This window comes from Anarhichas minor, unplaced genomic scaffold, assembly GCF_050575085.1.
Source record: "Anarhichas minor isolate MPS153535 unplaced genomic scaffold, ASM5057508v1 ptg000028l, whole genome shotgun sequence".
NCBI classification, from domain to species: domain Eukaryota; kingdom Metazoa; phylum Chordata; class Actinopteri; order Perciformes; family Anarhichadidae; genus Anarhichas; species Anarhichas minor.
The window spans coordinates 14,026,544-14,151,938 of record NW_027466474.1 but is presented as its reverse complement, the minus strand read 5'-3'; the positions used below and the strand labels follow the sequence as shown (position 1 = coordinate 14,151,938).

The 125,395-nt window shown below is 45.4% G+C and overlaps 8 protein-coding genes across 10 annotated transcripts in view; 3 read left to right on the top strand and 5 right to left on the bottom strand.

Annotated features, from left to right (window-relative positions):
• Window positions 1-10,627: 10,627 nt before the first annotated feature.
• On the bottom strand, window positions 10,628-31,880 carry stag2b (STAG2 cohesin complex component b). Its single transcript, XM_076103895.1, has 34 exons — window positions 31,705-31,880; window positions 29,490-29,617; window positions 29,321-29,402; window positions 29,019-29,162; window positions 28,820-28,916; window positions 28,562-28,638; window positions 28,173-28,377; window positions 27,001-27,152; window positions 25,717-25,790; window positions 25,470-25,593; window positions 24,902-25,000; window positions 24,624-24,703; window positions 24,352-24,459; window positions 23,796-23,907; window positions 23,551-23,668; window positions 23,357-23,460; window positions 22,047-22,139; window positions 21,846-21,935; window positions 21,524-21,727; window positions 20,991-21,061; window positions 20,784-20,871; window positions 20,573-20,653; window positions 20,377-20,469; window positions 19,925-20,099; window positions 19,642-19,781; window positions 19,423-19,524; window positions 19,182-19,330; window positions 18,030-18,158; window positions 17,590-17,816; window positions 16,589-16,808; window positions 15,924-16,031; window positions 15,702-15,828; window positions 13,635-13,712; window positions 10,628-12,593 (listed from the first exon to the last, which is right to left on the bottom strand). Exons 2-34 carry the CDS (start codon window positions 29,531-29,533, stop codon window positions 12,570-12,572), a joined length of 3,819 nt encoding a protein of 1,272 aa, XP_075960010.1. The 5' UTR covers window positions 29,534-29,617; window positions 31,705-31,880; the 3' UTR covers window positions 10,628-12,569.
• A 583-nt stretch (window positions 31,881-32,463) lies between these two features.
• On the bottom strand, window positions 32,464-37,709 carry xiap (X-linked inhibitor of apoptosis). Of its 2 annotated transcripts, none has more exons than XM_076103896.1 (8): window positions 37,552-37,709; window positions 35,757-36,045; window positions 35,087-35,657; window positions 34,887-34,989; window positions 34,682-34,760; window positions 33,808-33,847; window positions 33,455-33,637; window positions 32,464-33,333 (listed from the first exon to the last, which is right to left on the bottom strand). In XM_076103896.1, exons 2-8 carry the CDS (start codon window positions 35,994-35,996, stop codon window positions 33,140-33,142), a joined length of 1,410 nt encoding a protein of 469 aa, XP_075960011.1. In that variant the 5' UTR covers window positions 35,997-36,045; window positions 37,552-37,709; the 3' UTR covers window positions 32,464-33,139. The 2 variants fall into 2 exon arrangements, with proteins under 2 accessions (XP_075960011.1, XP_075960012.1); XM_076103897.1 differs by having other exon boundaries at window positions 37,557-37,692.
• A 724-nt stretch (window positions 37,710-38,433) lies between these two features.
• Window positions 38,434-42,372, bottom strand: psmd10 (proteasome 26S subunit, non-ATPase 10). The gene is made up of 5 exons (XM_076103898.1): window positions 42,157-42,372; window positions 41,977-42,075; window positions 41,497-41,643; window positions 39,781-39,947; window positions 38,434-39,515 (listed from the first exon to the last, which is right to left on the bottom strand). Exons 1-5 carry the CDS (start codon window positions 42,268-42,270, stop codon window positions 39,362-39,364), a joined length of 681 nt encoding a protein of 226 aa, XP_075960013.1. The 5' UTR covers window positions 42,271-42,372; the 3' UTR covers window positions 38,434-39,361.
• Window positions 42,373-42,642: 270 nt separating this feature from the next.
• nxt2 (nuclear transport factor 2-like export factor 2) lies at window positions 42,643-44,484 on the top strand. Its single transcript, XM_076103094.1, has 4 exons — window positions 42,643-42,808; window positions 42,998-43,084; window positions 43,411-43,555; window positions 43,744-44,484. The coding sequence occupies exons 1-4, from the start codon at window positions 42,794-42,796 to the stop codon at window positions 43,926-43,928; spliced, it is 432 nt and encodes a 143-aa protein (XP_075959209.1). The 5' UTR covers window positions 42,643-42,793; the 3' UTR covers window positions 43,929-44,484.
• acsl4a (acyl-CoA synthetase long chain family member 4a) lies at window positions 43,970-56,751 on the bottom strand. The gene is made up of 15 exons (XM_076103093.1): window positions 52,178-56,751; window positions 50,734-51,292; window positions 50,440-50,617; window positions 49,725-49,834; window positions 49,319-49,457; window positions 49,034-49,184; window positions 48,588-48,711; window positions 48,380-48,451; window positions 48,060-48,199; window positions 47,773-47,945; window positions 47,611-47,685; window positions 47,336-47,524; window positions 47,016-47,130; window positions 45,491-45,648; window positions 43,970-45,303 (listed from the first exon to the last, which is right to left on the bottom strand). The coding sequence occupies exons 2-15, from the start codon at window positions 51,088-51,090 to the stop codon at window positions 45,146-45,148; spliced, it is 2,139 nt and encodes a 712-aa protein (XP_075959208.1). The 5' UTR covers window positions 51,091-51,292; window positions 52,178-56,751; the 3' UTR covers window positions 43,970-45,145.
• On the top strand, window positions 54,881-58,598 carry eif4ebp3l (eukaryotic translation initiation factor 4E binding protein 3, like). Its single transcript, XM_076103096.1, has 3 exons — window positions 54,881-55,295; window positions 57,057-57,233; window positions 58,023-58,598. The coding sequence occupies exons 1-3, from the start codon at window positions 55,163-55,165 to the stop codon at window positions 58,049-58,051; spliced, it is 339 nt and encodes a 112-aa protein (XP_075959211.1). The 5' UTR covers window positions 54,881-55,162; the 3' UTR covers window positions 58,052-58,598.
• A 4,465-nt stretch (window positions 58,599-63,063) lies between these two features.
• LOC142962638 (cysteine-rich and transmembrane domain-containing protein 1-like) lies at window positions 63,064-70,014 on the top strand. Its single transcript, XM_076103231.1, is given in 4 exon segments — window positions 63,064-63,214; window positions 66,547-66,835; window positions 66,837-66,885; window positions 68,988-70,014. Coding segments are annotated over 3 exon segments (423 nt in total). The 5' UTR covers window positions 63,064-63,214; window positions 66,547-66,565; the 3' UTR covers window positions 69,092-70,014.
• Window positions 70,015-73,159: 3,145 nt separating this feature from the next.
• tenm2a (teneurin transmembrane protein 2a) overlaps window positions 73,160-125,395 on the bottom strand; it is a 214,957-nt gene continuing 162,721 nt past the window's right edge. For both annotated transcript variants that reach the window (XM_076103209.1, XM_076103210.1), the window contains 31 exons: window positions 117,558-117,796; window positions 105,848-105,970; window positions 104,144-104,349; window positions 103,290-103,485; window positions 100,942-101,043; window positions 100,299-100,493; window positions 98,814-99,014; window positions 96,543-96,728; window positions 91,110-91,256; window positions 89,847-90,057; window positions 88,921-89,040; window positions 87,180-87,441; window positions 86,603-86,870; window positions 85,298-85,441; window positions 83,907-84,156; window positions 83,509-83,529; window positions 83,180-83,409; window positions 81,597-81,751; window positions 81,184-81,285; window positions 80,707-80,880; window positions 79,740-80,377; window positions 79,252-79,427; window positions 77,351-77,586; window positions 76,966-77,262; window positions 76,167-76,724; window positions 75,766-76,035; window positions 75,230-75,640; window positions 74,970-75,080; window positions 74,579-74,846; window positions 74,024-74,154; window positions 73,160-73,899 (listed from right to left, as the gene is read on the bottom strand). In XM_076103209.1, coding sequence (XP_075959324.1) covers window positions 73,162-73,899; window positions 74,024-74,154; window positions 74,579-74,846; window positions 74,970-75,080; window positions 75,230-75,640; window positions 75,766-76,035; window positions 76,167-76,724; window positions 76,966-77,262; window positions 77,351-77,586; window positions 79,252-79,427; window positions 79,740-80,377; window positions 80,707-80,880; window positions 81,184-81,285; window positions 81,597-81,751; window positions 83,180-83,409; window positions 83,509-83,529; window positions 83,907-84,156; window positions 85,298-85,441; window positions 86,603-86,870; window positions 87,180-87,441; window positions 88,921-89,040; window positions 89,847-90,057; window positions 91,110-91,256; window positions 96,543-96,728; window positions 98,814-99,014; window positions 100,299-100,493; window positions 100,942-101,043; window positions 103,290-103,485; window positions 104,144-104,349; window positions 105,848-105,970; window positions 117,558-117,796 — 7,366 coding nt within the window. In that variant the 3' untranslated portion in view covers window positions 73,160-73,161. The remainder of the gene's footprint in view (window positions 73,900-74,023; window positions 74,155-74,578; window positions 74,847-74,969; window positions 75,081-75,229; window positions 75,641-75,765; window positions 76,036-76,166; window positions 76,725-76,965; window positions 77,263-77,350; window positions 77,587-79,251; window positions 79,428-79,739; window positions 80,378-80,706; window positions 80,881-81,183; window positions 81,286-81,596; window positions 81,752-83,179; window positions 83,410-83,508; window positions 83,530-83,906; window positions 84,157-85,297; window positions 85,442-86,602; window positions 86,871-87,179; window positions 87,442-88,920; window positions 89,041-89,846; window positions 90,058-91,109; window positions 91,257-96,542; window positions 96,729-98,813; window positions 99,015-100,298; window positions 100,494-100,941; window positions 101,044-103,289; window positions 103,486-104,143; window positions 104,350-105,847; window positions 105,971-117,557; window positions 117,797-125,395) is intronic.

The following is a 125,395-nucleotide window of genomic DNA, read 5'->3' as shown; positions in this document are numbered from 1 at the left end:
CATAACATTCATGTAATATAAGCCTCAGGGAATTATAAGTATGTCTGAGGTAGGTAGGATGAGTGCATTTGTAATATTGTCTCTCTATAAATATACTTGCAGGTTAAAACCCTCTTTGTTGACATAATCTTTAGAACGTACTGTATAGGATTACAGTATCTGTTATTTCGGTCCTTTCCTTGTCTGCTCTGTGAAAGGAATGATGATTAATGGTGTCTTTGGATCTCTTTCTAGTTGTCCCCTTTAGGGATAATGAACTGCATGAGAACTTAGTCTCCAGTGCCAATAGACAATAGACGGTCGGTAGCCTATAGTCATTGGGCCATTCATTCATTGAGGAAGAAATGCTTGACACATAATTGATCATGTCCATGTCTGTGCCCCCTTTGTGTGCCTATATGTGTGTGTGTGTGTGTGTGTGTGTGTGTGTGTGTGTGTGTGTGTGTGTGTGTGTGTGTGTGTGTGTGCGTGTGCGTGTGTGAGAGAGAGATACAGAGAGATGGAGGGGGGGGGGGGGGGACAAGGAGAGTTTCTCTTAATTTTGGTGCATTTATTCAATCAATGCCGCCCCCTAATGGTTGTGATGAAATCGATTCATGGCATACAGGAGGTTGGATTCAATATAATTAGAGAGGAGACATTAAGACATGTCTTATGATTCCTGAAGTTTTAAAAAATAATTGTTTTATTACATCCCGTTGTGCCTCATCAGCCCATAAATCTTTGTGGAAACAATGAGCTCATCAATATCAGCGTCAAGTGTGCACTAATTATCTGAAAGTATTTAAGTGTGTGTGTGTGTGTGTGTGTGTGTGTTTGGGGCAGTGATAACGTGGGGCCGCAGAGGTTGGACTGTCAAGGCTGCATCAGAGTGGTGATTTTTCTGGCTCAGCTTCACTTATATTTGCATGGAGAAGGGAAAAGGTTTGCAGAGGTCAAATAGTTGTTCTTTATGCTTCAAGTGCTGCTGGAGTTTTGCCACTGCTGCTGCATCCTCAGAAGCCGGGCTAAAAGCTGGCTGACTGTTGTCATAGTAACAGCAAACACAGGCCAGTTGCCACAGAGCTGGCATGTGTACCCGTCTGACGGCAGGGGACGTCTGGGATACCTGATACCTCGGTGGCCAATCAGATGGTCACAGATAGACCCCCCCGATCGGCTGCGGGCCAATAAGACGCCTCCTGTGTACAACTTTGACGAGTGCCACAGCTGAGGGGCCGAAGCCGAGCGGTCAATAGGAACATGGCCCCATGATGATGATGATGATGATGATGGTGGACATACCGTGCTGTTGTTGTAAGAGTTTCATCAAACCACAGCCTGGGAAGCAGCGGACTCCAAAACATCAGCCAAGCACAATACACAACTCAGACGTTTGCCTGAGGAGCAAAGTCAAAACTAATCTTTTACAACAGTACACGTGGCAGAGGACGAACACATCATCATATACAGCACAAGAGGATTATGGAGATATTGGACCGTCCGCGTTATTCGACACAGACATAAAAGCTCTACAAAGTGCAGTACATGTAAGGACAAAGGAGAGTATTGAGCGTAGCTTTCATGTTCTGTCACACATACACGGAAGGGAATTTGATTTATTCCCCCCCTCCTCAGACGGCCACCTATGAGATAGATTTCCAAGGAATGAGGTCATCATGTTAATGTGTATAGGTGGCTGTGATTAGTTCCTCTATAAATAGCCTGAATGTACTTTGATACCACAGAAGCTCATACACTGACGCTCTTCAGATTCAAAATGGAGTCAGGCAGCAACTAAAGATTATTCTCATTAATGATAATCAACAAAGTTTTTGGCAGTTCATCCTGAGGGGGACATGAATGTGTGCACCCAATGTTACGGCCTTACATCCCATAGCTGTTTGAGACGTTTCCCTTCACATTTGAACATAAATGTCAACCTCAGGGAGCACAAATAACGATAGTTGTAAAGATTGATCCTCTGGGAACCACGAATATCTTTACAAAATGTGCCAATGCATCTACTTTAGTAGATGTTGAGATATTTCACAAAACAAGTGAAAACGTTGACCTGCCTGTGGCACACCAGGAAATGTTAGAGAATCAGCAAAGTCAGGACGATTCATCCTCTGGGGACCATGAATAGCTATGCTAAATAGCTAAAATGTAATGGCAATCCATCCAATAATTGTCCAGATATTTCACCGAAAAACAGAAATGTCAACCTCATGGTGGCGCTAGTGGAGAGAACAGGGTATCACCAAAAGTCAGGCGGATTCATCCTCTGGGGACCACAAACGTCTGCACCAAATTTCAATGCAATCCAACAGTTGAGAGTTTATAAGAGAAGCAAGCAGGAAATACTCTCATTTAGAGAGAATAACTGACTAAAAAGATCATCAATCATAGTAAAGATGGTTGCAGATGAATATTCTCTGAATAGTGATTTGTTTCAGCTCTAAACTGGAGAACAGGCAGTGATTCTCTGTGGGGTTTTGTTTTCCGCTCTGTGATACTCCAAGATGAACCCTGCTGCCGAGGACATGGTTCCTTCCCAATCTGCTATTTACACTTCGCAAACACTGAAGCCATGACATCATCATTCCGGGATGAAGCCGCTGCGGTCCTGCAGTCGACCCAGCAACCTCACAGTGAAAATAAATCACAGTTAAAGTGGCCTCCCCCTTTTGCTTTTAATCTGCCCTTAATGAAGTCTGGCGCGTTTCCCTCTGGTGCGGCTCAAGGACACGGCCGTGATCTACGGGACAGGCCCGGAGACCAGAGGGCTGCGGCCTCCGTGGAGCTGCGGGAACATGTGGCTTCGGCACTGGGCTATGGATCCGGGTATGAGCGGAGCCCCTTTGGCATGCACGGGGTCAAGTGGTTAACCCTCGTTATCTGGAGAGGACGAGGAACATGTGACTAGGATGTCTCCAGCTGTAATCAATATCGAACAGCCATTAACCACTGAGACAACACGTCCTCACAAAGGCAGGCAGACACACACACACACAAGCACTAAGCAGCATGTTTCCCGTCCGTCTCACGCACAGTAAAATGTCCACTAAAGGAAACAGAGAGACAAACAACATGGATTCACTCCAAACACTGGGCCGGTTTGAAACAGTGGGAAAGCTCTGTTAATGTAAACGGGCTATTTTCGGGGCCTGCCACTTGAAAAGTTGTCGTATGAGCCATTCCTGCTGCTTTGATTTTGGACTGTAACGGCAGCGAGGCTAAACACAACAGCTGGGGCGTCCGCAAAACTTACATTTCCTGTTTGTGGTACGCCTTGATTGCTGTCCAGACGTCTTCCTCCTCTCTCGTCTCCTTCTCTTGCTTCACTCCACCTCCTCTCATTTACTCATCTCAAGCCATCATGACTGACAGGAAGGCGCTGATTACAGACAAATAACAATCTGCGCTAAACATATCCTCCTCGATTTAACATCCCAGCAGGGGACGTAAGCAAAGCCTCTCCTCTCCTCTCCTTGTCTCTCATCTCCTCGTCTCTCACATCAGTAATTAGGTCTGATAACAAGCCACGACAATAGATGTTTCGTGTAACCATCTTTGTCTACATATAAACATCTGGGGATCTTGATAACAATCCTGATTAGTGGCTGGTTGTGATCCTCCTATCTTAACTCACCACAGTTCCCTGAATCAGACCTTCTTTTTTTTTTGCTTTCAGCCTCTCGGATGAGATTAGAATTTGAAAAGAGAAATTGTACTTTGATGCTTAATATCAAAGCGCTCAACAGTTCCCCATGAAGAAAAAAAGATAGGTAGAAAGTTAGGTCACGCACGCACCCAGACACAGAAACACACACACACACACACACACACACGTTATTAACTTGCTGTGATTATTTGTCGGCGTAAACTGCATTTAGTAGGCCGGTCGCCCGGAGGGTTTAGAGAAGAGATAAATTGATGGAGAGAATATGCCAAATGCTGGCCTGGGGGAGGGGGGGGCTGTCTATTCTAATAGAATTACAAGCCTCTGATAGATGAGTCTTTTCTCCAAGGCTACTTGTCTGTCAAACATTAGGTCACACTCAGCTTCCAGACTGGGTTTGGGAGGAAGGGGCAGCGAGAGAGAGAAGAAGAAGAAAAAGAAGGGGGGGGGGGGGGGGGTATAAAGGGGCTCAAGGCATAGAGGAGAGGACGCCTGAAGAGGTGCCTCGCTCCCTGCCAAGAAAATGAGGGCAACAAAAGTGGAAAAAAAGGGTTAGGGGAGAGAAGGGAGGAATGGGAGAAAAAGAGAGGGTGGGAGCCGGTGAAAAGAGATTGAAATGAGTGAGGGTGTGCGGGGAGGAGGGGAGGGGGAGGGGGGTTAAAGAAAGAGGGAGCGAGAGTGAGGAGGGCACAAAAGGGGGCATTCGAATCCCCTCTAATTAAGGCCCGCGTGATGGACAGGACCTGCGGACGTGCCGTCTTTTCTTTCTGAGTGTGTGAGGGGACGGTGTGGCGGTGGGAGGGGCCAGGCCTCTAGTAGAGATGTCTACTGCCAGCAGCCTGAATGGGACAAAGACCTGAATAGAAACTTCAAAGCGACCTCTGTGAGCTCTCCCCCCCTCCTCTACACCCCCCCCCCCTTCTTCACAGTCCGTGGCTGTGTGATGGTCAACAAGCTCCTGTTCAAGTGGTGTGTGTTTGTGTGTGTATGTTTGTACGGCATGTGTGATTCTGTTTTCCGGCCTGTTATTTTCTGACTGCTACATGCATTTCTTGGCAGCTATGTGTGCGGTGTGGATTTCAAAGTGTGTCTTTCTGCCCGTGTGTGTTTTTGTCTCGTGTGAAGATGTGTGTGCGTGCATGCGTGCGTGCGTGTGTGCGTGTGTGTGTGTGTTTGCGTTTAAGAGCAGACTGCAGGATGCAGATATAATTGGAGCAGGGGATCTAACTCATAGCTCTCCCCCTCTGAACCGAGCGCTGGCGCTCTTCTGGCGGGATTGGAACCGAAACGAGTCGTCCACCAGAGCTGACACAGAGAGGGAAATTATTGTCGCTAAATGATACAGAGGGATCTCGCGTCTCATTTGATCCCGAGAAGTCCTTACAGATTTTTGGCCAGCGTTATGATCTTGTGGTGTGCGCCATTTAATTCTATTTGGCTCCGGCTCAGGGCCTCTAATGATCTTCCACTTATCACCCCACTCCCAACAGTAGATACTCCTCAAAGTGGCTCTCCAGGCACAGCTAATAGCCTCGCACGACTCCACTGAGTTGGAATCCTTCATGGGCCCCCTGAGAAAAACAGGAAGGCCCAGGGTGACGGCCAGGGCAGGCCGAAAGATAAGATTTGTGTGTGTGTGTGTGTGTGTGTGTGTTTTGGAATGTGTGTGATCCTGAGTGTGTTGTGTATGTGTGTGTTTGCATGCCTCACAAAGTTATCTCTCCTATCTGAGCCTACTTGCATCAGTCAAGAGCCGGGTCAGGCTCCAAAGCCCCCTGGGATCAACATGTCACTGTTGCCGCCTGGTGTCACTGACATGTCCTCAGTGACATCATCACTCGGGGACACTGGACAGATGATTCACTTCTCTTCGAAGCTCAGCCGAAGAAAGCCGCTAAGAGTCCGGAGAGCTGATCAGAGCACAGAATAAGGTAGCCCCAACTACCTCAGCAGCGTTGCCTTTGCAACACCCCCCCCCCGAGCAGGTGCGGTGGAACGACTGTAGATTTATATTTTAAGAAGAAGCACAGAGGCCCTGCATGCAGTTCCAGTCCTCATAACAACTGTAGAAAAACATCCTCCGAATGAGCCGTTTATTTCAAATCCAGCAGCTGCTGTGATCTGTTCCTGGGCAAATATACGCATCTGAACCATAGAAAATCACATTGAGATAACCTTATCTGCAGATAGAATGTTATCTGTCATCCTGATTATGTCATATGTTCTCAGCTGAGCGTGAGTCTCTGCAGCTATAAATAAAGGGACCATAAAAATTCCCAGAGGAGGCCTGTAGTGTGTAATGCCTCTCACACACACACACACAGACATGTAAAGCTGTAATTGTGACACGCCCTTAAAACAATAGACGCAAGAATATTCAAAGCTAATGTACACACGTGCACACAGAGCAGAAAAGGGAAGCGTTGCACCCCAGGGAGCACTGTTGGACCTATGGCAACATGAGATGTACACCAAGAAAAACATACACGCACTCTTTAAACCCAGGGAGACATACTGCTGAATCCGAGGATGTCCTTGTTAGTAAGAAGCCGAGGGTACACGAGTGCTCTCAGCCGCATCATCAAAGCCTCAGCAATTACTCCCATGCTCCCTCACTCCGGCATAAATCTGCTCTTATCTCGGCTCGCTGCAGGATCAGGGAATATCAGCTCCAGCATCTGCTCCATCTACAAACCCAGCCACTAAAAGCACAACAAAGTGAATCTGCAGGCATAAATAAAGGAAGGAGGGGCACCGGAAGAAGCACGGAGAGAATCGAAAGATAGGAAGACGGGAGGTGTGTGTGTGTGTGTGTGTGTCTGTGTGTGTGTGTGTTCCGGCGTGTCTTATTTGCCTTGAGCATCTCGGGCTCGCTCGATCTGTCAATCAGCCAGTCAAAAGAAAAGTTTACTCAAAGCAGCTCTGCTGCGGCTCAGGGGACATTCTTCACGGGATATGAAGACATATGGAGTGAGGGAAGGTCAGCAGCTCGGGTCGGGGTAAGAGGTCAGAGTTGAAGGTTTAGTGGTCAGGGGCAGATATGAAGTTAAAAGCAACATGTCATATTTATTGGAGGGGTTAAGATAGTCACTGACTGTTTGTCAAAGGGCCTATGAAGTTAGGATTAACCCCCCTCCCCCCCCCCCCCCAGACACTTTTTTTCCCCCTCCTCTACATTATTAACCCAGTTTGCGGCGGAGAAGTCAGCAGATTCCAGGTCTGTTATCGAGAGCAAAGTTGCTCACACACCTGTATGAGGCTACCGCGATGACGGATGAACAGGCCTGCCAACTATTTTTAGGAGGATGTTTGTTTTCCGCAACGGCCGGACTGAAGCAACATCTTTCATCCTGACCTCTTTATCGCAGCTGTGACCCTGACCTTCCTCCCGTTCCGTCTCCCGTACCTCCTTGTCCTCTCTGCATTTCCTCCTTTCCTCTCTGTGCTGTCCACTCCCATTTCGCCCCCGGGTCAACCACTCCCTGCTCTACAAATACTGGCTGGTACATTTTTTATTTTTATTTTTTTAAATGTTCCTGCGATGTGCAGTATAGATACTCAAATTTACAACCATTGGATGCTACTCCAGCTCAACGCCCTCAGCCCGCCGGTCGTGAATCAGAGACCCAATGTTGCAAGGAAATGTTATAAGGAAATACCTCGGCTCCAGGTGCTGGCTGGGGTTCAGGGGGTGAGAGGTGAGGGGGGGGTCACACGCCACCCCTCAGGGTTCCCTGACCTCACATGACTGATGAATAGTGCGCTAACGAGGACCAGCTCTCTCTCAGTGAGTCTGCACTCTCTCTCCTCGTCTTTGACTATACCCCTTAATTCCCCCCCCTCCCCCACCACCACTCTCTTTCCTGGGGACTGATCTGGCAGCACAAGAGCAGTAACAGCTCTACCTGCTCAACCTTTTAAAGTACGCCGCCATCTGTCGTCTCCCTCGGATTTATAATGATCATCATATCGCATTCAAACTAGGCACTGTCGCACTCTTACATAACCTAACCCCTATCTGCCAGCGCATGCAATACTTAAGAATAGATTGAATAAATTATTATTGGGTGAGGTGTTAAGTCCTGGCCGGCTGTGGCGGTGCTCTCTTTCTAATGAGGCTGCGCTTCGTCATCGCTGGCTTGTATCCACGCAGAAGGGAGGTGAGAAAAGCTAAGCACAGGCACATGCACGACATATACATTGAATCCCCCCCTCCCCTCCAGCATGCACACACAAATGGACATGGCGCGGACATACATCCGCACACCCTGGGCCCATTTGCACGTCCATATCGTAGAGCCAATTAAAGAGATGAGTCTTATTAGCAGAGGTGCCCCGGCCCTCGTTAATCACCGGGGTTTCCTGGCAGGGTCTGGTGACATGCAGGGCTCTCTGTCATCTTTATTAGACCTGTCTCATCACGCGCTTATAAGACACTCGTCCAAACTTTACAGAGACTCGTGATTTAGCAGAGCTGGCTTGGCCAAGAAATGTGTTCAGTCATCTGCAGGTCACCTTTGAATGAGCTTCAAGGGATGTTTTGGGAAAAAAATGGGAGAAATGTAGGCCTTGTGCGGCGCAGTGCTGCATGTTTTGTTTTGTTCCACAGTTTTCCTTCTAATTGAAAAAGCATAATTTAGTTTCTAGTTTCAAGTTTCCTTCAGGGGAGGGGGGGGGGGGGGCATTGTTATGCTCGCAGCACTGCTCAGGCCCCGCTGGGACGAGGAGAAAGAGGCTCCACAACAGTGAGGTGAGGAGAGAAGGTGTAGAGAATCAGATTCCAGGGTCACCCGGGGTAAATGTCACCCCGGTCCCGGCTGAAAACATCGCCTTGTTTTCTCGCCGCGCGGGGCATTCGACCCCTCTGGACCACCTGCAGCTCTGCCGACGACAGATTTCCTCGACACGTTGGACCATCTCAGGCCTCGGTGTTAAAAGGGAGAACTAATCCTCCTGCTCCTGTCCTCTTAAGTACAATGGCCCCGTCACTCGTTCACTCGTTCTGCATACCTTTAGCCGCTCTGCCCGTGTGTGTGTGTGTCAATACGAAGAGAACCGACAGGAGGCAGACATCAGGTTCCCACACTCTATTCATAGCTTTCCACTGGAATCTCAGACCTGTCCTGGCCTGTCTGGTGAAACCTGCTCCTCATAATGAGGGGCATTGATCCTGCTGCTCATTTCACATTCACCTTGACGTCTCTGTTACGGCCCACAGAGCGTCTCCTCTTAATCCGGGAGAGATTCTTTTCCCCTTTCATTGGTTACTGGATATTTCAACCGGGCGCACTGCGCATTGTTGGGAGATGGCACAGAAATGTCAAGGATGGGGTGCACTGTAGCGGACCACGAGGCACCAGGAGATGAGCCTATAGGGCGTTTCGAGCGTCCAGTGGCCTGGAAGTTGGCGTGTCTGCATGCGAGCGGCCGCTTGCCTAATCTGGTGCCTGGTAAAAGATTTTCTCAGGGTCAGCCGCTTCCCTCTGCCCGTCCAAACTGAGGAGATTACGACCAATGCTCTCATTGATGATTAATCCGTGGAAATAAAATTCTAGGACTTTATCCTCTTGCAGAGTACTGAAAAAAAAAGTCTCAACTCTTCTGAGAGTTAATCAATTACACGAAAGAGTTGCAAATAGAGCACACACATTTGAAAAGTTTCCATTAAGTACTTTTCAGATCCTGCTAGATTAGTCCCCCCCCCCCCCCCCCCCCCTGCCCCCACAGTGTGAATCGCGACTCCCAGTCCTCCTTGACCCTCTTTGGCGGTCTCAGCACCAGCCTAACTGATAGGGGTCTGTGGAGGCCTTCAGGTTATCAGGAGTAAACACAAGCTGGAAGCCCCGCGGCTCTGATTTAAACTGAGCAGCCCCGACCTCAGGAACACGACTTAAAACTCGGCACGAGCACGCGCACCGCTGTGGGAACGGATCGCAGAGAGGAAGAGGATCGTTTCGTCACAGAAGTAAAATATTTCAAGTCGGCTAAACTTGCAAATGAAAGTTCACCTGCTGCAAGTTAACTCGACTTAAAGATTGCCTTTGATTCAACTCAGAGTAAAGTTCATTAAGTTTATTTAACTGCAATGTTCTAGTTGTCTCAACATTGTTTTTTTAAGTTGATCGATTCGTCACTTGTTTAAACTTGATACAGCGAGTAAAAAAACAATTGTTTTGTAATTATCATTATCAGCATGGGATGTTGACATGAAAGCACCTCGTCAGAAAACTGGTTAGACAACAAATACACCAAATGTGTTTTCTGGTCTCTTTTTCGGCACGAACGCCTCTAACAGCGCGTTACATAAACGGGCACAGCTCATAAAGACAGTGCTGTCGAGGTAAGTGCTTCATGCACATCGTCCCGACATGTGACGAGCAGACTGACGCGGCGATGGACGGGGCCTCTTCACGTCTCACAGGCCGGACATGAAGGCCGAGCTCTCATTGTAACAGGGCCGCATTGATCCGATGCTCCCCTTTTAGTAATCGCGCACTTAACACAGAAGGCTGTGCTGCTTTCATCCGCAAACCTCTGCTCCCCACTTTTATCATTACGGCAGCTACTCTTTTGTCTCAGCAGAACAGGGCACGACTCTCGCTACGTCTGGGGCCCCTTTTTGATAGTCGACGCACATGTGAGGGCCCGTCGCACGCAGCGAGATGTGTGCACTAAGGATGAAGAGCGCCTGAGAATACATATTGATAGGGTTAGATGCACGTATTATAAAAAGAGTGCAGTAAGAGCACTGCCATTGTGGGGCTGATCAGAAGTCTGCCCTAGACTGTACTGCCCCCTTGTGTTAGCTGAGTGAATAATATTAAAGTGCCATCGCAACTAAACTATATTTACCCCCAAACTGCATAAATGTGCAAAGGAGCAAAGAACTAGAGAAGAATGTGATTGTCCCCAGTATTAGCTGTAATACGGTCATTGTGGTGAAAAGTAAAAAAGTACCAGCGATGAAATGTGTTGATTTTTATTCAAAAGTTACTGTCTCCAGACAAGTACAAATCAGAAAACAGAGTGACTGAAAGAGGATGGGATAATAGACAACAACGTAGAGTGTAGGCAAGAGTGCAGAAAAAATAAAAACAAAAACACAGAAATGGCCAAAAAAAAAAAAAAAAATTAAATTTTGTATATATACACATGATCTAATAAGAATTTATACCAATGTAGTGGTAAGTAACAAACAATAAACAGTACTTTTTCCTTAAAAGAATTTTCTTTTTTACTTACATAAAATAATTAGGCAAAACACATATAGGCTGTTCATCTACTTTATCACATTACATCCGACCACCTCATGTTTCATGTTCTAAGAAGCCAATTATCCACCGTTAAACATGACTGATCCTCTGACATGGAAGATTACTGTGAGAGAAGGTGGCCTCCACGAGCATGTTTAAGGCTTTAAGCATGGAATGACTACAAAATAAAAACCTCAGTAGACAAAACATTTCATTAAAACTTGTGTGACAAATATATGTCAAAATCTAAGCTTTGTCTAGCTGCCATAGCGCTGCTGAATAACGTTCATGTTCAGTATCGTCTGAATGACTACCTTTCACTTTTAACATTTGAAATCTTTTAAGTATTTTGTGAGAGGACTATTTAATGTTGAGAAAACCTTAAAGCTGAATTTCACAAGTCTTTTTCATTAGTTTTATCCAAACTAATTTACACGTAGGAAAAAAGGTAGAAACCCGAAGACATTATCAAGACAAAAAAAACAACGAAAAACAAAAACAAAAAACATAAAAATACAAATTTAAAAATCTTCCTTGATGCATGGCTTTGCATGCTTTCATCTTTTTTTTTTTTTCTTCTTTTTTTTTTTTTGTAGTTTTACTTACATTTCTCAAACTTTTGTGACTGAAGGTTGAAAAGTCGAAAATAAGAAAACCAAAAGCACATATATAAAATCAGCACCGATTCATATATAACTTTTATTTAAAATGTAGAGGTACCCATTTCAACATTATGCTGCTGGATTTTAAAAGAGAAAAAGATGTGTAATTCTTTGACTGAGCTGCTGTCTGCCAGAGCCCACACAGTGGCACTACTGGGAGAGAAATCTGCTCATTGTTGGAGAAAGGGGAGGGGGGGGGGGGTACACATTTCTCGAGTAGATGGTGCTTAGGGAGTGGTCCAAATCTTGGGGTAAGCTCTAGGACTTACTGCTTAACAGTGTGGAGCGCTCAGTGGACTCTGGGAATCTTCACAGCATAAAGGGGATCATGACTGATTCTACGCGACACCTCGACATCTTAACCACCAGTGGTTATCAGGACCTCCAAACAGGCCCAACAACAGGGAGGAGGAACTAAAGAGATAGAGGGAGGGGGGCAAAAAAAAAGAAAAGAGAGAGAGCACAGAAACAAAGACCTCCATCCACTTGGCTAACACAGTACAAGCAAGCTACTACAGTCTGTTTATAAATTACTACTTCACACCTGGTAACTTACAATTGTAAAAAGGGTTAGACATAAACAAAAAAAATGTATCTTAAGTTAAACACACCAATTCATCCCCGTTTAAAAAAAAGAAAAGAAAAAAGGAAAGAGGAAAACTAAAATAAAAAAAAGCTATCGTGGATTTTTCTTCAGACACGTCTCGTTTCTAATCGGTTTGGAAGTGGCCTGTTACACTAGTTCAGAACAGGAAGAGCTTACCCAAGATTATAAAAGTAAATATTTGAAACAATGTCCTCTCTGAGCAAGCAACACTGAGTGTGGGTTGTCATTGGTCCACGTGGAGTACAAGCCAGACCTTTTCTTTTTGTTGTGTGTTTTTTTTGCTTTTCCTTACAGAAAACACTTCTGTTTTCGCATCTAAAATTCTCTTTAAATACAAAGCGCCTCTTCTTTTATCCCAGCGTCAAAATCATCTGGATATTAGCTTAAAACATGGACACCCCAAGGACCTAGAGGAAACCAAAACAGGGGGGGGGGGAGAAGAAACATTAATAACCAGTTATTAAGTCTGAAATAAAAAGGAATGGGTAGGCTTGACATGCCGGTATTAAAAAAGACAACATAAATAGAACCACTCTGGCCTGTAGTCGGAAAATCACATGAATAATGAGCCAAGTGTTTGATAATCTGTCACATTGTCACTTAACATCCAGTCCCACAGACCGCGTCTAACATCAGACAGAACAAAATGCAGCAATGCTTTGCCTGAAGCCAGCTCACAGCAAAAGGTAGTGGAACAAAATGCTCAACATTTTATTTATTTATTTTATCTCAAACTGCATCGACTCCCTTTGACTTTCTGCCGTTTGAGAGTAAAATCTCCTCGACAGCCACATCACCTCTAAAATAAAATGGATCTGAGGCAGACCGGTTGTGTCAAGAGCCAGAAGCTGAGCGGCTAAGAGCGCCGCATTCTGTTACTTTGTTCAGGAACAGCGAGATGGAACAAGACGCTACGTGTTCGGCGAGGAGTAAAGCCTGCTGTGATACTTTTTTTTTTTGCCGACAATGAAATTGTTCAAAGTTGACATAACAGAAACACCCACACTTTTCTTTCCTCTGCCCTGTAGCTGAGGCAGCGTCTGAGAAACGCTGCGTGTCAAAGCTCAGAGCAGGAAACAAGCCCGGAGGCAAACCCACGGGCTTTCTGAAGTTGGGAAACAGGAGTTTAAGGTCGGCGGTGCGTTCTGAAATAAATCAAATTTGGCTCGTTTACAGTTAGAAACGGTGGCTTTGCAACCGATAGGAAATGGTGTTTGGCTGCAGAGCACACAGGCCGGTCAGCTGAACTCGTCTTAATGTTTCGCACAGCCCCAAATACAACACGCCTGCACGTGGTCCACGGAAGCCACCTATCCTCCGTTTACCTCCACGGAGTTCTACTGACTTCGTCTGAGGAAACCACCGTTCTCAGAACAAGCTCCTCCAGCTCATTACACAAAACACACCTGGACATCTTCTAAAAGTGACAGGAGGCAGATGCTGCTTACCGATTCGTCCATGATAGAAGCGGGGTCGAAGTAGTCCGGCTTTAGCTCGGACCTCTCGCGACGGTTCTTTGAGGGCGGCTGGAAGAGAAAGGCTGCGTTTAGACAACTGTACCCGCAGCGACAGCTGCATCGGCAGACAACCGGTATGTAAACAATCTTTGCCCGTACTTAAAAATACTGGAAATGAAAAACAAAAAACAACGTTGTGACATTATGGCTTTTTGCAATATGGGTTACAATTTAAAAAAAATACCACCAGCAATGATTTAACTCCTACGGCTCAATTTCAGGCATGGGATTGGAAAACATACCAAGCATCCATCAGCACCCCCATCATCTGTTGAACAGGTGGAACTGTCCAGAAGCAATCACTCTACCTCTGGACCTCCACACACAGGGCTGATTTAAAGGTTTTTGACTTAAAAATACGCAATTTCATAATTTTTGATCAATAATATTATTATTATTATTATTATTATTATAATAGATAACGGCCAAAACGCCTAAAGACAAACTTGTTAAATAGTGAAAGTAGATTCATTGTTCTATTATTAACTCATATCAGTCTTTGTCCGAAGAATTCATTCTTATGGAAATGTAAAATATAATTCTGTAAATCAACAGAGCAGAAAACTAAATTATGTTTCTTTAATTATATTTACACAAATAAAAACAAACTTAAAGTTCACTTCAAATATTTTACAAAAAGGAGCTTGTAGTAGTAATAATAATAATAATAATAATATTCCAGTTCTCTCTGGTCTGGCACATGTGAACCAGCTGACAGTGAGTCGTATATGACGTAATGAGTACGTTACTTATTTGAATTTGCTCGGGGCCGTTAAACCGATGAGGATGACAGACGGCAGATGGGCGACTGAGAAAACACGTTGGCCTGAGTCATCATTCACTCGGAAAAACTAACTGTCCAGTGTTTTGATATCCCAGTGTTCACAGTTAGTCTATTTTGTAGACCAGACTATGTATGTGTGTGTGTGTGTATATATCTTTTAATAATTGGATCCATGTTTTCGATGAAGTATAATCTGATCCCTGAACTGATCATAAATGCAACAAATGGAGTGAATTTAGAAAAACTAGGTCGATATTCTGGTTGATTGATTCAATGTGACATCTGAGTCCCAGCACTAGCGTAAGCCACCAAAACAGACATGTTTCTGGCTTTACACTCCTCGTATATGGTTCTGTGGCGTTCGGCTAAATGGTCAAATGAATTAGTCATGTTGCCTCGTGGTGTGGCGACAGTTGCTAGGCACCGCAGAGAGAGTCTTTCATTATCTTTTCAAAAACACAGATACATAATTCCCCCCCCGAAGTCAACAATTCTCTTTTGTCTTCTTTGCTCATTTTGATGTTGCGTGCAAAGATCAACACGAGCTGCTTGTTATTGATTTTTGCATGCGAAACAAATCTCAGTCTTTTCTGAGAATAACCGACTGCTTACTCCCCAGAGTGTGCACGCATGCATGTATGTGTGTGTGCAAAACCAGCAACCCAAACGTAATGAGCGTTTGACGTGCAGTCAGGGTCTCAGAGGCTCCGGTTCTCAGCTGGCGCCGGGGATAACGCGCTATGAAACGAGGCTCACTGACAATTTCAAGGTTTTTGAGGTTCTTAAATGTTTGTTCTCCAAGTATCTCAGGACGACATTGTATCCAGTGTTGTGACCGTGGAATAATCAGTCTCCACGAGTCTCCAGATGCAACATCTGGCCTTAATGTCCTACGACCAGATGTCACATGTTGCCTCCTATTGGCAGTTTTACGAGGTGTCTACGTCTTGTTTTTAAAAGCCTGTTTGTTGTGTGATTTGACCTCGAGGCTTGTTGTTCAGTGGGGATGTGTGTGAGGGAGACCCAAGCAGGACAATGAAGGTGTTGAGGAGGAAACTGATACGTTTGGAAGACGTTAAAGTACAAGAAGATTTAATCCGTCAATCACAGCGACAAAAACTGCAACGTGTTCAATTATCACAACTAGCATAGAGGGATTCACAAACACCATTGTTGGGCTTTACAGCTTAAACCCAGTTAGATGTGGATCTTACCAGATCAATGTCCATGGTGTCAAAGTCCATGCCTTCATTGAGGTCGTCTATACGACCCTCAGATGACATCATCACATCCTCCACAATTGGCTCTTCGTCTTCCTCCATAAGCCCAGTGCCGCGACGACTGCAAACGCAAAGCATTAAACAATTATGGAATCGTGCATTTGATGAGATTTTCCAAAAAGGCAGCTTGACGCACAAAGCGTGTGCGTGTCTTACATGGCCTGCTGCAGATTGGTCCTGAGCTTGGCGTAGTTCATGGCTCTTTCCTGCTGCTGGCGCGCCTCCTCCTGCTGTCTCTGAGCCAGCATCCACGTCACCTGGGAACTAAAAACGCACAAGGGAAGCAGCAATTAGCACATTTCTAATGCAGGTATTTGCTGATTTAACTGGGGGGGGGGTGTATCACAAGCACGTCAGACACAACTGACGGCCCGCTGGCCAGGCGCCTATGGAGAGTCGGGTTGGATAAGTAAACTAATCAGTCACCGTCCCAGTAGGGCCAACACTTGGCAGGCTGCGAAACATCTATACAGCATTTTACCCTGAAAATTAATAGCACGCAAATGGGAGATTTCATTGAACTCTTTCCTAATGCGTGTTGGCTCGTGCTCTCGTCCTCTGATCCCATTCTAAAGAGAATAAGTGATCCACTGAGCTGTACGATGGGCCTGGATGCATTTATTTATCCAGGATAATTAAATAAACGATAATTATAGAAAAGGAAATGATCATGAGAGAGTTTCTGAAATGGCGGGGCAGCACAAAAGCTGATGTATTTAATATCTTGTACGTATTAAACCGGGACCCCCTTGTAAAGTGTGTCGTACTGAACTGTGAACTGTCTCCATCGTTGTGGGAGTGCGACAGTGAGGCATACGTACTTGTAGTCCAAGGGTGTTTGATGGTGCTGCGGCGTCTGTTGATGGTGTTGTGGGAGTTGGTGGGGTTGCTGCTGGTCGTGGGGAAGCGGATAGACCCCCATGAAGCTGTCGTCGCGGCCCCTCTTCGGGTCTCGCATGGCGGTGGAGGTGAGATGGGGCGACGGCAACATGACCGGGGTCTGCATGCTCTGCTGCCACACCTCGCTGCTGCTGCTCTCCTCTGGAGAGGAGGAAACAATCGTTGTGAGTATGGGTCGAAGGTCAACGTTATCGTGATGTGTTCAAATGTAATCGTTATGGAGATATTAATATCATCTCGACAGTGAAATCCAAAAGCAAAACAAACCTAATTAAATTAGGGGCCAAGAACATAACTGATAACAACACTAATCTAATTTTGACCGTATTATAACGTCAGCCTTTATCAAACCTAAACAAATGTTTTCCTCACCGAACACTGCATTTTAATGCCTTAGAAATTAAATTAATGTTTATCTTGAGCAGGTCTTCAGCAAACACAGACACACAGACACACAGACACACAGACACACAGACACACAGACACACAGACACACAGACACACAGACACACAGACACACAGCTAAATGACTGTGTGATTGATAAGGAGCAGTTTGACTCTTCTGACTCTCTCCCACCATCTGCTGTTTATAATCTCCCAGCCCATCAGCTGAGCCCAGAAATGCATTTGGGTTAATCTGGGTTTGAAACTCTGCTTTTGTAACATCATTGCAGGGCTATAATGTATGGAGGCTCTCATGGAGACCTATTTTCAGTGTGTTTGTGCATTGGTGTCAGAACGCTACACAATATTCACGGCTCGGTAGGTTTTTTGTTTTCAGCCTAATAATGAATACTCGTTTACATTTATTTTAAAAATGTAAACATTCAATATTCAAGTAAATGCCTATTTTTTCCCCCTGAAGTCACAGCTTAATTAATCCCATTATTGATGACTTTGCTGATTCCTGAGTGTGCAGTACCCTCTGGCAGCTTCCTCTTGGCCGCCGACGTTCCCGCTGTAACAGCGGGAGGCTTGATCTTCTTGGAGCGGATGGACGAGCCTCTGCTGGAGTAGCCGCTCATCACCGACATGGTGTCGTCATCGCCGCCGGCCTGCAGGGAGTTCCTGTAGGAGATGAGGGGGAGCCAGCAGTCCTCTCGCTGCAGGGCCATCTGGAACGTCATGAAGCGCTCCAGGTACATGTGGCTGAGGAGAAGCGGGGGGGCGGGGTCACACAGACAAAGATGAACAAAAACTCATGCATTTACAGACACGAGCAGGTGCAACTGGAGGGTAGGAAAAAAAAAAGAAAAGCCTCAACCATGCATCTGAGACACCAGTTGCACCAGTTGTCCAAAACACCTGTTACACTGACGCCTCCCACCCGTCGACTGAGCAGAAAAACCAACAACAACTTACACAGTCCTCTTGTCTTGTTTCATAAGCTTCGAGGAGAACTCGCTGAGGATGTCCAAGAACGCCAGGTTGAGGGGAGGGCCTCCTTCTCCCTGGGTACTCGGATCCTTAAATGCAAACTCGATACCGTCCCTGACAGATGCAACGAGACGGAGAGGAAGAACAATAAGAATGGGGTTCATGGGCACAAAACATGAAATAGTTGATCCGTACTGTTCACTCGAAGCTCAAATTCAATTGAACTGACGAGGACTGAGATGCTTTTATTCATTTGAACCAGGGACTCTGGTCATGTGGTACACGTTTCAAACCACTAGACCACCAGCAGGCCTCACTTAACTACATCACAACTTTGAGACTATTTTTCAAACATCAGTGTGTCTTCCTGAGCATGTTTGGTTTTTTTTAAGCAGCAACATTGCTCTGGAAGCTTTAACATTTTAAATACTAGCTGGACAGAGAGCAGAATCTTCAGCCTGTCTTTTATTACTCAAACTCCTGTCGCACATCTGGCATATCCCATTACATGGTGCACCCAGATGTTGCACAAGTGTAAGGGATATCCAAGCTAGCATAGCGAATGTGCGTACATCGGATTTTCTGGAACCGTCCTGAGATTATAATATAATAATCCACTTGAGAAGAAACATCATACAATGTGATGGGAAGTGGGGTATTTGCAAATGTGGAGGATTGTGTGCCGTTCATACAATCATTTCTCAATTGGTGCTGAAAAGAAGCATTTAAAAAATATTTTCTTAGTTAAGAATAACAATGTTGACATACGCCGGTGGGTAATACTTCACGTAGCGACAGAAATTAAGTTACAAATGTAGGATCACGACATAAGATCACACGGAGCTCCTCTGATAAGTGCTTACATGCAACAGACCAGTTTTGTGTTTACAGCACTGTTGCTCTTCTGTGTCTTTGAACAGCCTGATGGGTTTATTTTATACTAAGTAACGTTAGTGCATGGGAATGGGCAAGACTGCAACATCTTTGCACTTAAGCCTCTCCAGAATAACACGAAAACATAACATGGCAAGAAGAAAACAGTATTCAGGGAGTGATTTGTCGAACATGACAGCTCCCAGATGCAAGGCAACACAAGTGGAGGAGGAGCGACGCAACGAGAGCAGACCGAAGCCTTACTTGTGCAGCATGGCGATAGCGTCCCTGGTTTTGACTTGGTCCAGACCGAAGGTGAGAGAGAATCGACGGGCCAACTCTTTGATGCCACAGAACGAGGAGGCCGAGCGGTCGAACCCGTGACCCAGATCAGACAGCATTTCGTTGAAGAGCTTAGCAGGAAGAGAAACGTGAAACATCAACAACCCTTTAAAAATGCGACAAACGAACCGACGGGTCATAATTGCTGAGTGTGTCCACTGACCTGCTGCAGACTGAGGATGAGTGTCTTGGCACACTGAATCTTGTCGATTTGCCGAGTCTTACTCATCGTCTCCTTGATGATGTCACCATAATCGTTGTAATACTGCAAAGAAAGCGAAGCGGTACAGGGACGTTAAGGATCATCTCTGTACATGTCTAATAATAAGACAGACGATGCATCCACTCCTGAGATGTGTTGCTGCTGCACAGCCCGGCTTACCCTCATGTACTGTTTAAAGATGTCCGCTCCAGTCTTCATGTCCACCACGCAGTAGATGATCAGTTTAGAGTAGGCAGCGAGGAGGTTTCTCCTCTTGTGCAGAGCTTCAATCTTTACCGCCTCATCGTCCTGTTGACCATCTGAGATGATTGGAGAAGAAAAACAAAAAACAAAGATGGCAGTTCCACAAGCTGCACATTGGCCAATTTGAAAAAGCATCTTTTTACTTGCTCTCCTCGCAGGAAGAAAATGAGCCGCTCCACTGGAACATTTGCATTTGTACCTGTGCTATTCGTGTCGTCGTCCTGGTCTATGAAGACGTGGTTCAAGATAAAGGAGAGCAGCTCGGCCGTCAGCGAGTCCTCCGGGGAATAGACCAGAGGCTCCAGGTGTTCCCTACCTCCGGACACCATCTGGTGGCTGAAGATGAGCAGCAGATCACACAGGATGGTGAATGCCTGTAGGAGGAGGAAAAAAAGAGAACAAAAAGTTAAAACTCAGTGTGCTTAAGTGCAATGCAAAAGCATTCCTTGCACATCGGGTATTTAACAAGGTTTCCGAGTCTAATTAAACATTTGTAACCAAAACAGCAACAATGAACAGAAGCCAAACCACCTCTGAAGAGTTGTTGATGAGCCACAGTTTACGCTCTCTGTCTTGCTTTGCTTTTAACTAGATGCTACGACCACTGCTGCTGCTACACATGTACATTTGTTGTGCACGTATCTGTGTCACCTGTTCTTTGACGGCCGTGTTGACGTTGGTGAGGTAGCGCTGACACATCATACAGAATGCCCTCATCTGCTTCCTCAGGGTCACCATGTCATCCTGATTAGAGAAACAAGATTTTGTTTTTTGTCTTTTTAAGCATCACACGTACATCTATCCAATTGAGAATAGTGAAGGTGCATTTGTCTTTAGGAGAGCTCACCTTCCTGGAGCTGCCCTCAGATGTCTTGGCCAGGTGCCACAGGATCACATAGTGGGTACACTGCAGCGAGTGGATGACTATCTGCTCACCAGAAGAAGAAAACAACAATCCCAGATGGGTTAATATATATTACTATTCCCCAAAATGATAACTTGTGGAGAATATATAACTTTACTTGTGTGTGTGTGTGTGTGTGTGTATATTTAATAACCTGCTCAGGCATGTCTCCATTCTCTATGCCGGTGTTGAGCAGCTTGAAGTTGCTGGTAAACAGGTCCCACCCCGACAGGTCGTGTGCACTGCAACAGATTTGAGAAAGTGTCAGACACAAGTACACAGAATCACGGGTACGTTATTGTAGCACAGGAGACGTGTGTGCGTGAGGGAACAGGTACTCGAGGAAGAATGAATGTCATACTTGTGAAACGCTGTGATCCTCTTTAGAGTTGACAAAACCTGATAAGCATCATCTTCATCAGCCTCTTCACCCTGGAAGGAAAAATGTTGCAGCCATGTTGAATCAGAACCGTTTATGTGCCACGGTACGTTGCACGCACAAGGAATTTGACATGGTGGGTGGTGCATAACATTAAACAATCATTGAGAATTTTAGAGATCAAGACGTTTAATCATCTGTTCGGGACTGAGCCGAACGGATGTTTCCAGATTCGTCTGATAAAACCGTTTGAAATGAAATCCATTCATCACAGTTTGAGACTAATTTGCAGGTGAATCAAAGTCTGAATTTACAGTGACAACTTGAGAGCTTATGTAAGGAGGCAGCCGCAAGACATGTCTCGGCAACAATACATAACGGAAGACAAACGTGGCGGTGATAATAATGGGTGGTAGAGTTGGCGGGTGTAGGAGAATAAAAGGCCGACTTTAACAAAAGAGCAACGGGTGAAAACATGTTGACGAGGGCCGCCGTGTGCGTCCTGTCGCTCCTACCTCTTGTAGAAAATCCTCCAGTAGTCTGTTGAACTTGTCCACCAGCTCATCCAGCAGCTGGGAGCGGGCAATGTCCACCCTGTTAAAGATTGTGAACTCCTCGTTGCAGAGGGAGTGGTAAGTCTTGGAGCAGACCTCTAAAACCTCAGTGTCCGTGTGCTTCTCCACAATTTCCCTGATCTGACGCAGCAGGGATTCCAGGTGCTGGATTAGAGAGAGAGAGAGAGAGAGAGAGAGTCAGTGAGGAAGGTAAATTATCATTATGTTAAATGAACTGTTTCCAAGCTTTGGTAATTTGATTGGTGTCTGATAAGCGTCTTACCTTCTCTAGACGTCCTGTGGTATAAATCTCCAGGTCAAAATACTGCGGCAGCTGCAACAAGTTAGTCACCTTCTCTGCATCCACAGCGTACTGTAGAACAAACATTAAACACAATAGCTTTGTGATTTTATGAATACACAGCTGGAGTGAACAGCCCTACAGATGAGTGCTTGTGGAGAACAGAGAATGGCTGTGACAAACCTTGGCCAGTAGAGGGGGCAAAGCCACAGCAAACAGCTCCGTCATTCGGGTTTTGTCATCCAGCTGAGTCTTCCTCTCTTTTGCCGTCATCACCTGATCACAGATGCAATAAGTTAGAGGCTCGTCCTCGCAGCTAGTTGGTATTCATGTAAACAAAAAGGTCTCCTCTTGGAACGGTTATTTTTCCACCGGGCATTTAATGTTAATTTCAAGTTGTATTCCGTTGAATTCATGCGCTGCTTAGATGTATTCTTGACAATATTTGAGCCTTATTCCTTCAGCTGGCGGTGTGAAACAGACTTGGGAGCAAACAAAAAATAAATATAAAACAATGTCCTTCCATAACTTATGATCACCACAGCAGACATAAAAGTAACCTGAGCAAAGTAACGCTGCATCCAGTCTGACACGACTCCGACATTGCAACACACGGCTCAAGAAGCCGACGTGCGAGTGAATATATGACATTAATTTATGATATTAACAGAATATAAAGTGATTTTTTTCTTTTCTTTTTGCAGCTGAAAGAATAAGGTTAAAATACACCGTGATGATCGACCCCGGTAACAAGTGAACCTCCGCCGTGGAAATGAAAACGCAGAGTTAACCCTGAAGTTACCTCGCTAACCCCAAATACTGCTTTGTAGTACAGGCCTTAGGTCTTTTAAAACATTCTAACGTATCCTGTCATTTCAATAAAGCGTATTCTTGAAACGGGCCTCATCGGCACAGCTTTCAAATATACATCCAACGCCAAAGCTCCAACATAAAAAGTGTCTGTTCAGCACTATTACATCTGGATTGTACGGTCTACAACATTATGAGATGAATTCTGGATTAATGTTAATGTTTAGTTATCATGTCAGATTACACATAAATCCAAGGGGAGGGAAATAGATATACATCAAGCTGATAATATAATAATAATAATAATAATAATAATAATAACCAGCAGAATATCTGGAAATATTTAGCAGGTTCTGTTATCTCAAACCAGAAATCAAATGTGTCAACACAAGCACAAAACATTGCAGTAGATTCACCACTATCAAAAATGAAACCTATTTCTCTAATACACTCACACAAATAAAATCAAACATTCCTAAAAAACAATCCTTTTATCTTTGGAACCGTCTTAAACACAGCTGTCAGACAACACAATGAAGAGAGCCTGAAGACATTACGAGCATTGATAATGGTTGGATGAGTTATTTAAAGACTGTCTTTGGGCTCAGCTTGCACTGACCCAGCTCTGAAGTCATCATGGTGAACCCGGGACATGTTAGAAGAATTCAAATAAAAGCTCTTACCCTCTTCCCTGTGCCTCTTCCAACAGGTGGGTGGCATTCAGCAGCCTGGCGTACAGTGCACAGCATGATCTCAATCAAGGCCGTCTCTTGTCTGTCTGTAAGAGCTGCAAAAAAAAGACACACGAACAATCAGCATGATCTGGATCACATGTGTGCCCCGAACCAGACCGATAAGTGACGACGGTTCGCCGTACCTTCCTCTCCTGGCAATGGGTCATCTAGCAGTAGGCTGATCATACACTCCCAGTCCTTTAGTAGCTCTGGACCGCATTCCCAGAGCGAGTCCACGAGGTAGGCCGCATGCTCATGGAGCTAAGGAGAGAAGTGTTCACACACACACGTGAAGGACAGATGGTTTAATTGCTTACATACTTTAAATAAAAGATAGAAACTGAAGCCCTGCGTGTGACAGTAAAAGTGAAGTAGCCTCGTAACATACCTCACTCTCCAGGAAGAAGAAGACAGTGGTCTTGATGAGGTTGGCGTTGGCGCTTTGTCTGCCTCTCCTCTTCGGGGCTCCTTCCTCCTCTGGTTCCCGCTGGCTGAACAATCTGTGGGAGCATCAAATATTAGTTTGGTATCACACAAAAGCAACCGCGGCATAATCCCCCAACTGCATTTCTAAAGGAGCGGCAAGACACAAATGATATCTCATGAAGAGAACTGACTGAAACCGGTCATTGAGCAACTTCATCTTCACAATTGGAGTTAGAAGTTAGCGGTTTTTCCCTCTTTAGTTAAAGGTTTTACCCGTCACCAGAGTCCACCTGCCGTTCACTGCAGCAAGGTGAAAAATAAAACCACGGGCAGTCAGCAAAGACTAGATTTTCAGGAGGTGAGTTACTCCTTAAATTCTCACTAAACGGTCTTAAATCCCTTTCTCCTCCGTCCCCAACCTGCCTCTACATTCATTTTCCTGAACTCATTCTATGCTTCTCTGTTCAGCCATTAACACACATTCGACTCCTGCTCAGTGGGACATTTGTCCGACATACTTCTTGAAGAGGAATTCTCCGGCTGCAATGGCGACAGGTCTGTGTGCCGAGTAGACCAAGTGATAGACACTCTCACAGTCCTCGGGGGTCAACACCTCGTCCGTACTACTGCAGAGACAAAGAGACAAAAACCCAAAGAGTCAGTCAACGAAAGCGCCAAAGTAGCGCACACACACACACACAAAAAGCATAGACGTATAGACTACGCCCATCTGATAAAATGGGACCGCAACACATCAAATACAATCAAGAACCAAAGCACGGCCACTTACTTCAACACTAGAGTGAGAAGTTTAATCGCTTGCACTGCAACATCGTACTCTTTGTCAAGAGTCATGGAGACAATACGGTCCTATGGAAAGACACAGACGACAGATTTAATGAGCTATTTGAACAAAAGGATTAATTTTGATTAGCGAGTGAAATGATGCCAGGTCAATCCCAAATATACACAGTATATACACAGAGCATGAGCCCAGTGTTTGTAGATGTGTGAGAAACAATAAAGCTGGAGGTGTTGTGTCGACGTTGTCCAGCAGGTGGTGCTGACCTTGAAGCGGCTGGTGAACAGCTCCAGTCTCGCGTTGAGCTCTCTGTTGTAGTAGAGACCCTGCAGCGCTGTCAGACACTTCAGACGTACCTCGCCTTGCTGGAATAGACAATTAGGAAAGCATGGACCAGTTCTTCTTCTGTGTTTACAAACCTAAACTGAAATACACAACATAAAAGCACTGGAGGACATTAATAACCAAGACTCGCCTGTGTTTCTATTTGATTGCCTATTAGACCTGTAAAATCAATGCTGGAAAAACAGCAGGCTTCAATCCCACCTTCTGAATTGTTTACAATCGAGTTATTGATTGGGCCTTTTTACAGCCCTGCACAGCCATACAGGTGTTTTCACTTACTCCGGCCGATTAGACATCTGCTCAGGCGGCTGTTGTGCACAGCTATATGGAGAATGATGTGGCGTCGCCAACCGCCACGTAATAACAGAATAAAAAAAAAGTTATGCTGTAATAACAGGTGCAAGCAAACTAAAAGATGTCCGTGTATGTCCACACGGTGCTGAGAAGAGGTCTGAGGAGGAAAAGTAAAGAAACGCTCCTGTGACCCACCTTATCGTGCATCGTCCAGCCCACGTACTTCAGATAGCTGTCGTTGAGGAAGGCGTCGCTATAGAGTTTCATCCACACTCCAATCTCTTCAATACAGATCGCCCTGATTTCTGCTATCGCATCCCTGTTAGAACAGAACATCGTTGTTTTTAAAAGGTTTTCCATAACAGCATCAACAACCAGTATCACAGTCACACTCGTAGATGATATAGATGATATAGATGTGCGTTATTAGGTGGAGCCATACCGATATCGATGAACGAACACTCCTTTGAATATTGCATTCATCATATTTTCGATCTCGTCCTGATTTTCTTGGAGCTGAAAGGAGGAGCAGAACAACAACTCGTGAGCTCATTTGTTCGGTCAAACATAAATCCCGACTGAGTAGAATGCTACATTAAGAGGTGACCGGGGGGGCGTCGTTACCATAACAGGATGAGTGACAGCCAGCTAAGTCACCGTGTGGTGGAGCCGCACACTGAACTAACAGATGGATGCCCGGTGGGACCTGCTGTTGTGCAAAGTTATTAAAAACGGACAATCCTAGCTGAATAGCACAGTCACTGCTGGGCCATCACCTACGGAGGTGCTTCGGTTCTAAAAATGGAACAGCTTTACGGTCATGAGCCAGAGTAATTCAGAATCATTTATTTTTACACGTATCACTGTGACTGGCCTGATAAAATGTCTTGTGGGGAGGTGTAACCTGCATCGTGTTAACATTGTGTAGGACGCTGTTCAGGCTTTTAGAAAATTAGATTGTGCCTGCTGACACTTAATTCTAACCACAATTATAAAGCTGCAGACGATGAACTATGTCACGCTTGCCGGTTACTTTGTCTGGCAGGAGGAGGGGGGGGGGGGGGGGGGGCTCCCTGCAGATCATTAGAACTATTAAATGCTGTTATTGGGCTCAGTGGCAGATTGTAAAAACTCACACTTCATACACAGACATTCCAGCTTGTTCTGGGATGTCCAGTAAAAATCATGAATGAAACAACCCACTCCTATCTTCTCATAACAGCCACTTTTCTTTCCGAACGATGGCGTAGAAAAGTGGTTGAAAGAAAACTGGCTTTATAAAATAGGTAATTGCGTTAATACGTTTTTCTAACTACATGAGAATAATAGAAATTACTGCAATTTACTGGCCGATAAAAGGCAGAGCCCTCTGCTGTGTTGTTAGTTACGCTCTGTACTCGGCAATGAACTTCAACGCTAGTGCCGGTGAAACTAATCGTTTTCCACAACTCTGTACGGGCTTTTATATTACATAAACAAAGAGCAGCGCATACATATCACAGTGAGTGCACACTACATAAAAAAGGATGTGTCGTTTGCGACTTTCTGAAAAAGTTTCCACTAAACCACTGCTCAAAACCACCTGCATCTGGATGAAATTGGCTGATCCAGAGAGAATCTGAATCATCCAATGGGCATGTCGAAATGCAAAAAGTGATGTGCTTAAGAAAAAGGAGTAAAAAAAAAAAAACAATAGGCAGCAAATGGCCATGTTGGCCCCTCTTACCTCTTTGCGTTTCTGCAGAAGCAACTCCAGCCGGTCATTGGCCCGTTTGGCCAGGATCTTATTCCTCTCTGCCTCATACTGGCGCTGAGTGTTGTCCATGTTGATGCTCAGGTTTAGAGCTACATTCACCAGGGCTGTCATCAGCTTCATGGCTGCCAAAAAACACAAGTCGCATCAAGAAATGAGAAGAATCTACACACAACACCAACTATTTCATGAAGTAATTAATAACTGTCTTACAACACAAGTGTGGGACTCTACCTGACTTGACATTTCGTTACTGTCTATAGTGTCGTGGATGTGCAACGTAAACTAACCCCTGGATAAATCAAGGTGCCCTAGTATTAAAGGCAGGTGACATAAAGGAAATTAGAAAAACATAAACAAAACCTTGGATGGGACTAAGTTGGAAACTATACGAGGTAAACAAACTCCATACAGTGAGATTAAAAATCCGTAGCTGCATCCATTATTCCATTGCCACTGCACAGTAAGAAATAATTATAACACGCATTACAACCATCTGAAATAGCTCTGTGGAACAGACCCTCTCAAACCTGACAGCTAAGTCCAGTGACGGCATCAAAACATGAAGGCAACAAAAGCACTTTGCAGTTGCACACTGACAGGTGAGGACAAAGACGGGTTTCCTCGACAGAACATTACATGAATGTTTTGTGGTCCCACCGCCCAATTACATATGTTGATGAAAAATGTATAATGCTGCTGCATAAATGATATATTCTGCATGCCTCCGGCAATTGTAGAGCACCTGATCTGCTCCACCGGGGGCCTTTGACACTTCATTTCAGCGGGTAAATCGGCTTTCTTATTTGTACACAGGCACAGCCAATGATAAAAGGTGTAGGTTATTCCACTTTTACACGGTATGAATAAGAAAAAACACCCGTGTGTGCGTTAAGTGTTGTGACTTTATCAGTGGTTATATTTATTATATCCATAAATTACAACACTACAGCCAAAAGTACGCTATGGCCCCAGAGCCCTCCTAACTGCTACTTATCCCACACAGATATCGACCCCGTGTGCTTAAAGAATATGGCAATTACTGCAATTCATCACCGACGGCCAAATACGTCTCTCTCTCTCACTCACTCGCACACGCACGCACGCGCACACACACACACAAATACAGACGCGGTTCATCCTACCTGCCAGTGTTGAGGTGTGTCTGAAGGCTCGGACTTGAGAGTCTGATAGTCCGGTGAGAAGGGAGATGACTGTGTCCATCATGTACTCATCATAGATGATACTGTATTGACACTGGCGCACGAGCACCGAAATGAATTCACAAAAGCTTGATTTGAACTTTTTCCACTGGGGTCCTGCTATGGTTAGAGGGTAGTCACCACTGTCCTGCAGAGGCCACAGAGGGAAGAATGTCAGTAAACACAATGACTTCACACAGCTGCTGTATGTTGCTATCTCGGTCTTGCCTTTGGCAAATAAAATAATACTAAATGTGATGTTCAATCTCAGATTACACATTAGAGATTCATGGTGACTATTGTTGTGGTTATACTGGAAAACATGAAGTTACCTCATCGAATTCCTCTGTCATTCGCCGGATGATCTCAGAGTTCTGCATGTTGCGAAACATTTCTCCACTGACCACACCTGATACACAGAGAGGGGTTAGACAGGAGACAACTTACTCAACGCTCAAGTAGACCAACGCTGGGAGAAGGGAGTACCAAACATGTCTGAGTGGTTCTTTAGGTCACACAGATTCAACTGGTTTCCTCAATGCATTTAAAAAAAAAAAAAGGAGTAAGATACCTAAAACAGACACGCATACCTTTACACCCCGAGCACTGGATGAAGAAATTGATGAGATCTAGTAGCGCAACGTCTCTGTCGTGTTTGTAAGACTCAATCCAGTCATCGACGACAGACTGCAGGAAACGAGGGACAGATTAGAACCATTCGTGATTTCATTTAACTGAAGAAACAGATTTTTACAGTGTCAAATATCTCAAATGTCTTGCCATTCATACCTGCATTGCACTCTTGCCCAGCTTCACCACCTCAAACAGCATCATGTTCTCCATGCCATTCTCTTGGTGGTGGCCATTTATCCGGCCCGCTCCCTTTCCTCCTTTGCCTTTCTCCCCTGCTGCTTTCTTCCCCTTCTTTCCACCCTGGAACATAATAAAAGAGCATAACGCATTGTGAAGAGTGAGCATCAGTGCAGAGAAGACAAGGCTAATTGAATGTGCTCTTTACTCATAGACGTAATAATGTGTTATTTGACCAGGGTGTCCTGATCCAGGCCAAGAGCCATTTGTGCTTTCAATACCTTTCCTTTCGCTGAGGTTGTACTCCTTCCATCGAGATCCTCAGAGAAGTCTGTGTCTGAAGAGAATCGGGTGTCTGTATCCCTGGGGGACACAAGCATAGTATTAGAATGAAAATTCATATCAACCTCAACCTTTACAGAGAATTTAAAAGTGGAAGAAAGCACTTACTGAGTAAAGGAGAACTCTGATGGTATTTCTGGTGCTGCTATCATTTCTGTAACATCTTCTGGATAACTTCAATTTATGACTGGCTTGAGATCCTCAGAAATTACAAGACAGGATAGGTGGCATGTGACCTAGAATACACACATATATATACTGTATATATGACACAGAGTCATTTATAGAGATACACACACATGTATACTTATTCCTCATTTCAACACAGCAGAAACAATAAATGCTACAATAAGCAAACATCTACACGTTAGCAGATCCTCTGTAGTGAGCAAATGTTTCTTTGATGCCTTTGAGAGAGAAAAAAAAGAAAAACGGTTTCACATGGTAACAGTGGGCGTGCACTAATGCTCCTGTCACGCTCTGCTGTGCGGCCATTGGCTCCCTCTCTTTCCCTGCTCCCCTTGGTTTACAGACGTCACGCAAGGACCATTGGAGTGTCTTCCTCAATGGCCAAATATGGCACTGCCCTATCCGCCCCATACATATCTCAACCAATCAAAAGACAGTATCAACATCAACAAGATACTGCAGGCCACAGAAAAAAAACTATTGCATGGTTGTGATGTGTAAATCGGTGGCACATATATCAAAAAAGAGAGCAGAGGTAACATTCAAAACTAGGATTCTGACATTGTCCATAGCTCAGAAACACATGTAAAAGCCTTTTGGGAGTCAAGGAAGACAATAAAAGCACCTCAGAGAAATCTGCTTAGTCCTGAAAAGCTCAACTTTACCGCTACCCATCATATACCCACTCTGGGTGCGTCTTTCTGTCCTCACACACTCAGTGATGACATACCGAGTGTGTCAATCGTATTCTTAAATAATAACAGCGTTATAGTGGCGTTTATGAGTAAGCGAGAAGACTTTCAATGAGATTGTCAGATATAAATCAGATGTAATATCAGTCACGGGATTCCCTTTCACAACATCATGCACACGATGGCCCACACATGCCACATTGGGGATCTCATCACGCACATTTTATGTATATATAGCGATCGAAGTAAAATCCCCCTCACAGTCAACGTAGACTCATGAAACAGCACTATGTGTGAGGAAGCTACGACTTTGTGAGTTTTAATTTAACTGCGATATTTCTTGATTTACGAGCGTGTGAAAGCGCTTATTTCCTTGATAGTGAGAGGAGATACTGCGTACCAACACGACGGGATTCTATGGGTGTAGACTGAAAAAGTGGCGCCAAATTGGTCAGTGTATCTCATAAACGTGTTACTGCAAAGCGAGACTAGATGATCCGAGATTAAAAAACGGAACTGTGAAACCCAACAGTGCACGTTTCTGCAATTCAGCGATGCACAATCTACCCGCTCAGTTCCCTCCAACCACGCCGACGCGACTGCGCTCTTCGTCGGCTCCTGTCAAAATTGACACCGGTGCGTTGCTAGTTGCTAGCGCCGCTAGCTGAGCAGCTAAGAGGGTTTTGGCGTTCTTTTCACGAGCGTCGGCTAGTTGAAATGTGATCGAGTAAGCGTGCTGTGCTCAGTGCGAACAAGCTGTGATTTACCGATAGACGCGTGCCGTGCATTTTCGTTGGATATCGAGAACGTTCAAGTGTTTTCCAGCTCTATCGTACTTAGACCATAATAACAAAACAACGCAAGCCCTACTGTACTAGCGCATGCTAACATAGGCTAGTACACAATGACGCTAGTCTGCAATGTTTCCGAGGACAATGACCGCTTTCTGACAACAAACCAGTCGAACCCAGTGCTTGTCCGAAGATAAAGCGAATAATCCTAACATATAACGCTATGCTGCAATCAATGAGCTGATAATAACTACGACTAGTTAGCTATGCTAACAGCTACTGCTAACGTTACCTAAAAAAACATCACGTCCTTGCGTCCTCCATCTTGCCTCGGGAGTTCCAGTGCCGTATTGCATAAGCAACAAACACTTTGTTTACAAATATATAAAGTGCAAATAAGTTGCTTGAAACAATAAAACGCTTCCTTGGCCTACAAACTAAATATTTTTGCGTCACTGTGCCAAAAAACCTAGGTCGTTAGCTTGCTAACAACCGAAGTAGCCATGTACCGCGAGCTAGCGAAGCGACTTGGTTCAGGCAGGCATCCGCGCGCAGGGCTCCTCGAGAGCTAGCCTGAGCTAGCGAGACGGCTAGCAAAATACAAATCAACTAACTTCCAGATAGCTCTCCGCCATTTTACAGCTAACTTACCTTGTTGTAAAATGCAGTCCCGGCAGAACCGTAACTTTTACTATTCTTATACAGCTTCCGTCTGAATCCCACCAATTCTGTAAAAAGAGTTTAAAAGTCGCGGTCAGAGGCGGTTTCGGACGTTCTCTCACCCCGCTTGCTCCGTAGTTCGGTTTGTTGTTTCGACGACCTGGGAGGAGGAAATCCTGGTGCAGAGCTACCACCTAGCGGCCACAATGCCCGCATTAGATACACAGTTGACGAGCTTCCATCTAGTGGTCACTGACGAACACTACACGTTAAGAATGGCGCTTCTGAACTGTGTTTCGTCCCCTCTTCTCTCTCTTACAAGCTGCAAGTCTGAACTATTTTTGGTAAAATACTGACTTAAATCTATCTCGATCCCATTCAAGTTGAAGGGGAAAAATAAAAGATAATTTCTATTGTGAGATAACCTGTCACTACTATGAATGACTGAATCCCTTTTGTGACACAGGGAGTTTGATTTATCCTTGTATATTTTGATTTGGCCCCCTTAGACCATATCTATCTAGGGTGAAATATGCAGAGAATTCATCTAAATATTGCTGTTCCACAGCAGAGAAAAGTGTTTCCAGCTGATAAAATGTTATATAGTGAGTAAAACTGAGCTAACTCTTAAGGACAATTCAGCCTACCATTCTAACAAAGGTATGTAAACCCTTTGTAAGCGAGGCACAAGGTTGATCTGGTCTCCTTTTTGTAGTTACTTTGCAGTGTAGTAATAATCAAAGAAAAACATTTTTCCACATCCAAAAGTTACAATTTATTCACTCTTTATGACACGACAGATTGCATGATGGAATGGTAAAATCATTTCACACAAAATTGATTAACTGCAGGCTATGATTGTCGGCCCTACATTAGAGCCGATTTAGTCAGTTATAAAGAATTATTAAATGGGTTAATGATCTACATTTACATATCGCAATAAGGAGCAGCACATGTTGAGAAAATTGAGTCCATAAAATACATGAGTGAGACACAAGTGTATGAAACCAACTGATATCACATCCCATGTCAAGATCAGTTGCCACTGCCGAAAATGTCCAAAATAAAACAAAATGACACAAGTACATGAACCAGGAAAAAGGCACCTCTGGCAGGAAAGTGTTGCAAAATGGTAATTAATCTTAAATGTGAATTTACAACTTTCAGTACCCATTAAAAGGCCAATTATAAAAAATCAAAATCAGCTATTTATAATACCATCCCATCTTATATTAACACCTATTTACGACCTCAGTGAGTGTGAAAATATTGTTGTCTTGTGACGATTACTCATTCTTTCACTCTCATTTACATACAAACATTATCCTTAAATATATCACAGGCTATCTACATTTTTTATTAAAATACAATATTATAAAGACGGTGAGAAAGCAGCATTGACGTTTGGCCAGAGTCTGAGATTCCCTTAGGCGACATAGGTCTGGATCTTCTGTGTTATGGCTCCGCAGCAGATTGGACACTTGACGAGCGACTCTGAACACTTCTTGCAGGTGACCAGATGTCCACACGGGATGAAGACGATGCCAATATCTCTGTCCATACATATTTTGCACTGTTTCTCCCTCTGCAGCTCCCGCAGTTTCTCCAGCGGGTCCACATCTGGAAGGAGAAAAGATCAAAATGTGTAAACTCATATTTAAATCACTGCTGCTGCTCAGGCTTTGCGTTTATGTCGTCAATAACACCATGAACCTGGTTCAGCATACAGCAGGTACAGTACCTTGGTCCTGTGAGTTGGCAGCATCACGTTGTAGTGTGTCCTTAAGACAATCCTCCATAAGTTCTTCCACGGTGGAGTAGCCTGAGCCCGTCTTGCCAATTTTCTCCAAGATGGTCTTTTCCACCACACCGGGCTCCAGACCCATCCCAATGGCCGTCTGAGCCACGGCAGACTGCAGCGCCTCTGAACACAGAGAGGAAACGTCATCGGACACAGCTACTGGTTTTATGAGTTACCCAGAATACCAAATGTATACAGTACGTCTTGTCTTTCTCTTGAAGTACAGTAGATGTTTTGAATTATTCCTAAATTCTTATAAAAGGGGAGTAAAATAAAAAAAAGTTGATGTTTACCATTCCCATGTCCAGAAAATCCATTCTGATGACTTGAAGCCTGAAAACAAACATGCTAATAGTTATTTTTGGAATAATGCGAGTAAAAGAAAAGCCTCAGTGACAACATCTTTGATTATAAACTGTCCACATAGCCAAAGCTCGTATACTTGTCCAGAGAACAACAAACATTACAGTAGTAAGTACCATTTAAATATCGTCAGCATGCATTCTTTCTCAATTTGTTCAACCACCCAAAAAAATCCCCACATGTGCCCACAGGACTGTGAGCATCACTGCAGTTAACGGATACGTTAACATTTCTAAAGTGTGCCTTAAAACAACGTCTACACTTCCATATGTACGTGGACTTATTGGTTGTCCATTCTGGCTGCAAAGAAACCCCCTCTTAAAGGGATTTTAATGTAAGAGATCGGGGACAAAAATCTGTCCTTGTCCTTGAAATGCATTCAAAAGCTTAACTGAAGCCGACACGAGGGTATCTTTGAGTTACTCTCTTTAAGAGTTACTTTCTTTCTCTTTTAGTACAGAACTCGCTCCTCTGTGCTCCAACGGACAATGTGTCCTTGCTGAGCCACGGCACGGCAGAGGGATAGTAACACATAAACATTTGGTACTTAAAAAGCACCATTCTGAGTAGTAATATTTCCTTTTATCCTAACACACTGCTGTCACAGCAATAGTTTCGCTGTGCAGGGTCGTTATCATGCAGTTCGGTTAAGCATATCATTGGCCAGGAAGTCAGGCGTTCACCAGGTTTCTCTAAGTCCTGATCCTGATTAAGGAAACACAGTCTCTTGTTTACATTACAAAATCAAAGAAACTCAACAGCAACCCCGTTACTTAAATGCACGTAAAAGCACCGGATGCTTACAGCTCGATTTCGTCGTGGGTCTTGTAGCTGGATACTGTTGACAAATTCTTGTCCTTTTTCTGCTAACAGGAAGCTGCATCTGATAAAAAAAGACCAAACAAATATAATTATATTATAACACAATCAAATGCCACAGCAAAATGATAGCAAATGTGTGTATATATACATGTATGTTAAGAAAGGGGACCATCATGGCTGTTCTCACCCAGGGTAGTGTTTGGCATGTTCCTCCCACGGGTCTTCTTCAGGCTGCCAGCCTTTCAGGCCTCCGCCACAGCGGAAACACAACACCCTGTCTCCTCCGGTCCCTGCATGGACACGCACACACACACACACAATTCAGTCTTGCTTGCACTCATAGCTTTGAGAAAACATTTAATCACTCAAAAGGCATCTGTTCTGTACCTGCGCTGTAGAAGCCAGCTCTGGCGAGCCTCTCGTGGTCAATGGGATGCAAGACGCCCGCTAAGCTGCCAAGCCTCTCCTCCAAACTCCCCATAGGGACACGAGCATTTGCATGCCGTCTGCTGCCGCTCTCCTCCTCCTCCTCCGTGCCCCCCTGGGATGGGATGTTGCCCACATCGTGACCGAGGATGAAGAAGCAGTTGGGGAAATGTTTGGTGTGCTCTTCCCAGGCGGTGTCCCCTGCTTCCCAACCAGCCAGCATGCCCCCACAGCAGAAACACTGCACCCGGTCGCCCCCCCCGAGGTAGTAGAGGCCGGCTTGGGCCAGATCTCGGGCTCTCACAGGAGCAGCAGAGGGCCAAGTAGAGAGGGTCTGAAGCCGGGCCTCCTCGCTCTTCATGTGTGGGGCCATTGGGTAGGTGGACTCATCGACCACCTCTCCTCTTCTCAAACGATATTCCATGTCTTCTGCTTCTTCGTTGTATGGGGAACCGTTGGTCAGTCTGTTTTCACAACTCGGGTTGAAATTGGTGCGGTGGATGCAGCTCAGAAACCTGCATGATGGGGAAACCTGGAATAAAGGGGCGGGAAGTCCAATTTAACAACTTAGAACAGGAAGAAATTAAGAAAAAAGTTGATCCCATGTGACTTTCATTTTTATTCCAACTACCTCTTTATGTCTCTCCACAGGCGTGTCTCCCCTGCACCAGTTTTCCAGTGTCTCCCGGCAGCTGAAACAGCGGACACGATCGGCATTGCCGGTGAAGTAGAAGCCGGCCCGGGCCAAGTGTTCTGCTGGTACCTGCTGGGCCAGACCGGAGCCACGGAATGAGTCCAGGCGATTGTTTATCTGGGAAAAATCGATCATGTGATCTGACTCCAAATCGTCTCCTTCCCTGAGATCACACATGATGGAACCAGGCAGGAAACTGCTGAGTGAAACTTGATGGACAGAATGACTGCAGACAAAACAGAAAGAAAACAAATATGCTGTATGAATTAGGAGCGTATACATTTTGAAGTAAAGCACCTCTTGCTTGTTGGAAAAACTATAAACAAAGCAGCTAACGGCCTACGATACACATGATCGACATACATTACATTTCCCCCCCACAAGGTTGAAAAGTAGTCCATTTAAAAATCGGACAATTCTGAAGTCTAAGAGATTTCTGTCTCGCACCGGAAAGCCGATCGGCACATTTAGGCTCTCTCAGGGTCGCTGTCCCTTTAAGAGAAGCAGCCAGCCTGGAATCACATGGAGGCGTTGGATATTCCATGTGAGGGATGGGCACCACAGACTCAGGGCTGTCTACTGGTCTCAGCGCACTGCAATACACGAGTACTGCAAAAGGTGTATCCCTTTGCGGCCCAACAACTAGCACTAGGCCGTAGGACGACCACAAATAACTCCACTTTAAGCATGATATCGGACAGTCTGTATGTAAGAAATACAATTAAAAAGATCATCTTTATAGAGGTGTGGCATCGTAAGCAAAGGTACACGGTATGTGTTAGTCACAAGTCAAATTATGTTGCAACACATCCTAGGAAGCATACCACACCCCCACTTATTATACATAGTTATTTAATGTTGTCACCACTGCGTTGCTGTCACATAGCTTTTTGGTTTTCTTGTTTTGGGAAGTAAATGTGTAGCATTCTCAACTGTATATTGTACTGAACGTCTGCCATATGTAGACTCAAGCCCAAGTAACGCGAGCACTGTAATGTACTGAGAAATATGCATTTGTTTTCCCAGCAGCTGTATTTGAAGCCATTTACTTTACATTTAAATCGCAGTGCAGAAAGTAACTTACCTTGTGACCACACTATCAGTACTGATTATCAGTACTGATGGAGCAGCTATTGATCTACTCAATCCAAGACTGGATATCTGCTTATTTGGTTTGAGCAGCTTCTGAACTTTGAACATCGTTCCGTGTCGACATCCTTTCAAGACAAATAGTCACCAGATCAACAGCAAGGTTGATCTGGTGACTATTACGTTATATATTAGTGTTTTATGTACAAACGCAACAGAGTAGCCACCTAGCTCCTATTTTAACATATATTATTGCTTAGACCGTAACGAGTGGCCCCGCAAATGCCAAAAAGGCCTCGCAGCTTTGCGTTAAACAATAGCAGTGCAGCAGTCCCATAGTCTCGGGAGGTAAACACAGAATAAAGCTGCTGCTTGCATCTGACAGCTGACACACACACACACTGCATTAGCTCAACTAAAGCAATACAATTCGCTAACAGCACGCTAATCGGTAGTGTGTAGAAATAGTCTGTAAGGACTTTGACCAGCGCTCTCGAAATACAGTGTTCAGTTAGCTAGTACACGGGATTAATAACACGTAATCTAACCAAACGCTAGCTAGCTACGTTAGCTTGGCTATTCTACATGACGTAAGGTCAAAAAGTTACTCGATAAACTATCATGGCAAAACTTCTAAAATTACCTTACAGCCCACTCTTCGGTCTTTATTTTCAGTCAGTCTTTGGTGCGAACACCGTCTACAGGAGAGTGCAACGTTTAAAGAGAACTGTTGTATTTTATACGACCTCGCTTCCAGGAAGTGAAACCAATGCGGTGTGCGCACCTCGCCGTGCGCATTCCAGCTGACCAACGACGTGACGTACGGAAAGTTATGAATTCGCGGGAAATCGCTCAAGCTTGTTGAATGCGGGTTTCCCAACGCAACCCCAAATTTAAAAAGTTCAACAATTCTAACATATTTTCTTTTAGTTGCATATTTATCATTAACTCAGCCTGTTGTAGGATAGGTGTATGTGTTGCTTGTGTGACACATGTATGTGTCCAGGAAATGCTTTTCCTGCAAAAAATACGTTGGATGCTGAAATCTGAAATCTGAAATCATTCTCCAAGACCTGAGTGTCTGTATGTGTGTGAGAAAGAGGGAGAGACAGACAAAGAGAGTGAGACACAGCGAAAGAGAGTGAGACAGACAGAGAGAGATAAAGACAGACAGATAAAGAGAAAGAGAGATTTTAGAGTTTAAGAGGATTTTCTCCATAGAGAATCTTTGTAAAGAAAAATATGAATATTGCTTAATATTTAAAAAAGGTAGAAACAAGAAAAGTCAAAGCATCCCTGTCCTGAAAGCGCTGAATACTTTGATAGCTGAACGGTTTCTGTAGATGAAAGTGTGCAGAAGTAATAGAGGAAGACGCAGTGGACTAAATGCTGCTGAATCAGCATTCCAACAACTAAAGTTTCCATCCAGTACTTTTCTAAAACAGTATTTTGACGACTTTACACAAATTTGGCTTAACAATTCAAGCCAATAGTCTATACAATATAATAATTCCATCAGAGATCATTTAGCTGGCACAAGACTTTTTACTTGTAATATCTTTACATTGTGGTATTGCAATTTTACTTAGGTACATGAAAATACTTGTTCCACCACCGTTTATTGTGAGCGCGTTTTAACACTAATAAAAGGGACACATTATTTTAATCTTAGGTTAAATAAAGCAGGTCTGGGTTAAACTGAGTCAGGCTTTAAATGCTACATAATGAATTCCCCAAAAAACACAAAAGGAGTAACAGGGTACTGATCATTCATGTAAGGAAGCATCAACAATGTATCAAATCCCAACATGAAAACAACGCAGAAGGGGTCACTTGTGTGAAAGTGATCACCCGTACCTGCGGCATCAGAGATATATGGTGAGGTTCAGCTCTGTTTAGCTGTCTCGCCTGCAACAACATTATGGTTCACTCTCAATTCATTATCGGCGAAAACACTGCTAAAACTCCCTGTAAACACCCTGCTCAGCACCAGACAGCAGACGGACGCGATTAGCTACTAGCTGGAGCATTTAGCAGCTTAAGAGCCGGCCATCTCCCTCAGGAGTTGGCTACATAAATACATCCTAGACCCACTTAAACAGGCTGAACACTGGTTTTTATTAGGGCATTTTTTGCAACAATTCAAAAACGTAAAAAGAAAGAGATCGCAAGAAATTAGGCTGCAGTGTTGAATAGACCGCACTTAGTGCACTAGGGAGTGTTTTTGTTGAGACATCTGAGGTCTGAGCAGTTTCACTGCCCCCCATCCGAGAAGCTGATAACGACCCAGTACAGTCCAGCTTTCCTCCATCTCACCTTCCACCTGTTACACATGTGAATGTGTCACACCAGGCCGCTCAGGGAGGACCGACTGGGATGACGACTCTCATTGTGTAACTTGCGACGGGCAGGGACTCGAGCTGGGGCGTGACCCCGAGGGCTGGTGAAAATAATCATCCCTCTACAATCCGCCGGAGTATGTTGCTCAGACCGCCCTTGGCTAGCTGGAGGGGGGTCTTCTCCTCCTTGTTCTCGATGTAGATGCTGGCCCCGTGCTCCACCAGCACCTTGGCTGCTTCCACGCGGTCCTCATCGCACGCCAGGTGGCTGGTGAAAGAAAATGCAGGCAGAATTGTAAATACAAAAATGCTTTTTTAATTTTATTTTCAATGCTGTGAGCACCACATACTAATTTCACCTTCAATTTATTAGGGCAGAGGCAAAAACCACAAAAACACAAGTGAGGAAAGGCGTTTTAAATTCGGCTTAACGGCCCCTTTAAGGGTTTGCGTGTTGCTCATTTCACACTGTAACCGTATATCTGTGCCAGTGGCCTCAATGTTGTATTAGATAAATACTTATGCACACATACAGAGGTGTGTTGCCCTGGCAGTCCTGGATGTTGGTCGAGGCACTCTGTTTGAGCAGCAGCTGGATGAGGCGGAGGTTGCTCTTGGAAGACGCCCTGTGAAGAGGCGTGGACTCGTACTTGTCGCGGACGTTGGGGTCTGCTCCTTTTTCCAACAACAGCAGGGCGATCTATAGCGAAGGAAAGCCGTGTTACTCATGCCATTGACAAATCAGTCACTTCCCATTTACGTGAAACGTATATTTTTAGATCCTGTTCTGTTGGTTTCGTCACACCGCGGTTTCGTAAGGGAGATTCCATGTAAAGATACTCATTTCCTCCAATAAGTACAATCACAATGTAGAGGTCTAGTGTTCGGATTCTGATAGTGATCCTTTTCTGTTTTCCAATTCCAAACGAAATACTAATTCTACAGCAGAGGTCTTCAACAGGGGGGGTCGTGATATTTTTTGTTGATTAGACAATTTTTCATATTTATTTTAAGTAATATATATATATATATATATATATATATATATATATATATATATATATATATATATATATATATATATATTTTTTTTTTTTTTTTCTTCTTTTTTTCTTTTTCCCCAAACATGAATCTGTCCATTATTTTAATAGTTCAGTATTGTATGCAAGATAACAGGTATGTTTATGCATGGCAGTGGCACTAATAGGCCATCACTCATTTTCGTTTCCACATTTATATTTAAAAATAGCTTGTGTGCATGGATTATCATGCAATTGACAGACAATGTTGATATTGGCATTGGTATCAGCTGACAAGGTATGTTTCTAAATGGCAGTGGCACAGCCACCCTACTCACTGTACCTTGCACATGTTTAAAATAAAAACATGAATATATGAACCTGTGTATTATTTGAATAGCTTAGTATTGAATAAAGAGGTATGTTTATACATGGCACTAGGCCCAGTTTAATATAAAACACAATTTTATACAATATATATAGTAGGGGGTCCCTGCTCCATCTCTATCAGTTTGGGGGTCCTTGGCCTGAAAAACGTTGAAGACCCCTGGTCTACAGTCTACTATATAATAACTGTAACAGTATAATATATATTTTACAGTTTATATACAAGAAATACATGTACTTTAACGTTTTGTACTAGTTGGACTCATACGGTTAAAATAATGTTTATCAGCTAATAGCAAATCAGACAGGTTTACTAAACATTGTTTCTTGGTGTGTGTGTGTGTGTGTGTGTGTGTGTGTGTGTGTGGTAGATGTGGTGAAAGAAATACACGGTTAAACATCAACATAAACACAAGGCTGAACTGGTTGGCATTTGGATAAGGTAATATTAATGCCGAGGTGGTAAGAACATACGTCACATATTATTATATCCTCTGGAATAAAACTGAAAAGAGAAACCGCTGTTGACTTTCTTCATTTAGCCTGAACACAAACTTCCTCGACAGCTGATAATATATAAAGTCGGAACTTTCATTCTCAACTTAATGTCAGTATAAGAAAGTAACCACACAGTAACTTCAGTGTGGTGATGAGTTGGCCTGTACTCTGCTTTATACACAACTCGCTAATGCATGGTTGATATTAAAGATATGGTTGTTTACTTTCTGTGTGGCTTTCTTATGCCTATTGTTTGATACCATCATTGTCATAAAAGTGATCCACTGTAATTAAAGAAAAACAACAAAGCAAAAAAAAAAAATGTGGATCAAACCATCGAGTTACCTCATATCTGTCTTTGGAGGCGGCGTAGTGCAGAGGGGTGCATCCGCTTTGATTAACTGAATTCAGCTGAGCTCCTTTGGATATCAGAGATAACACGATGTCTTCTCTGCCAGCAGATGCTGCAATGTGAAGAGGGGTCCACAAAGCCTGGGAAGTGAGACATCACACAATCATCGTCAGTTCACAAAAGAAAGTGAATTTGGATTATTTTAAGATTACTCCATGTATGCCTTCTAGATCACGGCATTTTCATTACTGCATACATATTTATTACAACACTGAAATAGCCCTAATTACATCTCAATACAGATTACACCTTTACTCTTTTTATGTATATTGTCTATATGGATGGATATTGTTTGTATGGATTGCTGCTGAAATATTAGGACTACCTCATATTGTAGGGTCAGCTGCACTCCTCCACTAGCTACCTTAGAGGACACAAATAGTGCATAAAAACATTGAACATTTAAAACGTACATCGTCTTGCAGATTCACATCAACTCCCAGGTCAAGCAGGAACTCCACAATGTTGGTGTGTCCAGCAGAACAAGCCCAGTGCAGGGCGGTTCTGCTGTCCTGCAATTACAGAAGGTCGTGGGTGAAAACGTGCAAAACTTCACATGGCATCTGTCATTATTACAGAACACGCATTCTTACCTGGTCTGTTTTGAATGCAAGCGATTTATCCGCCAGGATGCACTCTTTTAACTTCTCAAACTGTCCCGTGTACGCAAAATCACAGACCTCCACGTTTGATACAGAACCCGCCATTGTTAAATATGTTTGAAACGTCAAACAAATGTTACAGTAGCTAACGTTAGCCAAGTGGGGATGCTCGGGAGTTGTTTCGTTCTAGAACAAGCGGGGCGATGATTCAGGATATTATTAAACTCTACTTCCGCATCGGTCATTGTTCCCCTTCAAATTAAAACACTATCAGTGGCATCGCCTGACAGTGAGACTGAATAGCCATGCCATTTTAGTATTCATTCAGTAATTATTCAGTTTGATTCACCTAAAAAACAGAAGACGTTGAAAGCGATTTATAGGCTTGGAACCACGCTATCAGAGGCCTTCGTTAAATTTGAACGAACGTACACACGTTTTATTTTGGTAGGTATAGTTGGTGCCCCGAGGAAGTAATACACCAGGCAAAATGGCGGCATTGGTTGCTAAATGTGCTAAATGAACAAGCGGAAGAAAAAACTAAATTGATGCTTGACAAAATTTCCCGCTATCCTATCTAATACTAGTCAATATATTCAGTATTGTTTCGATCCATATTCATGTTGTTATGGCGAGCACGCTGGTACGTTTAAATGCGACACGTGTGTGCTGAAATCAACCAGCTCATGCGTTGTTGTGCTAGCTAGCTAACGTTATATTTGAATGTTAATGTTTATTGTTACCTTTTACATTGAGCAGGCCTAGACGCCTTGTTCACGAGCGATAGGTGACTTTGATTTATTGTGATTTAATACGTGATTTTCCACTCCAGGATTTCAGGACACATGTCGATCAGTCATGCAGATATTCAGAAGAATTTGTCAACATTTATTACGACTGCATGGATAAGAAAAGGAGGGTGAGTGATGCTGCTATTTTGATCTCTGGATTGGGGAAAAAAAAACATCTGCAACATTGCTCCAATTATTTTGAATATTGTTTGACTGCACAGATATATTGGTCCTAAATGGTCACGGATATGTCTGATATAACTAACTAACCGTGTCGCCAATACATAGTTTGGTCACTAGAGAGCAGTGCCAATTTTACAGTTCAACAGATATATTATCAGATTATTTTTCAATCTCTGCACAGGCCACCAAAATTCAGTTTTGGTGTATCTGCAGAGCACACTGTCTGCTTGTGGTTGGTGTTATTGTTGATCTCAACGATCCTGTGTCCCAGAACTTGACCCGGCTCTATTTGGACAAGGCGACCTTGGTGTGGAACGGGAATGCGGTGTCAGGGCAGGATGCTCTTGGCGAGTTTTTTGAGTCGTTGCCTTCCAGCGAGTTCCAAGTTCAAACACTGGATTGTCAGCCAGTTCATGGTCAGTGTGGGGCAATCTCAACTTCAAAACATCCTATTGGTGATTCTCAAATGTTCTTAGAGTAGAGAGCTGTGCAAATGTGAAGCAGAGCAGAACAATATCATACATCTTAAATTAAAGTGACATTATCTTTAATAACGTGATGTTGTACTAATCCAGCATCAATAAACCCCTTTCTTCATTCACAGAGCAAGCAACCCAAGGTCAGACCACGCTGCTCGTGGTGACTGGTGGGACAGTGAAGTTCGAAGGGAACAAACAGCGTTTCTTCAACCAGAACTTTCTTCTGACAGCTCAGGCGACGCCCAACAATGACCAGCCTGTTTGGAAGATCGCTAGTGACTGTTTCCGATTCCAAGACTGGAACAGCTGAGGCTCTCTCCTCTGCGATGTATGGACACTCAACAGTCATGGTCTAGATACAGTTTCTTTATTTCCGTTTTTGTAATAAAATTAAAATGCCATGCACCACACAATACAAAAACAAAAAAAAAAAAGGTTTATTCTTGGAACGTTGAACAAGGCATGTGATGATAATGGAGTAATAAATACAAATAGGATCGCCAAACAACCAACTGTAAAGCAACTGTCAATGTGTGAAGTCTTAAGTTTTCATGATGCAAATCCATCAACGCGACAACACTTGACAACTGAAAAATATACAGAAAACACCCCTATATTAAAATTAAGACTCCACTTCAGATACCATCATACCCAAATGTACATTAACCCATGAACTGAAGTAAAACACGCACAGTATCACAACAAGTTCTGACTAGCTAATGCAAATAAGCATCGTAGCAATTTGTTAGTAGCAAAACATGCTTGATCTTAAATAAATACACTGCCCATGAGAAGTATGACAAAAGGTTTTTCTATACAAGTAACCCACTATTTCACAATTTAATAAATTAAAACATTTGCTTATCTTCCTGAGTCATTTATGTTCACACATTTTGGTCTCACCGAATAAATTGACACAATAGCAAAAGTATAAATTAAACAGCTGTCAGAAAAAGTGAAGTAGATTGAATAGCAGACACGATCACAAGCATGTTTAATTCTATATGATCGGTGTCAAGTGTATCTCTGGGTGGGGATATTTTCCCCTCAAGTAAAAGAACAATTGGCAGTAAAGCATGAACTATTTGTTTGTAACTCGATGCCACTTCTGCTCGACTACACAGGTACTGCAGACTGAAGGCACAGTAACATTAGTACTGCAAATGTACAAAAGAGCAATACAAGCCTCCCTGATGATTACAGTTATTATTGAATTGAAGTAACAGCAAAGCATCGGCAACATACGGGGGAACAGTGGTACTTTTTAAATTAGCTACAAACTGAGGGCCAGCGGATTTATGTGGTGGAAGTTATGTGCCGTAATGGTCTCGGACCGTTTTTCAAGAGTTGTCCACTTGAGTGCGTTTTCGTTGACAATAAAAACTCCTACATAAATAAATAGAAAGCAGGACACATTGTTCAACAGCTACAAGCATTTACAGCTTCTCTGTTCAAGACATTTTCATTTGGTGGTACACAAACAGCATACTGGTTACAGTGGGGACGCTTGGGTGAAAGTGAGCAAAGTTATTTGCCCCCGTACATTCTCTCTATGTGGTGGAGATAGTGGTTCTTCAGCTCTTTCCTCTTCAGCTTGAAGGCGTCTGTGACCAGGCCCGTCTCGGGGGTCCACGGCTCTGGAATCAGATGTACCTTCACCGGAATCTCAAATCGCTGGAGTTTAACTGTGTGGATGAAAAGAGAACAGCGACGCTCAGTATAATACAACGAAAAGCGCTCCTTTCTACTAAAATATAGCGAAAAGTGCATGTGTCTCCAGAGAGGAGGACAGATATAAGAAGTACACATAAAAGTAAAGATAACTAGTACAGCCATAACACAATATCATGAAAACACACGGCCACTTCTTACTGTTAGCAGCAACCTCCTTGATCTCCTTCAGGACCTCTCTTTCCATGTCCGGGTGGGTGCAGATCTCCTCCCATGCCCCCACGATGCCTCTCTGTTTGGCCAGATCCGTCATCCTCTTCTGGTTGGGAACCACGAAGCTGATCACGTAGTTCTGCTCACTGAAAGGATGCAGAATAGAAACAAGGTTGACAAAAGGCCACGGATAATAATGCACCTGTGCTCGCTGCTGAAAAGTTGAAATATTTAAAATAGTTGAAATAATCAGTTGAAGTCATATTGAAGTAGCCTTCAAATTACAAAACTGAAAGTTGAGATAGTTCGAAAGGAAGTGCTGAAAGAAGTTAGATTTAAGAGTAAGCTCTGAGGGAAGATGAGGTGTTGATTTAATTGTTAAGTGCGGACAGAAGTTGAACAACGTGTAGATTCAGTTGAAGTTAATGAGGAGCTGAAATGTAAGTCGAGGCGTAGGTGCTACAGTTTAAGTTGGAAGTCCTGAAATAATTCAGTGACTGTTCAAGTGTATGAACTGAAAGATGTCAGTTGAAGTGCAGGCTCAAGTGTGAGCATTAAAAAGCAGTTGGGAGTGAAATTGTGTAGGATCAGTGGAAGTGGTTAAACTTTATACGGGCTGAGGAAGTGTCAGTTCTGTCAGTGTCAGTTGAAGTGAAAGTAATTTTTCAGCTGCATTCGTCTTTCTCATTAGCCGACATTAAAGGTGAATTTCTGAACTGGGAAAGTTGAGAAACAACTACTGTTGCTGGGATATCTTAATTAATTTGATATCATAGATATTATTACGATATTTATTTATTTTTTATATTGTAGCATGCGAAGGCAGCGGTGTGATTATACAATATTAAATATGTTTAAATGGGGTGATGATGAAGTTATACTGAGATGAACACATTTGTTGTCCAAATGAATGACACGAGGCACACTGAAAACACACATTTTTAACTACATCTAAGTTCATGATATGAATATAATAATACATTATATAAAATCCCATGTCAATCTTCACAGTTGATGCTCATGGGTGGGACTGGATTGAACTGTAAATCATTTTTTCTTTCTATACAGTGCATATGGTTTTACAATATAAACAAACTCCCCACAGTCCAGTCAGTTTTACATGAATTATACATTTTGATCCATTTTTGAATCTTTTACATCTGCCATTTGAAATGGATATTTGGTTTAATGTGGTATGTGAGCAAATAGAGGAACAAAGAAATTATGATCATCACATGCAATGTCATCCATATTTGCAAGCTCTACTGCAGGCTGCATTATCTCCTCCTGCTGCATTGGATTTGCATATGAGAATAGAGACAAATATTTGTTTAGTAAATAATTATTTGTTCAACACTGCAGCTCTAAAGCACACGTGTACTTAAAGCTACAGAAACGTTGTCTTGCCACCAGCTCTTAGAAGTGAGAGCTGATTGACACTGCCCCAAATGTATCCACCCGGTAGTCTTTTACATTTCCTGTAACTTTGAACCTAAATAAATGACTTACTCACCTGTTTGCATAAGCACAGATGTTGTCTATGATGGAGCAGTTCTTCAGAGCGCACTCGACTTTACCAAGAGACACGTACTCCCCGGCCTGCAGCTTGACCAAGTCCTTCTTGCGATCTAAAAAAATTGGAAAAGGACAAATCTGTTCACACCGGCGCTCTTTTATCAAGCACGAACAGCTCCCCTTGTCAGAAGTTACAACCACAACGACGGCATATCAGTGCCATGAAATCAAGTGTGCATGGTGTGCCTTCCACAGATGCCATCATGATGACAAGCCGCAGGGCTGAGCGATAAGTTAAAAGGGAACAAACATACACACCCACTATTTGAAGACAGCCGTCTGCGTACATCTCTCCCACGTCTCCGGTGCAGAACCATCTCTGACCTTTGTCGTCCACGAAAAAGTCCTGGTCGTGGCCTTCCTGCTTGTAGTAACCCATGGTCACGTTGGGGCCGCCAATCAGGATCTCCCCTCTTGGGTTGGGCTCGTCTCTGCTGGTGTAACCACCTGTGGTTGGCAAATTACTAAAATATAATCACCCTGTCATTACGAAAATACTTGTCATCCTGTACAAACAGGTCTTTCAACCCTACCTTCAGCCCAGTCCCGGAGCCGGATCTCGCTGCAAATAACAGGAGCTCCCACGCGACCGGTGCTGATGTCTGCAACTGTGTAATAAGACACAATATCTTAGCAACACATCGGTTTATTCTCATCTTTCTGCACGCTCTCCCTGCTCTACACTCTCATCTTACATTCCGTGATGGTGCCTGCTCCACAGGTTTCCGTGAGGCCGTAGCCCTGACCCACCGGACAACAGAAGCATACGTTTATGAACCTCTGCGTGGCTGAGGACAGGGGGGCTCCTCCAGACAATATCATCCTCACCCGTCCCCCCAGGAGTTCCTTCACTTTCCGGAACAGCAGGCTGCAAAGACAAATTGCCGTGTGTTTTGATTTGAAGTTGACCGCCACAACCGCAATTTCTTAAAAAAAAAAAAAAAAAGGGGGGCACCGGAGGAGCCGCGGTGGTTTTTCTTACGCATTGCAGAGTGGCGCGTCATAGCCCCTCTCGATCTGCTCCAGTTTATATTTGTAGCCCAGCGTAAACAGCGTCCTCTGAACGAGATTCATCTCCTGCACTTTGCTCATCACATTCTTGTAGATGCGGTCCATAATTTCCTTTTAAGGAGAAAAAAAATAAATGTATACATTTGATAAAGAGTAGGTGAAAAAAAAAAAATAGTGTATAAAACTGAGTAGAAAAACGTAGAGAGGGAGGGAGAGAGAGAGAGAGAGAGAGAAGGAGAACAGAGTAGTGAGTGATCAACAGAGATACGAATATAAAGCAGGACTTCTTACTGGCACAGCTGCCAACACCGTGGGTCTGAGCACAGAGCAGTCTCCTTTACTTCCTCTCTTTATCTTAGTGGACTAAAGGGATTAAACAGAAGCCACAGATTACATTAGACAGCAACAATGATTTAAGCTCAGGGTAACAATGTATTAGTCACGACACCCAGGTGTGTTATGAGGAAATGCAGCATGATAAATACAAATGGTGTGTTACCTGGTCCGACAGTGTCTGGGGGGATGAGTAGCCGATCCGACAGCCATATGTGATGCAGGAGATTTCAGCTGTCATTTCCAGAACATGAGCCAGGGGCAGATAGGCTATGTAGGTATCATTAGGCCTGTCACAACACATGGGGGGGGGGGGGGGGGAGGTTAGTTACTACATGTGTTCTGTTTCTCTATCCAATTATCACACTCGGTATCTGTTAGTGTGGTCTTTCTGTTCCGGAGTCTGTCCCAGCACAGATTAAAAGGGAACGTTCTTCAGTTATCTTGTCAATAGATAAAATAACACGGGAGAGATGTGCGCTTCAGTAAAAGCTCTGAAGTAAGTTTAATCCTGGCTGTTGAACGATGAGAGGAAACCTGCTGCGCGAACTGCATTTTGCTAGCATTACAGCAGTACATATAGCACGTATACGGACTAATATTGAAACTCACCCAAGTCCAAGGATGCGTTCACACTGGCCCGTCATTCCCGCAATCAGGTTACTGTGGACGATCATGACTCCTTTCGGTCTGCCCGTGGAGCCACTGGTGTACATCACCATGGCCTGATCGGAGGGCTGGGGCTTCACGATCGCCCTCCCCACTGCAAGACAAACAAACACTTAAAGTACAAACAACTTCAAGAGCATAGACGGAGCTCAAAACTCGTTTTAAGGCAAGATTATCTATTGTACTGTGTGTGTGTGTGTGTGTGTGTGTGTGTGTGTGTGTACGTACTATTTTCGGGCAGCGCGCCAAGCTCCAGTACGGCCTGCATGCTATGGATGGACAACCCCGCTGGGTAGCCTGCTGGGTTCATTTTCTTCTGGTCCACGTAGATCACGTGCTTCAGTTTTGGGATCAGTGGAAGCACATTCTGGACAGTCAGAGAGGACAAACGCTGTTATTACAATCACACTATTTCATTTTGTAAATATAAATGATTTTTATCTTTGCTGACTTAATCTTTATAATGGACAGCAACTTGACCTACTAAATTTAAAAATAAATTTAAAAAACATCCACTGGAAAAAAAGAAGTTAAGAATCAAAAAAAGGCTGTTTGAGATATTATCCACATTTTGTTATATTTAATAGAAAAATGGCTTAATGCGTCTTGTGTGCGCTGTAAGGGATGAACTCACTTTCAGTTTAGTCTCCAGCAGTTCCACGCTGGTAACTAGGTGTGTCACTCCGGTCTCATTCAGTCCAAACGTGATTGCGTCCTCTCCCAGAGTGGCATAGAATGTCACCACTGTTATGAATACAAAACACTCAGTGTACCCAAAATAGACATGTAAATATATCAAACAGCAGTTATTATATTATCCACACTTGTACTGTAATATACACCCGGGGCCATCGACTACATTTGTCCAAAGTAGACACTGTGGGGGCCCGACTTTCAAATAAAAGAAGAAAAAAAAGAAAAAGATAGAAAATTGAAATCACTGTTTTCACTTTAAAAAATGTTTCCAAAATGAATGTTATTATTAGCCTCTATTAGTGTGAACAGACTCCTGAAAAACATGGAGAAATCCATAACAATAACTAGATATTTAACTAGAAAATGCTCTCAGACCCTCAGCAAGGAGGCAGTTCACGCACATATACGAGGTTGGTAAAATCATTCCTAATAAAATCATTTCCATCTCAATTGTTTCAGGGGTTACTTAAATATAGGAATAAAAAAAAAAATAAATAAAAAAAAAAAAAAAGCTTGATATCTGAAATACCGGAACGTATTTTTTCCCTACACATAAACCAGCCATGTGGGTTTTATATAGCTTTGCCGAGCCGTATGGACGCATACGTCGGTTGACCGTCACTGCTGTACATACTGTACTGTACTGTACTTACATGGGAAGTTGTGCCTGAAGCACGTCTGGGCTGTGATCATCCACTCCGCTCTGGTTTCACAAAAGATTGCAATGCTGCTTTTGGGCTGCTGTCCCAGAGCCGCCAGTCCACTGCCAAACTGACTGACTACAGAGTCCACTTCATTGTAGGAGAGCCATCTATACTCCCCCAGGATCAGCTGCCAAGGGGGGGGGGGGGGGGGGGGGGGGGGAAAGAGTCATTTGCAACATCAGACATCTTCGTCCTCACAAGCATCACTCACGAAAAACTAATCATAGCAATGGGAATCCTTACCTTTTTAAATACTTTCCCGCTGGGTTGAACCTCGTTCTCGTCACTCAGTACATCTCTGGTGCCGAGACAGTGTGCCGGTCCAAAGCGCTGCACAGCATGCTCGAACAGCTTGTCCAGCGTGTCCTTGCCCGGGAGGTCTTGCCTGGCTAAGGAGTCGAAGTGGTCCACGGAGCGGTAAGGCCCCTCTGCACAGCCCGTAGTGGAACGGGCCTTTACCCGCTTGGACAGGGCTTGTCTTTCCCCGGCCCCAGTCATGTAGTACCAGGGGAGGAAGGACAGGACGGAGTACAGCCATACCACAAGGTGGATTGGAAACAGGAGGATAGCTTGGAGGGCCGAGTCTGACTGGAGACCCATACTGTTCTCTGGAAGAGTACGTGTGGGGGGGGGAAAAAACTAGGTCGCCCTGGTTGTCAGACTAGTTTTGAATGGTGTGCTGGTCACAAAGAAGTTTAAAGCCTCAGAAGGAGAAAAGCCCCCCCCCCCAGGAGTAAACAATTTTAAGAATCCAACAACTGCAATATGGAAATACTTGGTCCACTCCACACGAATGTTACACCTAAAGTTGGAATAAAACAGAAACTGCCATTAGAGAAGGTTTATTCATCAAGCACATGTGAAACAGCTACCAAGTCAAAATATAGAGCAACGGTGAGTCAAGATTGATTTTCAACCCAAATATCAGTCATATGCCAACAGTTGTCTCGAAGAGGAAGTTGGTTGGTTAACTAAGTACGTCTGGTGGCACAGAAAAAAACAGAACCCTGACTAAACTGCGGTTTGTGCCTCAAACTACTCAGCTACTTACTAAAGGTTATCCAACATCTGGATCTGTACGCTGGCTCGAAACTACACTCAGTGCTCATCAGAGACTCACCTCTTGCTCTGTACCAAACATCCTCTGCATCTGTCACCTTTTAAAAACGCTCAGTTACATGCCCAACCTCCTAGGATGGCGTGTTTCAACTGTGCGAGCTCCCTCCACTTAGGGTTCCAAACTGTCTGCCTCACCACCCCCTCTGTGCGTTATGCCCAAGAGCACCGAGCTGCGGACAACCAATAACAATACTCTTGAAGCTCACCCCACTCAGTGGTCAGTGAAAGGCCACTCTAGGTCACAGCTCGCTAATAATAGCCTCAAGGCCAGGGTAGATCAAGGAGGGGAAAAAGGGAATATTGCACTTTTAACTAGTCTTCCACATTTGTATAAATAACCCCTACAGTGACAGAACAGGCTGAACCGAAACACCGTGAAACAAAGTAATTGTGGATTACGGCTGTCATGTAGGATCTACTTTGATGTCATATTTTAAAGATATGACTTCCACAACATTACACAGAAAGAGTGTGGGTATTAACATGACTATGTATCTACTCAGCTACATCATCTAATTTATTATAAGTAAAAAGTCAGACTGATGTAACCAACCCTCCCTATCCTTACTTTGTACAGTGTGATTCACATTTTAGTGAATCATTGCATCCAGCCGCGTCACACCCATGTCTGTATGTCTAAGAGGAAACACAAGTTAAAACAATACGCGTATTTCAATGTTGATTCATGGATAGACACAACCTGTCAGGCTTGATATCGCGTGTTAGTTGACTAGGAAAATGTCCAGCAAGCTACACTCCCTATATGAATGAGTCATTTCCGTGGCACCATAAAGTACCAATTTTGGACAAAATATAATACAACCCACATAAAGTAATATTATACAGCAGGAAATGCCGTAATTCAGTGTGGTTTCTCTAACGTTAACGCCACATACAAAAACATCATGTTCAAAAACGTCTTAATAAAATAAATTTAAAAAAAAGCTACCGTTATATTTAAATTAAACTCACACAATAAGAATGAATTAGAATGAGCTTTCTTTAATTCATCCTCCGCGTTATTGAGCGGTTATCTGACGATGGGCTGAGGAGCGCCACGGCAGACCGAGTGATGACAAAAGCATCCACACGCTGTTGGCACCGTTGGCAAGTTGATTAGCGTTAGCTCACCGAGGATGTAGCTGAAGCCAATTAAAACACAGATGAACCCTAACACAGGTCTACAGACAGATAAAGGCAGTAACGGGATTACGGTGACCAGCGAGAGAGTGATACCCTGCTTATCTGGCTGGCTCGAGGCATTCTTACCTTCAGCGGATGAAAACCGGGTCAGTCGTGCATCTCTTCAGAAATGACCGAGAGTTACCTTTTCAGTGGGAACTAGAAACCGGAAATACTACGTCATCTGATTCCATTTTTCTGGACCAATCAGCGGCCGAAGAAGGTCTTCCGTCGTCTTTTGTGTACGTCCTGTGCCGCGCGAGGAGAAAGCTCCTGCAGGTCTTGCAGGTCTTGCAGGAAGTAAGTACCGCCTCTGTCCCATACATCCGTGCTATTAGCGCTCGCATAGCCAGACACAGTGTTCTGTATGATGTCATTGACATCGCCGGTTTGTGTGTGTGGTCGTTTATGTTTGCTGCTGGCCATTTTGATGCCAGTGGCGTCATTTGTTTGTGGTGAAACAGAAGATCAGTTTTAATAGGCAGCACATCTGCATGACTGACGTCCTTCTACGATGCCACATCAGCTGACGTTGACACTGGAACTCTGTCAGAGACTATGGGCCCGCTAGAGTTAAAATACAAAGTTAATTAGCTTGCATTGTGTGACCTCAAAACTAGCGAGGAAGTTAATTAAGGTCCAATATGCAACGTACACGGATGTGATGGGGAGACTTGATTTTGTATCGCAATTAATTATTGTAGAAAAACAAATGAGAAACAGTAGTTTTAGGGAAGGGGATCTTTCATGTAGGCACTGGGTTAATTTACCACCTAAATGTATAAATATGAAATATACCACACAATTGCAGTAACAACTCCCTGGGATTACTGTATCAATACTACAGGGGAGTACAGTGATACCACAAGAGATGTAATCAGTATCGTTTGTTTCTGTCTTTGATAATCATATAAACATCCTACTATCTTCGTTTTATGCATTAGAGCAGTGGCCCCAATGTGTTCATGTCGATGTCGCCCTCAAGTGGTTGGTAAATGGGAAACCGGAATGGAGCTGAAAGTGTAAATTGAATTTACAAAGTAGTTTTGATTTTATAATTTCAAGTACATTTTTTCCTCATCAAACACATTTTCTTATTTATTTTTTTGTAGCATTTCTTCCTTTATATTGTTCATATATTTCCGTGGTTGGTTGTTGTCCTCATTTGTGTCCACTGTGTCGACACTAATACTTATGGACAAAATTAAACATTTCTATTGGCTGTTTGCACAGCTTTGGAACATGGATTCTGTTTTTCGTTCGTTTTTTATTTTGCTCCTCAAACACCTTATTAATCACCAAATCCAATGTACAACAAAGCATAGAGTAAGGTAATAACATAAGGTTCAATGCAATAGGCTCACAATCTAATCAAAGTACCGCAAACATTTAAAAAAAACACAAATAAAATAAATACTAAATGCATGTAATGTAAAGCAGAATAGATACATGAAATGACACTAACGCCCTTATTGATTGTTGTTGTTTGACGTCGGTGAGCGATCTGAAGCAGCTGTCGATGAGCCATCGTGAGAAACGTGCTGTCTGCTCCACACAATGACAACCTGTAGGGGGCAGTGTAGTCGAGAGAGTAACACGGATGAGGTGGCGAAGCGCTTGATTTGTGAACCAGAGAAGACACGGATAGCAATTATCTTTACGTTAGAGTTGACCCAACTCTAAAAACAATTCCATTTCTTGGTCATTCATTTTACCCTCATTCACCCAAAGAACAATGTTTGTGTTGCAATATACTACTAATACTACTACTACTACTACTACTATTACTACTAATACTGAGAAGAAGGTTTCCTGAAGGATATCAGCTTAAGTACTGACACAGGCGGTGACATTACATCTTCACGTTTTTAACAGTGTATCTTCTCCTGTAGTGTACAATAGCATAGCTACACAATGGGTCTTGAAATATATTTGTGTTCTCATCATAAAATTAGATAATCAATCAACAGAACATTATTTTTCTCCTTTGTTAACACCGCCTCTTTGGCTGTCTCTGACAGGAAAACATTCGCACCTAGCCGTTGCCCCACGTGTCTCAGCTGTTGCACAAAAACATCACGAGTGGCTGCTGCAGCAGCTGTGTGTAGTACAAATACAGCACATGGTAGCTGCTTATCGCGACGGACACGACCGGGGCCCCAAACTCTCGAGCTTGTTTTGAATTCTCCGTTTGGAAGTTACAGTCGCATACCGTTTACTCCGTTAGCTGTTAGTTGTAAAGAACCTACAACTTTGAAGTCAGTTTGTCTTTGTGCAGAGGCTGTGAGCGAGCGATATATATATAGCGGGTTCGACGACTTTTAAAGACGCTAGTCCCACTCCGCCTGCAGCAGTCACGCAGAAAGCTAGCATGTCGACCGGCACGAATGAAGCCAAGTGCTGCCCCATACCCACCAGGGTGCTCACCCTGAATGACTGGTCCCAGCTACCCGACTGTTACAGCCAGACACCCGGGGGGACCCTCTTCTCCACCACGCCAGGAGGTAAGAACTGTGCCACGCTGTCTCTGGAGGTTTCGTATTTAGACTACTTTTGATCTCCCGAAATGTGTTCATACCACGGAACTTGCCCGAAAAAAAAGTTTAGCTAAAACTCAACGGTTTGTACGTGGGTAAAAATGCCTAAAGCTCAGTCTCGCGAGAAGCTGCAAAGCAATACAAGCAAGCATAAAACAGCTGATAAAGGGTATCGGTTTATACTCAAACTATATTTAGCTCGACCTAACGCCATCAAATAACTATATTAAAAAGTAAACTGGGAACCAATAATAGGAGGAAGTTGGAGAATCGCCTTGTTGTTCACATTCTGCACAGTGACAGTTGTCCAAAGCCCTCGTGTTGTCAGCAAGTAATTTGTTGATTTTGGCAAAGTGAAGTGAACCAAACAGCGGAAGCACGAAGGGCTTTTACATACATCACACATAAGTGTGGAGTCAGACAGTTTTTACTTGTTTTTTATATTACTAAATGTCAAATTACTATCAATGCATACTACATAGTAACATATGTATATATTTGCACTGCTGACAGAACAATAGTAACTTTGGCTTACATGAGAAGATGCATGATTATTGGCATAACCATGACCAATAAACACATTGTGGGCTGAACACTTGTCTTTTGTTGCTGCGTCTAAAGACATGTAAAGAGGGTGGATGTGTCCAACTGCCAGAAGAGCAGAGTGATTGGCCTCTGCCATGTCCTATCCCCGCTGCTCTTTTACTTTGCATTTCAGGAACTGTAGAGAACATTCTGTACAAGTTAAGAGGGGGAGGGGAAATGCATAGAGGAGTATGAGCAATGTTTTATTTTTTTTAAATTTGCTCTAAAAATAAACAACACTGGTAAACACGCCATAGGAACCTGCTACACAGAGCGTTGACTTGTTTTCCCACCTTCTGTGCAACACGTTTCACTCTGCTGGGGCTATGTGTTGTTTGACTGACCCCCCCCCCCCCCTTTTTTTTTTTAAATGTAACTGCTCTGCACTCTAGGCCGCCTTGCAATGCATTGCTAGCACTATAGCTTGCATTCCAACGCTCTTTCCTCGCCCCAATCCCTCCCCCCGTCTCTGCTTTGCTTCCCATTGTCCAGGACATGCTGCTCACCACAGTTATTACATAACATGTTTTTCCTCGTGGCGAAGTTGAGCAGGTTCAAACTCCAATAAAGAGGCAGCAGTTCGCTCCTTGACTCGAGTTGTGTCCTGGTCAAACCTCTCACAACACGCCATTTATGACGCTGTTTGTCGCTTGGAGTTTGTCCAAGTCCTGACGATGACACACGAGTCATGCCGAGGCAATTTGAGATGTTGATAGCTGCAGGGTCTGTGTGGAGCTTTAGGCCGAAACCATGTCACTGCGAATACTCAGCATGTCGCATCTGCCGTTAATGTTAATGATTCCTTTCACCCAGTCAAAGAACAAACATGTGGCTTTAATCTCAAGGCCTCCCGCTTCAAAAAGAGAATGTTCTGTGCTCTGATTTCCAAGAACTCATGGCAGTGGCCGCCTCCAGCCCTCCCCTCTGCACGCACACAACCCTCCTTTTCCCATTCAAATCCCCTCTGGTAGAGGATAATGACACTTAACTCTCCAAATGTCTACATTGCCAACATGCAAAAATAACTATTATATATTAGATACTCCAGCATTCAGTTGGTTGTGTTTGTCTTTTAATTAACTTCACTTCCTGTTTGGAAGAGAGATTTGATGTTAAACACCAGACTTTCTTTTTGTCTCTCAGGTACCCGAATCATTTATGACAGGAAGTTTCTGTTGGATTGTCGAAACTCCCCTCTGGCCCGGACCCCCCCATGCTGTCTGCCCCAGATCCCCGGGGTGACGGTACCCGCTACACACAATATGGGGAAACTGCAGGATCTCAAAGAGGAGGCAGAGGAAGACGAGAAGGACATTGCAGGTAAACGTGCAACCATTTAGTTGTTGTTTTTCTCTGTGTTACAGAGTGGACTTAACTGGGAAACACCCATTTCAGAGTTTGTGTGTGCAATCACATGCATGGGTCCATACGTTTTCATGCTTTTTATGGTTCTATGAAATCGAAATATTCCCCACCATGTACAAGGCTTTCAAAACTAGGCTAGTGGTTGATTACTCAACAATCACTTTATATTTCATGTTTAACATAGGCTTCCCCTATCATTTTAGGCTGATAGTGTCAGCTGTTTATTTGTTGTTGCTAAAGGGGTTAAGAAAGATATCAACAGTTTGAAGCAACGGTGTGGTTTGACAGAATTTTCCGATAGCCTGCTTCAGACAATATATGAGTTGCTGGGAATAAAAGCCCTTATTTTAGCAATGATTCATGACAGTGTAACCAAAGATTTGGGCTCATGGGCAAGTTTAGATTTATTATTTAGCAAAATGCATCAAACCTCCATTGCTCCTGTCAGAAGGATTAGTGCTGACCCCCCCCCCCCCCCCCCCTTCCTCTGTCGCCCTTGTGTGGGTTGGTAAACACACAGGACATGTGGTGCGATCTGGATTTGCAAGCTACACCCATATAGTCCGATGTGTTTTGTTTGTTTTCTTGCCAGATGGGAAGGCATTGATAAGCTCTGTACTTTGTAGTACAGTCCGTTAAGGTGTGGTTGTGCTCTGACTGCAAACACAAATGTTAGCTGCCAGCTGATTGTCAAATACCTCCCCCTTCTTAATCTGAACTGTTCCTTCTCTCCCGTTTCAACAGATGACAACCAGTTTGAGATGGACATCTGAGCTCCAGTATTACCTCCTGTGGAGAATTATCATTTAAAACACCTCCAAGGTCATTCGTGACTGTAATGCATTACATATAAAGCTTTCTTTCACCTTTTTTAAATAAAAGCTTTTGTGAGGAACCAAAAAAGAATGGAGAAATTGGGGAACTGTAGGGTGTTTTTGACCCGAGAATAAGTGTTAAGCAAAGAAATGGTATTGAATGGGCTAATTAGTGGCTCACTCACTTCAGAGCTGCAGCAGGATTGAAAAAATCCATTTTGATTTCACTTTTTTTAATCTTTTGTAAATATCATTGTATAATGTAGCCTATTTTTTAAGTTGGGGAATACAGGATGATTACATTAAGACATGTAGAGTTTTTCACTTCAGGCATCAGTTGTTTTGTTGTATATTCCCCCCCCCCCCCCCAAAAAAAACAGATGGCTAACTTTCTTTGTGATAATATTGGGGGTCAGGGCCTACTGAAAATCAGCGCCTTCTCTGTTTTGTATGGTGGGAGAGCTGAAATGTGAATAATTTCAAATAAAGGCTATTCAAACTGCCAGCAATTGCTTGTGTGTATTTTATTTTGTCATTAAATGTATATTGCGTTCTATTTTAAACAATGTTTAGGACATTGTTGTTCTTTGTAACTATGCTATTAAAGTGTAATAAAACAATGTATGTAATGGAAAAGCATGTGGCCACAGAAACCTACATGTTTAATGAGTTGCATAACTGCCTCATGTATGGAATGTTATTGTACACCGATGGCGGGAACGCCCCTCACTTAGACACAGACTTGGTCCCTGTTGAATTATATAAACAGTTTAGATTTAGGCTAATTTATTAGCCACGTCAAACATAAGCATAATCTTATGTTGCACAAGATGGAATGTCGAACATATCTTAATAGATCATCTGATGATGCTCGACCAATAAAACACAAGTTTAATTAAAGATATAATTTTGAATAAGGGGAGTGAATTCAAAGTGCACCGTTAGCACACGTTGCTGAAAGCCTGAAGGCCATCCATGTACACGGGGTCAGGGCTAGGTACGCCTGCTTGTTCCAGCCACTGATCTGTAGATTAGGGAGGCTGACTGTAGGAGTAGGCCTGGTCCTAAGGAATGAGGTCAGCTGCAGCTCAAAGACCAGGCATATTGAAACCACTCTGTAATGTGGGGGTGGGATGTGGCACCAGCTGGTAATTGACCAGGCAGTTCTCTCGTATGTAATTGTTGATTTCCTAATATTTATGAGGATTGTTTAGGTAGCTATGGCATATTTGTTTCAGCCCTGATGGACCCCAAAACTTGGATTTTGAAGCTACTGCTGATGTCATGGTATATCAGCGAGTGAGAACAGATAAGCAGGTCTCTATGCGTCATGAGTGGGTCAGTGATGTGGGTCAGTCTGCTCAGGTGGTCTCGTCCCACGGCCTTGCAGGAGTGACCGGCAACCGCTCAGCGTTGCATCAAAGTTATCGACTTGAGTTTTGCCCAAGGTGCTCTGATTTACGTGATTTAATAAATTACTCGTGATGAGACTCGGACCATGTGCTCAGTATCTGGCACATGCAAAGTCAACTTGCTGTGTGCCATAATGTTACTGTGTCCGACAGCAAACACTGGACCCGCACTGCAGTGCAGAATGATAAGATAACTTTTTAGATGAAAAGACGGGGTAAAGCTTAATCACTTGGGTGTTTTTGTTAAAACGTGCTGATTGACCTCCATGTACTGTTTGAACAAGTTTGGTGTGTATGTTTGTTCTGGGCACCTGTGAGAAACATCACATGCTCCCGTGCCATAGTTTTGAGGGATTTCCTATCGGGCAGAGGGGGAGATACGATACTGGAAATTTATACTTAAATGTTTTTGGTGACACGCAGTGAGGCGTGGGTAACGAGTTATTTTATCCACATGCACGTTTTTCTGCTACACCAGATGTAATCATCCCATGTCCTATTATGGGATGGGCACCAATGTACAGAACAAACACAGCTTTGGCATCCAAATAAAAAGGGATGAAGGTGAGGGCTGCTATGCCACAGGTGCATAACGATTATATATTGATTTGTACTACACTTCCAGAAGCATGACACGGTCTAAAACTACTCAACACGTCTACAACACAGTCCTCTTTACCTTCATCACAAGCCTTCTGACCCATTGAAAACCAAAGATTATGTCAACATGGGGTGCTTCGTAAAGGTACAAGGATTGTTGACTGTCTAGCTCAAAATACCTCTCTCATGACTGACAAGTCATGGCTTTAAAAGGAGACAAATGCACCCCTACCATTGTGATTAAAGTTAGTTCACTCTGGACAAAAACTCACAAAATGCACAAATGAGAAATGTGCCTTCCTTTGATGCATCTGCACCACAGCATGATCATAACACGGCCACCTAAATTTGATGTAAATGTCATGTAAAAATATGCCCGCATAGAATTGACTTTCACTGCAGGCTTCCAATCAATGTACATCATTTTTAACATGCGGTCATTTGCCTTTGGTTGATTTTTTAAAAATAATTATAAACTGATAAATGGGGTTATGTCGAGAATTAGTTGTAGCAGTGGTGATCAATTGCTCAGAGTGGGAGATCCCTGCTGGCACGTTTATCACTGGGCACGTGACAGTGACACATACGCTTGTCAGTAACTTTCTGGACGAGGTATCCATCACAGAGCGAGGGCCAGAAGTGTCTGCGGACATGCATCTGACAAAGCTTATGTTGTTGTCTAGAAATGTGATGATTTCTACAAACCCCCCGTATTCTTTTATTGTGACTATATGGCACAATATAAATCCATTCCTTTCAGAGGTAAAAAAAAAAAAAATTGTATTTAGTGCTACTTAACGGAATCACCCATTGCACTGAGTCCAAATAGTGACCATGAGTGTGTAAATGTGACACAAGGTTCTGCTTGCTCCCGACATAAAAGGCTTCATCTTGGCTTGTAGAGAACCAGTCTGTTTGCCACCCATTCGTGAGATGTTGTCCTTGTTCCACCGCAAACAACTTCGCTCCAGATGACCACCCCCTTGAGTTTCAATGAACTCTGGTAATCTTGCTCCATTGCCCTTTTCCACAGACAAAACTATTCCCCCCTCGCATCCCCCTCCCCACCTGGTCCCTGGAAGAGGGTTGGGCAGAGCTGGCCAGGCTCTATTTCTGTCAGCTGCTCCTGCTGAAGCCGTTGGTGCAGGCTCGGGCTAAATTGCTGGGGTGACAATGTAAACAGACACTGGTACACACGGCTAGAAGTGGACTGCATGTTTATCTCACGTATGATGAACACAACATTCATAAACTTAGCTTTGCATTTCTTTCCATTGAAATTAATGCAACTGTTTAACACGGCGACTTCTGTTACACCAGTAAAGGTATATTCAGTTCTTAGATGTGCTGCACGTTATTAACAGATTGTGTTCAGTTTCTTGGATTACACCGCTATCGTAGACAAGTATATTTCATTACTGGTATTATCTGTTTAGCTCCTGTAGGTGAGGTTTCCAGCAAAGGACTATGTGAAGGTTGTAAAGTGTAGGAAATGACAAGAAACACTCTTTTGAATTGACTTTACACGGCTCAACCTGCACTGAAAGCAAACCTGGGCCTTGTTCACAACACAACAAGTAGCTTTAGAGTGACAATGCAGAACACTCTGTGTTGCCATGCACTTTATCTTAGGATAAAGCTGAGGATTCCTTCGCTGTTTGTTGCAGAATGTCTGACATGCCTCATTGGACCGTCTCAGGTCAGTCTTCTAACAGCTGCTGCCAGGCTATTGCTTAAACCAGTAACAGTGCCTTCCACCAACATGTTTTCCATGCATGACTAGCTGTAAATATAGCTTAGCGTGTGTATGTCAGAGGGCAGGTCCTTGATTCTCGGGGGGCACCGCTGGTCTACAACTCTGCTATTACAGGCTTGTTGTTGAACACACTCATATAGTGCAAGCTTTTATGTCACTACACTGTCTGGTATCACCTTGCAGAATAGAACCCGTTTCCTTTTAAATTCTACTGTCTGTGGCAGCTGTAAAGCTGGCTGGCTGCTGGTACCTCACTATGCTCAAACTGAACTCATGCAGTGCCATGTCCGATGGAGGAACCGAGATGATGTTCACAAACCTATCTCCAAACCCTACGACCCCTTTTTATGTATGTGAAGTACACATGCATGGGTGCGTCTATTAGACAGCTATATTTAATAGTTACTTTACAGATTAATAATACACTAACGGTATGTATAGGATACTTTTTTATAGATTAACATCTCTTCCACTTCTAGCTTTCATGTGCTATATATGTACGTGCACTCACAGTAAGGTATGCATATTCACAGTAAGGTATGCATATTCACAGTAAGGTATGCATATGCATGTCTTTGCAAGTGTGTGCTTCACCCTATCTGTGAGCTGTGTCGTCGCTGCCCACCTAAAAAAGAGCAGAGACACTGACACTGAGAGCTCGTTCATTATAGTGCAAGAAACAGCAACAACCGGCACTTCAGAGAGGAATAGACTGGGAGTAGTCTGACACCTACTGGGAGAAAAACAGTAATGCACCTTAGACAAACAGGTGCATAATGATGAATAGAAACACATGATGTAACGTTAGTTAAATAAAAGAGGACCAAAATAATTGTTCATATTTATATATTGGTATATTATATTACGTATAACATAATACTTTCATGTTAAGAGCTGCCAATATTTCATAATCTTATCAAAATCAAAAGTAAAATTCCAAGGCGAGAGCAACAAGGTGTCTAATTACTGATTCACGTTTATTAGTCACCCATCCTGCCTATTCTCTCTCGCATTCATTCCATCACTGGCTGGGTGATGTTGGCCAGATGATCAAAAGTCACTTCTTTTCGCTGACGACCCACTGGTCATCGCTCTGTCTTGTGATTGGACGCGCACGAGCAGCGACAAGTGGTGTCAGCCAATCCGCGCGTTTGTTGCCCACTAGCCCGCCTCCCGTGCCGTACCCTTCAAACTGACGTCACGCCCAGCAAACGCGATACGCACTGTTTTTTTTTAGACACAAGACAAGAGGGTCGCACATTGCGGTAACAAATTCTTACAAACTCGGAAAAAAGAAGGAGTTTCTTTCTCCACAGACGTCGCTGCCATTTACAACAGACTATTCATTCAAAGGTAGGTGGCCAAGACATGTCCCGAGCTGTTATTTCTGTGCGTTTATGAGCGTAACATTACTGTCATCATTAACTCAGGGGCCTGGGAAACGGAACAGTGCTATGGGTTGGGGCCTGCAGATGCAATTTGTTATTTGCTTATAATATTTCTTAAATATTATATTGATAACCCAACCTATTGATGGCGCGAAATAACGTTGTACTAACAGGCCTACTAATACAACACTGATATCAATGGAGCGTTTATACAGAAAGGCTCATGTTAAAATGGTAATAATAAGCTAATATTAAGCTAGCTTAATAGCCACACTTAAATGAATGCTATGCCGCTAAATGTCAAGTTACGTTTGTAGAAACAAAGACCGTTTTACATTTTTGTTTACTGAAACCACTCAATGAAATATATATGTTGTCTTTTGCTGTCACTTGGTCGTGACTTGGCTCAGCCCGTGTGTTTGCCTTCGTGTGTACGTGTGAGATAGCTTCTGATTCCTCCTAATTATGTCCTCACATAAGGCCTCCCGGTCTCGTGATGTCTCTAGATGCAGAGAAAGTAAACAGAGGCTACAGAGCTGCCCTTGTGTCAGCACAGTCTCAATTACACCAAGTATAAACCCCAGCCTTATTGTGTAATACCATACACATACACATAGTACCGATGCCGTGCCATCTGCATAGGAAATGCACCAGTGTTTCAATTTGATTTCTACATTACATTTCCTCTTTAAAACTCTACATACGAAAGGGAAGTTGTTGATAATAAGGGGAAGTTTCCCGGTATCCTGTGAGATCTTTGTACATGGCATTTATTATTAGATATAGGTGATCGGGTACTTTGTTTTGTCCTTTCTTTATTCTACAGAGGTATTGTTTTGATCAAGGTTAATAACTTCCACCGGTTAAGTGGCTTATTTTTTTTTATTGTACATTGTTTAATGCCGTTATAATAACTCATATGTTAATGAACTGACTACGCGTGTTTACTCCTTTGTCAGTAATGCCATTGTCAGAGACGTCTCAACTGCACTGTCTGTGATATTATCACCATGATTCTATTGTGGAAACATTGTCCTAACTCACTCACGTGGCAAACAAATGGCAAACATGCAAATGAACAAACACACACACAGAGTAGACACACACACACTGTTCAAGCCTTCATAGGAGAGACGAGACCTGTAAATCACTTCACATCAGAGTTGAATCTGATACCAAAGGCCGGTGCAGATTTATGTGGGTACAATAAAGCCCCTTTTGAGAGAGAGAGAGAGAGAGAGAGAGAGAGAGAGAGAGAGAGAGAGAGAGAGAGAGAGAGAGAGAGAGAGAGAGAGAGAGAGAATTGTGTTGTTTCCCTTGCTGCCTCAAGGTACAACAAAAACAAACCATCAGGGATCGCTCTGTTCCCCCTGGAGCATGGTAACCATAGTTACAGAGGCCTTGCCATCTGTCAGGCGGTTAACAGACATCTTTTTGAGGAGCGCTGCACAGAGAAGCTTACTGCTGATGTGGGAGCAGGATGTACTACATTAACAGTTGTTTGTCTTTTCTTCTATGAAATGCACTCCGTATCTGTTTAACATTACCCAAGAGTCATCCTTGAACCATGTTATTCATATTATTACCAAACTAGGTGATCAAAGAGATTAAAAATATACTTTCAACCTCATAAATACAATGTTATTTTTACGACTTGGCAACCGTTTTTCTGTCTACCAATTCGACAAACGCCTCTTGGCTCATTTCAGTGTGCAGCTACTGCATTGCTTTGTATTGGATTAGGATTGGATGTGGATGGAGGAGCTGGAGTGCTATTTAGATGTTTACAGTGTGCATACACAACGTGACAGAGGAATCCAGGGAAGGCCTGGCAGACATGCAGTTTTCCGTCTGGCCCTCTGTCCTTTGTTGTGGCCGTTCTACATGAGCAGATCCAGCGATGAAGGCTTAGCGTGAGGGTTTGCGATGGGCCCGGATCTGCCTTATCAGAAGCCAATAGGTTGGGAAACGCACAATCTTCTCACGAGGTCTAGAGTGGAACGGTTAACCTTTAGACATAAAGCTAATCACAAACATTTATTGGACTTTTTCAAACAGCCTTAGAGAAATGTTCCTGGTGGGGCAACGGCATCAAAGTCTTTCCTCTGCCGCACATCGCACACAGAAACCATGAGTGTGGGATGTTGCTGTGTGTCTGTGTTTCTGAGTAAAGAGTGTTTCTGTCTCTCTCTCTCTCTGTCTCTGTCTGTCTCTGTCTCTCTCTGTATCTCTCTCTCTGTATCTCTCCCTCTGTCTCTCTCTCCCTCTGTCTCTCTCTCTCTCTCTCTCTCTCTCTCTCTCTCTCTCTCTCTCTCTCTCTCTCTCTCTCTCTCTCTCTCTCTCTCTCTCTCTCTCTCTCTCTCTCTCTGTCTCTCTCTCTGTCTCTCTCTCTCTGTCTCTCTCGCTCTCATATTCGATGAGCCTCGCCCTGCACTCTGTGAAGCTGACTCCTCTATTTGTAAAGCGTGAGCAGTAAGAAAACAGAGCTCATCGCTGTCAGCTCTGATGTGGGCCGTGATTGACTGTTGACTCATAAGACACACTCGACATGCAAACAGCGATACACTCGTCTCTCCCCGCGTGGCCGTGTGACCGTGATTGTTCGCCATGTGAGGGCTGAGCAGGCATGACGCTGCAGGAGATAAGTGGAGAGGTTAGGGAGCGACTATATGCTCTGTTCTGGGAAACAGTTGCATCACTTGTGTGCCTGTCTGAAAATGTTGTGCTCTTATATCGGGACTCGGAGGAATTCAGTGCCTAATGTGACTCTCGAGGCTGAATTACACACACACACACACACACACACACACACACACACGGTCGATACAATACCACATTGTTCTGATTTTGCAATAGAGTTTGGATGCATTCACATAACTGCAAACTAGCATGATGATGGACTGTTTAGGCTTCACAGTTCAATATATAATATCCCCAAAATGTTTATACTGTTGTTATCGTATTACCAACTTACTATCTCTTTACTAATTGTAAATACACTAATATAGTAAATGATGGTATTTAAAGTATGTAGAATTTGTATTGTTCGTTATCTATGACATATCCTTTTACAGGTATGTCAGCACACAAGTAGAAAAACAAGTTGTACTAATTTATAATATGTGACTTGTTGCCCTAATGTTTGACTCTCTCTGTTTTGACATCAGTGCTGGCATTGGTGTTTACATGATGTTACGCCCACATCCACTTCCTGTCTCTTTACTGCAGTGTTTTCTTAGCAGACTTGATTCAAATGTGAAAAGTTACACCTTCGCTCCTGTTGTTCTTGCTCCTCAGGTGACCGTTCGTCCCAGAGATGAATTTCGAGCAGCCCCCTCCGTACCCAGGCAATGGCCCCACTGCTCCGGGCTACCCAGCCCAAGGCCCGCCTCCACAGGGCTACCCAGCTCAGGGTTACCCACCTCAGGGCTATCCTCCACAGGGGTACCCTGTGAACATGGAGCAGCCTAATGCAGGGTACCCACAATACCCTGCGGGACAAATGGGCCCGGGAGGTCCTTACCCTGACCAAGGACAGCCTCCTTATGGGTACCCGGGACAACCGCAACCACAGTTTGGCTGGCAGGGGGGGGCCCCAACCTGGGCCTATGTATGGGGAAGCTCCCAAAAACACAGGTGAGTGGGAACATATGTATGGTATTCATAATGTTGTCGGAACAGAAGATGTATGATCTAAAAAGTAGAAGAGGCTCCTCCTCTGACCGGATACTTTCGAGAGTCTCAACGGGCCGCTACGACCAGGAGGGAGAGGCGAGCTAACCTGCTAACACAAGGGCTGACCAACAGCTGTATGAGCTGTTACAGTGCTATCTAATAGACCACACAACTCTGACTTTGGGCTTGATCGTGTCGTTATGAGAGATTGTATTTTTGTTAAATGGCAGGGGACACACTTTAGTGGGTATTGATTCCTGAAAATGGCATTTCTTCCCTTTTATCACATTAGCCTTTAGCTGCGCCGTCCTCATTATTTGATGTTTCAGAGGTGGTGGGAGTCTTTTGTTGTGCAACGGACTCGTGTATTTAAGAATCTGTGGGAAATGTCTGCGATGAAAGAACAGTGATTCAGAAATTGGAAAGTATTGAAGGGATCATTTGAGTTTCATCGTAACACTTAAACAGTTTTGCACCGTTCAAATCAGAATTCCTCAAAGCCTTAAATTAGCCCAGACTGTCTCTGTTACATCTTGCAGGTAGTAGGCCTTTTTTAAACAGAAGAAAGGAGGAAAAAGCACAGGTGCAAATAATCAAATGAGTGATGACTGAATTGTATTAAGCTTCAGGGTGCTGGTATTGTTCATGCCGGCTCATTGTCACAGCTTAATGGGACACTTAAATAAAACGGAGACACCTTAATGTTAGTTAACTTTGACAACAAGGGAAAATGTCTACTGTTAAAAAGGACCTATTATTCTCATGAGCAATTAATCCGTCATTTATTTTCCAGATAAAATTGATTGAGCTCGAAAGTTTGAAAGTGGCGAAAAAAGCCCAATTTCTCCCAGCCCAAGACGAAGCTGGAACCATCAAATGTTTCACTTTCCAAAAAACTTAAACGTTTAATCGATTATGAAAATAGTTGCCCGTTCATTCTGTCTTTCTGACTAATTGATTGATGAGCGAGCTGTTAGAGCAGGTGGGACAAAAACGTGTCAGCCCGCAGAGCAGCAAGTCATTAAGGATTTAGAAGTGAGAAGTCAAGCCGGTTGAAGATGAAAAGGTGTGCCGGTGCAGTAGCACCTCCCAACTGAGCATCCACAATGGAAGCTCAAAAAAAGCGCACATGTCACGGTAATAAAATATTCAAAGCGAAGCCTCCAGAGAACGCCCTGGACACCTTTTAGGTATTAGAGGGAGTCGGTGAGGTGTCGCTGCTCGCATAACTGATCGAGATAAGCCGAATGTTCTGCTATGGAGAACCTCGCTCTGACTTACAAAGACATTCATTATTTAAATATTGGCCAATCATTAACCAGTCATTTCATTATCAGAGTCCAGCGCGGTGAGCCGGCTTCACCTTATCTACCGGTCACCTTGGCAACACACAGCCCCATGTCATGAGTTACTGCGCCTGGTTGTTGTGTGCTGCATGTCCGTCTCCCTCCACATGAATGATTAATCACAAACACAACAAACGGGAGATGTTTTCATTCAGGCCTGTTGTTTGACTTGCTTGTGTGCTTGTGTGCGTGTGTGCGTGTGTGTGTGTGTGTGTGTGTGTGTGTGTGTGTGTGTGTGTGTGTGAGAGAGACAGATGGTAAACTTCACATGTGGGTAACATAACCCTTTCTCATGACTTATTTAGACGCATTGGCTGAAGGTGAAGTACATGTGACGATATAGGAACACGTCTGGTTGATGCTCCTCGTGTCGTCGGTGTAACGACACCTCAGAGCAGCGCTCGTGTTACTGAACCGTAACCGCTGGCTGATCGTGGCGCCTGGGCTGCCATGGCATTACCATGGCGATGCGCCTCCCGTGATGAATGCAGTTAGAGGACAAAATCATAGCAGCCACGGTTACACTCGAGCGTACCGCTGAAGACCCGGCGGTGAATCATCTCCGGTTTTATGCGATCAGAGGAAAACAAATCACTCATTGCTTTCTTTAAAATTGTCTCCCTTTTCTTCTCCCTATCACCTTGTTGACCTCTCTCTCTGTCTCTCACTCTCTGTGTCTCTCTCTCTCTCTCTCTGTGTCTCTCTCTCTCTCTCCAGTGTACGTGGTGGAGGACAGGAGAAGGGACGACTCAGGAGACACATGCCTGACGGCCTGCTGGACGGCTCTGTGTTGTTGCTGTCTCTGGGACATGCTGACATAACTACTCCCCCCAACTGTTCACCCCCCCCCCCCCCCCTCCCCCTTTATGTGCCTCGAGCCCCCCCCTCATCTGCCTTAAACCTTGCACTCCTTTTAAAAATCCCTCCAGTTTCCTCCACTAGTCTTCTGCCCGTCTATAAATAAACGCCTTGATTCCCATATGGAAGTCTCTGTCCGGTGCCACTTAACTCTCCCTTGATGTGAAACCCTCAGCACTGACCGGCCGTCGCTGTCCAGGGGCTACTCTGTAGCAGCTTGTACCTCGCTTCTAAACATAACCTGAACATCAGGCTCCTCGCTATAATCTTACACACACACACACACACAGAGAAACACACAACACGTATGGTAAACGCGGATCTCAGGCTCATCTACAGTGTGAGGCTCTCTTGGCACTTTATGACGATTACCTCTGTAAGATACTACTCCTGTCTGCCCTGTCAACCATCTCCAGCCCTCCCTAACTCCGCCCTTCAGCCCCCCCCCACACACCCTCACACCCCAAAGGGCACCAAGACCCCGGCTGCCGATGAGCCACAGGGCGCTCTTTAAGAAGCTACTGCTTGAAATGTATCCCTTTCATTTGCACAGAGGCCGTTTTTTTTTTTGTTTGTCCAGGTGGAATCATGTGAATGCATTTTTAACGATGACAGCGATTTATGTTTGATTACTGTTAACAGTCGATGGACACAATGTTTTTTTGTTTTCCCATGATCTTAATAGGAAAAAAATAATATTCCAATGTTATTTTTATTACATACCTTGGAAATAAAATTGAAAATGTGAAAAAAAAAAAAGTTTGGAGAAAATAAAAACATTGATTGCTTAACAGAAGAAACCAAATGACCTGTCAGATGCCTTTTTTTTTTTTTTGTTGCTTTGGATGAGAAACTTGCATTAAAATAATGTATTCCCATAAAATGGGAGGCGTTGTCATTTGTGTGTATTTGCTGTATGCGTGTGTGAGGTTAAAGCAGGGCGGGGAGTATAGATCAGCACACTGTAGCCGCCTGGGGCCTGGCCGGATCCATCAACTATTTATAACTCAGCTGCTAGTGCAGGATGCTGGTTGAGACATGGCTGCCTGCCTGACACGTTGAAGCCAAAGAACTGGAGAGACAGCTTTAAATAGTTGAGAGAGCTGCCGGTTTACTGCAGAGTTGGGTGATAATTCTCAGTGGGTTCACTACATTGTTTTGCAGCCTTCCACAGACCTGTGCCTTGCTGCTTTGATTTCAGGGTCCAGGTATGGTGCATGCTCACTGTCACTCTCACTGGAACACTTGAATGGAACAGAGAGCCATCATTGGTGTTATTAATAACACCTGTTCCCTCACTACTACAACCAGTCAACATGTCTGCTGTGAGAAAGGCCTGTCCGGCCTGTCCAGCCTGTCCGTGAGCTCTGCGGTCAGTTCCTTCCACCTCACGTCTCGGTCTTTGCTCTGATACGTGTCGTCGGCCGTGAGACCTTATATAGAGAGGCGTGTGCCTTCCCAAATCATGCCCAATCAATTTGTATTTACTCCAGGTGGTATCCAATCAAGGTGCACCAGCGTCTCAAAGACAATCAAGAGAAATGGGAGGCACCTGGGTTTAATTTACAAGCGTCACGGCAAAGCGTCTGAACACATATGGCACCGTACATCTACAAAACAAAAGAGCTATAATCCAGTTTTCGCTTTGTCATTATGGCGTATTGAGTGTAAATTGATGAGGGGGAACATTTATTTAAATGATTTTAGCACAAGGTTGCAACAGAACAAAATGTGGAAACAGTGAAAGAGGTGTGAATACACATAGTACTGTAGCCATGTGATCCATTGTCATTATAAAATATTGATTATAGATGCTTTAACCTCTTCTAACACTGCTGAAAGGGCACGAGTACAGTCAAATTATTATGCCAGTAAAAAAAACATCAATCCGTAAGCACATGGTGTTAACAGACCTACTTGTGTGAGAGGTAGTACTACAGTAGCTCTGTGTGGTTGTTTACTGGCACGGCATCAACACATCAGGGTCATTTGTGTATTAACGTTTTTCAAAGAAGAATATTTGGAGCACAAATGTAGCTATTCAGCGAGGTCGACGCACAATTAACAAAGAAGGCAACAAAAACAGCTTGTTTTTCATCAATAGAGCTTTTCCCAGTACTCCAACAACACTGCAAAGATTGCTGTGAAATGCAACTAATGTTAATGCGAGCCATTCAAGTCTGGTGGAAGTTGCTACTGTAAAAAGAACATCAGTCGTCTTCAAACACACACACACACACACACACACACACACACACACACACACACAAAGTAATGAGATGAAAGTGAACTAGACGCTGCTCAGTTGAAGTAAACAATTATGTTTTATTGATAAGGTTCTCAGAAGAGTCTCGTTTCAGTGAATGTATAAGAATCATCCTTTTGATAATACTGATTTGGTACATTATGACATCCAGCACGAGTCTCTTCACAGTGAGAGGGATCCATTACTGCTACCGCTGTTGGGATCTAGGACAGAAATGTATCTCTGCTTCCAAACCAAAAAACAGTCAAAAACAACAAACTGGGGATTGATATTGTAGATATGGAATATTAGAGTGCCACAAAACTCTAGAGCAGTAAGACCAGCTAAAGATTTTGCACATTACAAGCCACTTCCTCTTAGAAATATAAAACTCGATAATCTGGACAATATTCTACTGTGCTGCATAAAGGTAAATCTATACACTGTACATCGAAATATAGCTCGAAAAAACAGATTTCACAGTTTTAAAGACTTTATTTAAAGTATAAACCGTTTTTTTTTTTTTAAACACTTTATTACATAAATTATTCTTTTTGAGAGTGACTATTATTTTGCCCTGGCAGCAAACGGAAATTAATACAAAAACAAAAATTCTTACATATTTTTACAAAAGAAAATAAACTCGTCCATTAATGTTCATTTGGAATAGAACTGGTGACTCATTCATGATTGTCATATAGTACTAAGAATAAATAAATAAAAAAAGAATAAAATAAATAACTAACTTAGCATGTTTTTTTCCGGACTCTGTGAGCGGTGTGTTTGATCGTTCTGTACAGAAGTGCCTTGGTGAAAGTCTCACAATTCTACCGCGACTGAAACGTACAAAACTACGGCATCTACGATATACGCAACATCCTGAAATTTAGTGTAGTCGGACACATATGTCGGAATATGATTCTTCACGCCGTTCCAAAATAAACAATGCTGTGTGATACCACTTGTCCACAAATATAGCCATCACTTTTTTTTTCTTCACTTTGTTTTTTTAAAAAAGTTTATTTCTCCAGCCCGTCAAACAGCTCGGACTCGTTCAAGGATGCCGTTAGCTCGCGCGTGTTGCCTGGGTTGGATGTGCGCCGCCTCAGCGGCAGAGGACTGGTCCGTGGTAGGACGATGGGAGGCCTGAGACAGGGAGACGACTCATAGTATTGGACCACCTTTTGACAGTGCCTTGTGTGTCGCTGTTTATGATGTCCTCCGTTGATGTGTGGTAGTTGCGGCTGCGCTCTGGAGTGGCTCTGTCTCCACTTTGGTCCCTGTGCCTTCAGCGTCCGTTAAGAGACAGTAAAAGCCTTCGCCGCAGAAGCCGGCGCGGCGCGACTCGCGTTCAGTAGCTTTCGTGGCCGCTCTCAGTGTGACCCAAAAAATATGGGCGAAAAATATCACTATCTTTTTTAAAAAGGGGAATCTTCTTATTCACTAAGCAACGGTTCTCAAAGTTCTTCAGTGCTTTTTTAAGTTGTTCAAAGTTTTTTCAAAAAAAAAACCAAGAAAAAAACAAAACTGAATCGCTTGACTAAACTTTTACATTTGTTTTTGCCTGTGGCAGTAAAATGAACAATAATCTGTTTTCTGATAAGTCATTCTTTTCTAAAAGGTCCCTGCAGCGTTCCGTGAGTAACCCCGTGCATTGGTTAATTCTCCATGGGTTTTTGAGAGGAGTCGGGTCGAGGAGGCCGGGTAGGAAAAAGGAGCAGGATCTAGAGAAGTGAAAGTGGGGAGAGAGGGACGAGTCTGCCCTTCAAAACAGTTTCAGGTGGGCTGTTACCTCTTGCCCATCTCGTTCTGTCTGAGGAACTGGATGTTGTTGCTGCTGTCAGCCAGTTCTGGATACTGCTCCACAGGCAGTACGTAGTACCCGTCGTAGCCTTGTACTCTGCCTGTCGTTAGGAGCTGCTGTCTCTCCCCTTCCGTCCACAGGCGATTGCCTCCCTTCCCATCCCTGGCCCTCTGCTGTTCCTTGGCCCAGGCCCCGGCCAAGGCCCTCTGCCTGGCCAGCTCCAACAGTCTTACCTTCTCTTCATCCACCACATCCGCCGTGAGCCCGTACCGAACACTCAGCACCAACGCCGGGACCGCAAACTCCACAGTCACCCCTCTCCTCGAGCGGCCGCTCACCGTCACGTTGATACCGCTCTCCAGCGACTTACGCCCGTTGGTGAGCCCCAGGGCCAAGAGGTCGCTGTCGGCCGAGCCCACCTTCACAAAGTAGTGGCAATCCTTCCCATCCTGGGTGTAATGGGTGCCTTCCAGGTACTGGGCGCCGTTCAGCACCAGGGCCACTTTGCGGCTGTCGTCGTTGGCCAAAGCTGACACGCCAGCCACCACGCGGCCCTCCTTCAGAGCCAGCATTACTCCTCGGCCTATTATGGGGGTGCTGGTGCCGAACCAGTGGCCCGGCTTGTCCTTGCGTCTCCGGCGCTCCTTATTGAGGCGACGGCCCTCTAGGGCCATGAAGGCCTGGTTGTGACGCTCTGCTGCCTGCTGCACACCGGTGAGGAGCTACATGAGAAAATAAAAGAGTGTGAAAGGTGACCGGTATCTGCATTAACTGGATCACTATCTTAGGGTTCATTTTCATACATGATTCTGTCGATGGAAATATAGTCAGCACGGCGCTGCGTACCTGTCCGTTCTCACAGTGCTGCGTGGCCTGCAGCTCGTACGGCGGCTCCACAAAGTAGAGCGAGTGTCGGGGGAACCCGGGGATTATGTTACTGAGCTGGAAGCCAAACATCACCAGCCAGCTCTTCACATCTACAGCAGACAGGAGGGAAATTAATTAGCTGAATGACTAAGTTAAACACGGTAGCAAACAAATCATTTCTTTTATCATAAGAAGAAAAAAGTGAACGTGTATTTGCTCGTGCGACACATCTGGTGTTATGCAAAGCTATCAGCTACGGTGCCATCTGCGGCACATTTCTTACTTGCATAAGCTATGTTTTCTTCAACAATCTGTTTCTTCTGCACAATAGAGATATCAAAGACAATGTCAGGACTCAACGAGCTGAGTTTGGCTTGTTCTGGGGATGCGATTCAACTTATCCGCAGTCTGACTATTCTGCTGTTTCAACACTACGTTCTTGAAAGAAAACAGGGTTTTAATTGGCTTGATTATGTAGATTATGCAACAGAATTCACCGTCCACACCACATTAATGTGTATCAATCCTCTCTACCTGTGACGTAGTTTTTGACGTCCAGCATGTCACTGAGGGGGTTGTTGTTCTTGAACATGTACAGATTAAACGGAGAGGGATCCTTCCCGATCTTGGGCCAGATGCTGTAGTCGGGCGACGTCCAGCGTCCGGCCAAGACGTCGTAGTCCCGCTGGGTGAAGTGGACCAGCTTAGTCAAGGGGTCGTAGAGGCCGCCGTGGAAGCCGACCACCAGCTGGAACTCCGGGTTGGAGTCCAGGTACACCTCTCCGTAGGCCGTGTACTGCACCTGGGTGACACGAGCATCAGTCATTTTCCTTAAGAAGCCTTGTCCATATGTGTTTTTACCACATCATTATATTTTCGCAGCAGTAATTGATTGCAAACAAAGTGAGAGTCAAAAGATTCTTACCTGTTTGATCATTTGTCCATTGCTGCTGAAGACAGCCAGCGGTGTGCCAGTGTTGTCAGAAGCTATATAGTATTCCTCTCCACTGCTCACCTCCATGGCGAATAAGTGTCCCTGATCACGTGACAGACAGAAATCCAGTACATTTATATCATGCCTACGGATAAACATGTATTGCTCCAGCAACAATATTTATCAGTATTCAGGTTTAACAGATAATATTTTGTTGAAATAGGAGGAAAGGGTATGTTCATCTACCCTACCTGCAGGTCGTAGTAGAGCGACGAGATCTCCGAGCTGGAGTGGTTGAAGATGTGCGTGACCCTGGCCGGGTGGTTGAGGTCGGCGTAGAAGAACTGAAGGTGCTGCCCCACGCTGTTCCTCGTGGACACCCTGCGGCCCAGCCCGTCGTAGTGGTACACGACGCTCCAGCCGCCGGGGCCTCGGTTGTAGGCCCTCAGCAGCTGACCTTTGGAGTTGTAGTCAAAGATATCGGAGCCGCGCTGGCTGAGGTAGCCGTCTTCATCCAGGCGGTACTGGACATCTCCCAGGCGCGTGATGCGGTCCCTGAGGTCGTAGCGGAGCGGCAGGATGCGGGCGCTGTTCCCGGGGTTGAGCAGGTGGAGGTTGCCGTTCAGGTCGTAGCTGTAGCGCCAGGTGGACCAGTCGTTCACCTGATTAAAACAAGGAGTGTTAGGTCTCGCAGACAGTTCAGAGTGTGTCAGCAATAGTTTCTGGGCCATATTAGGTGTCACGACCACTAAAAACTCCACATCACAGCAACTCTCTCCGCACTCACCTTGACGCCGCTCAGCTGTCCGTCTCCGTCATAATCATAGCGGTACTGAGTGGTGTTGGCGTAGGGCCCGATTTTGAGCTCTCTCTTCACCACCCGTCCCATGCTGTCGTACTGCACCGTCATCCAGTACATCAGCGAACGGAAGATCTCGTACTGGACCTCCTTGATGCGACCGTGGGTGTCAAAATGCTTGCTCAGCGTCATAACGGCGGTGGTGATGATCTGATTAATGTCGTAGTAAATGACCCCGAACTTTCCAAAGTGCTCCACCTGTAGGAGGGATGGAAAGGTTTAGGGAAAACGTGAGTCCTCTGGCAGCCACATGAGGTACATTCACACACACACAAAGTTTGCACTTTGTGTGTACAACATTTCTCGAAAGCAGACCAGGGGAATCGCACCTTTCCAGAGATCTCGTCGTATCGGTAGAGGTCAACGGGTAGGGGCGTCTCACTGATGACCGGCTTCATGCTGGCGATACGGAAGCTGTTGTCGTGGTAGGTGTAGTCAAACCTCGCGTTGACCATTCCCTCCTCGCTGAAGCGGTAGATCTGCTTGTCGATGAGCGGCCCCATTTTGCGGTAGCGGATGGTGCACGAGAAGCCCCCGCTCTGCAGGTTGACCATCTTCAGCACGCCGGCTGTCTCGTCGTAGCCGAAGGTGACGGCGGTGCTGTCGTACACGATCTCCGACAGCTTCGCCAGCTTGCCGTACTTGTAGAGGACGCGGCGGCCGGTGCCCAGGTAGTGCGTGGCCTGAGGTCGGCCGTCCTCGCTGAAGTCGTGGATGATGGAGGCGTTGCTCTCCGGGGGGTTGTAGGTGTTGCGGATGTAGCCGACTGACACGTGTGTGAACATGGTGTGTCGGGCCACGCTGGGCATGGTGACAGCAGTGACCCGACCCGAGGCGTCAAACTCGAAGACGTACTGCCTCTGGCTCTGCAGCAGCAGCACCATGGACTGGAAGAAGAGAGGGAGGCACAATCCGGATTAATATAATAGCATTATCAATGGATGACTTGCCTGCTGCGAAATAGCACCGGCAGTGATTTGCTCTCAGCTGACAAATTTGAATCTTCATAACCGTGAAAATGATGTATTACTTCACTCAATTCTGCAATTCAAATTAGTATTCGTTCTTGCGGGTGCCTTTCGCGGGGGCTGAGATTTGTTACCTGGATGACAGTGTTAATGTGCTTACTTTGTCAAGGTAGCTGTAGCTCCACACCTTCCCGTCCACAAAAGAGCGGGACAGGATGCGTCCCTGCGGGTCAAATTCCGTCCTCTCGCTCATGCTCCCCCTCTGCAGCCCGACGAGCTGTCCGGTGGTGGAATACGACACGTTGACCACTGCCAGGCTGCTGCTGGGCAGCCACATGGCCGGCCGGCCCTGGGCGTCGTACATGATGCGCAGCGTGAACTTCCGGTGGTCATCGTAGATCTTCTCCGTGCGCGTGTTGCGGTCGAAATCAATTGAGAGAAGATTGCGGCCATGAGCCTAAAGAAAAGGGAGAGAGGAGCGGTTAATTTCAGGAAACGCTGTTATTACTTTAAAAAACAAGGGCCTCATTGAGTAGTCAACTCACTCTAAGCTTCCTCCCAAACACGGTGACCCTGCCCTTGGTCTGCTCCTTGCGCAGACGCCATTCGATGGAGTTGAGGCCGTTGTCGGTGGGCAGGGTGATGTTCCGGCGACCAATCGTAGGGCTGACAGAGCCTGCCAGGATGTGGGGCTCTGTGTGAAAGCTGATGCCCATACCGTTGGCGTACATCACCCTCAGGGTCCCATTGTTGCACAGCTGGTAGCTGTTCCTCACCTGGTCTGTAGGGGGAGACAGACAGGTGTATGGTGAGGAAAAGTAGTCACCGGTGGGACCAGATGAGCTTTATCAACATCTGACAGAATGTCCATGTTGTCAAGAAAGAAGGAAATTACATTAAAATAGGTTTTAATGTACGTGTGTGTGTGTGTGTGTGTGTGTGTGTGTGTGTGTATGATCTTCTGCATGAAAAATAACATTTTCTCAAAAAGAAAAAGTCCAATCTTAAGCCGAGAGGCTCATGTCAGTAAGAGCCAGATCATCTTCATAAAACATTTATGGACCTGACTCATCTTCGTACCAGCTGAATGAAAATAAACGGTCTAAACTCACTCTCTCTACAATCTCCCCATGACTCCAGTTTAATGACTCACTCTCAAACACAAGAATGGAACCAGATAAGCCCGTGCCTAATGCTGACGCAAACATTTCCCTCAGATGTCTGAAAACAGGCGTCCTGATCACAACAATGTGATTGAAAGTCAGATAAAATTGTTTTCGGCTCAGAAATATCTGGAAGATCAGGGAGGGGGGGGGGGGGGGGGTGTTCTTTTAAAAAAAGTTCCTTTACAAAAGGTTATGGGATCAGATGGTGTCTCCCCCTTTGAAGCCCCGCCATAAATGACAGTAATCCATAAGCCCAATTTGTAATAAAGCTCCTGGCACATTTTAACAATGCCTCAAACAGACAAGTGAAGCTTTTTCCATTGACTTGGCAGCAACAGCCTTAAGATAAATCTCCCCTGCTCCCTCTGTCTGAACGACCTCGTAATAAAACAGAAGCGAGGGAGAGAGAGAGAGAGAGAAAGAGAGAGAGAAATGAGAGCTTGAGGGGCCAACGAGAATTCACTGTGGAGGAGTTAATGAAGAGAGCGAGAAAGAGCGGAAAGAGAGGGAGACGGTTAAGTGAGTATGTCAGCAGAGAGCTGTGCAGGAACCCACACAGTGCGGCGGAAACCTTAAATGACTTACAGCTCTGTGAACAACTCTCCCCTTTTCCTCCCGCAACGCAGGTGGATCACTGAATACCTCTACAGCGTATTCTCTCGGAGGCCTTTCAGACTTACAGAAACCCGCCGTCTGCGTTCGCACTTCTGGTCAAGAAGTGGGAGGAAATAATTCTCCTTCTTCTCCCTCCTCTTTAAAACGGACCAAATAAGCTCAGGGATCATGGGAACTGGTTGAGAGCTGTGTTTGTATGTCTCTATCTATCTGTGTGTGTGTGTGTGTGTGTGTGTGTGAGGAGAAAGCTTGAGGGATGAGGAGGATTCACTCTGCATGACTTAATGAATTTTGCTGTGATGATATTCAAAAGCAGGATGATCCCAGCTGGTATTAACAGCTATATATTGGTAATTTGACTCCGTGAGAGGGAGCGAGAGAGGGCTGGATGTGGGCTGGGAGGGGAAATGATTTCCTGGAGCATGCACATAACTGAGCGAAGATTACAAGGCTTTCAATTAGAGTCGGACGCATATTGTCCACCAGAGAGGGGGCGGATGTTGAAAACTAAGATGAAGTAGTTTTGTCCAAAGAATTGACAACGCCTTAACTTTATGTCCATAATGAAATCATAATATCCTATATTTCCCTACGCTGATGACTCAAGCCCATGCATTCGTCCACCTTCGTGCCACATCCTCAAGTATTTAAAAATGTAAAAATACCTTGCACCACAGTGTACGAGGCCTCAACGGAGGACAGGTTGGTGATGACGGTGACGTCGTCGTCTCTGCTGGAGCTCTCGATGTCGATGTTGATGGAGCGCTCGATCTCGCGGTGGAGGCTCGTCACCATGCCCGTGGGGTACGTGACGTTGGTCAGGCGGCCCTCGCTGTCGTACCTGGGAGGCGGGACGATCGCAGTCAGGGAAATTGGCAAGGAAAAGGACACGTTTTCACATTCGTGCTGCATAGATAGACACACGCACACAGACACACACACACTGCCGGAGATGAACATGGTCATCTTCGAGGAACTGGCTGTAGTTATAGAAGTGAACACTGGGGGGCAGCAGCACTCTGTGTGAGGTGTGAGATGAATCATTGGGAGTGCAAGAGAACAGAACGTGATGAACATTAAACCTGTGAAAGGCATTCATCTTTGTATTTCAGATAGGTGTAAAAGTGTTACAGGCATACATTCAGACACTCACTGGTAAAACGTGGTCCACCCGGTCTCGTCAGCTTTGGTAGCCAGGAGGCCCGTGTTGCCACTGTAGCCCATAAGAGCCACTTCCTGGCCCACGGCCGACACGCTCCGCAGACCCCCGGTGGGGTCCAGTCCCAGGGTCACCACTTGGTTCTCGGGCAGCAGCACCAGCCTGAGCAGGCCGGCCCCTCCTCCCTGGCCCTGGGCGTCCCTTCTCACCTTCACCGTGTTGTTGCAGTTGTCCACCAGCATGGCCAGCTCCCCGTCCGCGCCATAGGTGAAGTTGTAAAGCGGCTCCCCGGTCACCAGGCTAATTGTCTGGATGTGAAGCCCCTCCCCGTTGAAGACGTACAGCTCCTGTTCCCTCGGCGACGCCACCTCATACTGCGCGGCTCCTCCGTACCCGACGCTGGAGAAGGCGGGGCCCGGCCGGTTGGCCCGCACAGCTCTGATGCGTATGTTGTTGAGGTCGGCGATGAAGAGCGTCCCGTCAGGGGACACGGCCAAGGAGGTGGGGGAGTTCAAGCCGCCGTCGGGGGCGTAGCCGTCATCGCCGTAGAAGCAGTTGCAGTTGACGTCGTTCTTGCAGTCGCAGTCGGAGGCGACGCCAGCCAGGAGGGAGATCTCTCCATTGGTGCTCACCTAAAGGAAAACGCACGGACAGGAAGCGGGAGAGGAGAGACGGTTAATGATGAGATTTGAAAGGAAAAAAAGAAAGTCGCAACTCGATGAAAGAAGACGTATCACCGAAAGCACAATTCATTTTGAGTTATCAAAACAGGGGAATGCCCGAGCTGAATGTGGTCTCTGGAGAGCTGAAACAATCTGAGAATATCTTTTGAAAAAAACGCCCACACAGCCCGACCAGCTGTGCTGTGAGTTTTTGCCGGCCAACAAGCTGGACCAACAAAATTCGCTGTAGAACAACGGCGCAGACGAGCAACTGTGCTCAGCACTCCTTAATCTCGTACCTGTCTGACTCTGTTGATCTTTTTCTCATCCGTCTCAGCGATGTAGAGGATGCCGGTGTGGGACAGGGCGATGGCTGTGGCGCTCTCCAGGGCCGCGTGTATGGCCAGCTTGCTGAGGCTGTAGTCGATACCCGGCACTTGACAATGCATGGGCCGACCTGCGATGATGCTCACCTGTGGGCAACAACAGAGGGTGTCACATCCACGATCCGGCAACGTTTCGGACGTGGAGAGATATTCAGCCGCGGGCGAAACAGTACAGATGAAACTTTCAATAATAAAGTAAGACCTCCAGAAAGTAGAATATTTCAAGCTCTAATTAATCAGTAATGTTACCACCACTGCGAAACTTAGAAAACTCTGTCGGAACATGAACTTTTACTTCTAAATTGGCTTGAGAGAGCCTAATTGGGACACGATCCTGTCAAAGCCACCCTCGGGGTTTTGCAGGGGCGATCCGGCCTTTGTGGTACAGACCTGGTGGTTCTCGGTGATGCGTAGGATGACATTGTTTTCCAGGACATAGAGAGAGTTGTCCATGGGGTTCACCGCCAAGTCCGTGGGCCACTCCAGACGCACCTAGTAGGCGGAAACAAAAGTTAAACATGAGATAATATCTATGCCGAGGGAGGCGTTTTGAAAGGATGCCAAGGTTCAGACAAGTCTCCTCCTCATTTTTTTAAGTGACTGCGGCCCTCACTCTCTTCTGATCCATTCATTTATCCATGGACTCTCTAATCCCTTCCTAAATCAGTCTCTCCATGACCTCCTGGCTGGCGCTCGTCCACACAACCGCCCCAGCTCAGCACTCACGGGGCCGTTAGATCATTATCTATCGCGCCGTCACCTCTCGCCCCCCAACCCCCACCTCCCTCCCCAAACCGTCGTACCTGGCTGACGTCCATGCTGGAGTCGCAGCTGAGCGGCCGCACGGTGGTCAGGTCGTTGGCCCCCAGCAGAGTGGAGATGATGCCGTTCTGGTCCACCTTGCGGATCATGGTGGCATCCACAAAATACATCAGCCCGTTTTTATCCACCGCGATGCCTGTCAAAGCGGAGATGAACACCGTTAGAGACCACGCATAACTCAGAACCGCAGGGTGACCCGTGGACGTTTCAAGTCAATTAAACTTCAGATCTTTCCACCGGCTGGAAACGGATAGCAGCCCTGACAGCTGAATTGCTCGATGCTTCATCGAATGAGAGGGAACAAAGTGATGGAGGGGGCACTGAACTGTTAGATAAGTGTTAGTTTTTGGGATGAGTCATCGGGATGCGGAGCCGAGCTCATGCTGCTCCCAGAGGGCGATCGTAGACTGCAAGCAGATTCTTTAGAAAGGCAAGTGATCCGTAGCACTCTACTTCCCTTCCTCGGTTTCCCCTCGCTGTTCCTTCCCCCCCCCCCTGCCTTTCCTACTTCCCATTTGTTTTTCTGCATTTCACTTTTTTTTTAGCGTTTACCAGTGGTGCTGTGTCAGCCTCGCCAGTCTAACAGGCAGCAGGCATTCAGACAGGTGTGTTTGTTCGAGGCAACTGTGCCCCGAAATAACTCCTAGCCGCACCGAGATACACAACAACAGATGGAGGGACACAGCGAAGGGCACGCTGTAACTGAGAGAGAGAGAGAGGGAGAGAAAGACGGAGAAGGAACAGGCAGAGTGGGCAAGCTGGTGTGTGCCGGCTGACTTTGCCTGTGACAGGTAAGATTGAATCGGTGGCTCATTGTCTTCTCCTAGCACTCACACACATACACATGCTGTATGTATACGGACAGCATGTGTATGTGCAGTCACACACGCATACACACACACAGACACTTGTAACACTGAATGGAAATGTGACAGTGTGACATCCTTGACAGTTTGGTGTCACAATGTTCTTAGATCCAATGATCCACAAAAACCATTCCATTAATAAGTTTAACATTAACCTGGTTTATAACCTCCTTCTGTGTCTGTCCTGCTTTAGTTGAGTCACGCGATGGGCACACTGAGAAAACAAATTATACTCCGGGAAGAAAAGGAAAATGTAAGGCGCCTCAATCTGTCTTGAAAATCACAATGACGTTTGTTTTGTCAGCTATTTTCATCGTTTTAATATCACAAACTAAAGAATCACTTGAATGCAATAAATCTTATTCCGTAATCACTACTAAATATATAGGTTATTGGCTGTTCTTGCCTTATCGCGCCTCCCTAAAGCTGCAACTAACGATTAGTTTCATTATAAATTAAGTCAATAAAATGTCACAATTTCCCACGGCCCAAGGGGACATCTTTAAATGCCTTGTTAAATTCGAACAACAGTACAAAAACCAAAGGACGTCCAATTTATAATGATATAAAATGCATTTTAAAGACAGGATTGGGAGAAAGCCAAATGTTTTCGCATGACGATTGCCTTAAAACGATCATTCAATCATCAGCATAATTGGTGATTCATTTTCTGGACTTTTCTTTTGACAGTGGCTCACCTTTGGGGCTCATAAGAGTGGCTTCGGTGGCTTTGCCGCCGTCACCGCAGCGCTCGTCAAAGGGCAGGCACTGCTCCCCTGTCCCAGCCACCACCTCGGCGTTGTCCGACAGCAGGCGGCCTCCCGTTAAGGAGTGGACGCGGTAGATTCTGCGGGAGTTGGTGTCGGAGATGAACAAAGCCCCAGATACTGGATCCACTGCCAGGAAGTACTTGTGGGTTGGGTTGTTACTGAAAAAACAATGATCATGTCAGTGAATAGCTTAGTTTTATATTTGAAGTAGCTATTGTTGCTGGAATGTGCAGAGGAAGCTGTCATAAGGATCTTACCTGTGTCTGAAATCTTTGTTCCTTCAAGGGAGAAAGAGAGAGAAAAGCACAACAAAACAAACGTTAATTCACACAGTCTGCGGAGAGCAACACAAAGCTGGCCGTGGTGTGAACAACAACATTTAACCATGGGGTAAACACACCCTGGAGGTCTGTAGCACGGTGTATAATTCTACCTCGATCCTGCCCATCCCCAGTGTCTCACCTTATTCTTTCTGTTTCAAGGGAGGATGAAATCCTACACGTTCAATGCACTGAAAACATCTAGTCTTTCCCCCTCTCCTTGTCCTGCCATCTGACTTCAATCCAAGCAGCCCTTCTTGTATCAGTCTTTTCAGTACATCGAAAACAAAAACCCTCTAAATCCCAATCTGCTTTCTAATTGATGAGTCTTTTACCTTAATTCCAGGATGCCAGTTGTGTTCATAGATGGGTAGACCCTGCGCACAAAGTTGAGGTCCCCGACATAGAGGCTGCCATCGATGCCCATTGCCAAGGCGACCGGCGCCAGCAGCTTGTTGCCGTCTGCCAGGCCGTTACAGCTGGGGCAGGAGATGCTGCGCCTCCGTCCGTTTCCCATGACGCTGGTGATTACCGGGGGCTGCTCCGTCACAAAGATGTTCTCACCGCTTCCCTTGTGAAGGATACCTGGACAGGAGAGAAACATGAGCAGAGTCAGGATCATGGTTTCAGTCAGAGGACCGACAAATGTCGGAAGGAAATCTATCATGTCCCCCTGACGATGAATTACAATAACTTTGGTGTGATCTCTTAACTCTTTGACTCGTGCTATCATCAGGTCAATGTCCAATAATGAACTAGTGACATTACGGTAATCCTCTGTACTTTGTGGTGAGGAGGGCTAATGAGCAAATGTTAGTATGCTAACATGCTCAACAAAGCTCAACATTATATATATATATATATATATATATATATATATATATATATATATACTGTATATATATATATGTATTGCTCAACATCAGCTTTGTCACTGGGAGCATGACTTAGCATGTAGCTGCTCGCATGGCTGTAGGCTGTCAGTCTCGTTAATAAGTTCATCTCCCAACACATGTTTTGGTATCAACAAAAAAGGCACAAGGATGCAATGAAGGCTGTTTTACTGGCACTTGTGTGTTCAGCACTAGCGACATTTTATCACTTTGGCAACACATTAGCCTTTTTTTGATGGCCAAAGCGTAGCATTGCATCTCTCCGAGGAGAGACATTTCTCCACCGTACATGCAGTCCCCCACTTCCACAAATACCGCCACACGCCGCTGGTTCTCCAGTTGCGTTCATTCCATTAGTGCATTGATTGTCACAGCAGGTGAGCATCGCTGCATCAGCCCATTTATACTTCCAGTCCTTTTTTGCATGACTGCACAGAGTGTAGGTAATGGAATAGTAGATCATGCAACAAGAATGACCGCTGGACCACCGCCACAGAGATCTCGAATAAGTTTCTGGAAAAGGTACCTCTGCCGCCCCCCCCCCTGTTCTAACAGTTGCTGCAGGTGCACATGTTTATTCAGTAGGGCTGGCGTGAGTGAGAGAACACAAGCTCTTCTTCTGAAAATCCTTGCAGACAGGTTAAAAAAAAGAGGCGCCTGGCAACTCCATGTGAACCACAGGAAGCACGGTGCTGTCTACCCCCCCCCCATGACAATAGTAAGTTATGTGAGATATACAGTACTGTAAACCTGCTGGGACTGGCTGAATATAAACTACAAGGTAATAGGGGGTGGAAAAATGAAAAAGTCCATATGGGCGTGTGTGTACGTACCACTGCGTGTGTTCAGTATGTGATGCTTGTCGAGTGACCAGCCGCCCAGACTGGTGGGATCCAGTTCGTAGCCCTGCAGAGTGGCGGTCCTCTTCTCCCAGAGGATGAGACTGGCACAGGACTCATATTCATAGCCCACGGACACTGCATACAGGAGAGGGCAGAGGCGAGAGAAAGGGAGGAAAAAGAGGCAACGACGAGAAGTGAAAACTGAGAATGCATGAACGTGAAAGTAAGGGAGGCTGTGCAAAACTTCATCTGAGCACATCCTCCCAAGTTCCTCTAGGTTGTGAAACGTGTGATACACAGAGAAGCTAGTTAGCGCCTCTAACAAAAACCTGCCCTCACACCCGACTAACACTCTCACATGCTGCTAAATCAATTAAAAACCTTGTTAATTGGAAAGATCACTCGTTGGGCCTATAAACACACGGGCCGCACCGGTTGCCAAGGTGAAAAACTCTGCCGCTGCACCCAATCGTGTACATGTGCTGACAGTCTGATCTGACTAAATGTACAAATAAGCAAAGAGAGCTAAGATGAAAGGAGTGCGTTTGTGTGCATGCATGTGTGTGTGTGTGTGTGTGTGTGTGTGTTTTTCGTGTTACAACTTGTTAAAAGGAAAAGCGTGTTAACACATCAACTCCCACTTGAGTCACAGTCAAGTCTGCTGTTGCCGGCACCTTCTCGGCTGCTCCACTGCATACAATAATGCAGTTTACCTGCAAAATGTAACCTGATCGTAAATCATGTATATGCTTTATAACCTTTAAGAAACGTCAAATTACGGTCACTCTCCGGGAAGAAGGGGACCTTTGAGTGAATGTATTTTCTCAAACAGAATGCCCCTCATGATTTTAGTCCGCACTGAGTCCCCCAGATGTCTGCCGCATCTGTGGCCTGACAGCCGTGTTTGGCTGACAGCATCTGTGAGCGACTGTGACAGCGGAATGTAATAGCACCGAGGCTCCCCTGGACTCCTGCTCGCTGCTCCAGTGGCTAACTGCTAACTCACCCTGATGGCTAATAACCCTTCACCACAGTTACGGCTGGCTGACTGAACCACAAGCGGCTTCAATGAAAAATAGACTTATAAAAAAAAAAAAAAAAAGAAGAAAAAAAGCACTTAACTGTGGCTATACCGCAGAGTTGATGGAGGCCAGGTTTCTGGTGTATTAGCTCTCTTCCAGGCTCCCTAATTAGCAAGCTCTCCCTCTGTCATAGCCAGTGATGCCTCACTGGTAACGTTTCTAGTCCACTGACCCCCACAACCCAGCTTCTCTCCCATCCGTCCCTTCCACTCACCGACAGCTGCAGAAAGGCCGTAGACCCTCTGCCCATACGCATCGGTTTTATCCCAGATGTAGGTGTAGGCCAAGTTGGGTGAGGCATGGAACCACTTCTGGAAGAGGTGGCCCTCCACTGCTACCATCAGGTGAACCTTCAGCAGGCCCATGGACACCACGGCCGGAGTCATGGTCACCTTGAGCAGCGAGCGGTAGCCCTGCGTCCTGGAGCTCAGGTAGCACAGCTTCAGACTTGAGCCAGGCACCTCGATCTGGTCATGCAGCACCTGGAAGACAAAAGAGAGGAGATGACAGGAGAGAAGGATTAGGCGGGGGGGAATTAGAGGGAGAGGGAGTAATGGGGGTCACGCTTCCACTGACGGCTGAAGGACAAAAAAGGGGAAAAAAACAATGGAAGAAATAAAGAAATAGAGAAAGAGGGAACACATGGGGTGGGGTGGGGTGGGGTGGGGGGGAAAGCTATGGAAGCGAAAGGAGAAAGAGAGCTGCGGGAGACAGGCATACAGGAGAGAGGGAAGACAGCGAGGGAACCAGAAGGGAGATTAGCCGGCTGCCAGAGGTCAGTGGTACTGCACCTGAGTCTCCGGTATGATGGGTTTCTCCCCTGGCTTGGAGCTGAAGAAGGAGGAGAGAGGGGATGCAATCACAAGAGGGTCAGGCCTGACGAAGCCGCTCAGGTCGCAGCCCGGGATCGTGTTCTCTTCTGTCTTAAGCACCAGAGTGTCCATAGCATAAAACTGGCTCCAGGGCAGCCACACGGTGCGCTCCTGGCTCAGGAAGGGGGCGCGCTCGAACCGCAGAGTCAGTGATGCACCACCGTTAGCTATCAGGTCAAACCTGGAGAGGTTTGCAAGAAGAGGATGGGAATAAGGTACAGATGGGGACGCGCTGTGGCGGACGATCATACACTGTCAGTGTTTTGTTTCTTCCAATATAACATTTACTCCACTGCTTTAACTCATCGACAAAAAAAAAACCAAACACCTGGAATAGATTTTTCAAAATGATTACATTATGTCACAACAAACTTCTACAACACACAGATAGAGACAAGGCTGTCGAGGCAGCAGTAAAAGGTCTGAAATATAAATAGCACAATGTTAGAACACTGGTGAAAGTGATTGCATTAGATGCTCTTCCACCTTTTGTCTCCACATTATGACAGACATCTGTGGGCTAACGATTAGTGCAGAAACAGGTCATCTACACAGTTTGCCATGGCAAATGGCCAGAGCTCTGTACGAGTCTGGAACCGGTGCGGCCGAGAGAGCCTGTAACAAGTGGGAGAAAATAGCACTCATCAAAACTAAACAAGGTCAGGCAGGGATATCAGAAACACGTTCTTTCGAGTCACACGTTTGTGAGACTGGTGAGTAACTGCCTCTGAAATACAAGGTTAATTAAATGTTACTAGGAGTTGGGCTGTTTCAGCGTCAGCTCGGCCTAACTGGGAGAAAAGGCTGCAAAGAAAAGCACTGATAAGAGGAGGAGACGGGTGCTTAAAGAACCTGAGACAGGGAACACAGAAATTGCACATTTAATGAGTGGAGGTCAGTCTAAAGAACCAATGAATCAACTTTTGAAATAACATGTTACGGATGTCAGCCAGACTGGAATTCAATATCAGTTGTAGGGGGGGGGAGAACTGGACAGAAAAGTCAAATTAAAGCAGGCTTAAAACTTCCCGGAAACTTGAATTCCTGCGGGGGGAAATGGAAAGACATGTCAGGTGAGTTAACCAAACGTGTTTCGGAAGTTGGCTATTAAAGCAAAAGAACTGTGGTACTTAAACATCCAATTTCAAGGTTGTCATTCATTTTTTGCTTTTAAAGTTTCTGCGGCGGCCCTGTCATTTCATTTCACATGTTGTTTATCTTGAGTAAAACTCCTATTGCTGGAAAATGTTCTCATGTGACATAAAACCTTGTAAATCATGAACATTTGATTGGCCCATTGCAGTATATATAGTGTTTTCATATTTTCTTGCACATTCTTTTTCTGTTGTTTTCATTCCCGTTATACTTTTTATTAATACATTTTCACTTAGGAGATTGAGTTTTGACTCCCGCTTGTGTTGTTCTTGTAAATACATTTCCTCCGCTCATATTCAAAATCCTCTTTCTTTGCTGTATCTAATTATCTGTGGCTGCAACAGCCCAGTTTTCTCATGGGATCATTATAGCTATCTAATCTAATCTGATCTAATCTAATGTAATTTAATGTAATCCAATATAATGTAATCTAATCTAATCTTATAAAACAGCCTATGTGGTGAGGTAGTTTCAGCAAGGAGTGCTGGGTAGCTGTTGTACATACATTCCATCCTGCCGTGTCAGCGTGTATCCATAGTGGGGGTAGTTGACAAAAGACACGTTCACCCCCACCAGAGGGGTTCCATCTGTAGTCAACACCTGACCCCGGATTAGAGATGCCAAACTGGAAGAAGACAGAAGACACAGAGTGAGGGAGCGATAGTCAATCTATCAACCCAATCTTCCTAACCATCAATCATCTGGTTTGATTAATCTCACCATCTTTCAATCACCCCTGTTTGTCCATTCATTCAGTCACTGCTCTGGTCTTCCAGCACTCATTAATTAGTGACAATCAGCAGACCGCGCCATCCAGATTAGCTCCCGTCAATCACGTAAACAAACCATGACAATGTAGATGGATGTGAGCGTATGTTTGTGTGTGTGTGTGTGTGTGTGTGTGAGTGGCTGCGCCAAAGAGCACTGATATACATTGACTAACATTTAAATATACAGCATCACTTTGATGAGCGGCTTTCTTTTGAAACATATGATGCCGGCATGTGGCAGTGTATGCGGACGAGACTCAGCACCACGGACAGCGCTTCACAGCTCTACCAAAGTCTACAGGGGAATCTCGGCCCGCTCTGCTTTGGCTCTGGGATTTGTTGAGGTCTTGACTGGCTCTGTGAACACTTCTGAAGTCTTTTGGATATTTGTGTCATTGGATCTAGAGCTATTGTTTTATGGCACTCATTTATTCATATATCTTCTGAAAGAATAATCCTTAACATGCAATCTCACAGGCATGTAAAACCATTTTTTAAACATTATTGGCAAACATGAAAACCCCTCTAGCCCTGAATTATGAAAATTAATTTAAAAATTCCTACATATTATCCTGCATCAAATGCTATAACTAACTAAGTGATATGAATACTAATAGTAATGTGTGCTTGTAGCCTGTGTTCGTGTCCTCTCCCACCATACCTCGAGTTGAACGGGTTTTCCCCTGGGAGGACATGGGTGCTGTCCCGTCCCACGAGCATCTTGACGCGGTCGTAGAAGGAGCGGACGCGGGGCTGGAACGGCGGGCTCTGCTGGATGACCAGGAGAGGGTCTCGGGAGCCCCGACAGAGCGGGCTGTTCTGACAGGGACTCTGGATGCAGCAGTCTGGGTCCATGCAGTCTGTTAGTCCATCTGACACGGAGGGAAAGCGCAATAATGAGGTGGTGGTGTGAAAGCGGCAAAGATTGCAAAAAAGACAAAAACTAAACCTACTTCTTCCATTCTTGATTTAATATTTTGATAATTTGTTCATAGAAGACTCCTCCAGAGACTCCTCTCATAACAGTCAATTATATTTATTGTTTTAAAGCTGGGGTAGGCAACATTAAAGAAACCAGCAACAGTAACCTAGATTTGGAAATCTAAGAAAAAATCTCAGCCCCGCCCTTTAGGCATCCATCCAAAGCCACGCCCCCAAAATAAAAGAAAGCGCATCATTGCCAGCCAAGAGAAGCCAATGCGGAAGTGCCATACACTTGCATTCTCTGTTCTTGCCATTAGGGGGCGACTCCTCTGGTTGCAAAAAGAGGTCTGGTTGCATAGAAGTTTGAGAAAATGACTCTACTCCTCACTTGATTTATTACCTCAATAAACATTGTAAACACAAGTTTATGGTCTCAATCTCTAGTTTCAAGTCTTATTAAATACAGCATGATGTTCATTTAGTAAATTATGGTCCATTTAAAGTAAAATAGATCATAAAGCAGGGTATGCTTTAGGGCGGGGCTAGCTTGTGATTGACAGGTTGCCAGTGCTCACGGCTTGAAAACCGCATTCCACAAACGAATGGGGTGACGTCACGGCGAGTAAGTCCACTTCTTGTGAACAGTTTATGCCGACTACCTCATTTCTGATTCATGCTTAATTAAGCAAACACCAAACATTATCCTAATAAAAGTAAACAACAAACATGGCTATTGTTAGTACTCACAGCTGTCAAGCTAGCATGTTAGTATTGGCAAACATTGTCTGCCTATTACGAGGACTTTTTTTGTCAGAGCATTTGATTTATTGCCGTCGTGATGTAAAGAGAATTTCAACGAATATAACAAAAACATAAATTGCCTACCCTAGCTTTAATTCATTATTTATCCTCTCTCATGCTTTATTACTTTAACAATCATTTATTTCCACAGTAGGCATTCATAAGAGAGGGCTGCACTTATATAATAGCCCCATTTCACCTCCTTCGTTGTCCTTGTTGTCGGCGCAGGAGGTCTCCATGGCAACACTGCAGCCGGGGCCCCTCCAGCCTGTCTGGCATTCGCAATGCCAGCTCTGCTGTCCCATGGTGCACTGGCCGTTCCCGTTGCACAAGTTAGGACAGCCGTCTGCGAGGAGAGGACAGGAGGAGACAAGGGGAGGGAGAGGGATGATGGGAGAGAAGCAAGGTGATGCTTGTTTGTTTTATCACCAATGATACACGGATGAGCGCACACACACACACACACACATGCTCATATGGTTATGATAGACCAATGAGTCTCACTCAATTTAATAACCACGTGGTGGCATACGTTAAGTATCGATTGTTCAAGAATCAATTTAATTCAGCACGTCAATTTTAATGCGCACCTTCCCAACGTGTGTGTATGTGTGGACAGACCTCTCGATACACTTACTTGATAGAGCCCCACCCGATCATTACACTCTCTTTCGCTCTCGCAGTCTCTCTCTCTCTCTCTTACTTATGATTCAGTGTAGGTAATGGGATTCTGATGGCCTGAGAGTAATGCTTTCTCACGAGAGAATGGGATTATGTTCGCTTGAGTGTGTGTGTGTGTGTGTGTGTGTGTGTGTGTGTATCTGTGTGGTGGCAGTCTATGAGCTAATAAACCTTCACTTTAGTTTATGCAAAAAGCTCTACCAGAATCTGAGGCCCTGAAGCCAAGAAAGTTCTGTAACTAGCATAGCGGGGCCACCCTCAACTCAAGAGTGGCTTTAAGGCATGCAGGGAAAAGCAGACATTTTATGGGCGTCTGGTTGAGGAAATTTGCAATTATAGAGGGCAGTACGATCTTCTCAAAGTATTATCTGGTCACTTTTGGTTGGTTGTAATGCTAAAGAAAATGTAAAGGAATAGTTTGGCATTTTGGGAAATAGGCTAATTCGCTTTTTGCACACAGTTATATAACCTGAGTTTAGAATAAAGACTGCAAACAGCTCTGTCTGAAGCTCACTAATTTACGTGTTGTATCTTCTCTCTGTTTAATCTGTACAAATACATTTAGTTTTGATGGGAGGGGGTTTTGTGCGGGTCTATTTCTTGGCTGGGAGCAGTGACCTCATTGAGTCTTGCTGCCACAGCGTGGTTGCCAGACAGCCAGCAGACACTCCAAGAAGTTCTTGTGCCCGGCCAAGAAAAAGTCACACACACGATCCCCTGTACGAACGAGGCCAGGCTAGCTCTTTCCCGATGTTTCCAGTCTTTATGCTAAGCTAAGCTAGCTTTCCGCTGGCTCCAGCTTCACACTGAACGGACATATATGAGAGGGGTATCAAACTGCTCATCTAACTCTTGGCAAGAAGTAAGTAACAAAAAGCATGATTCTTATTTTTAGATGGTTATACACGAAAGAAAACATACTTATTAATATTATATTCCATTTCCACCAATAGATCCCCTTAAATGCTGCACACTGGCCCTTTAAGGTAACTTATAAATCAAAAAAACATTTCTACTAAATTGGGTCCAAATGTCCGCTAAATGCCAAGAGATAAATACTTTTGTTTCTGAAAGCTTACTATGACATTTTCATATTCCATTAGGGTACTTTGCATCCATGCTGGGACAATTTTGCCCATCGTCTTTTTAAAAAAAAGGCCTTTAACTCAGGGAGAGTCTTCAAAAAAAAAGGCATGATGACACACAATGACAATGTTTTCTCCGGCAGCACAAAGAGCCTCAAACAAACTTGTCACAGTGATTTCCTCTTCAATAAATGAGGGAGCAGGATGCGACACTCTTAAGTCTACCCACGGGATATGGAGGCAAAGACAGGGTTGACTGATAAAACAATACGTGCATGCACGCAAAGGCACTTACTCAAGCACACACACACACACACACACACACACACACACACACACACACACACACACACACACACACGCGCCCAGCACAACGTACCCTAGAGATATTACCTGACATTTCCCACTCAGTAGTAGTGAGTGCCGACACAGAGTGAAGGAGGACAAAACAACCCAGTAAGAGATTATGAATATGAAACGATTTTCATTGAGTCCCGCTCAATAGATTAATGAACATATTTTCACTCAAGTTGCAATGTAGGGTTTTGCCCTCTAACAAATCGCCGCATCAATAAAGCCATGCATTATGAATACAAATGGCGCAATCTAAACCGTGGCAGCAGCTAAATTAACAGGCATTTCATCCCGATTGGCTTTTTGTCATATGTCTCAACCACCAGGCGACGAGGGAAAGTCAACAGAGGACTTTGAGAAAGGCACGGCGCCATCTTGTTTGAACTCACAAGAAGAGGTGAGGGAGGGGGGGGGGGGGGTTAAGCATGAAGCTTAACTACGTTTTTCAGCTCAACAAGAGGAATAAAATCAAAGATTTTTATCTGTAATTATTACCATTTTCTGCATCAGGGGACCGCTCATGACGCTGTATTAACAGTCAAGCTGGAATAGATTGTCCCCGAGTATTGAGCTCGGGGAACAAAGGCAGTTAGCAGTGATTGCCTGTTAAATGGAGTTGCCATTTAAAGCAGCCAAATACTTATGAAGCACCCGGACAGGACGATCCATAGCGGGCATTGATCGGCTTGCCTGGGCAGGCCGACACGAGACTCCTGTCTCTTTAATGCCGGGGCCCAGTCAATATCCCTCTCATACTAACTAGAATAAAGTGGGATTTCAGAAACTATTAAGTCCACCCTCCCCACTAATGTAGTTGGACTCTGATGAAATCCCCTTAAAAAGGAGAAGAAATTGCCTTGGGTTATGGGTCAGCACACACACACTCTTCCGTGTGTGTGTGTGTGTGTGTGTGTGTGTGTGTGGGTGTGTGTGTGTGTGTGTGTGTGTGTGTGTGTGTTGGGGTATATGACTGGATAGAGAAAGATACTGCGTGAGACTCTGAGGAGAGAGAGAGAGAGAGAGAATGAGAACTTAGAGCATAAAAGAAGACGTTGTGCTAAAAAGTTCCCTCCGTTCTCCCCATTCCCCATGTTTCCAACTCTGCCTCTTCTAAAGGTCATACAGTAAAGGTCACAGCCATAAATCCGAGACCGCTGCTCTATAGATGGACCGGATAACTCTGCGCTTCCTTGGATAAACTGCCCCTCATCTGCTCCTCCTCCTGTTCTCAATGAGCTATCTTGGAAAATGATATTGATTGACTTTACCCCACGTGTTCTCCGACCTGTCACCCTGTTTTCCCTTCGGCTCCATCTGCTCTTCTTCGCTCTCCCTTCTCTCAGTCTTGCTCCCTTTTTAACCCCGCGATTTACCTTTGTCTGTGGGCTGCTTCTTCATAAAACAATGAGAGCTATTCCATTAAGCGCAGAGGGTGAGAGGACACTCTCAACGGTGCTCCGGGGACCCGTACTGTCAGGCAATCTGTGCCGCTCTGTGTAACCCGACAGAGGTTCAGCTGTGGGGCTATCTATTAAGCATTCTTGCCGTGCGTGTGAGACAACTCACCCTGGACCTGCGCCCTTCTCTTTTTGCATCAATGTTTTAACCTTAGCCATGCTTCTGTTTATCTTTGTGTGATCTGACTAAACTGTTTGGATTTTTTCTTTTTTTTCTTTCTAAGGCTTAAGTTGGAGAGGATGGGTTTGATGAAAAGATAGAAACCTGCAATTAATAGTGTACGCTCGCTGAGTCACACACACACACACACACACACACACACACACACACACACACACACACACACACACACACACACACACACACACACACACACACACACACAGAAAATAAATGTATTAGACGCTCTTTCATGGCCCGCGACTGTTGCCACAAATGTAAACACGCACACACTCAACAGTTCTGTATTTTTCGGCACCACATTAAGGCCTCGCATCAGTGGCCTATGAAATTCACCAATTACCTCAGAAGTTCTTTACGGCTCTCATCATTTTCTCCTCGTGTGAAAGCAGCGGCGTTTACGCAATACATGACTAGAATACCTGAGCGGGGTTGTGTGTTGATGTGTTCCCACGTTGGAAAACATGGAAGGGGGGGGAGACACGCTCACATGCATGCACATCCACACGTTCACAGCACAGCCCCTCGACACTTGGCCACCACACTAGGCTCTACGGTACCCCCACAACACATCGAGGCCCAATGACAGCGAGCCCCTGCTGCAGCGCACTGCTGCAAATGGGAGTGCGCTGCGTGCAGGGAGTCGTCATCGAGGCTGGCACTCTGATCTACGCACAGATATCACCACAGAGTCTACAGAGCCAAGCCAGGCCGAAACCCACAAATGCAGCAGCTATAGCTTCTACCACCACAGGCTAAGAAACAGAAACACCAGAGTCAGATACGGTACCTGCTTTGTCAACCATGCTCCCATGGTCTGCAGTGGGAGAAAACGTGCAAAAAGGTAAGAGATGGGGAGAGTATTCTTTTATTCTTTTTAATTGTTTTTTAAATAAATGCAAGCAAACATCATGCAGAGCTGAAATGAAGAACAGGCAAGCTGAGATAAGCTAACACCGACAGTGTCTGGTGCTCGTGAAGTGTGCTTTGCGCCAAGCTGAGGCCTGACAACTCTTTCATCTTGGGCTGATGCTGCAGTCAAAGCTGCCCTACTTTCTGATGGGGGAAATGGGGAGATCACAAACTGTTATTCCCCTGCGTGGTGTGTATATATATATATATATATATATATATATACACATATACATATACATATACATACATATACATGTGTGTTGCTTTGTGTGTGTTTCGGTGTTTGTGTGTGTGTGTATCAGATTGCAATCACAGTGCTTGTGGTGACAGGGAAATGAGACTTTGTGTCTCAAAGCACTCTGGGTGAATCACAGAAATCTGGCACTCATCCATCCAAAGTGACAGTGATGTCGTATGAGACAGTGATTGACTGGCATTTAAAGGCACACTCACAGCACACACACTGGCACAACTGTGTGCATACACACACACACACACACACACACACACCCACCCAACACAAGCACACACACACACACACAATGTGAGAGAGAGATTTTTTGTTTGATCCCGGTGAGGTGAAGAGTTTTACCTTTCATCACGTAACTTTGGTGTTTCAAAGGCCAAAGAAACTGACACTCCTGGGGTCTGCAGTTGAGAGGCAACCCAAAAGCGGCTAAATCGTGCTCTTTTGTGATCCTACCACCTCCACTCCTCTCCTCTCTGTTTGCCCACCTCTTACGTCACCCCCCCCTCACCCTCTTCAAATTCCCAAAAGTCTCCCTTTTGGCCTCCACTTCTCATTTCCACATACCTTTAACACAGAGGAAAGGAGCTGCCAGTTTTGACTGACTGGGTGTTTGTTGTTTTTTTTTGGTGCACACCCATGTGTTGACACGCAGACACACACTCTTCCCCCCCCCGCCCAAGCGCACACACGAATACATGGAGGCGCTTACCAATGGTGCAGTGCTCTCCGTTCCAGCCCTGGTGACACTGGCACTTGCCGTCCTTGCAGGTGCCGTGCTTGATGCAGAGCGGGTTGCACACCCGCTGATCGCAGCCTGAGCCGGTCCAGCCCTCCTCGCAGCGACAGGCTCCGCCCATGCACACTCCATGGGTCCCACAGTCGACTGAGCACACCTCTGAAGGGAACGGAGAAAGATCTGGGTCACACACACGTTATATGTCAGGACTCAAAAAGTTGATGTCGTTTGTAGGTTTGCATTTTTCTACTTTTGCATTTGTGCACTCTGACACAATGGTTATAAGGCTCAGTGAGCACTGATTTGGTGACTAGGTAAAAGGATGTCTGGAGTTTCTTGTGTCTGGTAACATATATCTGTTGTTGCAACAGCTATATTTTCATGTTCAAATGTAATTATTGGGCACAGACATGCAAAAGCCCTCACCATCTCTCCTACAGAGGAGCAAGACAAGCAGACTCTGTGATGCTTTTGCCTCTTTTGGTTGGTGTTTTGCGCCTCTTTGTAGTCAACGTGAATCTTTTTGTGATTATGTGTCTCTTTGTGGTCATTTTGTGTCTCTTTGGAGTTGTTTTATACCTCTTTGTAGTGCTTTAGTGTCTCTTTATAGTCTTTTTGTGTCTCTTTGAGGCAATTTCTGTCCTATTTGGTCATTTAGTGTCTCTTTGTAGTCATTTTCTGATTCTTCTTGGTCACTTTGCAACTCTCTGTGGTCTGTACATGTCTCTTTGAGTGACATTTTGGAAGTGAATACAAGGGGGGGGGGGGGGCCCTGACACGTTGGGCCCCTGTGCCTGTGCCCGGTAGGCCTGTTCAGTAACCCATCCATGACTAGGACGTGTACAAACTTTCACTTTTAAACCATAGTTTTGAATCTCTGCTGTTTGACTTCATCCCATGTGACACTGAGCAACAATGTCAAATTACCCAAGTGCCAAAAAAAGCCCAAAGCGGAAAAACAATCAAAAACAATCAAACCTGCATTACACTGAATACATTTATCCACTGAACACCCGTTAAAATCAGCGGCAAGGTTTTTTTTACTGAAGACTGGGTTTATTTCCTCCGCTTTGTTTGGGAGGCTCCCATGTTGCAGGCAGCGATTGCGCATGTGGTGAGATGTGACAATCCCGCTCATGTGCTCGGGACCCCCGCGGTGCGTAGGCAATGCAGTATGTACCGATGTTTTGATACACACTTGCTGAGGGATCCTGCAGCGTGGAACAATGTTGTCTTTATTAAAGCTAAGCATTGCCTGTCTCACAAGGAAAATGCTGGAGCTCTTCCTGTGACTGGGAAGCGTTGAGAGCCTGGTGGAGGTTGCCGTCCCTCTTAACAGTTTTTTTTTTGTGGAAGTTGAGTATTTTATTATAAAAGGCGGCTAAACATGAGCTCAGCTACTTTTACAAGCAATATCAATTTTGTTGTTCTACTCCATCCAGGGGTGCAGCTGGGAGTTATGAGCCTCGTGCACAGGAAGTGACTGCAGGCGCCCTCCATTTTCTTCTTCCTATTGCCATCATTGGCCTTGATGAGGACCTGAGATTTGTCACAGCTGTGATGTTCAAAAGTACAATTAAAAGTTGTTCTTTTAATTGTCTTAGGCTTATGAATAGTTGCTGTGTGTGTGTGTGTGTGTGTGTGGGCTGTGTGCGGGGGTTTGTTATGTGCTTGGCTGTGGGTGGTTGTTCTTCATTTTCCTTTAGACTTTTCTTTTGTTGCTGTAGCTGCCTTTTCTTGCATTTTATAAATTACTATTTCTTTATACTTGTTGCATGTTTCTACTTTTATGTAAAGCCTGTTGTAATGAAATGCGCTGTACAAATAAAAGTGCCTTGCATTGCCCATTTCGGATTTTGAGCACTACCCTGATAATCATAAAATAACCTTATAGTGTCACTGACGGTCTATTAAAAGATTTTATATAGCCTTGACAGTAAAACATGTCACATTTTTTGGTTTCTGTTTGCTCCAATTTGGCTTAGATATTAAAACAGTTGCTGTTTTCTATTTCTGAGCAAGTTGCATCGGTTGTGGTTTTGTAGATTTCATCCAAACACAGTTTGAAAACCCAAACAGTATTAAATAAAATGCTAAACTAATTAGCCCTGTATCCTAGGGGGACCACACAATTAGTTGCAACAATGGGTAGTCAGAAGCTCGTTTTCTCCCTAAGTATGACACCCCAAACTCCTTCTTTACTCCGCTTTACTGCAGCCGGAGCGGCGCTGCGGTCGCACTTACCCATAGAGCAGTCAGGTCCCATCCAGTTGGGGTCACAGCTGCACAACCCGGTGTCTGGTATAAAGGCTCCGTGGCCGTGGCACTGGTCTGGGCACTGGGCCCTGGGCAGCTCGCAGTGGAGCCCACCCCAGCCTGGCTTACAGTGGCACTCCCCGTTCACACAGATGCCATTGTTGGAACATGTCGGATCCAGGCAATCCACTGCATTAAGCCAGAGATACACACATGTGAAAAAATAACAGGGAGAAAAAAAGAGAGAAATGAACAAAAAAACAACCACAAGCTAGAAAACGTCACATCAGAGCTGATTCCAGACACAAATTAAATATGAGAAAGAGACGCCACAAAGGATATATTTTCACTCTTTGTGTACACAAAACGACGATGAAACAGAAGAAAAAAATATTACCAGACGTATTACTAAGGCAATTAAAGCTCACGATAATGAATAGCCGGGTCTATAATTGCATTGGGCATAGCAGCAAACGGCAGCGAGTCTCGCTGACACATTATTCGGCGCGAGCGCTCGGCGCGCGTGTGCGGGCCCCGCTTAAGCAGTGGTGTGTATGCGCGAATACAAAGGCGAGAATCTGACACTGTCAGTCTGCCAGGTTGACAGGCAGCTCTGAGTCCGAGCAGTGAGTGAAAACCAATTTGACAAATTACCTCCTCCCGGCAGAGAGCCCACCCACCCACCCCTCTCCGTCCTCGTCGCTCCCATTTTCTCTCCCTCTTTCTCTCCTCATCCTCTTTGTCTGACACCTCTCTCTCACTCTCCTCCTCTTCAGGCATGATTGACCCCTTCGCACCCCTATGCACACGCACGGTCAGGGAAAAAAAAGCACGCGCTCGCGCATAACCTCGGCCCCTCGGTTCGGTTTTCTGTTTGCCCGGCAGAAACGGCGGATCACAGTTATCGATTTTCATGTCGCTAGCACTCCAGGTAAATTGTTTGAGGGACTCTGCTGTGATGAATATCAGATTTGAGACCAAAGGAGAAGGGGAAAAAAAATTAGATGGGAGGGAGGAGAAGAGCAGGAGAAAATGCTGACCTTGTTCTCCGGCCCTGTGCTCTACTCCTTTCTTCCCTTTGTCTTTCTTTCCCATCTCCTCATCTTCACCCTGCGCTCTCTTCTCTCCCTCCTTCTCCAGTTCTCACTGCCTTCATACATATTCACCTCTCACCGCCGCCCTGACTCCCCCTCCAGCTCTTATCCCTCTCTCTTTCTTCTAGCTTTCTGATGACCGAGAATGTGGCAGCCTGATCCTTCTTAAGGATCAATAGAAGCTATTTTCATCCCTTAATAAAGTCTCTCATGTGTTTGGCTGCGGTATCATATATATATATATATAGATAGAGAGAGAGAACTCAGATTAAGATTATGCTATGATGAGCTGTCTGACTGGAGTGTGAAGGAGTGTAGCTGTGAGTCTGCGGGCGCGTTTGTTTTGGTGCAAACATTCATGTTCCGCCCCCCCTCTCACCCTCTGCGCAGCTCGGCCCTTTGTAGCCGATGGAGCACACGCAGTTGCCGTCGGTGCAGGAGCCGTGGCCGCTGCAGAGGGGCTCGATGCACTGCGTGACGGGGACGTCGCACTCGGGTCCCTTCCAGCCGCTGTAGCACACGCAGGAGCCCTTGTCGTACTGGCCGTTACCACTGCACAGCACCGGGCACGCCGCTGGAGGAACGGAGAAAAGAAGGGTGTGGGGGGGAGGGGAGAGATTAAACCAATTAGGAGGCTTTTTAGGGATTCTCAAAGCAGTGAGAAGCCCCACCGACGCGTCACAGCAGTGCATGAGGGCAATAGAGTGGTTAAAGGGCTGGAGAGTGGCGATGACATGAAGAGTAATTACAGGCAGAGGTAACTAAACTATTCATCAAAGCTGTCTATCCCAGGTGAGCACAGAGCCAGGGAGACGTCGGCTGGGGGAGCTGCCATTCATCATCAGTCATCTTGTCTCGGCTCCACCTCGGGCCGTGCGCCACCTCGCTAATCCGCTCTGCTTGCCGCACGGAGCCCCCTGAAATGTGCCCGCTCGTCTAATTAGACGGCGGAAACGGCAGAACTTTTTTTTCAGATGCGACGGGAACCGAAAAAAACCCCCACATTTGCAAGCGGCTAATACCTTTGGAGCAGTCCATGCCGTGGAATCCTGGGAAGCAGTGGCACACACCAGAATTGCACTCTCCGTTGCCATGGCAATTGCGCGGGCACTCTTGCACTGAATCTGTGAAGACGACAGAAGTGAGACGGAGGGAGAGAGAGAGAGAGAGAGAGAGAGATAGGGGACGAGGGGAAGAGGGGAGGGGTGAGAGAGTTGGATGGCAGGCATCAAAGCATTCGATTAAATCATTGGCACCATTCATTCCTTAAGATGCTACAAATGGAGTCAAGGCGCTCGGTAGTCTCACAGTCACAGTCACACACACACACACACACACACACACATAGACACACACACACACACACACACACACACACACACAGACACACACACACACACACACACACACACACACACACACACACACACACACACACACACACACACACACACACATAGACACACACACACACACACACACACACACACACACACACACATAGACACACACACACACACACACACACACACACACACACACACACAGACACACACACACACACACACACATCAAAAGCAAGCGTCTTCCTCAAAGATTCCTTGCATTCCTTTTTCAATGCATTTTTCACAGCGTGGGGAGAATGCATTTCGAATCAGACATTCTTCGAGACGCCGTCACCCATCCATCATTTCCCTGCTCACTATATCAGAAAATAAGAGCGCTTTACGCTCCAACCCCGTCCTCTGCTCCTTCACCCCTCCCTCTTCGCTATATTCTGGCATTTCTCCCCCGTTTTGATTGTTTACCGCTCACTCCGGCCCCCCACCGAGGTCATTAATACTTCATCCCGGTGTGGTTGTTTGGTGCATCTCCGCAGATTTTTGCTGGTGTGAGTGTGTGTTTTTTTTCTGGCTGGTGTTCGTACATGACTTCAGTGCCCCATCCACCTTCCAGTGCCTCTTAACCCACTTGCAAAGACCAAAAGAAGTTTGGTGAGATGAAAAAAGGAGGCATTTTATCCGTCCCTTCCTCCTCTCGCTCATGCTTTTTTTTTCTTTCAGCTTCCACTTTTCTTTCACAAAGCATGACTCAGCCTATCTTCCTCTCGAACACTTCCTCCGTCGTTTTCTGTGCTCAGCCACCCCCCCCTCCCCCTCTCCCACGGATCTAAGCCCCATGCCTCCCTCTTACCCTAATGCCGGCCTCTCTTTCATTCCCCTCTTCAGCTCCTCCTTCTCCCATCCTTCACTCCACTTCACTCCATTCTGGTTTTGCCCCCACCATTATGTCTCTCCTCCAGCTCCCCCTCTCACTACTCGCTCCAATTCTGCCCTCGCCGCCTCTGCCTCTCCCTCTCTCGACCACTCTTACTGCTGAAAGCACTCCTGCCAGATATTGACAGTGAAGGATTCTTTCACTCGGCTTGACTCTTTCTATCCATCCCTCTTGTTCTCGCACTCATGCCTCCAACACAATTGAAATCATTTGGGGCGCTGTTTCAGGTCCTAAAAACGTCCAATTTACAGTTTTTTTTTTTGGATCCATCTTTATCTTTTTTACACACCAAGTGATTCCACGCTCTCCGGTGTAATAAGTTGTGTTTTGTTTTTGAATGCGCACTGTCAATTTATCCCACTTCGTTTTGGCAAAAACACATCTTCTAAACTCACTAAGCGGTCCTGCCTACTTGACAATGTCGCTATGGTTGTGTTGCTAGCGGCAACGTTGTGCACACCGGCGAGTGTTTTTGCGAATGTGTCAAGTCTTTGAAAAATGGGGGACTAAATCTGACTGAAATGCTTCCATGTCCCAGCAATTTTACACATCAAATGTCTGCGGGTCTTTGAGAGTACTACTGCATATGTGAAAACAAGTGGTGCCACTCGAGTCAGCAGCATCCGGCAGCGCTGAAGCAAGTTGGAGGCTGAAGTTTGAAAGTTGAAAAAAACAATCTGGGGGTGTGGAGTTAGAGAGAATCGAGCTCGCCTGACCTCCTCGTCTCTGCTTGAGGATAGCGGCTCGAGGCTACATTAGTCGCTACAAGCGTGACACACCTGAACCTATGACCAAAGCGTTTGAGTTGAATTGTGGGTAATGTAGGGATTGGGTTTTGACGACAAAGACAAAATAAAGACAACGTTGATTCTGCTGCATCGATTCTTATTCTAAAAACCTGTCCGTCGTGAGTCCGACAGTGTTATCCTGCAGGAGTGCGATGCTAAATCGGTGGAGGGCTCTTTTGAGTCGGTGTCACTGGTAATGAATAGCCTCGTCTCCCTCCTCTTTCCCTCTCCTGAATGCTGGTGCTTAATTTCATTTGACCTCTCCCTCACTCCAGCCGCAGCTACGAACGCTGACTCTGTCTCACCCATGACGTTTGTGCTGAAGGAGACCGCCTCTCTCTCCCGGCCGTCGTTGTAGAACGCCAGGTGCCAGGCACCGGCGTCCAGGTACTGGACAAACACCGCTTCGTTGAGGACCACGGTTTGGATGCTCCTCCTCTCCCGTGGAGACTCCACCACGCTCCACTTCTCCTTCCCGTCCAGGCGCTCCATATAGTCATACTGCGGGAGAGGGGGAAAAAACAAAGTGTGGGGTTCAGGGGAGGCGAGAATGTGAGTATGAAATCTTCAATTCAACTATGAAGTGCTGCGCTGGCACTTTTTTCGACTGAGAAAAATAACCAATAGTTGTGTATGCAGGAAGATTAAAAGATGGGGGAAGTAAGGGTGGCTGGAAAATGCCAGAGAAGCACTAAGAATGCCACAGAGAGATCCTTGAGGGCTGTCATTCCACAGAAGGTTTTGTTTTTCACTGCTGCACAGTGGCCTCAACTTCACGGCCTTTACCAGCTTAAGGCCAGGCAGCCAAAACCGCTTATTCAGATGCAATTATCCAATTCTACAAATCAAATCTGCTGTTAACTGTAGTCTCTAATTAATAAGAGGCACTAAAAGTTACATTACTGTGAAATTTAATTAAGTGTAACTCTTAAGACTAAATGAGTTTTTTCAAACAACCATTATAATGAATCACATATTAATTTTAGGCTGTCCCATGACACAAGCAGGTTTTTCTTAATCCATTCTCCATTGCAGCTGATCAATATGAAGATAATGTGTTCCTAATGAATGGAATTATAATTACGTGATTAGCCTTTTACCCTAAAGGTGTAAGAGATGTATAATCTAGAACTCGCTCGCACTCGGTGCCAGATCTCACCTGTGCGTGTGAAGGAGGCAGGCCCTTGCGAATGTACACCCCGAACAGGGCGTCCTTGCCGAGCGAGATGTTGAACTTGAGGAACTGGGGTTGTCCGAGGTGGAGCAGGGACCTCCAAAACACTCCTGGGGGCACTTCTTGGGTCACCCGCCTCCCGACCTCAATGTTGCCCGTGTCTATGCTGCTGTTCCGGCCCGCCCACGGCCCTGGAGCGAGGGGAAAAGAAACTGCATAATCTGTGATTACGGGCATCGATTGTCAGAGTCAATAGTTAATCATCACTGTTTGCCGGAAATGAGCTGCCATAAAATAAAACTTCGTGGCCGTCGAATAGCAGAGGACGAGCACCATTAGCTCTGCAAACGGCACGCCCCGAGTTTACGTTAAAACCCGGTGTTGCTACGTTCGACCGGTGATGCCTTTTGTGTGGGAGCCTTTGAGACTGTGGACTTTGTTGTCTGGGCTAAAACGAGAGAGGGCTGATAGAAGTGCAGGGCAGAGCTTTCCAAGAAGACGCGCAGACAGCATCCTGCAATCAGGTCAGTCATCTAACAGCAGTGTGTTGGGTCCCAGACACAAAAAAAACAACTACTGAGAGTGAGTGTGCATGCGTGCGTGTGTGCGGAATAGCAAAGAAATAAAAGTAACAATGAGAAGAACAACAGCAGCATCTGGCCTAGACGGCTGGGGAACACAACACAACAGTCCTCTCATTAATACAGAATACAGACACAGAGCAGCAGCCCACACGTACCTATAGTACATGCTGTGTGTGTTACAGAGCCAGATCGAGCGAGTGAAGGAAGAATAGATAGAGAACCGCATGGGGGCCTTAAAAGAGAGAAGGCAGGGAGGGGGGGGGAGGGGACTTCTGTCTGAGACGATACAACAAGCTAGAGACAACTCAGCGGAGTGGTTAAACAGCACACACTGATAGCACAGCTACTGTGTCATGAATTATGAAAATATTTTAGTGTGGTGTGAGCCTGTTTGTGTGTGGGGAAAAAAAAAAAAATCTATTGGGGTTTTAGTATGTGACGCACAGCAGACACAGCATTTAATAAAAAGCCTTAAAGGATGAGACTGGTGCTCTTGTTTTCAACAAATCCGACGTGTTAGTCTGTCCTTCAAATACTTCTCGACTTCCCCACCCCGTCTGTTGCACTCAGCCCCAAGCCAATTTGCTTCCACTGAACACGTAAATCTTTAAAGAAAATGGGTTAAAAAAAAATATACAGCTTTATTTTAGCAGTGAGTACTGCATTTGTTGGGGACTATTTTTTTTTTGAGCTGCAGATTAATTTGGCAAGCCAGTGAGTATTTACAGCACCGGTATTCTGCTTGTGGTGCTGAGTCCAAATATCATCGTTACGAAAGAACACATTACCCGACCAACAGTGCGGCTCACTGATGTGTTTTTATTTGTTTTTTGGACAACAATGGAGCTCCGTGACACAGAGGAAACGTCGGGTTTTCAACACACAGGCAGTGCTTGTAAGTAGGTTAATACACTGTTGGTTTTGGTGTTCTCATGGGATTTGTTGACAATGTGAATATCACCTGCCTTATCCTCTTCGATGGCAGGCTGCAATGTTTTGCTGCGTAGCTCTGCATGCAGTGTGTGTGTGTGTGTGTGTGTGTTTGTGGACTCTTGTGTGTGTGTGTGGGGGGGAGGGTTGTGTGGGTGTGTGCTGCAGTTCATACCTCTGCCTCCAGAGGGCAGCGTGGCCACATCGCTGTTGACAGGCAAGCCAGCTCCCAGTCCGTTGTTTAACACAGGGCCGTCGGACGGCTTGAGCTTCCATGTCAAACCCAGCAAGTTGATCGCTGCACACAGAGGGATGGAGATGGAGAGAGAGAGAGAGAGAGAGAGAAGAGGAAGGAGTGTGAGGACATATGACTTGAACAGTGGATTGTCTACAAGACTGATGTGAAAAATAAAGCCAAACTTGAAAGCTCATCAAGACAAAGAAATACAGGAGGCCAAACCTGTGAGTCTGATCTGTCATCAATACGTGCAGCTTTTATAGCGCGCCACTTTGCCTTTTTTGTTAATGCAATCAAAAACACTGCTAACAAAGTGGCAGGTAACCGACAGCACGGAAACCGAGGCAAGTCTTACAAAACAGACAATTATAAACCATAAGGATCCTTCTTTTCTTCTTTTGTTTTTTCCTCTTTTCGCTCCCAACCCCCCCCCTCTCAACCTCTCACAATCTTCTTTCAACTTGACAGCATCTCCGGCTTTTATTTGGAGGCCTTTTCACCATCTCGCAGAGAGCGAGTGACAGATTGCTCTGTGAAGAGATCGCTCCACGACTCCCCTCCCTCCTTTCTCTTCTCCTCTTCTTTTGTCCTCTGTTGTGTTACCGTGTGCTGGTGGGATGAGACTGCTCCGGTGTGTTCGCTCCTCACTCTGTCAGCTCTTTACTCGTCTCTTCCCCCCTTAGCTTGCTGCCAAAGCGTTGCCCGGTGTGGATGCGCTGCATTTGTGTGGTGGACTATTTCACAGCTGTGGATTAATACACGTTCGGTGTGCTATAGTGAGTATTTACAGCGCGGGGAGTACCCGTGTTCATCGCAATGAAAGAAACCGTTATGCATACCCTTTGCTCACGATTGAATATTTAAAATGGGAAAGGCCCATTGCGTCTGCTGTGTTGTATATATATATACATGAACCCTGTGATGTGAGCTTCGGGGATGCACACGGCGTGGATGCGCGATCGTGTTCCGATGCATTATGTAGGTGTTATTGCGTCGGCCTTATCCCCACCACATGAGCCCCATAACACCTTGGAATCAATTTCCCTCCTCTCAAATTCTATCTCCACTTGCCCAGTTTTTGCACACACAGGGATGAGTGAAAAAAGTTGCAAGAAAAAGGAGAGACGCGGCTTCAGGAATTGCTGCCGGGGCAGACTCATTCTCACCCCCCCCCCCCCCCCCCCCACCCCCCCCCACCCCCACCCCGATGTCCCATCTCTCCTCCATCCCCGCTCTCCTCTATCTGTTTCTTTGTTTCTCCCCTTTTTATGCTTTCTCTCTTTCTCCCCCCTCCCTCGCTCCTGGTCAAAGGAAAGCGCTGACACCTCGGCTGCCGCCCGGCCTCCGCTGTCAGCTCTTTTTTTTTCAATTTTTCATGGAGGGGGTGCTGGTGTAGAGAGCAAGAGAGACGGAGCGAAGGAACTACGGTGTCCTTCCCCCCCCCCCCCCCCCCCCTTGTCTCTCTGTCTCTCTTCTCTCCACCTCTTGCCCTCTCCTCTCTCACCATGCTGACCTTCATTCCTCTCTCCCTTTTCCTTTTAATTCCCCCTTTCCCCCCCCTTCTTCTTCTCTTCTTATCTTTGCCTGTCCTTCCTCCTAGATAATGCAGACATGCATCCGCGCACACATTCAGGCGCGCGCGAAGATGGTATCACGGGGAAGCAGTCGATGGAAAGATTACCAATTGAATCGGCAGGAGACAGTAAGCTTATAGCGAGTCTATTGTGACGGTGCTCTCCATCTAGGTCATGCCCAAGAACGCATCAGACAGCCCTATAGTTGGCTGTGTACGTCTGCTCATTGTGTGTGTGTTTAAGGGGTCAGTGCACATGTATGGTTTTCCTAAATGAGTTTTTCTCTCTCCTCCATTTCCTTTTTTTTTTTTGTCCGTGGGCGGTTGTGAGAAGTTGACCAATAGATGGCACTCTTACTCCTTGGCGACAAGGAGCACAAAAGCCAATGCTTTGTCAACAGGTTTCTTTTGCAGCAACACAAAGAGCAGGAGAGACAGAGACTGAGAGAGAGAGAGAGAGAGAGAGAGGGAGCGATCGAGGGAGAGAGAGAGAGAGAGAGAGAGAGAGGGAGAGAGAGATAAATAGAGAGAGACAGAGAGAGAGGGAGAGAGAGAGAGAGGGAGAGAGAGACAGAGAGAGAGAGAAATAGAGAGAGAGACAGACATACAGACAGAGACAGAGAGAGAGAGAGAGACGGAGACAAAGAGAGACACGTGTTATCATTCTCCTTACGAGCACCATCCCTCATTCTAACAACACTTCTGACTTTGTTAGGGTGTAATTTCAGCCAAAATGAAACCTCTGAAATTGATGTATTTAGCATTGCGTTGCCATGATTTTAAGCATTTTCTTTTCGGATCATAATTGCCGTAATTACTGTTTTTGAAGGAGCATTGGAAGGCTTTATTAAATGCCATGCCAATGAAGACAATCTGAATTGAATTCGACAGACAGATACAAGGAGAACAAGAGAGTCTGACTTGGGCTGCGTTCCTTTTTAATCTCTGTCTTCTCTCTCACACACACACACACACACACACAGACACACACACACACACACACAGACAGACAGACAGACAGACAGACAGACACATGTACACGTGGAAAGATCACAGAGAAACAGGTTTAACAAGCAAACGAGTGGGATTAAAAATAGATCTGTTGCTTCGAGAGGTTCTTTTTTATTTTTATGTAATCTCGATGCATAATTTAGAGAGGCAAAGTGCTTGCCAGTATCATCTGCAGAAGACAGCATCTGAAACAGCGGCAGCAGCACACGTGATCCCGTGACAAAACAAGAAGCAAAATGGACAGCGTGATGGACAGAGGGACGAGCACCGGGGGGGGGGGGGTCAGGGGGGTCTTGAAGGAGTCGCGCCGAACCTCGGCAGAGAGGAGGAGAACAGGAGAGGAACAGAGAGAATACTGGAGGACAGAAAGGATCTGAGAGAATATTAAAGAACATATAGAATCCCCTGAGGATAAAAAAAAAAGAAAAATGCAGGGAAACAGGCTACGTGATGATGATGATGCTGCAGAGAAGAGAGGATGAGATGAATAAGAGCCCCTACGGATGGAATGAGGAACGGAGAAGAAGATGGCAAGTGGAGGGGAAAGATTTAAGGGATGAGTGGCCCTGCATCGCGTTGACTAGTTGGGTGAGAAAAGATGGCGGTGATTCATGCTCCGACGTGTGTTTTGGGAAATATTTATACGTGTCAGAGTTAAAGGGTGCAAAATGGATTTCTGCATGGGGGTGGGGAGAAAGGTGACTTTGTGGGCAGACTGTTCACTGAGCGCCCCCTGACTGGAAGATATTGTATCATCATCATTCTGTTCCCTGGAACATGTTCCAACTGTTCAAACTCTCTCGCTCTCGTGTCTCTCGCCCGCCTCTCGCCCGCCTCTCGCCCGCCTCAACCGTATCATGCCGTAGTTAACAGGCAGCATCTCCCGTTGAACCGAATTGCACTGCTCCTAATTGCACCAAAGGCAGGAGAATGGCCCCTTGCATGCTTTCGTGTGTAATCGCTTGCAATGCGTCCAAGATTACACGAAGAGCACAAGTGTATGCGCACACACACACACACACACACACACACACACACACACACACACACACACACACACACACACACACACACACTATTCTTTGCCATCTCCCCTGGCCGTCCTGGTAAATGCATATTAACTGTTCTAATTCACCACTAAATTAACAACTCTGACCTCAATTAGGGCGGTAATTGTAGCTGAGACCAGCCCCGCCTTTTCTCTGCCCCCCCCCTCCCCCCCATCACGCCGCACCTTTGCGTTTTTTCTGTATCGCTCGCACCTTTCTCCCCCCCTGTCTCTGCACCAAAAGGGGTGCGGTGCTAACACGGAGGGAGAGAGACTGAGGGGGGGGGGGGGGGGGGGAAAGCAGCGTGCTGCCCCTCATCTGCTCAATATTCAGGCCATTTGGGATGTTTCTTCGAATTTACAACACAATATCCACTTATGTAGTCTATAAATAAAGCGGGCTTGTCTCTCAGATACGTTTTTTTGTTAAGGCGCTGCTCGCTGAGATCATTTAGAGTCTCAGACAGAGGGACGGGGGCGGCGGTTGGCTGCTGCCCTCGGGGGTCATAGACACTGAGAGAGACAATTTGTCTGCTCCTGTGTGTGTGTGTGTGTGTGTGTGTGTGTGTGTGTGTGTGTGTGTGTGTATCTGCGTATGCATGCTTAAAATCGCACGGTGTTAACAACAAGTGCATGCACGCAGACACACCCACCCACACACACACACACACACACACAGCAACCCCCGGCGGGACCTCCTTACCCAGCTGATGCAACTGAACTGTAATTGACTGCAACACAAAAGGTTATGTGAGTTTTTCTTGCAGCTCCTACCTGCAGAACAACGTCTGGCGGAAAGAAACGGCAACTCACTCAATCACGCAGCAGAAATGGCTTCCTTATTGGCACTGAGATATTGAGACGGCCCGCGTGCGCGTGTGTCTGTGTGATGGGGCTAAATGAAAAGAGATGTGAATCTGAGTGATGTCCTCCTTTCTGAATCCTCATTTCCTCTTCAGATATCTCTACCCTAACCCCCACCCCCCCAGCCCCCCGCCCCTCCCTGCGCCTTATTCCTCTCCTCATCAACCCACTCTGCCTCGTCTCATCCCTTCCTACCTCGGTCCTCTCCCTCTCATCGATCTGTATTAGAAACAGGATATGAGGAACTATGCTATCTTATCGCAGATCAGAGAGGGAGAGGGAATGAGCGAGGGGGAGAGAGAGAGAGAGAGAGACGGGGAGAAGAGTCCGCTCTGGAGGCCAAGAGACGGAGAGGCTGAAAGAAAATGAGAGACGCGGGAGAGGAGAAGAGAGGACAGACATTTCTTTCTTTCGCTTCGCCATCATCCGTCTCCTCTTTCTAACACAGGACTAGTGAAGCACCATGGGCCTAATTGGACTAACGATTGGGCCCAGATAAGACCCGCACTAATGAATAAATAAATGAGGAAATAAAAGAATGAAATGAGCCCACACGCACTTGGTGCGGGGCGGTGCAAACGCTCCGCAGTGATGTCAGACAGGCTGTGAATTCTGGATTCATGCACAACATCAAAGCAAAGAATAGATCCTCCAAAGCACGTACAGACACTCCAGGTAAACAGACAGGAAGTCAAAGGACAAACATTGATGTTTTCCACCGTGTACTGGCTGAACAAGTGTGCACTGGGTTTTGTATCACCTGGCCCATGCTGATGACCCATTTATCCCTCTGGTGCAGATGGTATAGCGCCTTGTGGCCGGTCCCGGTCATGCCCTGCCCTCTCTCTGGACCGGCGGCGTGTGGTAAGATCCTAACCTTTATCAGTGCGACAGGCCCTGCTGCTAGGGACACGCGCTCCCCGTCTGATCCTTATGCCCAGGTTCCTGCATTCACCATATGCCCTCACCTCACCCCAGCACATACACACACACCAAATGTATGTGGACGCACACCCACACTGGCATGAGCGACACATCCTGACCTCTAGCTGTTCCACCTCGTATCGGCAGACGGGAAGCCACATGCAGATTGAGAGGGGACTTTGGGGTCAAGGAGCTGGCTTTGGAAGGCAGCCACAACGTGAGAGACCAGCAGGTCCGACACAACTGAAGCAGACGCACACACACACACACTCAAGGGGCTCGCTGTCTTTGTTCCTTATTGAAAAAAAACAACCTTGGGTCAGGACCCCCTAGGGGTTTGAAAGATAAAGCTGAGGAGTCCAGAGATGATTGATAAGATAGATAAGAGGGGGGGAAAAAACAACATATTTCTGCTGAAAAAAGACATGATTTATCTGATTTGGGTTTAATCTTGAATAAAAAGAAAAGAAAAGTGAAATGACAGTTTCACTTCTTCGGGTATCTTAAAAATATTCAAATGAAGCAATCCAAGAAGGGAACATCACTCATATAACTTTTGATCAGGGGCCACTAGTAGACACATCTGTCAAAAAAATGAATAATATAATAAAAAAAACTAAAACATGAATACACAATCAGCAACATAGTTGGATTTTCTCTCCATTTTTCTTTTTGTCTTCTAATTCCAGAGGCATGTACTCAGGCAGTGGGATGAGACTCCCCACAGGGCTGCTCAGATGAACCTGACAGGTTGTAAGATGATTAAAAAAGGTGGGAATGAAGAGGGGGAAAGAAGTCATATTTCTGCCTAAAAAACAAATTACTTTCAGAAGACTTTGCTTTTTTGGACTGTGAAATTCAAAAAATAGTTTCACCTCCTGAAGCCTCTGAAAACTATTCAAACTAGAGACCGTCTTGTGATGGGATCACACCAGCCGCAGCACCAAATCAGGCCAGGAGCATACCGTACCCGCTTCCTACCTACCCCCCTACGTCCGATGCTCTTGCTTGGAATACACTCATCTTGGGACTTGGCCTTCATTTTGATCTCAACTACACACTTTAAAAGTTACGTTACTGCATCTTGCATGGCTGTGACGATATCGCGTTGAGAAAATCTCCACAAAGTCAACAGACAGACATTTAAACAAAGTACTGAAAACCTGTTCCGTAGTAGTCCCTGCTACAGTAAGTGTCTCCAGGGCTACATTTTGTCACACGCACACACGCACACACACACACATACACACACCGACTCACAAGGTACAGTACCGGCATTGCACTCTCGCAGCTGTTAATGAAACAATCAAAGAAAGGAAAAGCACACTTCGGCAAAACGACTTGCTAGAAATATAACCTGTGATAACGGGGTCGCTAGTAGACATCGATTCACCAAAAATGGGGCCAGAGCTGTTAAAAAACAACACATAATCTGCGATGCATTGCATGTCTTTTCCCTATTTTTCCCAACATGTTCTATTGCTTGAAACATGTCCTGAGACAGTGGCTCCCGAACGTGATAGCCGGTATCTTAAAAAGATAAAGATGAGGAACGCAAATCATATTTCCGTGCTTTGCTTTCTTTATTTCGACATAATGAATAATTAACTATGCAGATCCAAGAGGGGAACATTGCTCTCTGGTTGAATGCTCTGAACTCATAGAGGAGGCACTGCTTTGCTTTTAAAGGTCAAAATGAATTGGGAACCACTTCATTAAGCTGTCAATGTTGCAGGAAGACGTTATTTATTGTAAAAACGTGCTAATCAGTGTCTTTGTGTGTCAGGAAACATTTAAGTTGGAGGCGTGGTGACGTGACATCTTGGGGGGGGGGGGGGGGCTTGGTCCTGTTTTTATTATTTTAATCAATGTGATGTAATAATTGTCTCAGGTGTTTTTGAAAAGTGGCTCCCCCTTTTGATTGGTTGTTAGAGCCTGGGGCTTTAGTATGGTGTAAGGTGTGTTGTTTCACATTTTGAATTGGATGCCTGACAAAAGGCCGAGGCGTCAAACTCAGTGCTGACAATGTACAGGAATTCAACCTTTTCTTTCTAATTATTTCCTTTTCCTATGCGCCTGTCTGGTGTGCGTTAGATGACGCTCAGACAGAAAAGAGTCTTGTTTAAAACTGAGTACAAATCTGTAAACACGCTCTCCTGAAACGCCCCTGTTTTCTACCCAGCTGCTAGGTGATCACTACTGCACTGCAGCCAGCGTAATGACAAAAATATGCACGTTTTTTTTCCTTCAGAAATTGCAAACTCTGATTACATTAATACCCGGTGTATTTTGGCAGAGCTCTACGTCTTTGAGCAGTAAAAATCATTAACATGTTATTATGTAAGGCAGCGTCGTTATGAATGCACTGAAGTGAGGCGCTTACAAGCGGTAAGAATGGGCAGTAAGCGATTGTGATCAGTCTGGTACAGCGAGACGGCAATGATGGATGGAAAGTGGTCGGCTCAGAGGCATGAAGGTCACACTCGATGACACTGTGTGTGTGTGTGTGTGTGTGTGCGTGCGTGTGTGTGTTTAATCAATAGACAAGGGGAGCTGAGAGCAAGACTAAAAATACATTGCGTCTGTGTGTGTGCGCGTGTTTGTGTGCTCTCATTCATCAGTGGTGACAATACCATGTGGAGTATGCCACTGAGCCTGACAAATTCAGCCATCACGCGCGCGCACATTCACACGAAACACCCCCGCGAAGGTGACACCGGCGCCCGCGAGCGAGTTTACTCATTGCAGTCAAGGGCACACCTGTGTCTGTGTGAAAACAGTCCACCTGGACTCTGACATGTCCTCGATCTTTCATCACACCGGCCTCCTCATCTCCTTGCTAACGCATCCCTTTTTTCTGTCTTATTTTCTCTCTCCCCGTGCATCTCTCCAAGACGTACATCCGTCTTCTCGCTTCTAACTTATTTTGTCATCACACCAACCCTGTTCTCGTCCTCCCCCCCCCCCCCCCCCTCTCTCTGTCACACTCCCTCTGTTCTCCGCTCGCTGTGATCAATTTGGAGACATTAGTCCCACGGATATTTGCAGGTGACAGGACCTCAGGACGGCCACGCTCTCCTTCATCTCTCCTCTCTCTGCCTGCCTCCTTTTTTCCCGGCAGTGAAAACAACAGACCACTCTCCTCTCTCCCCCTCAATCTCGCTCTCTCGTCCCTTGTGGTGCCAACTGTGACATGTCAGCCTCAGCCCTCCGCCTCTGTCTGTCCAGCCAGAGTCTCCTCTTCCTCTCCCCTTTACGTTCTGGCCACACGCTGAAGGTGTCTCCCTTCTTCCCCTCTGCCCTCTCTACTCTAACTCTATCCCTTTCGTCTCCCTATATCTCGCTCTCTCCAGGTTGCCGTACACAATGACGGGCGCGTCTTCCCTCCCGCATGCCAGCCGCTCACCTGTATCCTAGCAACCACCTCTCCTTTGGCTCTGGGGCTCCATGCGGAGCAAGCAAACAAGACGCTGGGGGAATGAAGAACAAGCAGTGTCGTTTATCCTCCTCCCTCCATCCGTTCAGTCATTCCTTCACACGTATAGACAAGGCCATACTCCGCCGCAGTTGGGAGCTAAATGCGTTAGCCGAACAAAATAATTCTCTCTAACTCACACAAACACACATTTCTTTGTACAGATATGCAGAGACACACAGCTGCACATGCTTATTCCATCTTGTGTATCCATGTGTGTGTGTGTGTGTGTGTGTGTTTATCTCATCCCCATGGCTCCTTTCTAACAGTAGGACACAGTGAAGAAGCTTCAAAGAGATAACATCTACCGTGCTCCTGAAGCATGCTGAGTCCAGCCTTTCTAAAAGGTTCTCCTTGTGTATGCACACATGTGTGTATGTGTTTCTGGAAGATTGTTCAGTGTTTATTTATGGCCTTAAGAAGCGCAAAAGAAAAAAAAAGAAAAAAGGATTTTGTTTGAAGGCCAGCGAGCCCACAAAGCCTCGCTATCAGACACACACGTTGTCGCGCACACATCCCGCAGGTAGCTCTGTGGGGAGGAGTACTCACACACATACGCTCACGCGTGCTCGCACAAAAATGAAAAGTGCTGTTTAGGCACATGTGTCCTGGTGTAATTTATGAGCGGGCTCCTGGGCGGACGCCTCAGCGGGGTCCTCTTCACGCTGCATGGCTCTGGGTGCTCCGCAGAATCCCCCAAGTGAGTGCTGGGCTTTCTCACACACACACACACACACACACACACACACACACACACACACACAACACAAACAAGGCTCTACAAAATCCCCCTTATGAGCAGTGAACTCTTCCGACCGAAACTTGCTGCACGATTAACGCTACAAAAAGCTAGGTAAACACAAGGGTTTCAGGCTTGGCAGCACTGCTACAGCTCTGTTCAGCACAGACAAAACACCGGAGCGAAACATTTCCTGACAGCAGCTGAAAAAAAGGAGTCCCACGGTTCGCAAAAGTAATACTGTAATGACAATAAAGTATCATTACAGCCTCTTTCAGCTTACCGAATTATTGCCAATTGCACAATTAAGTTTGGTGGCGAAGCACTGACGTTTGGCATACAATAAAACAGTAAATACACAGAAAGTGGCACTTAAAGGAAAATGTTCTTATACACTGAAGTCTGTTAAAAAAAGGCTCCAATGTACAGCACAGTATATTCACACTGTATTGGTAGAGCATGCCTACCAGTCTCATTTTTTGCTATAAAAACTCCTTTCATATTATGGCTAAAAAGCTAATGCTAATAATTATCAAGACAGACATGCAACACAGTTAACAAGTTGTATGTGTCTGGGAAGTACCCAGCTGGCGCACTAACACTGATGTAGTGGTAAAAAAAAAGAAAAAAGAAGAAGTGCAGATAAGGCAAGCAATTATGTCCTCAGATTTACACATTTTTTAAATATTTTCCTCATTAGTTCCTTATCAGCTTCATATTATTAACAATAGCATGTTCTCTGATGAAAACAAATATTTGTTTCATTGCATTCCCCAAGTGAGCCCCAACGCTGCTAATAAAACAAGACGGAGGGTTTGGTGAGTTCCTACGCTCCACTACATCCCTGCCCTCAAGTATCAACGGGGAAGGTCCTTCCTTCCTCCGTATGTGGCTGTCCAGCGCGGTGTGACCGCGCAAAGCTCAGGAGAGGCCGGATCGGTCTGTGTGCCCCAAGGCAAGGGGCCTTGATCTGCTCTGGAGGACGCGGTCCGCTCTCAAGGGCACTCAGAGGGGGTACACACACACACACACACACACACACGCACATTCACTGTGGATGGGGAGATGGATGGTGATGTATATATAAATATATATATATATATTTATAAATAATGTAAAATTGTATTAATAATGTATGTAGAGGAGATAAGGAGGTTGTTCTTTCTGCTGATGCCACTGTTTCCTAAGATCCCCCATCTGTTGCCTCTAGTCTCTCGGGTAAGAGGCCAATCAAGGGCTCGGTGACACATCTGCCGCCTCCTCACACACACACACACACACACACACACACACACACACACACACACACACACACACACACACACACACACACACACACACACACATTCAGGCCTGCATTCTCCTGTCCAGTGAACCAGGTCAAGAGAGGATAAAATCCTCGCCCACGCACACACACACACTCCCCGACTCGTTGCTCTTTCTCTCTCTCTTCCCTTCAGATCAACCAGAAGCCAGCCATCATAATGTCCTCCCGAGGTGCTCGCTAAGTGCTCTCCTCTGAGCGTCCGCCGTTCCTTTAAGTATGACTATCGCGCATTGGCTTCAGATAAGTGAAGAGGCATCCGCTCCCCTGCTGGGTGAGTCAGGGATTCCTATCTTAACTGATACCTGCTCACAAAAAAAAAAAAAAAAAAAAGAAACAGCCACATTATGCTGTGGTGTGTGAATATTTCTGTCTGTCTGACGGTCTGTTTGCTGATGCAGAGTGGAGGCCAGGGCCCTGGCTGAGTCTCATTTTGACTGCAGTGACAACACTCCTGCACCTCGAGAATCTGCCTTGTGTTTACAACGGGCCGTTGGCTTGACGCTCCCCCTCCCCCCCACTGTGCTCTGGGATGAATACAGATAAGAGCAAAGTTCATGCGCTATGGGTCCCAGAAACAAACAGGGATAACCAACCTAAAAGAAAATGTGTGACTAAGCATGCGCATTCAAAAGACATGATTAAAGTATCCTATTCATGAACAACATGTGGTGCGTCACATCACTTACCGATGAAGTAGGACAGCAGGACGGCCAGCAGGGCGGCAGCTGCGATGGCCGTCACCGCCGCACATTTCCAGCTGCAGTACTTGGACGGCTTCTTAAGCTTGAAGGCCGAGCGGGAGAAGGTGTTTCTGGGTAGCAGGCGAGGGGGCGGAGAATACACAGTTCCCGAGGTCAGGGGGTAACCGGGGGAGGAGCTACTGAAGAGAGGGGTGGTCCCTGACGACGTCTTGAACAGGAAGTGCCTGAAGAGGGGAAAAAACACAGGGGTGAAAAAAGGTCATTCTACAGGTAGAGAAAAGATAATGTTTGTGTTATGAGTCGATTCTGCGGCCGAAACAAGTGGTTTAAAAAAAAGAAATGCTCTGGTAGAGAAGTAAACATTTGGCGGACACGCCACAGTACCGCCCAATCAGAGTGCAAGAGACAGGGTCACATATGTGCAAGCTTCTGTCCAATTTCTCTTTCCGATGAACCCTTCCTGCCATATGGGTTTGAACATCCTTGAACTGATTGCGTCTCCGATTCAGCCCGTTCCAGTCCAAGGTCTCGTTTTAACCTCCACCTGCTGCACTCTTTTTCTTTTCTTTTTTTTCTCTCCCATTCCATTCCGTCGTTTCGCCTCCGCTCACCCCACTTACAATGCGCCTCGCTTCTGCTCTCGATGGCTTCAGAGGATCACTGCTGTCCCCCTTTCCTGTCCTCATTGCCCTAGTGAGGTCAGAGCTCAGAGAGGATAAAAGAAGGATTTGAACCATCATCCCTTTGGTCATATTACCCATTATCCTCTGATATCGCTGCACCTGCTCACCCAACGCGTCTCCTTCGCTACTCTCCCTCCCCTTCCCATGCTATCATTTTCCTTCCCCCTACCGCCGCTCCACTACTTCTCACATACATTACGCCTTTTCTTTTTTTCCTCGTCTCCTTCTCCATCCCTCCCTCCTTCCTTTTCAGACTCCTTTTTCGATCTGACCTTGTAGGAACGTTGTTGCCATGGTAAGGAAATGAAACGCTGCTCTCGAGAAACTTTTCAAGGACACAATAAGAGCAACTTCTGTGGCACCTTTGTGGCATCTTTCGCGACACCCACATGGGGCGTGAGGAGCGGCCCCTAGCCAGACAACAGGTGGTTCCACAGAAGAGAGCCCGCAGGTGAATGTGACAGATCAGAGGAGGCGAGGTCGGTCCATTGCAACAAAGACGACTGAGGGGAGGGAGTTTTTTTTGTCTGCTCGTCATTGTAGGATTCGCTGCTTTTTGTGTGTTTTTGAGTGTGTGTGTGTGTGTGTAGGTGTGTGGTGCACATGCTCTGGCTTTTCTGTCTTTGTGAGTTTCTGATCTTTGAAGGGAGGACATTTCTGCAAAGACAGGACATTTTGTTTGGTTCTCCTCATTTCTCCAAAAGGCTGCTTGAGGGCTGGCATGCTATGATGGTTAAACAACAATTCCTGTTATTACATATACATTACATTACATTACAGTCATTTAGCAGATGCTTTTATCCAAAGCGAATTACAATAAGTGTATTCAACATTGGTTTTCGAGAGAACTACTAGTCACCAGAAGTCATAAGTACGGTCGTATTTATGAAGTTTTATCCATAATTTCTCGGATATGATAATATTATACACAAGCATCTAGCTTCATAATCTGAACTACTCTATTTGGAGGCAAAACCCTCAGAGCGCACAGCCAAAATACTGGCACTAATAACTAATTGCACAGGAAAACATTAAAGCTGGCCTTAACTTTGTGCTGCTGTAAATGTGGAATGAGGTTGAAAGTTGTCGTGTCTCTATCTGCGATTTCTTTATTTGCTATATCGCTGTAAGTTCAGCATTTACGACTCTCATATGTGAATGTGACAACCCGAGATATCTTGTTTTCTCTGTACTGCTACAACCACTTCTGATACTGTAACATCATTTTTAATCTTTGGGAGCATAGCAAGTCATTCCAAATAAAACGACCAAAAGTCCAAGTAAAGTCACAAGTCATTGGTGTTAAAGTCAAACTCGAGTTAGTCTTTGTTTTCTTTGTCAAGTGGAAATAAGTGGATACTAAAGTCACACCAGATTTGTGACTCACGTCTGCCTCTGGTACAAGATATGTGACTCACATATTGTGTCCTCAGAAGTGAAGTAATACAAACAGGTGTGTGTGTGTGTGTGTGTGCGCGTGCACAAATATGTGTCAGTGCTCGGCTCTTCCTTCTGAAGCTCACTGTCATATTTATTCAGACTGGGCTAGTAGGACCAGTGATAATGACACGGGCTATTTAGAATAATGCTTAACTGCACTTTGCTGTCCTCCTATCCTTGTGATGTCTTTAATAACGGCTGTTCCATTACAGCGTGTCTGTACATGTGTCCTCTCTTCTTAAAAAACAGTTGGTGAAAACAGGTGATGAGCTCAGAGCATAAAGCTTTTGGTTTGGGAGCACCGCTTCACTCTCTATCAATTATTCAGCCAGTCTGTGCTCTGTCTATCTCTTTCTCTCTCTCTCCGTCTATCTCTTTCTCTCTCTCTCTGTCTATCTCTTTCTCTCTCTCTCCGTCTATCTCTTTCTCTCTCTCTCTCTGTCTATCTCTTTCTCTCTCTCTCTCTCATCATCTCATGCCACTGATTGTTGGATTGCTATCCTGCTGGATCCCTCTCATTTTTCCTCCTCCACCTCTTCCCTCCTTCTTCCTCCGCCTTTACCTGTCAGGTACGCTGCGTGACACCAAGGAAAACAGAGGGCGGAGATGAAAGGGGGGGGGGGGGGACAACAACCTCTAGACGCATAGGGGCTGAATGAGCGGCAAGGAGATGGCACGCAAAGAAATATGAGGTTATTGTCTAAAAATACCAGCCTGTCAGTGTCACAGCCCTCCATTTTAATATGCATGCACAAACCTACACGCTCCCTGATGCAAGAACGCATGTGTATACGCACAAACACACACACACACGCACACACACACACACACTCCAAGGTCAACCAGCATGTGTCTTTGTTTCAACTCATTTTCACAGCCACTCTGTGATGGCGAGGCCAGCGGTAATTAATTACAATACCCCTCATGTGCGCACGTATGCAAGGAGGAGGCGATCTGGTCAATTACTTGCCTTCCGTGCGGCGCCATGTACACGACTTAATGTGCTGGTATGCATTTGAACGCGGGGCCCCCCCCCCCCCCCCGATTTCATTTCATTTCCTGGCTCGGTTTGTTTGTGTGCAGAAGCTCCGCAGCAAGCTTGGTGTGGGATGGGAATATGTCTATGGGCTATACTAATTACGAGTAGGAATGGAAAGTGTCTAATGTGCTCTGGGGAGGTAATTGACATTGATTTATGTAGCGGAGGACTATGGAGGGGTTCTATCATAGCAGGCAGCCGGCAATCACAATTCTGTATCATTAGTGCCGGGCTGTGTGTGTTTGCTGGCGTGCGCGTCCGTGTGTTTGTGTGTGAATACTGTGGGATTTCTGACAGTGGTCCAGCATGGAAACGTCACACATAATTAGAGAGGGCTGACAGAGACCCCTCCCCTCCTCCCCTTCCTTTTTCTTCCACTGAGCTGCCAGCAGCAGCATCCCCCCCCCCCCCCTCCCCCTCCCCTCAAATCTAACCATTGCTACCTCGCTGTCATGCATCCTGTCTTACACATGCAACACATACACACTCACACATGCATGCAGAACAAGCAAGCACAAACTCACACACTGGCACACATTCACACAGACTCAGACATGGGCGCCCGCCCACACACAAACAATAAAAATCCATGTGGGTTTTCTTTCGCGAGATTGCCCTGTACGTGCTACTGAGCCTTTCATTTGCATCCTCGCGGAGCCGAAAAGTGACCCTCAGAGAGGGATGGAGGATGGAGAGGGAGGCTATGGATTGGAAGGCAAACAGAGAGAAAGGGTGGATGTTTTCACTCCATTCCAACCCTGTCCCCCATCGAGAGAAAGAGAGGACCTGGACAATTAACCACAGAACAGAGAGCATGCTGGGTAATTAGCAGGAAGTCAAAGCTCGCATTCCCTTTGAGCGAGCGAACACGCGCGGGCTCTCGCGAGCACTCGCACACACTCTTTATTTCCTCAGCTCTCACAAACATGTGGTTGCTTCGGATAGCGCTATGAGAATAATCATCAGAGGTAGAGAACAATTAGCGGAGGTTGGCTCGGCGTGGGGGTGACTGAAGAAAAAAGGAAAAAAAACCTGGTCAGATCTCAGAATGAAACAAAAGGCTCGGGGATTGGAGGATGCTCGCGGATGGCGTCGTGAGAATTGTTCCCTGCTACAATTTCAGGAAACAACAATCGGCAGATGGACACAGTATAATGGGCATTCATTTGCCTGAGTGTTGTTCTGAAGGAGGACAGGGAACAATGAGCGCTGAGTGATATGTGTAAAAAGCAAAAACAAACAAACCATCATCTCGTATTCTATATACAGGGATGTTATGAAGAAATTCTTTACATTAAAGGAACAGTGCACTCAAATGACGGCTTGTATTCCCGCAGTTTTTTTTTAGTGAAGGCGCCCCACGTCCCCTGAAATTCCAACGCTAACATCTGAGGAATTCACTACATTTTCTTTCATGAATAATCAGAGGTAAAGGCCTTATATTTAATGAGCGAGGCGATTGTTCATCGTCAAGTAGGTGAGATGCGTCAGGATCTATCTGATTATACTCAGCAATGATTGATCAATCCCATTGAATGTTTGCTTACAGGACGTGAGGTGGGGGAAACCCTGGGTTTTCTTTTTTTGTGTTTCAGGAATTTATCAGCCAAAGTCCCGTGCTGAGAGTCAGGGGGTCCTCTGCTATACGAGCTCTGCCCACTCAGGACTACTTTAAAGTGTGTGGTATGACTTCATCAAAAAGTTAGTATTGCATCATTTGCAAAGCAGGAAGTTGTCTAACTTCAGTTTTAATCCCGCTTCAAATTATATTTAATTGAGAAAACAATCTCGATTCAGGAGTGGGGCAATCTATTAATCTAGCATGGACTCCATCGTCTGATGAAGATCATGTATTTTGATCAAAAGCTCAGGAACAGCCTCTTGGACCTTGTGGAGAGACCTTTCTTCTCAACTGCTGTTGACAATAAGAGTGTTTATCTGCATTTGCTGACAACATTTATGATAGCACAGCACGACACGATAGCATTCTCTATATACAGTATATATACAATATGAATGTGTTGACTCATTTTCATTTTTGTGTTTCATTCAATACCTGAAACAAGTGAACGTGCAGTTGAAAAAAAGAGGTTACTTTGTGTCTCTGCGTAATAATATTGGATATTATGTTGACAGTATATACTGTATGAACGCAAGATCATATCATTAATAAACCTGATATTATGTGGTTCTCATATACATATCACGGTCTGAATCTTTTCTCTGTAACCGACTCCTTCTTCTTCTCCTCCACCCCCCCCCCCCCCCACCCCCCCCGTGGCTCCCACAGCTAGCATCTCCAAGTCTTTCTGCGCAGTAATGCATTTGAAAGTAACCTATAGCCCCCCCACCACCACCACCCCACCCTCTGCTGCTCCTTCCAGATAAATTGAGATGCTGCAACCCTCTCAGTGATCTTATTTCTCCCCGAGAGCTCTGGCCCAGAGCGGAGGGAGCCGGGGAATGTCCTGAGATCACAGAGAGAGATTGAAACTGGCATCAGCTCGCCAAGAGGCCCCAGAGGACCGATTGGAAATCAGGTACTCTCTCACGAAATGCTGCAACACATGTGCACTTGCATGCACAGAGAGGAATGCATTTTTGCCCGCCTCACACACACTAACACACACTAACACAGACACTAACACACACACACACACGCGCACACACACACACACACACACACACAAACACACAGTGGCACCAGCCATCTATAGTCATTTATCTCACACCGGTAAATGTATCCATGTTCTACGGGCCCCAATCTCCTTCCTCTGCCTTTCTATCTTCTCTCACACGCTCCCCAAAACAATCTCCTTCAATCACCACCTCTCTCCCTTCATCTCCCTCTCTCTCCCTCTTTATCTCTCCCTCCACTACCGTAAACTGTTCCATCCCCCCTCTCCAGCTCTCTCCTATATCACCCCCCTCCCGCCACTCTCATCTTGTCCTATCTCTTTCTTTCCCTGCCAGTCATCCAAGCCCTGGGGGTGTTCTTAGGTGATCAATCTTCATCCTCTCAGCGCTGTCACACTATCGGGTCAAGCCAAAACACACACACACACACACACACACACACACACACACACACACACACACACCACACACACGTGCTATGCTATAACGAGTGGACAACAAATGCCAAAATTAACATATGATTACAATGGGGAGCAGTCGAAGTCAAAGAGAGCACACATGCTCGGATGCAAACATACACGCGTGTGCGCGCGACCGTGCGCTCCCTCCGTCACATGTGCCGGTTACAGCGAGTCGGGAGGACGGGCTCTGCCAACGCGGGGATGGTGTGACTCTCTGGCTCTGCCCGGCTGGCTCTGACTCCGGTCCCGAGCTCCAGCAGCTCCAGCCAGCCCACCCAATCTCCGCCATCGCCAGACCCAGCAGAGGAGGGCCCAATCTGGGATGGAGGGTGGAGCTGGAAACCCTGTCGGCCGCTCTGGGCTCCATTCACTGCGGCGGGCTCCCGGCCATGCCCAACCCCACCACCTGAACATGACCAAATACTGGCACGGAGGAGAGCTCGACAGCGTGCGTCAGTGTGTTCGCCGCTTTGTTTCAATCTGTAAAGATGGCGGCCACAGCGGCTTCTGTGAAAAAGTGGAAATAACAAAAAAAACGACCTGTCTCCTGAAACGATGTGATGGCATACGCATCGCCATGGCAACACGGGTCACGATAAACAATTTGAACTGGTAATAGCTTCTATTTCAAGCTGTAGGTATTCTTGTTCAACACCGCGCATCTCCTTATCCATCGTGCATACCGACGCGATGCATCAGCACAGGTTGAGCATGGACCTGAGACCAGTGGGGCTGAATTAATCATGGCCGGGCCTCATAAATACTGCACAGGGCCGGCACTCGGGGGAGCTTATCCGGGACCATCGGAGCCAGAAGCCCCAGCGCCCAGCAGGAGAAACACAACTACAGCTTGCAGAGTAAATGCTCGGAGAACGAGCGCGTGCATGCTAGCAAGCATGTAGGCAGAGTGTCCCCTCTCACTGCATGCCTCATGAATAGTAATACCCTGCATGAATGCTCTGTTTGCTTGGTAAGTGTTCTTTGTGTACCGGCAAAAGCGCATATGTAGGGTATGTGAAATGGTTTGTATTTCCTGCTCCCTCACGTAAGGGTGCATGCATAATGGCTTTGACAGCTTTCTGTATGTGTTGCACTGCGAGATGAGGTAGAGGATGCATTTGAGTTGCACACCTTTGTGGATCAGTGGCCAAGAGCGATTTTCATTTTGTTAATACGGTGGCTCCGAACGATGGGAGGGGTGTGGGGACACACCGCACATCACGATATTCTGAGCTGTTGTCTGTTGCCGAGTGGACAAAAAAGTGTAGCTTGTGTCCGTTAGATGCATCATTAAGAAATGATGTCATAGTTCTAAAAATATGTGTCTTCGAGACGAATCAGCAGAATGGTTCAAAGGTCATGTCTTCTACCCTTCATCCTTAGTTGAAAACACAAACTCATCGTGGGGAAGACGACCAGTGAGAATAAAATGATCTCAGGTGTCAGGAGCTCTGTCGCAGCATTATTTATAACTGCAAAATTTCATATTACAAAGTCTGATAATTCAAATGTAATCCGCATGAAGAGGCAGAGTAAATCTGTCTGGAGCTTGGACACATGGTA

What these genes read in the sequence shown, in the direction of transcription:
- stag2b (XM_076103895.1), bottom strand. Translation starts at nt 29,533, where the DNA reads ATGATAGCAGCACCAGAAATACCATCAGAGTTCTCCTTTACTCA. An exon ending in TCTTTAAACAGTACATGAGG is followed by an intron (nt 19,525 to 19,641) that starts GTAAGCCGGGCT and finishes CTTTCTTTGCAG; the next exon opens with TATTACAACGATTATGGTGA. An exon ending in CAAACACCCTTGGACTACAA is followed by an intron (nt 16,032 to 16,588) that starts GTACGTATGCCT and finishes GTGCGTTTTTAG; the next exon opens with TTCCCAGGTGACGTGGATGC.
- xiap (XM_076103896.1), bottom strand. Translation starts at nt 35,996, where the DNA reads ATGTGTGATCTCAGGGAAGGAGACGATTTGGAGTCAGATCACATGATC. An exon ending in CTGTGGAGAGACATAAAGAG is followed by an intron (nt 35,658 to 35,756) that starts GTAGTTGGAATA and finishes CCTTTATTCCAG; the next exon opens with GTTTCCCCATCATGCAGGTT. An exon ending in TGCCAACTCACAGGACCAAG is followed by an intron (nt 33,334 to 33,454) that starts GTACTGTACCTG and finishes TTCTCCTTCCAG; the next exon opens with ATGTGGACCCGCTGGAGAAA.
- psmd10 (XM_076103898.1), bottom strand. Translation starts at nt 42,270, where the DNA reads ATGGCGGGTTCTGTATCAAACGTGGAGGTCTGTGATTTTGCGTACACG. An exon ending in ATGTGAATCTGCAAGACGAT is followed by an intron (nt 41,644 to 41,976) that starts GTACGTTTTAAA and finishes CTCACTTCCCAG; the next exon opens with GCTTTGTGGACCCCTCTTCA. An exon ending in CCTCCAAAGACAGATATGAG is followed by an intron (nt 39,948 to 41,496) that starts GTAACTCGATGG and finishes CCTTCGCTATAG; the next exon opens with ATCGCCCTGCTGTTGTTGGA.
- nxt2 (XM_076103094.1), top strand. An exon ending in GCATGGATAAGAAAAGGAGG is followed by an intron (nt 43,085 to 43,410) that starts GTGAGTGATGCT and finishes CCTGTGTCCCAG; the next exon opens with AACTTGACCCGGCTCTATTT. An exon ending in GGATTGTCAGCCAGTTCATG is followed by an intron (nt 43,556 to 43,743) that starts GTCAGTGTGGGG and finishes CTTCATTCACAG; the next exon opens with AGCAAGCAACCCAAGGTCAG.
- acsl4a (XM_076103093.1), bottom strand. Translation starts at nt 51,090, where the DNA reads ATGGGTCTCCAGTCAGACTCGGCCCTCCAAGCTATCCTCCTGTTTCCA. An exon ending in CTTCAGGCACAACTTCCCAT is followed by an intron (nt 49,835 to 50,439) that starts GTAAGTACAGTA and finishes TATTCATAACAG; the next exon opens with TGGTGACATTCTATGCCACT. An exon ending in TGCTGGAGACTAAACTGAAA is followed by an intron (nt 49,458 to 49,724) that starts GTGAGTTCATCC and finishes CTGACTGTCCAG; the next exon opens with AATGTGCTTCCACTGATCCC.
- eif4ebp3l (XM_076103096.1), top strand. Translation starts at nt 55,163, where the DNA reads ATGTCGACCGGCACGAATGAAGCCAAGTGCTGCCCCATACCCACCAGG. An exon ending in CTTCTCCACCACGCCAGGAG is followed by an intron (nt 55,296 to 57,056) that starts GTAAGAACTGTG and finishes TTTGTCTCTCAG; the next exon opens with GTACCCGAATCATTTATGAC. An exon ending in AGACGAGAAGGACATTGCAG is followed by an intron (nt 57,234 to 58,022) that starts GTAAACGTGCAA and finishes CCGTTTCAACAG; the next exon opens with ATGACAACCAGTTTGAGATG.